This window comes from Pavona decussata, unplaced genomic scaffold (assembly GCF_977016875.1).
Source record: "Pavona decussata unplaced genomic scaffold, jaPavDecu1.1 SCAFFOLD_26, whole genome shotgun sequence".
Taxonomy (NCBI): Eukaryota; Metazoa; Cnidaria; class Anthozoa; order Scleractinia; family Agariciidae; genus Pavona; species Pavona decussata.
In genome coordinates this window covers 298432-442610 of record NW_028145449.1, presented here as the reverse complement: position 1 = coordinate 442610, position 144179 = coordinate 298432, and the positions used below count along the sequence as shown (strand labels likewise).

Here is a 144179-nt window from a genome sequence, read left to right as displayed (position 1 = left end):
TGTCTATTACGTTGTTAAACGACTCACGATTGGACAAATCAAAGCAAAGCATGAAGACATCGGCACGAATGTAAGCTACCGGCCGAACGAAATTGAAGATTGCACTTCCACCGGTGTCCCAAATGTTTGTCTGGTAATTCCCGAGATCTGCAGTGTCGACATTTGTAAAACAGGTTTCAAAGGCTGTTGGAGAATACACTAATGCAGGATCAAACGGCTTTTTAAGCAAACTGTAACCATCGCACAAAGTAGCGTACAGCTCATGAGCTCGAGAGAGCAGCCATGTTTTCCCGACTTTTGCATCGCCAACAAGCACTATTTTCAATGCGTTCATCAGGTGCCTGGAGTTCGTCTTGGCCATTTGTGCAGAAGAAGGTTTCCACTCGATGTATACCGAGATTGGACATGATGAAGTTATATTTATCAGCTCCTTTTATACCGGGTTTCTTTCCGAGCTTTTTCCCAGTCGGCCAGTTCATTTTATATGGCGGGCAGCTCCCAAAATAGCCAGCCAATAAAAAAATAGAACAATGACGTAATCATCATGGCACGCTCAGGACAGCGGTCGAACGTGCGCGGCGTGGGTATGTACTTTAAGTAGGGTTATTAAAGTGTATCATAATTATATGATGTATTGTCATATATACCCTTATATGCCATGTATAGCCGAGTATTGCCATGTATAGCCATGTATAGCCATGTATAGCCGTGTATTGCCATGTACAGCCGTTTATTGCCATCTATTGCCATGTATTGCCATGTATAGCCATGTATAACCATGTATTGCCATCTATTGCCATGTATAACCATGTATTGCCATGTATAGCCATGTAAAGCCATGTATTGCCATGGATAGCCGCGTATTGCCATGTATAGCCGTTTATTGACATCTATTGCCATGTATTGCCATGTATAGCCATGTATAGCCATGTATAGCCATGTATTGCCATGTATAGCCGTGTATTGCCATGTATATGCATGTATTGCCATCTATTGCCATGTATAGCCATGTATAGCCATGTATAGCCGTGTATTGCCATGTATAGCCGTTTATTGCCATCTATTGCCATGTATTGCCATGTAGAGCCATGTATAACCATGTATTGCCATGTATAGCCGTGTATTGCCATGTATACCCATGTATTGCCATCTATTGCCATGTATAACCATGTATTGCCATGTATAGCCATGTATAGCCATGTATTGCCATGTATAGCCGTTTATTGACATCTATTGCCATGTATTGCCATGTATAGCCATGTATTGCCATGTATAGCCGTGTATTGCCATATATACACATGTATTGCCATTTATTGCCATGTATTGCCATGTATAGCCATGTATAACCATGTATTGCCATATATAGCCGTGTATTGCCATGTATAGCCATGTATTGCCATGTATAGCCATGTATAGCCATGTATTGCCATGTATAGTCGTGTATTGCCATGTATAGCCATGTATGCCCATGTGGGGCCATCTATTGCCATGTATTGCCATGTATAGCCGTGTATAGCCATGTATAGCAGTGTATTGCAATGTATAGCCATGTGTAGCCGTGTATAGCCATGAATAGCCGTGTATAGCTATGTATTGCCGTCTATAGCCGTGTATAGCCATGTATTGACATGTATAGCCATTTATTGCCATTTATAGCCACGTAAAGTGATGTATTGCCATGTAAAGCCGTCTATAGCCATGTGTTGCCATGTATAGCCGTGTATAGCCATGTATAGCCGTGTATCGCCGTTTATAGCCATCTGTTGCCATGTATAGCCGTGTATAGCCATGCGTAGCCGTGTATAGCCATCTATTGCCGTGTATAGCCGTGTATAGTCATGTATTGCCATGTACTACCATGTATTACCATGTATAGTCATGTATAGCCGTGTATTGCCATGTATAGCCATGTATAGCCGTATATAGCCACGTATAGCCATGTATTATCATATATAGCCGTATATAGCCATGGATAGCCATGTATTTCCATGTATTGCCATGTATAGTCATGTATATCCGTGTATTGCCATGTATAGCCATGTATTGCCATGTATAGCCATGTATAGCCATGTATAGCCATGTATAGCCGTGTATAGCCGTTTATAGCCATGGATAGCCATGTATTTCCATGTATTGCCATGTATAGTCATGTATATCCGTGTATTGCCATGTATAGCCATGTATTGCCATGTATAGCCATGTATAGCCATGTATAGCCATGTATAGCCGTGTATAGCCGTTTATAGCCATGGATAGCCATGTATTTCCATGTATTGCCATGTATAGTCATGTTATACTATGTATTGCCATGTATAGCCATGTTTATCCGTGTATAGCCATGTATAGCCATGTATTGCCATGTATAGCCTTGTATTGCCATGTATAGCCACGTATAGCCGTGTATAGCCGTGTATAGCCATGTATTGCCATGTATAGCTATGTATAGCCATGTATAGCCATGTATAGCCATGTATAGCCGTGTATAGCCATATATTGCCGTGTATTGCCATGTATAGCCATGTATAGCCATGTATTGTCATGTAGAGCCATGTATTGCCATGTATAGCCGTATTTATAACATAGCGCGCGTGCATCCTAATCTTATTCCTATTGGCGTCATCATGGTACATTTCTCAACATAGGCACGGCCGTGCGTCCATCCGATGACGTGTGCAAGTCAGATGGGGTAAGCATGCGCGCACTGTGTTATTAAAAAACTTTTACAGAGAGACAACACCATAAAAAATGTATATTTATAAGAGATTGAAGTTTAATGAAACGTTAAGATTAAACCGATATGAGAAACCATTTTCGCCCTTTATTTTTGTACAGAGAATTTTGTAATTAATCGGGAACAAAACCTGTTTTCCAGGAATCATTAACTTTATTTTCACTATGTTATAAAATAATTGGTTCATGCTTTTAGCTGTGCGTCTATCGAGTTATGGATGCACTTGGAAAGTTTGGAGAGCACTCAAGAAGCTAGAGTTGCTCTCGGCCAACTCTTACGCTTCTCTCGTGCTCTCCAAACTTCCCGCGTGCATCCATAACTCGATATACGCACGCTAAGCATGAACCAATTCTTAAATAGCCACGTATAGCCATTTATTATCATGTAGAGCCGTGTATAGCCGTTTATAGCCATGGATAGCCATGTATTTTCATGTATTGCCATGGATAGCCATGGATAGCCGTGTATAGCCGTGTATAGCCATGGATAGCGATGGATAGCCATGGATAGCTATGTATTTCCATGTATACCTGTAGATCGCCGTTTATAACCGTGTATTGCACACGTTTAGCCGATCGGCCAGTAAGTATATTTTTGTTATATTTCATACATTTGCATGTTGAGGTATTGTAAATGGTTGATTGTAAATACGGATAGCGGTTCTTATTAATCATGAATAGGAATCTTCTATCTGGCGTCCAAACGCTTCGAATTTCGATTGCTTCGCCGTGAAAACGAAAGAGAGGCATTTGAGCACCCTAGTAAAAAACCTAACCAGAGATTTTTTCATTGGTTTTGCTGAGAGTACTTCTTGTCCAATAAGATTCTTTCGGATCATAAACTTATTGTTGCTGCTCTGAAGAGCGATGGCATATGGACCCACCCTTTCAAGCCCCATATTTGCCTCCTTACATTTGTAACATGTGCCAAGATTACATGAAAAAACCAAGGGGTGAACGTCGAAAAATGACACCCGGTCGTAAAAGTAAGTTAACTTGTTTGATAAGTTGAATTGAAGAGTTCGCACAAGACTCTTTTTACACTGTAGAAAGAAAGCCTGGTTATCTCGATTCACAGAAAAAGGAGAAATAGGAATAACTACTTTGCTTTAAATTCTAACGAAAAAACGTAAAAGATTTAATTTTAATAGACTAACTAACAATCTAAGCAGTACCCTATCTTACCGCCAACACAAATATACTTACTGGCCGATCGGCTAAACATGGCAATACATGGAAATACATGGCTATCCATGGCTATACATGGCTATACACGATAATACATGGCCATACGTGGCTATATACGGCTATACATGGCAATACATGGCTATACATGGCTACACATGGCTATACATGGCAATACATGGCAATACACGGCTATACATGGCTAAACACGGCTATACACGGCTATACATGGCCATACACGGCTATACATGGCGATACACGGCTGTACACGGCTATATATGGCAATACATTTCAATGCACGGCTATACATGGCAATCATGTCAATACATGGCTATACATGGCTACATTGGCTATACATGGCAATACATGGCCATACACGGCTACACATGGCAATAAATGGTAATACACGGCTATACATGGCTATACATGGCTATACACGGCAATACATGGCTATACACGGCTATACATGGCTATACATGGCTACACATGGCTATACATGGCAATAAATGGTAATACACGGCTATACATGGCTATACACGACAATACATGACAATACACGGCTATACACGGCTATAAACTGAATGGCAATACATGTCAATACATGGCTATCCATCGCTATACATGGCTATACACGATAATACATGGCCATACGTGGCTATATACGGCTATACATGGCAATACATGGCTATACATGGCTACACATGGCTATACATGGCTACACATGGCTATACATGGCAATACATGGCAATACACGGCTATACATGGCAATACACGGCTATACATGGCTATACACGGCTATACATGGCAATACATGGCAATACACGGCTATACATGGCTATACACGGCTATACACGGCTATACATGGCTATACATGGCAATATATGGCTATACACGGCTATACATGGCTATACATGTCAATACATGGCTATACATGGCTCACACATGGCTATACATGGCAATAAATGGTAATACACGGCTATACACGACTATACACGGCTATACATGGCTTTACACGGCTATACATGGCTATCCATAGCTATCCAAGGCAATACATGGCTATCCACGGCAATACATGGCTATACACGGCCATACATGGCTATCCATGGCTATACATGGCAATACACAGCTATACACGGCTATACACGGCTATACTAACAATACAAGGCTATGCACGGCTATACATGGCTATACATGGCTACACATGGCTATACATGGCAATAAATGGCTATAAACTGCGATACACGGCTATACATGGCTATACATGGCTATACACGGCCATACATGGGTATACATAGCTATCCATGGCAATACATGGCTATACATGGATATACACGGCGATACATGGCTATACATGGCAATACATGGCGATACACGGCTATACATGGCTATACATGGCAATACATGGCTATACACTGCTATACATGGCTATACACGGCTATACATGGGTATACATAGCTATCCATGGCAATACATGGCCATACATGGATATAAACGGCGATACACGGCTATACATGGCAATACATGGCGATACGCGGCTATACATGGGTATACATGGCTTTACATGGCAATACTTGGGAATTCATGGCCATACACGGCTATACATGGCTATACATGGCTATACATGGCAATACACGGCTATATATGGCTATACATGGCTATACACGGCTATACATCTCTATACTAGGCTATACATGGCAATGCATGGCTAATCACGGCTATACATGTCTATACATGGCTATTTATGGCTATACACTTTTGGCTTTCTTTTATTACCATTGTGATACACTTTGCTATTTTATTATAATTATGATACATTTTAATGACCCTACTTAAAGTACCTACCGCGGCGTGTGCGTTGGAAAATTTCCCAAAAGAACAACAAATTTCGTGCGGATGTATGGGGGAATCCCCCACTTTTCAAATTTACTTCCTTTACTTGATAAGGTATTCCCGAAGTGAGCAGAAAAATATTTTGGGACCAATTATCTAATAACCGGGGTCATTGGGAAATTTTGAATGTAGCGGACCACATCCATAAACGCACCTAAACAAATTGTTCTGAATACTTTTCGCTGGCGATCTCTTGTAGTGTAAAGCAACAAAATTGTTCATGAGGCTGACACCATGACAAAAAGCAATTTGAATCTATTTGACCAATATTTCAACTATGGATGCAAAAGCTCTAAATGACAGCGCCTATTTAATGAGAGAGATTATGGAAAACAGTGTTATCAAACTTCATTGCCTGTTGCCTATGCGCAATAGTTGTCCTGGGTCTTTGAGACGCACGCGTATGTTCTCTATGCCATTGTGTAAGACGAACAGATTCCAAAGAAGTTTTATCATGTTCAATGCCATGAACACTCCTTTGTATTATACCTAAAGTTCGGCTATATTTGACTCCCTTAGATTCTTATAGTGCTTCTTCGATCGTTTAGTTTTGGATTTTTGATTTTATTATATTTTTATATTTGTCTAGTTCTTATTTTTTACCTTTTTTGCTCTGCCAAATTTGTAAATTATCCGTAATTCAGCCTATTGGCTGCCAAGGGTGGTTTAATTAACTATTATCTCTCATTATCTCATTATCCATGCAACAGAAATATAATTGTATTGGTTTAAAGAACCCTCTTATGAAAACTAAATGTTGAAACCTCTCTAATACTCGCATTCAATTCTACACGGTTCCCAGTCTAGTTTTACGGACCTAGAAATTACCCTTTTTGAAATCACCGTTACTGTTTCACTATCTTTTATAATTATAATAACAATAACAACAACAACAACAACAACAACAACATCTTAAGTTTATTAAGGCGTATTTTCAGTATTCACACGAGGGAATAATTACAATACTTGAATGAACATATTTGACGCGTGGGGTCCACTACAGGAAACCAGTAAAACAAAAATAATACTCCTTTGAAAGCGGACAAAGGAATTAACTTTGCTAATCCTCATTGGGGAGATAATTTTAAAGAGTCGCATCATCACTATTATTAGTATAGTGAAAAAAAAAGTGGCGTCGTGAAGATCATATGACGCAATTCTCGAAGTAAAGATACCCCTAAGATCGGTTACCTAATTACAGCCGTTATTTTTAACGTAAGGTCAAAACATTTCTCTCTTGGTATTGTCGGTATCATCATCATCATCATCATCATCATCATCATCATCATCATCATCATCGTCATCATTTTAAGGCGGGGGTAAACCTGAAAGCCGTTTCCAAGCCGCTTAAAATCGATTTAATGGAAATATCTCGTTCACGTTTCAAGCATTCCAAAAACGCTCTGCTTATCCCGTGAATCTATGTTGTGGGGTGTTTTGTAAATTTTTAGGTGAATTTTGGGTATATTTGGGAGGAGATAGTTTTTCTAGAAAGATTGGTAAAAGTAAGAGAAATAAGAAATATTGAAGATTTTGTGAAGTTTTAAAATTAGAATTTGTGGTTAATAATTAATAGACGAATACCAAATTAGTCCACTAGCAGCCTGAAGTGCTCTTGCGTGGGTATCAACTGTCTGTTTGTGTTTTAAAAATCATTTTCTTTCTTTTATCTCTTCTTCAACCCTCTTAAAATTCCATTCAAATTTACGGGGCTACCCTAAAGTGGGGTGGGGGGGGGGGGGGGGGAGGTATCTTACCCTTTAATTTAAAGATCGTTCATTTTTTCTCCGTTAGGGAAGGACGAGATGGTGGCGTTTTATCCATGCAACTACCTCTGAATTAAATGTTTCGATTCACCCACAAAGTAAATAAAGGCGGAAACGGAAAGGAATCAACTATGATCGGTCAAACGTCTATCCCAGCCGTCTACGATTGAAATTTTCTTTAAGACTAAAAGGTTCTTTGAATTCGTTATATTTACCTGACCTCTACCTCTCCCTTTTGAAACTGACTTTTGTCGCATTTCCGCCTTAAATTTCACCAGTTGGTCCCACCTCATAGAGAATAAATCAACGAATAGCCGAGTTTCTGAGCGTTATGTTTCTGCAGCACTAAAGGCACGGCCGGTATCATTAAGCAAACGCGTTGGTCCTTCTTAGTGTCGGTACGTCTCCCTCTGCTGCCCCCGGGACCAACCTTACATGGCGTTGACATCCAAATAATCCAACTAACGATCTCCGGGAGGGTTTCATTTCTTGCAAAGTTGATAAGCGGGTTTAAGAGACCATTTAACGTAATGAATATCATAAAAAATGGTTCAAAAGGCGCTTTATTTTTATAGTATCCCAGTACATTAAGAACATTGGGAGTAATCAGAGCTGGCAAGCGTGTAAACACCAGCGCTAAGAGCCACTGTTTTAGCCACCTTCTTTTCTCTCCTCAGCGCTGCTGCTGCATGTCTTGCGCCACTTTGCGGCATTCTTCTCCGATGAGCTCTGTTGGTCACAACAATTTCAAAGTTATAAACAACGATTATTTAGCTGTAAGCCGCGCAGAATGGCCCGCCAATGATGGTTTTGATTTTAATCTCAGGTTGAAATTTTTCCACCAAAAAAATGACTAACACTAACGTCACACTCGTTAGCCAGCTGGTAATGGCTTCCATTATAGCACGTGACCTGGTAATGTGACCTAGATACCAGAGAGGCCTGTTGACGGCGCGCAGCGGTCTTTACTATTGACGGCCAGGTTACTAAGGGTTGCAAGAACGCAGAAAATAGTGCAGTAAATTTCTTCCTTTAGTTTTGGAGGGCACAGATGTACATGAAGGGATTTCTTGATCCCGCTGTATAAGCCAAACATCGCCCAAATAAAGTCGGTGGCTGATAGACTACAAAAAAGTATGAGCGAAGGATGTTGCTGAGTTTTTATTCGCGCCACGGCAAACAGGAACAAGAGGTTGCTGAAGAAAGACAAGACTGCCAACGTCAGGTCCAGAGGAAGGAAAACGACTGAGTTGCTGATGAATCGGACTTTTTCTGAGTTTCCATGGAAACATCAGGCACGAGGCATGCCAAATAAGGAAGTGGGCTGCTGTGATTGGTTCATCCGTTCGGTGGAACCGTCATTGAGAGGATGAAAGTTATGCCTTACTGTCGCTCTTCGTAGCCCAATCTGATACGAAAAATCAATTAAAAACAACGGGGAAAATAGTCTGTTATTTGGTAGCATGTGATTGAAAGCGCAATTATATGGCATGATTTATCTGAAGCTAAGAAAAACTCTAATCTTTTTCTCAGTCGACTTCCATGTAGAACAAAGAAAAGTTTTTTCAAGATTTCCTTGATAAATAAGCAATAAAAAAAAACATTTTCTTTTTAACTTCACTTTTGAGGATTTAATAGAAGTAGCGAAACAGCAGCAGAAATTCATTTCTACGTTGGAGAGTTTTTAAGCGTAGTTTTTTTAGAAAATATTTTACTCAGAGCAAGATCAGTTTCTGCTAAATCATCTTTTCGTATCGTGAGATGAATTAAACCTGCGTTCAAACCGGGTTATGTCACAGAGGAGAATGAAATACAGCAAACTGTCTGTTTTCGTTTCTGCTTTGCAATGATACTGAATGTAGAGCGCAGAGAACATTGATCAGCATTGACTCGTCAAATTTATTTTCATTTGAAACTATGAAACTCATGTTTGCGATGATGGGCGATCTATTTTGACTGCCACGATAACAACGCCATTAGTTTTAGCTTATAAATCCTCACAATTTGCCAATTTTTAATGTGAATTCAACACAAATTATAGATGATTAAACACAAATTAAACACAAATTATCGATGATTAAACTTACTAAACAGAATCTTCCTTTGCGATGAGGAATCTTTTATGTATACGCACTGAAATTAATGACTATTCGGCGGTGTGAGTTGGTTGTAAGGCTCACTCAAAATATTGGTTCTCGGCTTTCCGCGCTAGTTATTAAATAGTAAATTTAACAAATTCTCAAGAACCGTGAAGTAATTTTTTGTAACGGGAGGTAATAGACAACCTTGCGACACTTATTATGACTTCTCACTAGACAGCGACGGGGGCAATTTCCTGAGAAAGATCTCAACCTTGCACAAGAATGGATAAAGAAAAGCACTTTCTTTTGTGCTTCCCTAAAATTCAGCGTGCCGCTTCCGTAAAATTCACGTTGATAGCAATTTAATGGCAACTTACGACAATTTTTACGCTTAAAACACATTACGCGTTCTTACATCGCCTCCGCCACTTTACAGCTTAACGGGTTAAGTACCCACTTACTCGAGTACGCGTTCTCCTCCATATAGGGCGCTCAATTGCCCCTTTTATTTAGTCAATCAAATTGCAGGAACATGTATAAATTATGCAAAAACTGACGGCTAAACCTCGTTCCAATGATATCTAAGAAAAAGGGGCTAAACTTCTGATATGCTATTGCAAAACTATAAGGCAAGATATACAACGAAATAGAAAATTCGACACTAGATTCATCTTAAAACTGAGCTACAATGTATGATTTGAAAACAAGTGATGCTATGTTTTAAGCTCGATAGATGCCGACTTTGTATTTTTTTTAGTCAAGGCTCAAAACAACATGATATATTTTTCACGTATATATACCACTCATTGACATTCAAATCAATCATTTATCCAGTGTATAAAACATTGATTGTTTGTATTTGTTTTCAAAGGAGTCTAAAAGTCGCATTTTTATTCGTAATGTTCCCTAGTTTTTTGCATTTAATTTTGAATATACGCACGAATTAATATAAATTGTGTCACCATATCGAACGAATTCTGGATTAGGATTAGGATTCAGGAATCAGTTGGGGCTGACAAAGCCGGTTACGTCTTTCTAGCACAAACTTAGCCGCACCGCATTCAGGTGGAATTCAACTTTTTAAGGCTTGATCACTATATATATTGGGTTTTCGCGTTTACGAGTTCAAATTAAGCTCTTAAAAGAGCTTTTTTGTGGCTCTGAATCATAACTTCGGAGGCTTAAAGAGGCGCAGTCACGTCGATTTCGCTGATTTTGGTCCAAAGTGCTCAGATTTTTGACAAAGAACCCTTTTTCTAACATGAATTTTTTGCCGAAGTAATTTGAAATTTTGCGACAAAATGTGCATCAATACGGAACTCTATTTTCAAATAAGAGTAGTTACATCCTTACACCGGCGAAACTTGCTGTTCATTGACAGCTCCAAGAATGTTCAAGTGTGAATGCTTTACAATCGATTTTACTGATTAAAATCATGTCAATTCAGGTGGATTACCTATAGATTAAGCATCTGGACAATTTGGCAATAAGCTTCGAAGCTTTAATCGCCTTTTACCAAACGGAAAGCGAATAAAACATTGTGAATAAAATTAAATGCACAATTTCATTGACGTTAAGCGGTGAAGTGGCGGTAAGACCAATGTAAGAACAGCTTAATGTACGTAACTCTTTATTAAAGACAATTTCCGTAACTCTCATCACAATCAAGTGAGCTGACGGAGTACGTTATGCTCACTGTTATTTAACGAGTCACCACAATATTGATAATTGAGAATAATGTATTATTCAGGTATTTCAGTGAGTGACACAGGATATACACGGAAAAACTTGAACTGGAAATCCGAGTGCTCCTATCAGGAGTCGAACCTAAGACCTTCCGATTGCTAGTTCGGATGCTCTACCACTGAGCCACAGGAGACTCTTGGGAGCTAAGGCCATTAAACTAGGCTCGTGGGATAAACATCCTGCACACTGTTAGGATTTTAATGCTAATGTGTGGCATAGGCCCATCGCAAATCATTATAACATTTACTGTAAGGAGTTGTCTTTTATCTCTAATTGTATTGAACACCTTGAGTGTTCAATTGTTTGTTTGAATCTTTCAGTGTTAAACTCACTATTTATAAAAGAGCGTAGAAAGCCGCAGCTAGAATTTGAAGTGACATTGACAAACCAACTCAGACCACAGGATAAGACACTAGTGCAAACATCATGGTTGCTTAATTAAGGATTTATCTCAACAAAGATTTTGTCTGGTGAGTTTGAATTCATAATCCAGCCTGAATTCTTTTAAGGTAGCTAAAATCAGTACAGCTTTAAAGTACATAAGACTTACTTCTCGTTGCTTTTAAAGCGTTTACCTTTTGAGTTTTTCAAAATTTATCAAACAAAATCTACTCAAAGCATTGTTATTTTTGCCGTCAAGTAAAGTAAAATTAAGTAAAATAACATCGATCATCGCGAGACGTGCAATTTTCAGTCTAAAAAAATAATTTTTACACAATGAATCCCGGATCAAAGTTTAGAAGATCTTCTTCAAGTTATTCGATCATAAAATAGAATCAAACTTTTCGCGTATTTGATTTTAATTCTCCCGTGTGAAAGTAAGCCAAGTCTGAGGGCAGGTTTTATTCTTTTCACTATTCACAATCACATTTTTATTACAAGAAAACTGGCTATATTCGGTGAAATGTTTTCTTAAAAAATGACCCTCGATCTAAACTGATTCCTAACGTGGAGTATCGATGTATCTAGCTTCTATGAAATCCTTGTCTTCCAATTTAAGCTATTGCACAGAAGACTAGCGACCAACAGTTTTTTAACCAAAATAAACCTAAAGGATAATGAGCAGTGCACTTTTTGTCAAAATGATAAAGAGACTCTCATCCATCTCTTCTGGACATGTGAGATATCCACTCTTTTTTGGGAAGGTTTTAAACAATGGGCAATCAACCGAGGAGAACTTTCAAATAATACTAATCTATCGCCATATCTGGTATTAGGGTTAAAGCCAAACAAGAACAAGAGCATAAACTTCTACTTTTTGATCGCCAGATATTTTATTTGGATATGTAAAATGCGCAGTCTTTCTCCCAAAATAGAAAACTTTTCCCTTTTCCTCTCACACTACGACATAACAAAAACCTTTTCTTAATCCACATGTAAAGGTAAAGCCATGCAAACCTCTACCGTAATCTCTCTCTTTTTTCATTTATGTATTTATATATATAGTTTTTTTTCCTTTTCTCTCTCTCTCCTATGTAATAGCTTTGCAAGTAATACTAAAAACGTATTGTAAATATACCAATGTACTGTAAGTGATATACGTATTTGTATCTTAGTCGTGTTAGTACCCCATTGTAAGTAGTATTTATTGTTGCAGCAGAGTACTGTATTTGTTTTTTGTATTGTAATGTAAGTAATTGTGTTGCATTAAAAAAAAAAATAAAAAATAAAAAAAAAAAATAAAAAAAAAAGCTTCTATGAAATCCTGAATTTTAAAGAACAAATGCGTTTCCCTTTTTCTAATCTTTGATTGAATATCCTGGTAACACTTTTTGTCAAGTCGAATTTCGCTTATTTATAAAGACATTCTTGAAAGTAAGGGGCTGTTTACATGGAGGGGCGAAAATCCTAGAACTAGGAAGATCGTAGAAGGCGTATCATCCTAGCGCCATATGTTTTCTGTATATACTTTACATTGATGCAAAAAGTTGTACTTGGCCCTAGCGCTAGGATCTTCCTAGAGATAGGATCTTCCTAGCTGAGAAATAGGAAGATCCTAGTACTAGAAAGATCCTAGCTCCATGTAAACTACCTTCACTCGGAAGATCCTAGTAATAGGAACGAATTCGAAAAAGAACAAAAATGGAGGCAGCCGGGCATTCAACTGCTAATGGCAGACAAATTTTTCTCTTGTCCTTCTCCACTTGATAGCCACCCTGACCGAAATTTCTGCGTGTAAACTAAACGGAAAGTTGTTTCGCGTTCCGGCTAGGATCTTCCTCCTTCCATGTAGACAGCCCCTAAATTTTCTAGTTTTATCGCTATTATCTGAGATGCAAGTTAATATTTTAAAGTTTATGGTAACGTAAATACATAATTTTAAGCTTTTTTGGCTACGTAAAATGAATAAAATGAATCATCCAGAAATAATTGTGCCTTGAGGTGATTCCATCGAAGCAAACGTTAATTGTCGTACAAACCCTTACAGATTGTTTACTTACATGCAATAGTTCGAGAAATGCAACGACAACAAAAATTGGCCACCGTGCTAGCGAAGGAGCTCGTTACCCCATAATTGCTTGCAAACTTTCAAAGTCTATTTGACCAGTTCTTGGTATGTCTGGTGGAAAGAGGAATTACTTTGATAACAAACAATGTTATACATAAAATGCATGAAGGATAAGACACAATGTGAGATAAAATTTGTAGTGGACACACCAGATCAACCAGTATTTATCCCAAAGGTTTCTAGTGCACGTTTTCTCAAGGTCACGATTTCAGCGATAAATCATTTTTCTGACGTAAAATTTAAATCTTTTAACGCAAAAAGGATAATGTTTAAGTTGAAATAACCAGATAAAAGACATAGGTTATTGCGCCCGTTTAGGATAAAATAACTAGTTATTAATTGACTAAGCTAAGCATCAAGGAAAGGCGGCTATATTTTCAATGTACATGTGCTCTAAGTGGGCGCTAATGACGCAAGAAATAAGCGAATTGAAGTAAGGATGCATTTAAGGATGAATTTTTTCTCGTTGCCTTTTATTTTTCACGACAGATTGTGCCGTGAAGGGCGATAATAAACACCTCTTAATCCAGCCAATGGCAGTTCCATCAAACAGATCAACCAATCACAGCGGCCCACTTCCTTATTTGGCATGCCTCGTCCCTGATGTTTCCATGGAAACTCAAAACAAGCTCCGCTTCATCAGCAACTCCGTTTTGCTTCCTCTGGACCTGACGTTGGCAGTCTTGTCTTTCTTCAGCAACTTCTTGTTCCTGTTTGCCGTGGCGCGAATAAAAACTCAGCAACATCCTTCGCTCATACTTTTTTGTAGTCTATCAGCCACCGACTTAATTTGGGCGACGTTTTGCTTCTACAGAGATGTAAAGAAATATTTTCATGTTCATCTGTGTCCACCAACAGGAGGTGAAGAAACCTTTTTGGCTATTTTGTGCATCTTTTCAACACTTGCAAACCTGGTCGTTATTAGCGAAGACCGCTACCGCGCCGTTAGTAGCGTTATATGGTATTTCAGTCACATGACCAGTTCACGTGCAAGAAAGAAAGCCTTTATCAGCTGGCTAGCGAGTGTAACGCTGGCAGTAGTGGTTTCTTTTCTACCTGTAATTAAAATCAAAACAATCATTGGCGTGATATTTGGCATTGCTTGTAGCTTGATAATCGTCTTTTGTCACGTTGGAATTTTTGTGGCCAATAGAGCTCATCGGAAAAGTATGCCGCAAAGAGGCGCGAGACAGGCCGCAGCCGCGCTAAGCAGAGAAAAGAAGGTCGCTAAAACAGTGGGTATAATCCTCGTATTGTTCGTGTTTACGCACTTGCCAGCTTTAGCTGTCCCTTTTGTTGTTAATGCACTGGGTTATACCGGAAGTAAAGGGCCTTTTAGGCTCTTTTTCACCGTATTCCTGACTTTTAATGGACTTGTAAACCCGATGATCAACTTTCGAAGAAATGTAGCCATTCGAAGATCAGTGTGTGGGTTGTTTGGTTGTCAGTGTCATATAAGGCTGGTCCCAAGGACAGAAGCGAGAGACGGAAAGGCGCAATCTCTTGAAAAGGCGGACACGATTGGTTAATGACACTATAGGGAGCACATCCAAAAGTAATTCCGTCCTAAGACCTACAGAAAAATACGAAAGAGAATACTGTACAGGACCGCGAACGAAAATGCTGCAAGTATACGCAGGATCGGTAAAAGATCTACTCAGCCAAATCAAATCATTGTTTGTACTGTTCGTAGTCACGCGCTATGACCTGTGTCAGCATAATGTGCATTTGGTAGACTGTTGACCTCGCGTTGGTTGATCTACTTATTGCTGCTACACCGTGCTGATGACAGCCGGCAAACCAGCTGGAAGCAGCTGTCCACGGTTGCATTTTGATTTTCGGTTTGGTCTCTATTATGTTATGTCGTGTCGAGTTTTCTACGCAGCCAGATCAGCCTTGCAGTTATTTCAGAAAAAAAAAAAGGACCTGAAGACCCTGAAAAAGGACATAAACTCTATTACTTAGGATTACCCTTAAAGTCCTCTATAAACTTCCGGGAAATATTCCATCACATTTATTCCATTACATTTGAGCAATTTTTAGTTTTCCTCCCTTGATAGCTATCATGTGGCGTGTAATCTTCTGAGACGACCACAACCATCTCTTTGAAATAATGCAATAAAAAAATCTCCTTCTGTGAAACAAATCGAATGCTTGAGGAGTGAGGGTAAGCTTCCTTGGTAATGAAAATCCAACTCTATTGACGGAGGCGAAAGTTAGTTCATAAAGTTTCAATGCTACTTTAGCGACGCTTTTTTATGTTAAGCTTTTAATGAAAGTTCACATTCCCTAACTCAGTCAATTGAGATACTTAAGGGTGTTAGTTTATAAAGAAACTTTGGGGCTGCGTCGGTGGAAAGTGGAAACGAATGGTTGGTTTAATTTATGAACAGAGTTGTTTAAGGTAATTTGGCCATCGTAAGGAGAGGGTCTATTATGGGGGGTCGTACATTCCGTAAACCACCATATTTTGTTCCTTCGAAACCGCAAACCGCTTTCGTTTTCTTCTAAAATCCGACGCCGCCCTACAGGTAAGACGAGTATCATCATAACCGATCTTTTAACAGCACGTAGCAAATTCTTTGCGATATGTTACCTTAATAATCGTATTCCTCCTCACAAAGACCACAAGATCTTATGAACCGGTGAACAAATCGTTTCTATAACTCTATTCAGTAACCAGCGAACAAAAAGGTTTTGACGTCTAATGGGCTGATCACAAACACAAAGATTGCTCGAGATGTTTATAACGAATTGTAAAAGTACAAGTTTTTAGGGCTGGGTGTGTTGTCTGTTCTTATGTGGTCGTTCTAACATGGATTTACGGACAAAACAAGCTTGTGAAATTTACGTTACCTTTACCGCTCACAAAACACGCAAAAACCGAAAACCGCGAGCTAAATTTAGGATTTCCCGCAACCGCACGATAATTTCTTAACCGTAAACCCCTGTGAATGAAACCGCAAACCGGCACTCAAAATTGGCTTAAGCCGCCAAACTGCCACACTATAACAGACCCTCTAAGGAGATTCGAGCGCTGACATTTCCAGCGTTCGCACTTCGTCAGAGCAAATCCAGAGGATCACAAATCAACTGCATTCAACTCTTGCCTTGAGGACACCCCGTTATAGGCGGTTTGCAACTAATCCCTGGAGATCCAAAGGGAAAATGGCATGGCGGCCATGTTGGATGACAAAACAAAAGGTTCTGTCATCCAGCATAACTGCCACATCATTTTTTTTTATCTCTGGGAATTGGCTGCAAACCACCTGTAAAGGACAGAAGATTACACCTGCGAAACGTGCTGTTAATTGACAGCTCAAAGAATGTTTAAGTGTATGTACTTTACAATTGATTTTAGCATTAAAATCATGTCAATTCAGGTGAATTACCTATAGATTAAGCATCTGGACAATTTGGCAATAATCTTCAAAGCTTTAACCGCCTTTTACCAAACGAAAAGCGAATAAAGCATTGTGAATAAAATTAAATGCACAATTTCATTGACGTTAAGCGGTGAAGTGGCGGTAAGACCAATGTAAGAACAGCTTAATGTACGTAACTTTTAATTAAAGACAATTTCCGTAACTCTCTCCACAATCAAGTGAGCTGACAGAGTCTGTTGTGCTCACTGTTGTTTAACGAATCACCACAATATTTATAACTGATAATAATGAACTGGAAATCCGAGTGCTCCTATCAGGAGTCGAACCTAAGACCTTCCGATTACTAGTTCGGATGCTCTACCACTGAGCTACAGGAGACTCGTGGGAGCTAAGGCCATTAAACTAGGTTCGTGGGACAAACAGCCTGCACACTACTAGGACTTTAATGTTAATGTATGACATAATCCCATCGCAAATAATTATAACATTTACTGTACGGAGTTGCATGTCTTTTGTCTCTAATTGTAGTGAACACCTTGAGTGTTCAATCGTTTGTTTGAATCAATAGTATAGAAAGAGCGCAGAAAGCCGCAGCTAGAATTTTAAGTGACATTGACAAACCAACTCAGACCACAGGATAAGACACTAGTGCAAACATCAAGGTTGCTTAATTAACGATTTATCTCAACAAAGATTTTGTCTGGTGAGTTTCATAATCCAGCCTGAATCCTTTTAAGGTAGCTAAAATCAGTACAGCTTTAAAGTACATAAGACTTACTTCTCGTTACTTTTAAAGCGTTTACCTTTTGAGTTTTTCAAAATTTATCAATCTAAATCTACTCAAAGCATTGTTATTTTTGCATTCAAGTATAGTAAAATTAAGTAAAATAACATCATCGCGAGACGTGCAATTTTCAGTCTAAAATAAAAAATATTTTTTACACAATGAGTCCCGGATCAAGGTTTAGAAGCTCTTCCTTAAGTTATTCGAACAGAAAATAAAATCAAACTTTTCGCTTATTTCATTTTAATTCTCCCGTGTGAAAGTAAGCCAAGTCTGAAGGTAGGTTTTATTCTTTTCACGACTCCGTGAATCACATTTTTATTACAAGAAAACTGACTGGATATTCAGAGAAATGTTTTCTCAAAAAATGACCCTCGATCTAAAACTCCTAACGTGGAGTATCGATGTCTCTACCTCTAGTATCAAATCCTGAATTTTAAAGAACAAATGCATTTCCCTTTTCAGTCTAATTTTTGATTGAATATCCTGGTAACACTTTTCGTCGAGTCAAATTTCGCTAATTTATAAAGACATTCTTGAAAGTAAAGGGCTTTTTACATGGAGAGACGAAAATCCTAGCACTAGAAGGCGCATCTACCTAGCGCCATATGTTTTCTGAATTCAGTTTACATGCCAAAAGTTTCTTGGCCCTATAGCTAGCGCTAGGATCTTCCTAGGATCTTCCTAGCGATAGGATAAGAGATAATAAGATCCTAGCAGCATGCAAACTACCTTCGCTCGGAAGATCCTAGTACTAGGAACGAAAAAGAACAAACAAGGCGGCAGCCGGGCATTCAACTGCTAAAGGCAGACATTTTTTTTCTTTTCCTTCTCCATTTGATAACCACCCTGACCGAAATTTCTGCATGTAACTAAACGGAAAGTTGTTTCGGCTTCTAGAATCTTTTTAGCGCTAGGATCTTCCTAGCTGAGAGATAGGAAGATCCTAGCACTAGGAAGATCCCAGTAGAAGGCGGATCATCCTTACGCCATATGTTTTCTGTATTCAGTTTACATGTAAAAAAGTTGTGCTTGGCTCAAGCGCTTAATTATATCTTCCTAGCAAGAGGATCTTCGTACCTGAGAGATAGGAAGATCCTAGCAGCATGTAAACTACCTTCACTCGGAAAATCCTTGTACTAGGAACGAAAAAGAACAACTGACATGGAGGCAGCCGGGCATTCAACTGCCAAAGGCAAATAATTTTTTTCTTTTCCTTCTCCACTTGATAACGGCTCCTGACCGAAATTTCTGCATGAAAACTAAACGGAAAGTTGTTTCGCGTTCTAGGATCTTGCTAGTGCTAGGATCTTCCTCCCTCCATGTAAACAGCCCCTAAATTTTCTTGTTTTATCGCTATTATCTGAGATACAAGCTAGTACTTTAAAGTTTATGGTAATGTAAATACATAATTTTAAGCGTTTTTGGCTATGTAAAATGAATCATCCAAACATAATTGTGCCTTAAGTTGATTCCATCGAAGCAAACGTTAATTGTCGTACATTTATTTTTAAAACCTTTTCTGATTGTTTACTTACATGTAATATTTCGAGAAATGCAAAAAAAAAAAAAAATGGCCACTGTACTCGCGAAAGAGCTAGGATCCATTCAAATTACCCCATAATTCCTTGCCAAACCTTCAAATATACAATATATAAGTGACCAGTTCTTGGTATAACAAATAATCTAAAAAAGAGCAAGGCTGATTTCACGACCAGGGAAGTATATTTTCCAATATTTCGAAAGGCACGGCCTTTCTTCTTCAGGGTATGTTTGTCGCGGTGGTCCTTGCAAACACAGTTAATTACCTGTTCTTGGTATGTCTGGTGAAAAGGGGAATTACTTTGATAACAAACAATGTTATACATAAAATGGATGAAGGATAAGAAACAATGTAAGATAAAATTTTCAGTGGAGACACCATATCAAGCAGTATTTATCCAAAAGGTTTCTTGTGCACGTTTTCTCAAGGTCACGATTTGAGCGATAACTCATTTTTCTGAAGTAAAATCTAAATCTTTTAACGCAAAAGGATAATTTTAAAGTTGAAATAACCAGATAAAAGACCTAGTTTAATGATAATAATAATAATAATAATAATAATAATAATAATAATAATAATAATATATAATTAAGCATTACACTAAGTCTCAATGCTTTACAACTCTATAAAAATGCCAATTACAAATGTGAGAAAAATACACATATATATATAAAAGAAACTTCATAGTCACATTAAAAAACCTACTCTAATTGATAAAATTTACGAAATAAATATGTCTTAACTGAAGATTTAAAAGAGTTCAATGTCTCGGACTTATTTAATGCGCCCGTTTAGGATAAAATAACTAGTTATTAATTGACCAAGCTAAGCATCAAGGAAAGACGGCTATGTTTCCAATGTGCATGTGCTCTAAGTGGGCGCTAATGACGTAAGAAATAAGCGAAGTAAGGATGCATTTAAGGATGAACTTTTTCTCGTTGTCTTTTATTTTGCACGACAGATTGTGCCGTGAAGGGCGATAATAAACACCTCTTTTAAATCCAGCCAATGGCGGTTCCACCAAACAGATCAACCAATCACAGCAGCCCACCTCCTTATTTGGCGTGCCTCGTCCCTGATGTTTCCTTGGAAACTCAAAACAAGCTCCGCTTTATTAGCAACTCCGTTTTGCTTCCCCTGGACCTGACGTTGGCAGTCTTGTCTTTGTTCAGCAACTTTTTGTTCCTGTTTGCCGGCCGTGGCGCGAATAAAAACTCAGCAACATCCTTCGCTCATACTTTTTTGTAGTCTATCAGTCACGGACTTAATTTGGGCGACGTTGTGCTTCTACAGAGATGTAAAGAAATACTTCCATGTTCATCTGTGTCCACCAACAGGAGATGAAGAAACCTTTTTGGCTATTTTGTGCATCTTTTCAACACTTGCAAACCTGGCCGTTATTAGCGAAGACCGCTACAGCGCCGTTAGTAGGGTTATGTGGTATTTGAGTCACATGACCAGTTCACGTGCAAGAAAGAAAACCTTTATCAGCTGGCTAGCGAGTGTAACGCTGGCAGTAGTGGGTTTTTTTCTACCTGTAACTAAAATCAAAACAATCATTGGCGGAATATTTTTCATTGGTTGTAGCTTTATAATCATCTTTTGTCACGTTGGAATTTTTGTGGCCAATAGAGCTCATCGCAAAAGTATGCCGCAAAAAGGCGCGAGACAGGCCGCAGTTGCACTAAGCAGAGAAAAGAAGGTCGCTAAAACAGTGGCTATAATCTTCGTATTGTTCGTGTTTACTCTCTTGCCAGCCTTAGCTGTCCCTGTCGTTCTTAATGCACTGGCTTATACCGGAAGTAAAGGGCCTTTTCGGCTCTTTATCACCATGTTCCTGACTTTTAATGGACTCGTAAACCCGATGATCAACTTTCGAAGAAATGAAACCATTCGAAGATCAATGTGTGGGTTGTTTGGATGTCAGTGTCATGTAAGTGTGGTCCCCAGGACAGCAGCGAGAGACGGAAAGGCGAACACGATTGGTTAATGACACTATAGGGAGCACATCCAAAAGTAATTCCGTCCTAAGACCTACAGAAAAAAACGAAAGAGAATACTGTACAGGACCGCGAACGAAAATGCTGCAAGTATACGCAGGATCTGTAAAAGATCTAATCAGCCAATTAAATCATTGTTCGTAGTCACGCGCTATGACGTTGGGAAACATCTTAATTTTGGCCCATCCTAGGTCAGTACCACGGGCATTTCGTCGACAACTGACCTTGCGTTGGTTGATCAACTTCTTGCTTCTACACCGTGCTGATGAGAGCTGGCAAACCGGCTCGAAACCGATTGTCCACGGTTGCATTTTGATTCTCGGTTTGGTCTCTACTATGTTATGTCGTGTCAAGTGTTCTACGCAGCCAGATCAGCCTTGCAGTTTTTTCAGAAAAGAAAAGGACCTGAAGACCCTGAAAAATGACATAAACTCTATTACTTAGGATTACCTTTAAAGTCAGTCCTCTTTATACTTGCAATTATTGTGCCAATTTTTGGTTTTCCACCCTTGACAGCTATCATGTGGCGTGCAATCTTCTGAGACGACCACAACCGTCTCTTTTAAATAATAGTGCAGGGAAACAATTCTCGTTCTGAGAAACAATTTCAATAAACTGAAAATTCCTAAAATAAGTGTATTAAACTATTTAAAGCGTTTTCTCAACCTTTGAGTTGAAATGCTTAAGGAGTTGGGTGTAAGCTTCCTTGGTAATGAAAATCCAACTCTTTGTAAAATATACTGACCAAGGCGAAAGTTAGTTCATAAAGTTTCATTGCGACTGAGCGACGCTTTTTATATTTAGCTGTTTATAAGAAACTTTGTGCTGCGTCGGTGGAAAGTGAAAACGAATGGTTGGTTTAATTTATGAACAGAGTTAATCAAGGTAATTTGGCCACCGTAAAGAGATTCGAGTGCTGACACTTCCAGCGTTAGCACTTTGTCAGAGCAAATCTAGAGGATCACAAATCAACTGCATGCAACTCTCGCCTTGCGGGCACCCCGCTATAGGTGGTTTACAACCAATCCCTGGAGATCCTAAAAGACAATGGCATGGCGGCCATGTTGGATGACAAAACAAAAGGTTCTATCATCCAGTATGGCTGCCACATTATTGTCTTTTGGATCTCTGGGGATTGGTTGCAAACCAACTATAAAGGACAGGAGATAAATCCCAGGCAGAAACTACAGAGAAATCTTTGGAAATAAGTCCTGCTGTTATGGGTCCCCGATATTACGGACTAGCAGACACTTCATGTGGGCTAAGACCAACATTCTTGATTGTTTTATTCTTGTTACGACAGAATTCTCGGACGAATTAAATGACATATTTATATTCTTCTGTTTGTCATTTTTGTCGACGAAAACCCTGAGAATGATATAAATCTGTCATTCTCAGGGAATGCGTCCAAAGTACCCGTTCCGATCTTCAAAGCACTTCCGGTGTACTGTATTTAATTCGAGGTAGTTTAGTTGTTTTTTCATTGCAATGTTGTTGAGAGCCTTGTGCCTTTGCGTAGACTCAGCAGTTGATATTCCTTCTTCTTTGGCTCGTAACATTTAAGTGACATTTTACAAACTGAAATTAGGTTCATTTTATCGTACCTCGCTATCCATCATAAGGGAAAAAGATTGCGGCGGTTAATATTACCATAATGCCTTGCGAACCTAGCACAGCCAATTGGCACATGGAAAGCCATATTTTGTGCCAAATTCGTCCATGTGCTAACAATATTTGGTATGCTAGGTTTGAAGTTTTTAGAACTCTTTTGTGAGTTTTTATTATCGTTTCAATCATGAAGGTTTTCATACGCTAAGGGTTATGAGTAAATGTACCAGTCTATATCTTTTTCGTTACGTTGGATTGTGGTCTCTCGCTATGACGAGAGTTAAGTTTGGTTGACATTATCTAAATGATATACCATACAAGATCTTTTTACACAAGAGTAATTATATGAGACCGCTCCACAATTCCTAAGTCCTATGGTAAAGAGGTACCATTTCTGATTTTATTTGCTTGGGATTGTGGGTCTGTTCCAGTATTCTGCGTCTGGGCGCGGTGTAGTTTCGTTTTGCTCCCACACTGATTCATGCGAGTTGCGGTGGAACCGTGGAAATGGAATGTTGTTAGATCCTGGAAAACAACGCTGGTTTTAAGGGACAAGGTTAGTTCAGCAATTACAAATTTCTTACTTTCTTTCGGTAGAGAGGGATTTATTTTGTTTTGGGTGGTTTATTCGGCAGTTTGGTCCAACATTTTCACTTCCGCTTTACGATCGAATATCGAAAGTACAAGCTTATTTAAATCCGTGTTTCTATTTCGCCGTAATTCGTTCTGTGTTGTCATCTGCACTGTTCTGCTAGCTATGCAGCTCAAATCCAGGGTGTGATTCATAAGTTATTGCCTCTAATTACGCATCTAAACGCACAGATATACTATACCTGCCAACTTTTTCTGGGTCAAACGCGTGAGATTTTTGTCTCGTCATGACCGTGATTTCAGAAAATGTCCGAGCCACTTCGGAAAATTTCCGACGATTTGCCGAAGACTTCCGAACGTTGTCGAAAATGGACGACGATATTCCGACGACCTTTGAACACTTACGATTCAAACGGATTGTAGACATATGAAAGCTTTTGCGATTGTTATGAGAGGCAAAGAAATAAAACATAACAAATCTGAAATGAAATGAAGTTTTTTTAGAACAACTCTTCTGGATTTGTGAGTCAGGTGTGAGAAATTGTCCTTGATGCCTGAGATCGATGTCTCTTACGGAAGCCCATAAGGGACACATCTTTCCCGGTAATATTCCTCCATATAACAAGACGTTACACATCTCACAAAATAAAGTGCACTGCAAACTAAATAAATCCTCACACTGCGAACAAAATAAATCCGCACGCTGCAAATAAATAAATAAATCCGCACACTGCGAACAAAATAAATCCGCACGCTGCAAATAAAAAAAATTCGCACGCTGCAAACAAAATAAATACGCACGCTGCAAATAAAAAAGTCCGCACACTACAAACAAAAAAATCCGCAAGCTGCAAACAAAATAAATCCGCACATTGCGAGCAAAAAAATCCGCACGCTGCAAACAAAATAAATCCGCACACTACTAACAAAAAAATCCGCGCGCTGCAAACAAAATAAATCCGCACACTACAAACAAAAAAATCCGCGCGCTGCAAACAAAACGAAAAGTTCTGCGCACGCAGGTAGACGCAAAGTACTGGGACTGAGTGTTACATTTGAAAAACATGGCGTCCAGTGAAGCGATCGTGATGAAAGCTGAGTGATGAAATTGTGCTCGACAGTTTGCCCTGCGGATCTGATGGAGAGCTTTTTCAACAGAGGCCTTATGTACAGCCATATAACGCTGATGTTGAGAGACATCATCATATAGATGTCGTGAATGAACGAACATTGAAGCGAAGACCTCAAGACTGCGGTCTTTAAAGAAGGCGAGATGCATGTTGTAAATGATGATCTAGTTGAACGCGTAGGGGATCTGATGTTGCTTAAAAATTTCACTGGTGCAGGCAGTTTTCTACCATTTATATATAAAGAAAAAATATATATATAAAGTGTAAATTACAACTTGGAAAACTCAGGGAATTCCATTATAAAAGTGATGGGGTGATGGTCATAGTTTTGGGGTGTCAAGTTTCAAAAGGTCCACATGCACATTTGTACCTTTTGAAGTACTCTTCAAGTATAAGTAAAGTAAAGGCTTATATGACAGTCCTTTCTGAAACCTTCAAAAGAATAAATTAAAAAGTTTGCAATTGAACTAAATGCATGGTACAGTAAAAACCCGCGTGTAAGAACCTACTTTTTTAGAGTTTGGCAAAACAGGTTCTTATATTTTGGGGTACTTACTGGCATTTTAGGCTAAGTAGGTTCTTAATTAGGTTCTTAATTTTTACGGAGTAGAAAATACTGAGTCAAGTCCAAGCAACAACCGTGGACGATAATCCTGCTGGTATACGTTGGATCAATTGTAGATCTGATCGGCTTTAACAAATACAAATGATAAAAGAAGCAGAGACCGATACAACGTAGAATTACGGTTTAAAGGTTACTATATTTCGGCTGGCCAAACCAGCCTTCTTCAGGTATAATGAAAATTTACATTGGGACACACACTTATATAGCTGACAAATATTTGCGCAATAGCGGAACTACGTAAAACTAAATTGATTGACAGTAAATATGAAGCAAAAGAAATAATAGTAACAAAAAATAAAAAAATAAAAGAAAAAAGCTAGTACATTTCTTCGCGAATATTAAGGCCATGTGGAAAAAGTGTTCTGCCTTTTGAGATTAAAAAGGCTTCCCTGGCCTTACGGATTGAGTCTCGGTTAGAGTAGACTTTTTCTATGGGGATTAATACTGTAGTATATTGGTTTGTTCTTCATTATAACCTGTTACAGTATTTTATAGAATAAATGCTTATAATCAAGAACAAACCAGTTTCAAAAAAATAAAACCAGTTTGAAAAAAATAAAGCAGTTTCAAAATATCCAACTGATTTGAACATTGAACCACAACATATGTTTCCATGGAGAAACTGGTAATAAGTCTAAAGAAAGGGGAACAAACTTGTCATCTTGATATTTCAAATATCAGAAAATGCCAGATCTAAACTTGCAACAAGAAATGACTTTGTGTCTTCTGTACTGGTTTATATAAAAATGAGCTGCAAGATGATACAGGCATGGAACACTTAAACCAAGACCAAGATTACATATAAATGATACATTCTTTTAATTGTAGCCGAATTGTTTTATAACAACAGTTCACATTTAACATACATTGTGCATTTTTAGTTTCACGGTGCAATTTTTTGATCTCTAAAGACAACCTTTTTGGTAAAATATTGTAAATAAAATAGTTTTACCCCACATATAAGAACCTGTTAGAATTTTTTTGGCTAAACAGGTTCTTATATTTTGGGGTATTAAAGTAGCAAATTTCTGCCAGGAGGTTCTTAATTTTCTAGGTTCTTACACGCGGGTTTTTACTGTATCACATATGTCAATATTTACTACTAACAAGTCAGGTTATTCATTTATTTATTTATTCATTTATTTATTTATTTATTGTTTTGGTACCTCTGATAGATACAATTTATGTGGAACGATACCATGAAACACAATATTAGGACCTTATAGGGTTTTCTTATATGCCCAGTGAGCACCACTGTCACTTTTGAATGGGATTTCTGCCATCCGCAGGGTAGAAACCCTGAAACCATTTCAGGCGATTGGACTTTACTTTCAGCTGAAACAACCACAATTGGTCTGCAAGCAATTGCATACATTTAACATTCAAAGTTGTTAAATGGGGTAAGTGGAGGCCAGTTATTTAGGTGAGAGCATTCTTCATGTCACTTGCCCAGGTGGAGAGTGTTCTCAAAATTACATGTTTGTTTACATGTACAGTCCTGTTTATATTTAGTTGTGCTGTACATATAAGAATGACCTTGACATTCAGCTGTTGGTCAATCATCACCCACTCACCCTTGCAACCTGGTGTTCCAGTGTTAACTTCAATAAAATTTTTGGGTAACTTGTTTCTTTTATTATGCATTTCTTATGGGAGATCGTATTTTTTCCAAGCTTTAAAACATATCTTGTTCAATATTCAATGAAATTACTCTTACACCAGGAGTCCTGCTTCCTAACAGGGGAAATTGCAACAATTTTAAGTAGTATAGCAAAATTGTGCAAGGACTAGGGATGATCTCAGCTTGAACTTTATAACATATTTTTGGACAATCACCTTATTTTCATCTTGTCTCCAATGTAGCAATCTCCAGATCTCCAGTTCCACCTTGTTGACAATAGCCTACACAATTTTTGATATTTTGAGTACTTTTTGACAGTTTAAAGAGCCTGTATGAGTTAATTTAGTGTTATTTATACCCTGTAAGTCATTGTACCCTTGTTTTAGAAAAAAAAACATGAGAATGCAAGGGTGGTTATTCAAGGGAACAGGGGTCCTCACTGCAAAAGCTTTATTTAACCCCCAATTCCCTAATAGAGGGGGTTTATTAGAGAAGGGGGGACTGGGGGCATATTTTCTCAGTGACCATGGCGACAAAATATAGATAGAATGAAAGATGTTATGGAACGTTTCATTCTCATTCTGTTGCATTTTGAGTTTACTTAAGTAAAAATTATTTCAATTAAAATTTTGAAAGGAACAGAACCCTGGGTCATTAAGACAAGTTTACCAATATCACATCATTTAATATCTTTTAATCATTAAACTGGATTGCTGTGACAGACCTGTTTCCAAACAGGCTTCGAGGCTTGTTTACATTTGTATCTCAAAATATGTTTAAAAAATTTACCCAAGGAAACACGAGGAAATCCACCGTTATGCATCAGTCAATTCCAGCTGTACCCATCCCCCCCCCCCCCCCCCCCCCGGGCAATAGTGGGGCATTTTCCCACACTGTCCATCCTGGGGGTCGGGCATTAGCCTTCCACCCAATTACCCCAGGGCATTTGACCATCTCACTTTTTTCACCCTATAGCATTGTCGCTTTCTTAATGACAAATTCATCTGCAAATACAGTAAGTTTCTTATCGAATACGTCTAGATAGGACATAAAATGAGACACTAGAGTTGCAGAATGACCTATTTTTGCACTAACTACGGGAAACAAGACCCAGCTAGAACTTAATTTGGCCTGAATTAGCTTAGATTTTACTGAAAGTAAGACGAGAAACGAAGAAAATAAAACATTTTTGACATGTTTGAGCCACCAGCCTGGGGCATTTGAACAACTATTTTGTCCCGGCGGTGGGGCATTTGCCAGTTTATTTTCAAAAAATCTTAATTCCTGCGGGTCGGCCCGGGGGGCGGGGGGATGAGCGCTGTTGGAATTGACTGATGCATTAATTTTTTTTTTTTTTGGTTATGCTGACATCATAGCCTTGAAGCCTTCGTTTAAACGTTCGTTTATTCATGTCGCCGAATACAGGAACAAATTTCGCCGGTCAAGGTCGGAATTTAAATAACGGGTAAGGTTCATATTCAGTGGCTCGCCAGTAGTGGCCAGAGTGTAAAAAACGAGTTAAGGCCCCGGCTCAGCTGATGATGATGTCTTCCCAACATCAGCGTTATATTGCTGTACATAAGGCCTCTATTGAAATAGCTATCGGACGCCATGTTTTTCAAATGTAACACTCAGCCCCAGTACTTTGCGTCTACCTGCGTGCGCAGAACTTTTTGTTTTGTTTGCAGCGCGCGGACTTTTTTGTTTGCAGCGCGCGGATTTTTTTTGTTTGTAGTGTGCGGATTTGTTTTGTTTGCAGCGTGCGGACTTTTTTGCTCGCAGTGTGCGGATTTCTTTTGTTTGCAGCGTGCGGATTTTTTTGTTTGTAGTGTGCGGACTTTTTTATTTGCAGCGTGCGAATTTTTTTTATTTGCAGCGTGCGGATTTATTTTGTTCGCAGTGTGCAGATTTATTTATTTGCTGGGTGCAGATTTATTTTGTTCGCAGTGTGAGGATTTATTTAGTTTGCAGTGCATTTTATTTTGTGAGATGTGTAACTTCTTGTTATATGGAGGAATATTACCAGGAAAGATGTGTCCCTTATGGGCTTCCGTAGTCTCTAGTCCCCAGGCGTGAGACTCACGCATAATGCGTGAGAGTTGGCAGGTATAATATACCCAGCTCCAGTGAGGCAATTGAAAAATTATACTTGTCAAAGAATCACACTAACTCGATCATCTAAATAATGGCACACCACACATGATCACCACACCAGATCGAATGATCAGCCTGTTTTGAATATTATATGAGACTACGAGTGTACAATTCCTAAGTCCTTTGCCATGTCTACCCAGCTCAACTGCTCAAGTATAATATAAACCTTAATACACCACAGTGATCAAACCGCAACAGTAACCCCCCACTGGTCCCCTCTTCCACCTTCAACCCACCATTCCTCCCCACTGGTCCTGAAAATTGGTGTTTTACATAATTTGGCGTCCAACCTCAGCAACCTTAATAGCCCACTTTGAAAAAGAGTGATGGCCTGGGTCGAGAGTAGCCGCCCAAGCGATTGTGGGATTGTTTGGGGGGACGATAACAATAGCCATCGTCCCCCCAAACAATCCCACAATCACTTGGGCAGTTACTCTCGGCCCAGGCCATCACTCATTTTCAAAGTGGGCTATATGAGAGTAGTGGATCTGTCCTGAAAAGCACTGGGCAGAGATGTTCCCATTGTGTGTAGTGAAGCGAAGAAAAAGGCACAAGCAGAAGCCTTTTAAGGCTCAGCGGGGATAGTTCGCCCAGGAATTCTTGAGATTGCTCTGAAACGTTCTTTTCAGCGTTTCAGAGACCAAAGAAGCAGTTTTCTATCCCTGGATTATAGCTCTTGTTGATCATTCCTTGAAATAATTAATGATAAGAAATCCTTTGTTGACCATATTTTAAACTATCATACAGTTGTGTGGGAGACAGCAAAATGCTTTTCAAAAGTATATTTAACAATTATTCCACGAGCGCGCGTTGGATATGAGATGATAGATAGCCAACGAAGCGCGTAGCGCCGAGTTGGCTATAATCATCTCAAATCCAACAAGCGCAAGTGGAATAATTGTTTTATTAAAAACAACCAAGAAATATTGCTAAATCCTACTGATTTCGCTGTGCAGGAATAACCAGCAGAAAATTTAATGGTCGCCATTTCTCGGCCATGGTATAATAGCTCATATACCATGGCCACTAAGCCAATCAAATCCCTCGAATTGCATTATACAATGATTCAGTTTTTAATAATAGTGGATAGGGAATACTGTCAATCTGGTGTCCTGAGACTTTGTGTTTTAAAAACTCTCAAAAATTAAACTAGTCCATTCATCAAGATCCTCATCAGATCTAAGGCTGAGTCGTCATCGTCACATCAAAGTACTGGACATCATATATAACAAGTAACAGGACTCAATACATCTGGCCTATTACCTCAAATGAAAACCCTAATAATGATAAGCCACTGGTGGTTGGGGTGGGTGAGGGTACTAGACATGGGCAGGGAATTGATGCAAATTATCTCAGCTATCTCAGCTAGGTTCAAATACCCTTGCCCAGCGGCAGGGGTATTTTGTAGGATGCTGAATGCTGAATGTTGAATCCACAGTAAGTCTTCTTCTGCCATAGCAACAACTTCAAGCTAAGCATCTGTATAATCAGTCCTTAACCCTAATTAGTGTGAAGAAGTGCCTGAACTGAAGATTATCTTTTGTTGTGGGACACTGTTAAAGTGTTGAGATGGCATAAAATGCAACGTTCAGCTTTTGGATTTCTGCAAAATACCCCTGCCCCTTGCTCAGCTTCCCATCCCTGATTTGGGGGAGGGGGGGGGGGGTACTGCCATATATATTCTGTTACAGGTTTTCTCTGCACTGAAGGGTACATTTTCCAAACAGTTTAGTCTGGGATAGGGTAAAAATATCAAAGAGTTTTGGTCTAACATAGGGTATCATTGAGAATATATATACCTGCCAACTCTCACGCATTATGCGTGAGTCTCACGCCTGGGGACTAGAGACATCGATCTCATGCATCAATTAGGACAATTTCTCACGCATGACTCACAAATCCGGACGAGTTGTTCTAAAAACACTTCATTTCATTTCAGATTTGTTATGTATTATTTCTTTGCTCCTTATAACAATCGCACAATATTTCAAATGTCTACAATCCGTTTGAATCGTAAGTGTTCAAAGGTCGTCGGAATATCGTCGGACATTTTCGGCAACGTTCGGAAGTCTTCAGAAAATCATCAGAAATCTTCGGGAGTTGGTCCAAGGTTTTCGGAAATCCCGGTCATGACGAGACAAAAATCTCACGCGTTTGACTCAGAAAAAGTTGGCAGGTATATGTGGGAACAATTTAGCCAGAACAGGTGGTGGAAAAAAATTCAAGACCCAAATCTATGACAAAAGTAGGGAATTTTGGTTTCAAGGCTAGAATAGGGTGGCACAATGTGGTTGAACAAAATCTGGAGTAGGGTAAGGGTTTCAGAGTCCCATTAGCACACCCGCACCCAAGAATCCACCAAAACTCTGGCCCTTCCCCCTCCCCCTCAGGCTCCTATCAGTTGTGTGCATCATGCAATTATGCAGGGGTCGGGTGGGTGGCAGTAATCCTAGTTGCTTCATGGGTTCATTTCTGGTCGTGTGGACCTCTTAGACTCGTAGTGCAACTCTCCCTACCTTTATCTGTATGATGTACCAAACAATAGCCAGACAGTTTTTTTTTTTGTGTGCTCTCATCGGCTACTCAAATCATCCGGTACTCTGCCATCCCCTTTTCTTCCCTCTTCATGCTTGATATTAAGGAACCAATTGAATTATTTTTGGTTTTAGAACAGTCACAGGAGGGATCTGGTTTGAGGACCTCTGCCTAGAGTAACAACAGTACTGTGGTAAGCTATACCTGTCAGTGGCATATAATGTTTTACCAGTATTTTAATTGAAGGGTTCTGAAAAACAGGAGCATAAATGGGACAATTTTAAGGCAGAAAAGTCAATAATACCCATTTTGACCAAACCCTTGCTTCCAAATATGAAGGAGAATTACATGTTCACATCTGCACTACTTGAGCAAACCCTTACCTGACAGTGCTAGCTTTGAGTTTATGCCAACCAATCACTCTAAAGTTCTTCCCTTTTATCTAACGTACATGCAAGAGATGAGATTCTGCAAAACGTTTCTGTATTTGTGCTGGCCTTGCTGATTCTATTATGACTGGTATCTTCCATGACGAATGAAAGTGCTCAAAAGTAGTAGCAATTTTCAAACAGGGAAACTCTGCTGATCTATACAATTACTGTCCTATTTCCATTATATTAGTAGTTGCAAAGGTCTCTGAAAGAATCATATGATTGAACGTCTTTGAACAACTTTAAAATCTCTATAAGAAAGTTTGATGTCAGCTCTCTGTTGACGACGGATGCATGTGTTGTTGTTGCTGCTCATCCATCTAGTTAATTGTCAAATAAATAATTTTTAGGTGTTAATTAATGATAATTAATTATTAGGTTTTTGTAACTTTACTTAATCTTAGTTGAATAGATTTTACTTTGTATTTTTTTAGTCTCCCCAATTAGTAGGGCACTTGTGCTCGGCCATTAAGATTTGAGACTCAAATAAAGTTGTTATTATTATTTTTATTATTGACTGACTTTGCCTTTCTAATGGGTATTAATTTACTCTCCACCCACCAGTCAGGCTTTCGGTCACTCCACTCTACAGTTAGCTCATTACTCAAGGCTACTGATGATTGGGGGTTTCATATAGATCAGGGGATCAGGGGAATGATACACTGTGGTGTTCGTGGATCTTAAGGAAGTCTTTGATATGGTGGATCACAGTATTTTCATTTCTAAGCTGTCTGCGTGTGGCATAAGGGGCACCTTGATTGAATGGTTTAAGTCACATGTATTTGAATGCAATCAAAAATGTTTCCTAAATGGCGCTCTTTCTAGCAATTGTGTATTGTCCTGTGGTATCCCTCTGGGGACAATTTTGGGACCACTCCTTTTTCTCTGATACATTAATGACCTACCAAATTGTCTTGTGTACTCACAACCCTGAATATATGCCGATGACACCCACTTGACGCTTACAGGTAATAATGTTGACAGTATTGAACTTAATCTCAATAAAGATCTTGCCAACTAAATTCATGTTAATTGGATCATGGCAAATATTGAAATGCTTGCCCATTCCCCCTTTCTAAAAATTGGCGGGACCCCAGTGAGTCAGGTCCCTAGCACCAAATCTCTTGGCATTCACATAGACGAAAATCTGACTTGGAATGTACACATTGAGAATCTATTTAAGAAGATCGCATACTTCTGGTATTGGTGCCCTGAATTTTTGTCCTTTACAGAATGCTGCTATTTATTTACAATTCTGTGGTGAAACCTTATTTTGATTACTGTAATGTTTGGGATAACGGTACATAAAACTCTTGCCAGTAAACTCCAAAAGCTACGAAATCGTGCTGCTAGTGTCCTGACCTCCTCTACCTTTGACATCAGTACAAAATACCTTTTTCAAGTGCTGAGTTGGTGAAAGCTTGAATCCCAGCACCAGATACAACAAAATTGCATGGTGTATTAATCTCACAATGTGCTTGCTCCTGATTATTGCAACCCTGAAGGTAAACTTCCTGTTCCCCTTACCTGCACCAACTTCTTTAAGAACAGTTTCCGTTATAGTGGCACAGTGTTATGGTACAGTTTGTCAACTCAGCTGTGGCAGGCAAGATCTCTAGGACCTTTCCAGTACGCTGGCTGCAGTGGCTTCTTTTAGCGTTATTACTTAATCTAAACACAGCTCTCATGTGAAGCAGTTTACTCTATTTATTTGTAGTGTAGGTGAGGTTATATTATGAATTCTTGTGGATAGTGTTTTGATTGATTATATGTGTAATGATGTACTGGATGTAACTGATGGAAAACCTTGGAATAACAAAGTTATTCGAGTTGATTTGATTTGCACTGTATCCAGGCAAATACCCTGGCATTTGACTTCCCTGCTATGTGGACTGATTACGAGGTCAAATGCCCTATTAGATGGGGATGAAAAGCCATTGTGAATTAATTTTGGTTTGTAAATTGTTATTGCTAGCTCTATTTAATATGGAAAAATCAATGAACTTTGATTGCATACCCTACCCTTTAAGCAAATTTTAGTATGAAAAGGTGATGCATTATATCACTTATAAAACTAAAAGGAGAAAATGGTATCCGCTTATTTCTTTTAAAATTATACACTTATGTAAGTGTAATAAAACAGGTGCTGATTTCTTGCAAAATATTTGACCGCATGAAGCTCATTTTAGAAGCCAAATCTTCTCTTACTGGGGGTAATGCAATGGTGTTTACACTGGAAATTATTAACAAAAAACAACCTTCAAAGATGACAACAACAACAATTTAAAGTGGCATTCATAACAGGTGGCGTCGATTAATATTGTTATAAAAGTCTTAAAGTAATAATCCTGAAAATGAAGGGAGAAAGTTTACAAGTTTTGTGCTGTGAACCTTTTGCCATTGAAGAATGGCAGTGAATGTTACGTTGAGCCACAGTGGTGGACTTTTCACTTCTTTAAGACATCAGACATCCGAACACTATTCATAATTTTGGCGCTTTAAAAATAACGAATTCAACTATAATTTTACACCAAGAGTCAAGGCGGTGTAGTAAAAAAATTGCTGGTCATCTAATTTTTTGCTTTGTGAAGAGGCGTGAGTGTGTTCCTGATTATAACTTTCAAAGTTAGGGAGTCAATGAAAAATTTTGACGGGTCAATAGCTCTGGTTCTCTCCAAATCTTCTTGAGTTTACCACTCAATTTGCTGCGGCAAGAAAGAAGCCAGCTTTCTCAGGTTTTTGACGTGAGCTCCCTGTTATATCTGAAACACTGCTTACATCTTCGTTCTTTGTGCTGATAGTACTTGCTTCAGCAATTTGTAAACATACGCATGCAATGCATACAAATCTGATGACAATGTTTATGTTAGTTCTTATGTTTCACTTATTGTATAAGATAAAGATACACTTAGTACCCCCCTGCCCCCAAAGTACCTCCCTCCCTACCCCCATCACTTCTTCAGATGGCTTATTCTCCCCTACCACCCTAAAGGTGACCACCTGTTGTTTAATTTAACTAGGGGTATCGAATGGTCTTTGCGAGCATTTGCGAGCATGCGAGCAGTGTGTTTATTTTTGCAAGCACGAGCAGTTGTCAAATTTTTCAGCGAGCACTTTAGAAAATACAGATGGCGGACAGCGAGCACTTCGAGTAGTCGTAAGTTTTCCGCTGGCTGGAATCTCTCTTTCATTAATAGGATACGTTGTTTTGCGCCAAGTAATAGCCAATAATCTGGCTGACACCTCCAAAACAGAACAACAGTTACAGGCTGAACTGTTGAAGAAAGACTGAAGCCAGAGGTAAGGATACTTCAACCTTTTTGTTTTAACCATATCATAACTGATTTATCGTTTATATATAGATAAGAATAACTACAAAGGAGGATTAACGAAATTTCGAGCAATCGAGCACATGTTAACGAGAATGCGAGCATGCGAGCAGTTGCAAAAATTTTGCGAGCACGAGCAAACGGGCGCCCGTGTAATTTTTGCGAGCAATTCGAGCAAAGGCCAAATTTTGCGAGCACTTTTAAATTTAATGAGACCATTCGATACCCCTTTAACTGGAATTAAAGAACCCCTCGCACGTACCCTCAACAGTTCTTTCAATAAGACCCGGCACTTGCCTGACCTTCGGTGGATTTTCTCAGCTTTTCAATAGCGAGCCACAATTCCTGTATTCAGTGTAGAGCTGTAATATTATGTTATGTTGGTTAACTCTGTAAAGCAAAGCAGATGTGACTTTTTTTTTTTTGGCAATGAAGTGAAGAATTCTCAGTGACTTTAATTTACCATTTTGATCAAAATGCCAAAAAAGGTTATTTATCGTAATCCAGTTCCTCGCTGGTGCATATATGGTTCGCAGTTTCTGCATACCCCACAATAAACAAAAAAATATATGTACGTTTGCGTTAGAAGCGATCGTACAAACCTGCAGTGACGTTCTTTCTTTTGTCAGACAGATGTACTAGTGGTTTTGCGCCTCTCACTTGAATGGCAACAGCAGTACCAGCAACAACAAAACCCTTGGTCAGTTCGCCAGAGAAGACAAATGGAGGCAAGCTTAGAAGGCTTCTCATCGATGGCGGAACAACAGTCTTAAGGAACGTTTTTGATCGTCATCACCCTCCAGCCAACTTAGCTGCGGATCTCAATACCAGTTATTCAATTCTTAACAACCTTTTGCGTCGAAGAATTCTAAATGGCCATCAGTGGGAAAAATTATTCCCGCCTGCTGGAGGTGTCCCAAACTCCAATACTTTTGATATCACTCTCCTGTTTCTCCTACTTATCGAGATTTGTGGCCTCCCTCCTCCCACATCGGGGTGGCACACTAAGCCACCGCCAGGTGACCCCTCACTTGAGGCTAACCTCGCCCGCGTTAAATACTATCGTAATGTGTTGTATGGTCATGTGACGACCACAGGTATTGATGCTGCAGCATTCCAATCGCTTTGGCTAGAAATCAGCGCTGTTCTTGTGGCTCTTGGGCTGGATCAAGCTGAAATAGATAGACTGAAGACAGAGCACTGTGGGGAGGAAGATTATCTTGATGTGTTGTTTGACTGGGTGAGCAGGGAAGAGGACATTAAGGCACAGCTCAATGACATACGGCAATCTTTAGACACTATCCAGGCAGACCTCAAAGAATTCAAGCGGGTCTCAAGCAATCGTCAGAACCTTGCCAAGTCAGAGTTTAGAGGAGACATCGAGTATCACTTGCAGAAATTTCAAGACCATACACGTGAGTGGGTTTTTAGAAGAGTACAACAGTGGATGGATGACGCAAGCTCGCAGAATCGCGTGATGGTAATCAGTGGAAATGCAGGAATGGGGAAGTCAGTGATCGCCGCTGTTATTTGTCAAAGAATGCAAGACGCTGGCAGATTGTCAGGGAGCCACTTTTGTCAACACAATAACATTCGTTACCGAAATCCTCAGTTGATGCTTCAGTCGTTGGCCTGTCACTTATCCCATTCTCTGCCAGAGTACAAATGTGCTCTTGAAGAACTGCTGTCAAGAAACTTGGGCAGCGATCTTAACAACATGGGAGTGGAAGAACTGTTTGCAGTGCTTTTCAAGGAACCCCTGAGCACCGTAACTGAGCCCAGAACAAGCATGCTTATGGTGATAGATGGCCTGGATGAAAGTGAATACCAGGAACGCAATGAGTTGCTTGATGTGATTGCAAATCACTTTTCCAAGCTTCCAGTTTGGATTAGATTTTTAGTTACCACTCGTCCACAGCGCAACATCACAGAAGCATTGAAACATTTAAAACCATTTCAGCTGGAGGCAAACGATGAACTGAATTTGGATGATGTCAGGACATTATATGAAAGGAAGCTACAGCATGTCATTAAACCAGAAGACGCTGAAGCCATTTTGAACAAGCTAGTGTTGAAGTCTGAGGGTCTCATGCTGTATGCTTCATTTCTGGTTTCATTTATCGAAGAGAATCCATCAGTCCTAGTTCAAGGAAATCTTGATGTCAATCTTCCATTAGGGATTTCTTCTGTCTATGACTCCTATTTCAAACGACTCGAGAATGAGCTTATCAAGGAGCTTGGTATCCGACAAGAGAATTTCCTGAATTTGCTTTGTGCTGTTACTGTTGCAACAGAACCCTTGCCAATTGGTTTTGTCTACAAGATATTGGCACCAAGCAGCAACTCGTTGGTATCAAGGCAGAAGGTTCGAAAAGCTGTAGGAAGTGTGTCTTCCCTTCTCCCTATTCGTGATGACTGTCTTCATGTCATTCATAAGTCAGTTAAAGACTGGCTTACAGATGTTTCAAGCTACGGGGAGCATGACTACATTATGGATGAGCAGGAAGGTCACCTGATTCTCTCTAAACTTTGTGCTGAAGAGCTTGAGTGTGTGAAGGAAAGAGGCTCTTGTAATGCACAGTATGTTGGCACTGAAACGTATGCCCTTCAGCATGGTACGCACCACATGTTACTGTTAGATGGAATCAGAAGACCATACAGCGTGGAGGAGTGGGTGAAGAAGTACGTGGTAAGCTTAGACCTTGTGTATGCCAAGCTCTGTGTGAACAGTGTAGCAGCTTTCAATTGAAAGAGATGTTTTGTTTTCAGGAGAGGGAAACATCAGTCCTATTGTCTGAAGGAAGCCAGAGATCCTTGAGTACCTTGGTATTTCTGTTAAGGAAGTACAGCAGTACCTTAAGGGACCTTCCTTGGGTTATCCTCCAAACAGCTCTGAATGAAGGAGGAGGAGAACTTCATCCAGAAGCGATAAATGTTCTACAGACCAGGTTCCTTGATGTACCATTCATAGAATACATTGACAACCTGGGTCCACAAAGGGTTATCCAAGCACAGTTTTATTGTTCAAGTGCCGTGTGCTGTTCCGATGTTTCTCCAGATTTAGACTACACGGTATGCGAGTGTTGGGATGGAACAGTTCAGCTCTGGTCCCTCAAGACTGGGCAGCTAGAATGGGTGAGGCAAGTCTTAGTAAAGAGAAACTATGACAAATATCACAGCTGGAAAGCCGTGCCTCCTGGAACTGCATATAGGGCCTGGTATTGTGGTTCTATGTCATTTTACCAGTCGGTTGCTTTCTATCCCCTTGGTGACTTCATCTTACAGGGAAACCTTGCCAGCGTATATACCATTGGGGGAGACGTGAAGAAACTCTTTCCTGCGAGTGACTGCATTTTTACCGTTTGTGCTTTTTGTAAAGACAAAAGCAAAATGTTAACTGATTTTCCAGGAAAACGTAACTGTGTAATTATGTGGAATCTTGAAAATGGTACAGAGGTTACTCGTATCATGGTCAACGAATATGCAAGAATTTTTTCTTTTGCATGGTCTGATGATGGGAGGCTCGTAGCGGTTTCATATGATGGCTTCGGTTCAACAGGTGCGATTTATTCAGTTGATTTGGCGAATGGTTTGGCAAAGTATCGTACAATGTTTGATCCAGGATGGGGTATTGGATTTATGAATTTTTCTGTTGACAACCAAGAGATTGTTTGTCTGCATATGAGACTGGGTTATAAAAGAACCTGTCGTTTTAAAACTCTTGCAAAAGGTTGGCATGCAGAATTTTTTGAACGTGAACGACACACTCATCGGTTTGGCAGTGATGAAGTATTTCTTCTAGGGGACCCTATTGACGTTTCAAGTGACCAGTTCGCCAGTGTAATTCCATTTTGTTTCGTTGGTCGCATCGCCAAGCTTGGTGAAGAAAGTGTATTAATGGGTAGCCCTGATCTAAACTACTTGAGTATTCTAAGTGTTGCTGAACTGAAGGGAAAAGGGAAGAATTCGAAAGCTCTGGTGAGAGAGGTTAGCTTTTCTTTAAATGGCGAGAGAGTTTACGTGGCAACCAAAGAGTGGGAAACTCAAACAAAGTTAACTGTGTGGGACGTTTCTAGTTTGGAGCTGAGGGCACAAAAAGAAGCTTGGATCATCTCACTCACACCTGTTGCAGATGGTGTTGTTTTACTCACAAGAGGAAATTGCCCTGAACTCTGGAATTGTGAGTTGACTGTGTGTGTCCGACGTTGGTCCAACTTGACTGAAATCCGAAAAGTGATCCCTTTATCTGAGGAGCAAGTGGCATGTGTGGGAAGGCATGCTGAGGTGACCATTCTGGCTACTTCCAGAGGAGACGTTATGTCAACCATTTCGGTTTGTCTTCAACAGAGAAGGGTGTTGGCATGTAACAACAACAGCACAGATTTGGCTATCATTAATGAAGCATCTGGAAGTCTCGAATACTTGGGGATGGGCGGATTGTCAAATACCTCTTCAGTGATGTGGCAAAGACACATGGGGCCCTTGCACCCAGAAGTAAGGCCAGGCCAGTTTGCACGATGCGTGTTCCCTCCCAAAGGAGATGTGGTTGTTACGTGGAACACTCTTGAAAATGGCTGTGGAGTGCACGTTCTTAACGTTCCCACAGGGACAACCGTGCACACTTTACTTCCCGGTCATTTTGACATTGTCGACTGTAAGATTGTCAGTGATGGCGAGTCTTTGGTTTGCTGCAGTCGTGTTAACATTGTTAGGCTGTTTAGTATCAGATCTGGCCATCTACTCAGTGTCTTGAATATCGAGGAACGGCCTTTCTGTCTTGGGGCCTGTCTACGTATGCCCCTCATTGCCATCGGACTATCAGGCTGTAACTTCAGACTCCTTCGAGTGCGCTTGTCAAGAAGTGAGGAGAGCAGAATGATTGAAAGGTAATAGTCGAGTTTCCTGTCTGCTCTAATCTTGCAAATGCTATTTCAAGGTAAAAAAGCACAACAAAACCTCCGTAGTGCCAGTTTCAGGATCTCAGTGAAAAGATTATAATGTAACTAGTGTGCTCACAGTCTGTAAATTTTAAAAGAAAACACATTCACGCGCAGCGTGACAAACAAATCAGCTGTAGAAGGTGCAGAAAAAAAGAGAGGAAAAAAGAGAGGTAATCTACTGGCTAACAAAGAGAAAATTATGGGTTAACCTCTAATACTTGTTTTAACATCACTGTGAAAAGAAATGTAACTGGTGCGCTAGCACTCCGTAAATTTTAAAGAAAACACATTCTAACTATATCCTGTTTTTTAATATTATTTCTTAGTGTTCAGCGCACTTTGACCAACGAAACACCTGGAAAAGATGCAACAAAAAAGGAGGTAAGCAATGTACTTTTTGTAGCTTTTTGAGTTGAATTTACACTCAAGAGTTCGGATTTCAAGGATACATAATTTTTGCTAACTTTGAACTAGTTTGCAGGCATTAAACGTAGCTGTACTTAATGCTATGTTTCCTCTTGATAACAGCACAACCGATTTTTGCTCTCCACATGGCCAAGAGTAGCATGATTATATCAAGGATGTATTGTGATTTCGTCCTCAGTATAGTCGTCACGCATTAGTCTACTACAGGGGGCGCCACGGCCAAGTAATTTGGTGTCTCTGAAAGGAAGGAAAAAAAGGCGTTTGTAGCAATCAACTTTGTCCAGGGAGCTGAACCAGTCTTAAAGCAATTGGAAGTTAAACAGGAGTCCGAATAAAGCAATGATTAAACAATTTTACTTTAACAACATGACCTGGTCTACTTCCAAGTTTTCGCTTTCTTCTGCCTAGCCTTTTTGCTTGCTCAAGAGAGTTGGTCTGACAAAGGTTTGAAAGACATATTTTTTACAGAAGTTAAAATACTCGTTTGCTAGACAGAGAATAATGTTTTTAGCGAAGCAGATGGCAGGTAAAACTAGTGCTTTGGATTTCCAAAAGATGCAACAATATTGAAAAATATAGTAGGGATGTTGTGTGCGATATGTAGAAGGTCACGGGCTCGTCTTAGTCTCCAGTGGCCCAGTGTTTCGTGTCGAACTGAATAATACCATTTACAGTGAACTCTCGCGTAGCGGACACCTCGCTATTATGGATACCCCTATGATGCAGGCAGCAGCTAAATTCCCGGCAAAAATAAAGTACAGACGTTTGACTGAAATAAATTCCCGCTATTACGGACTCTCGCTAGTAAGGACACTAACTCGCGGTTCCGAGGGTGTCCACAACAAAGGGAGCTGAGTGTAATAATTTACTTCAATAGATGTTTTTTCTCAGCCAATTACACAGACATACTCGAAAAAAGAAAACAACAAGAACAACAAAAAGAAGAAAGGAAAATCTCGCATCTAGGCCCCATTTGTTCAAAGGGGGAATAGCGCTATCCACCGGATAAATCGCTATCTGGCGGATGGGTGATAACAAAACAAACTTCACTATCCACTATATAGCAATTTATCTGGTCCCAGTTGTTCAAAGTGCGGATAACTTTATCCAGCGGATAAATCGCTATACAGAGGATAAAATGTATTGCTTAAAGTACATTTTATCCGCTGGATAGCGATTTATCCACTGGATAGAGTTATCCGCACTTTGAACAACCGAGGCCTGGCGGATAGCGTTTTTCACCCTTTGAACACCCGGGCCCAGGTTTAACACATATCATCTCATTGCTCACAAACATTTACTTGCTTTTATGTTTTCATCTTTTTCTTAAGGTGTCAGCTTGTCTCAAAACGAACAAGTAGAACGGTGGCTTGGTTTTTCAGTAATCCGGACGATGGCTTGCCTCAGGCATGGTGTTTGCGGACGACGAAATGAAATTTTTTTTTCTCCGCCCATCCTTGGTACTTTGTACAGTATGTCAAAACTAAAGTAGTATCTTTTGTAAAAAAAAAATCGTATTTTAGCACGTTATTTTTGTCAAAGTTACAAATGAAAATATATTCTAATGCAACAAGCCAAGCTAAAAGCATGCAGTATTTAGAATCACTTAGTTTAAGTAATTCATAGTTAGTGTATAGAATGTGTCAAGTGAAGACTTCAGCTAGGTCTCGTGCTCTTTAGTTTGACATGTTTAATTGTAACTAAGGCGTACTAATTGTATAAATCATTGTAATCGATGAAGGGCTTTTATGTTTACATGTAATTAGGGTACATGTTGAAAACTGGGTAATACTCAAACAAGCTTTGTTTCGTCGTTAATTCAATTAGATGACAAAGCTTTAGCATTTCTCTTTGGAATAACTCTCTGACAATACCAATGTAAAGATATTATATATGTTAGGTATTGCTGTCAAAACTATTTAGCTATATTGTATATTATGTAGTAGTCTATTATATTTTTAGGATAGTTCCTTCTTTGGTATTTAATTTCTATTAGGAAGGCCACAAATTCATTGGTACTTACCCTTGTTAAAATAGCGATTGATTGACTAATTGATTGATTGTGGGTTTCTCAGAAAGATCCTAACCTACGCTAGTAGTAACAGTTTATTAAGGTCTGTACAAAGAATAAAAATACATTGGATTTTCATAGAAATAAGGGGAAATGCGACTATAATCAAAATACTACTTCAAAAAACTACCAAAAACTGTAAAATATGTACGCCATTCAGATGAAAGACGAAGTGCTCTTGGACCAAGGCTGCTTTCTGTGGCGTTCCGTTCCATAGAAGAATAGTTGTAACAGAGAAGATGAGGCATCTAATTGGCTATTTGAAAATTAGGTAACAGCTCAAAAGAATAGAATTTTAATAATTTCTTGTCTGAACAGGAGCTGAAATTTGTTCAGCTGAGTTTTATGATTCATTTAAGAACAAGTAATGCTTATGCAAAATCGGGTGTGTAAAACTTAGAAGTCTCGGGAAATGGAAATAAAACATAAAAACAATAGAATAATAGCGCGAAGAATCAATGAGGATAAGAATTCTGACAGTCATTAAACAGCTCATGCCATTCACAAACTGACCGTTTGGTCAAACGGAAAGCCCCTCGCCAAAAAAAACTTTTTTTACACAAGAAGTCATGCAAGGCTGCGATAAATATCAGAGAGGATGGTTGCCCTTCCTTCTGTAGTGCACATTTTTAAGGAAATAAAAACAATTATTAATTAATTTACATTTATATAGGGCAAACCTCTATATGGATATATTCAACTGTGCTTCACAATATTGTTAAAATATAATTGTTAAGAGCAACTAAGAATACAAGAAACTATTAAAAACTACAAGCCCATACAATCAAAGGCAGCGACTACCTTGTCAATAAACTAGTTAAAAGACAAGAACAACAACCAAACAAACAGAAATCCTTGGCATTAAAATGGAATACTGAAGAGTTAAGATAACCGGTCATGACATTTGCATGCCATTCTGTGATGGCTGTTTGCGACAGAATATTATGCGTTTAAATCCTTCTCTGTAGTTTGCACTACGAAAGGCGTATAAAATAGGATTAAGACATAGACTACAAAAGAAGATAAAGTAAAATACGCCTGAAAGTTTAGAGAATTCAAAGCTTATGTGCTCATCGTCTCCTGAAAAATTAACTGTGTGAAAAAATGCGATTGGTCCATAACCAATAACAAATCCTGCAGTCGCTAGGATAAATGTAATAACAAGCTTTTTTTTCTCAGAATCGTTTCTTTCTTCATCAGTGTTTTTAGCACATAGCGTGTAAGAAAAGTACAGTGCTTTGATCAAGGATCCATAACAATAAAGAAATACTGTTGTTGGAATATAAGTGCTAACTACACAAATTATGAGGACGTGCACTTTGTGCGTGACACATGAAGAGTGTTTTTCGCTCCATTCACTTAAAAAGAAGCCGGGCAGAGAGATGGCGACGCTTGATATCTAAACAGCAGCGATCGCCTGTTTAATGTTGTCTTCTTTTAACCGTAATCCTGTTCTGAAAGGCTTCAGCAAAGCGTGATATCTTTCCACCACTAGTACCGTCAGAGTAAAGGAAGAACAGAGTAAGGAAGTGCTACCGATCGTTGACGACTTGCAAACAAATTTTCCAACTGGATAGTCTGGTTGATTGTAAATCAAGAAGGATGGAAACAGACACAAAATGGTGATAACGTCGCCAACAGCTAGGTTAGCCAAGAGGTAATTCGTCGTCGTATGCATGTCGCGTGTTGTATGAACAATTCGGATGACTAACACGTTTCCAATTAATCCAGTGATGAAGAATGGAATGGCGGCCATAGGAAGGATAAACCACACGCTGCTAGGGTCATTCATAACCCCTGGATTTGTTTTTCTTCCCGGCCTTAGCTTTTGATGTACAGAAGCTAAGTTTCAGGATTGCCCAAAGATTTCCAGCTGCTAACGCTGCTTCCCCTTATTTGGCGGCAACTGGGTAATTTACTATCGGTAGTCATGACAACCGTCATCGGCTATTTTAGTCAGGCAGATTATGTGCCTATTACCTTATGAGTCTTGCTCTATCGAGAAAACTTTAATAATCCCGAAAGCAGCATGTTGTCCGTTGTGCGAACGTTTTATTTGCATTACTGACAGCTTACACGGGCAAATAAATAAGCCATTAATATTTCAACTAACAAGACTCAACGAGAAAGTAAGTTTTTCCTCCTCACTCGATGAACAATACTTCAGTTCAACATTTATATCATGATTTCCTGATATGCGAGTTGTTCTTAGTTCAGAATAACTAACCTCCCTCGTTAAGATGCACCTTTAGCCAATAAAAAAAATACAATAACAAAATTTACAATGGAAATTTTATGGCGCGGTTGCCTGACAGGAACTCAATAAAGCGCAGATTAGGCCTCTTTGAAAACACGACTTTCATTAAATTGTAAGACCGGACTGATCTGTAATTAAACAAAAAAAGATTAGAAATTAAAACTAGTGCCGGATTCTATAATTTGTTCGTTTTTAATTTGCCAAACGCAAATGTATACGTGCTGGCAACAGCTTTTGCATGAGTCGGCACTGCATGAATTGACGCATGCTGTCAAATAAATTATAAGGTATTGGTTTTAGTTGCGTGGAAACTGACGCTCCAGTGAACAGTACGAGATGTCAGAGAAACAGTGCTAGAATTCTTTGACGATAATAGACCCTTCTCCAAAATGGCGGCCGAAAATTCAAATAAGTTAAAATTAAAAATGTATACCAGCACAAGAAAGAGCACTTTTGCTTTAGTAACCCTGCAAAATTTCAGCATATCAGGTGTAATAGCAGCTGAGAAAATGTAAGTTGAAAAATGAAAAATTTACAGACGTTTGTATAATTGGGGGTATGACGTATACCCCCAGTCATACAAACGTCTGTTAATTGTCAAATTTCATCTAACATTTCCTAAGCTGATATAACACCTAATATGCTGAAACTTTGCAAGGTTACTAAAGTAAAGGTGCGTTTTCCAGTGCTGGTGTCAGTTTTTCATTCAGTTCAATTTTAACTCATTCAAATCTGCTGCCGCCATTTTGAAGAAGGGTTTACTAAGTGTTGAACGTACTCGTTTTTGAACTCTTGAGTTCACTGACTTTAGTTCTGTATGCGTAAGTTAAAAGTAACAGTCCACCTTGTAAGCTACAGATGTAAACTTTTTATTTAATTGACCCCTAATATGGTTATTCGCCAACAAATGTAATTCTAAGTGTTTTGAGTTGGTATTTACCGTAGGAGCTCGTTTCTAGCAAATGAAAATGATAGCAAGTCTATAGAATCTACTGGTGGTACACAGTAGTTAGCAGTAAGACGCTGTAGGATTTAGGAAAGGATCTTTTCAGAATAACGCATTATGACGCGAGGATCGAGTTTGTGAGAGGACAGATGATAACGGAGGACATTGTGGATAACCAATATGGCGGACTGCCAAGCGTGACGTCACGTGCAAGCGTTCTATAAGACTGAAAGTTGAGATTGTTTAAGTTGAGATTGTTTGCTGCACCAATTAATGTATAAACAGTCAAAGTTATATTAAACACTTTAGATGAGGATTATATGTGCAGGAGCTTTTCAAAGGAAACGTTTTGAAATCGTTATATTGCGTTCAGGGGATTAGGGAATTCAAGAACATCTTTATAATATTGGACAGCTATGTGCAGTGACCTGGCCTGTGATTGGAAACGAGACCGGGGTTGATTTTGTTTTGATACAAACCTCGCTGCTTTTCCTATGTAAATGCAAACAAATTAGCATAAGAACAGATCGACATATGAAAAGCAGTGAGGCTTGTATTAAAACAGCCACCACTGTCTCGCTTCCAACCGAAGACCAGGTCACTAAGCACACCTCTTGGTTGAGTCCGGAATTTAAATGTCCCTCTGGTTTTAACGAAGTATTATCGAAATTCTCGATAGGTATGATTTGAGTGTTAATAGAACTGTGTAAAAACTTGCCATTCCTAAGTTACTGGACAGTACGCCGTGCTATCACGTGGACAGTTGTACCTGAATGGGTGTGTATTCTGTTTTTCTTTTCTGTTTTTTTTTTTTTTTCGCTTATTTTGCAACTAAAAGTGAACAACCTTTATGGCATAAGTCAGTAAAACAGATAAAAAAGTAAGTGTGTTTAAGATAGAAAAGGAAAAAATAAGCAATTGAAAATGAAACAAAAAGCCACTTAACGTACAACAAGATGTAAAACAAACCACACACCATAGCTGTTAAAGTTTCGTCGACATTTTATTTAATAACTGAATTTACTTTTGCATTTCTCTATATATTTAACATTCATTTGCTTGTCGCTTTGTTGTTTTTTATTTTTAAATAAAATGTTAATTACAGCTGTATAGAAAATTGTTAGATATAAGCAGCAAAATTGATTGAATGTTTTTATTATTTTCCACGAAATACTGAAACGAGAAAGGGCGCGCTTTTTAGTTAATTTTTTTTAAAGTAATTCTTCGTATATCTGTTTCGCCTATATCAATTATGCCAAGTCGTAGGAGTGCATCAACGTTATGACATCTAACCACCCGCCCCCAATCTCGTCAGACGAGAAATAAACTTAAATAAATGTTTTGTGAAAAGGTTTCTTTGGCCTGCTAGTTTATGACCTATAGAATGAATTCAGAACTTCTGTCCTGAAATACTGGTGAAATTTCCATTTGTTAGAGTTGACTAGCAAGATAGGTTATTTTTTTTTCCGAATATCGACAAAGAAAGAGGAAAACAAGTTGTTGAAAATGGCTGCACGTTCCTCTTACAAACTGCGGATCGAGCCTGACAGGTTTTGACGAATCCCTTATAAGGATCGACTCCATAGAAGGCTATCAGCTATTTAATTAACTAACATATCTTAATGTTATTGCCCATCTCTCTATGGTTAATGGAAAGAAAAACATACAAACTCGGTTCTTATGCACTTGACTGTAGTATTTACAAGTAGTTGAACTTCCTGATCATGACATTTCCATATCAATTTGTGGCGGCGATTCTCGACAGAATATTATGCGTTTAAATCCTTCTCTGAAGTTTGTACTGCGAAAGGCGTACAAAATAGGGTTAAGACATAAACTACAAAAGAATATTGATTCAACGACAGCCAATTGATTAGAGAATTTAAAGCCAGCTGTCTTCCTTTCACCTCCTAAAATTGCAACTGTGTAAAAAATGCAAGTTGGTCCATAACCAATAACAAATCCTGCGGTCGCTAGGATGAATGTAATAACAAGTTTTTTTTTCTCAGAATTTCTGTCTTCATTAGTGTTTTCAGTACATATCGTGTGAGAAAAGTACAGTCCTTCGATCAAGGATCCATAGCAATAAAGAAATACTATCATCGGGATATAAGCCAGAACTACAAGGATTATGATGAAATACACCTTGTTTGAAATACAGTAAGAGTATATTTCGCTCCATTCGCTTAAAAAGAAGCCGGGCAAACAGATGGCGACGCTTGATATCCAAATAACAGCGATCGCCTTTTTAATGTTGTCTTCTTTTAACCGTAATCCTGTCCTGAAAGGCTTCAGCAAAGCATGATATCTTTCCACGGCTAGTACCGTCAGAGTAAAGGATGAAACCAGTACAGGAAGAGTACAAACGACAGAAAATTTGCAACTGAATTTTTCGTACCCAGAACTTAGTATCAACATTACCGGCCACACCAACAACATAGCGATAACGTCGCTAAAAGCTAGGTTAGCCAAGAGGTAATTCGTCGTCGTATGCATGTCTCGTGTTTTATGCACAATTCGGATAACTAGCACATTTCCAATTAATCCCGCGAGGAAGAATGGAATTTCTGCCAAAGTTAAGATGAACCACGCACTACTAGTATCAATCATAACGGATAAATTTGTTTCAAGTTCCACGCCTGATTGTTTGATGCTGACTGAAAGCGTGTAGTCTGCGTCACAGACGGAATCAACGGCCGTTAAACACCGTCTGCAAATTAGCACCAAAATCCTTGTTCTGAACCACTAAAGAAGGAAACAAAATACCGGAAGTCTCTTTCGAAATCCTCTCCAATCTAATTGGTTATAACCAGACCAATCGAACAATGACCTTGTTGAAAGGCCAATCACAGACTGTACTGACTCAGATCCTGCTACGCTGTTGGGGCTCTCGGCTCAGCCTAAATTTGAAGCTTGGCCAGAAAACACCTGGTTCCATAATCCATAATTTAGGCAGTTATGACTAAACAGACCAAAAATTATTTTTGTCCGGCAAATTAAATGATCAGTTCTTAGCAACCTATTGGAGGTTTTCGCACCATGTTTAAAATTACCTATACAAAGCGGGAGGTTATTGAAGTAAATTAAGTGGGAAATAATTTTGAGCAATAATCGGTTCTGTTGTTAATGAGCTTCACTGAACATATTTAACTGAGAAAGCACAATTTCAATCAAGCATTTTTGTGCAATTTCTCAAACCATTGTGAAAATAAAACAGAGATAAATGGAAGATAATATTAAGAACAATAATAATAATGAAAAAAATTCACAGAATATAAAATGACACTAAGCAGTTAGAAAACAGGTTATTTTTTCACCCATTATGCATTAATGACAGCAGGTTGGACTTGTAATTTTAGTCAGCATCGATGCAAATAAACATAAAATTAATGTTATTAAACTGGCACTTGGCCATTGCATTTTGTTTCGCACGAAATTCTCAAAAAAATGCTTTTAAAGACCTGCAACAGTATTTTACTCTCATGTTATTCTTAACATAGCATTACCTTATGCCTATTAACCTGTAACGTACATCGATCAACAAATTCTTGCCACATTCATCTCTCAGCCTTAGTCATTTGCCAGGTGATTCAAGATGAAGAAAACGTGATAAATTTTTACAATCGGAAAACGAAAAAGTGATTGTTTTCACTTATTTAAAGAAGATATTTCGCTAAAGGAACCGAGCAAAACGAAAAACCAATTTTTTATTTTGGCGAACATATACGCCGTTCGTGAACAAGCGAAAGTTATTAAAGCGGTCGACTTCTTTCAACATATCGCCAGATCGACACACCTGAAAACTCATCCTACTTGTGAATTAATTAATGCTACGTTCAGTGTCCCAACTCTCAGGGGTACCCAAGGGTTGATTTCTGTGGATATATGTTGGAATGGCCTTTAGCCTTAGAAAATCGGATTTAAGTTGCACAGAAAATCTAAAGATTTCTTCTTCAGAAATCTCATAACACTGCGGGCAAACTAATTTCTTTCATTTTCGAAGGGGTAAATATGTCGTTAAAAATGCAAAAAGAGTCAGCGAACATTTTGTAAAACCTTTAACAGCTAGTTAATTCGAGGAATAAAATTCCGTTTTCCCAAAACGTTCTGCAAAAGCAACCGAACTGATTAATTTGTAGTAGCTTACACGAATATGTCTTTAAAAGGGCAGCAAATAATGTGAGAACACAGGAGAGAACATTTTAAGTATTTTGGTGAAATGTTCTCGCTGAGCGCTCCTGAGCATTTGAGAACGTAAGAGTGGACGATAAGTGACGACAATGGGAAGAAACTAATTAAAGATTGTGTTATTGATTCTTTTTGTAGTTTATCTCTTAACTCTTACGCAGGAAAAGCAGGTGGATCCGCCAATTGTTTGATCTATCTGGTGGCTTAGGGACCGTTCATTTTTTATGAGCATGGGGGGGCTGGTGGGATTTGGTTAATTGCCACTACGAAACTGTATGACCCCCCCCCCCTAGCATGCAATTTTTTTCCACATGGCCCCCCCCTAGCAGAACTATTTTTTTCTGATGACCCCCCCCCCCTCCCGCCCAATCAGAAACAAATCATACTCCTAACTTTAACAAAACGCTTATGTACTGTTTATATCAAAGATAAACGTAATTGTTACTGTGATTTCTTTACAGTACTATTAACAAGTAACCGTTCTCTACTTAGGTAAAGATTTCTCTTGTTTAAAAAAACGTTTTATAGATAGCAACACGTTTACGGCAACGACAAACCCTAAATTTCCATTTAGATTCTCAAAGAAACTATAAAAATTAATCAAGCAAATGGTTAACGTGAAATTACTCCCCTTCGAGTAGAAACAATTAATACACGTACAGATCTGACTAACAAAATACGGATCGAAGCATACCAATCAACGATTACGAGTCATATTAAACAGAAAAAAACAGCGGACGCACAGATATCAGTCGCGTAGGTAAGGGTTAGATAGGGGTGTTCGTTGAGCCCCAAATCTTGCTTACTAGGGGGGTCCGGGGGCATGCTCCCCCGGAAATTTTTGAAAATCTAGGTTCCCAGAAACCTCATTTCCTGCATTTTGAGACCCATTTTAGGCAAATCACAAATTTGTTTTACAGCAGCTTTTTGAGCTATATACATCATTCCTACGGCATAACTGTTTCAACTTAAACAAGAAAGTTCAATGTACATTCCGCGCCCTGTCGAGTTGTGATAGCTATTCGATCTACTGATAGTCATACACCAAGCTGGTAAACTGCATCATTCTCGGGTGTAGGCCTTCGAACAAATTGACTATCTCGTCAAAATTGACAGGCATATCATATTTGATATGCATTAGAACCAGGGCAGACATTCTACTCTCTCGCATGGTACACCTCATGTAATTGTTCAACCTCCTCATTAAGTGCTTTCTCTTCCGCCATTACTGATCTGTAAAGGGGGTTCGTTCGAACCCCTCGAACCCCCCCTCCTACGCGCCTGGATATTAAAGTACTGCTATTAAAAATGACAGTTACAAGCTTTTCTGAAGATGGCTTACGGCTCAGATTTACCGTCAACTGAAGTCACCAACAACAGTTCTATTATTAAAACTAATCTGGATGTTCACACTAGGCATACTACTGAGTCTACTGATACTCCTGGGTTCAAATAATTTACTAATCAACAGTCTTTATAAAAGTGAGTACTATTAAAAAGAACATTAAACAATCTATTGATATAGTTCAGAGTACAACCACTTTGTAGAAAACTACTCCCCCAAGGATGATTCAATAGTGAGACTGATACGTTTTTATATTAATTTGAACTTGTACAAACATAGGTGTCTACCTCAGTTTATATTCATTATTGCTTTTCCAACAGATATGCTTCATTTCCTCAGTTGTTGTTAATATAAAATGCAGATTTCGACCTCAGTATGTAAAACAAATTAAAAGTGGTTAGGAAAATCGCATTAAATAAAATTGAAATAATATTCAATTTCTTCATCTGTTTCTGTGTTGAGCCACTTTCAATTTCCCCTACTAGCCAATTATTTCTGGTGACCCCCCCCTCTTTCACTCATTTTTTTTTGGTAGACCCCCCCTTTAGTGCCATTTTTTTTTCTCGTGCCCCCCCCCCCCCCTAAATCCCACCAGCCCCCCCATGCTCATAAAAAATGAACGGTCCCTTAAGTGATAGAGTTTGTGATCTATGACAAGTTTGTGACGTGTTTGCTAGAAGGCGCAGACTAAATTATGAATTGACGCAGCATGTTGTCAACGAAAAGGCATACTGTGTAGTTTCATACATAATACCATGGGTTACAAATTACTCTTTAGTTAGGGCACGAAATTTCAGCGGTAATATATAATTTCACTAGTAAACTAAAAAACATCGCCATGGCACATTGCTCGATACAATAAACAAGTCAAAAACTGACGATTGGGGGCGTAATTTAAAAGGTTATCAGATGGTATACTCGTTACATTAGGAAATGATTCCACTTGCGCTTGTGCAAATTCTAATAATTTTCCTTTGCCTAAATAATTAGAATTTGGACAAAACGCGTGACATGAAAATATAATTCCTAATCTCACTCGTCACCATATTAATACCCATGCATGACGTCACAGTAAACAATTTGTGTGAATGGATGATGTTGGCTATCAGTCCGAGCTATTTTTATCCAAGCTAGGAGAAGTGAAAGACATCTTAAGATAAACCTGGAAACATCATGATTAATACTGATAGCCTTAACTTTCGACTTTTCGTGGCCACTATTCCTGTTTATATCATCGGATTCATTGGGAATACATTGGTCATCCGAATTGTCCACCAAACAAGAGACATGCATTCGACAACAAATTACCTTTTGGCAAACTTGGCTGTAAGCGATGTCATCACCATTTTGTTGGCTCCGTTGTATTTCTTTTCGTATCACATTGGATATCCAAGCAGCGCATTTGGGAAATTCTCTTGCAAGTTCTTAGTTCTCAGTGATATTGCAATAACTACCTCAGCACTAACTCTGTCGTTGTTGGCGATAGAAAGATATCACGCTTTGCTAAAGCCTTTCAGAACGGGTTTACGATTAACAGAGGAGAACATCAAGCGGGCAATAGCTCTCATTTGGATCTCAAGCTTTTTCCTGGTTTTTCCAGAGTTCTTTGTTCAGGAATGGAGTGAATCGCTTTCAAGATGTACTGGCCCATGGAACTTGCCTTTGAGTATGAAAAGCAAAGTTTTTGGGATCATATACTGCATTATTAGTGCCTATATTCCATCGATGGTATTTCTTTATTGCTATGGATCGTTGATCAAAGGATTGTACTTTTGTCACACGGTTTGTGCTGCGAACACTAACAAAGACAGAAGTTCTGAAAAAAAGAAACTTGTTATAACATTCATCCTGGCAAGTACAGGATTTGTTATTGGTTATGGACCAATTGCTGTTTTTTACACAGTTTTAGCGTCAGGAGTTGATGAAGAGATAAACGATAAGTTGTATTCCAATCTTTCGGTTTTCTTTCTGTTAGCTTTTTATTGCAGTTTATGTCTTAATCCGATGTTTTACGCCTTTCGCAGTTCGAGCTTTAAAGAAAGATTTAAACGCATAATATTCTGTCGCGGACCAGTGCCTCAGAATGAGATTCAGATGCCTTGACAATTTGAATCAGGGGAAACCAACGGTTCATTTCTGCGGATATCTACAGTGCAGGTGTTTTCATATGGTGCCTCCTGTTCTGGAAGCACCAAATTTGTTGTGTGACGAGACGTTAACATGAGGAACAAGCATAATCACTTAGCTTAATTTGAAAACAGCGGAAAAACCTGTGAACGACTGGAATTCTGTTAAATTGTACGTTAAATTAAACAGTCGATCTGATCAGCTTAAATGATGAACAAATTGAAACAAAAAAGTCAAATATTTAGTGCAAACTTGATCAAACAACGTCTAATTTATTGATTTTGATAAAATTAGGATGAATTTATAATCAATTTTAATGTATTGTGAAAGGCAGTAATAACTTCTGGATAGCTAGAAGCTACGCAAACGATGGTTGGACGGCAAGTCGTAGCCAACCTCGCGAAGACTTAACCGTAACAACTAATCACTGACTTCTTATGAAACCCCTAGATCCCAATGTTCACTTTGAAAAATCATATAAGCTGAAGCTCTAAAAATGAATCAAATTATAAAATCCTAAAATTACTTTTGGACTAAAATGCTTTAAATTCGTCTAACAGAAAATCCAAACTTCAAATGTTTTCTTAAAATGATCCTACGCAATAAAGCGTTAAAATGGATTCATGCAATAAAAATCTTAAGATACATGGCCTGTTCGCTTTGTAACTAGCTGTCTAGTTCAAGATAATGACGGATTTTGCAATGCGGAGGGAGCTGCTTAAGACAGACTTCTGCATCTTGAATGCTACTGAGTTGCTTCTATCGGCAACTAGCTTCTTGAGCGTCTGTTTCACTTCCCTCGAATAGCCTCCCAAGACATCAATTATGATGTTGCGCTGTGTCACTTGGTACCCCTGATATCGTTCCTTCAGCTCCACTCGAAGTGGTGTGTACTTGGTTGTCTCCTCTTCTGCTTTGATTTTCACGGGCCAACTCATCTCAATTAGTGGTACTTCCCCCTTGGCCTTGTTTTTATTATTACTATTATTATTATTATTATTATTATTATTATTATTATTATTATTATTATTATTATTATTATTATTATTATTATTATTATTATTATTATTATTATTATTATATTTTTTTTTTTGGGGGGGGGGGCGGGGCGGTGGGGTGGAGTCTGGGGGTGGTCTTAAGATCTTACAAGAACCAGGAAAAAACTGAATTCTTATGAGGCCTCGTTTTTGTTATTGAAGACAGAAGCGCTACCATTTTACGGTTCAAAGTAAATTCTAACTTGTGCACTAAACTCTTTGAGTGAATTGTTCAAAGCGCATATTATTTGCCTCTTGCCTAGTATGATTTCAAAAGAGAATGACTAAACTTAAACGATTCAATTTCACACGGATAAAACGAAACTCAGTCCAACTTCACTCGAATGAAATTCCAACCAAAGACCAGGTCATTAAGCACTCCACTTGGTTGAGTCCGGAATTTAAATGTTGCTCTGATTTTAACAAAACTTTATCGAAATTCTCGAAAGGTATGATTTGAATATTAATAGATCTGTATAAAAACTTGTCATTCCTAAGTTATTGGACAGTACGCTGTGCTTTCATGTGGGCAGTTGTACATGAATGGGTTTTTATTTTTTCGCCCATTTTGCAACTAAAAGTGATGTCTTTTCATTCCCCTAAAAAAAAAATTCCCCTATTTTTACTGGAATTTTGTAGTAGATGGAATTAATTGGGAACGGTCAGTACTAATTACGTCGTGCAATTCGGTCATTAATCCCTATACCCGTGATAACACTAGTCGCACTCTCGCTACACGTACTTCTGATTAAGTTTAATAAGCATGCGATCACAGACCGAACTGGACTCCACTCAGTTTTATTATCGTCTTTTTAAGAATTGGTTCATGTTTGGCGCGCGTCTTTATAGTATAGGATAGGAAAAGTTTGAAGAGCGCTCGAGCTGTTCATGGCAATCGTCTCAAGGAGCTCTTAAGTAAACGCTTCTGTGATGTTCACCCAAACTTCCCGTGTGCATCCAGAACTCGGCCGCGGTAAAAAACAAACAACAACAAAAAAAACAAACAAACAAAAAACTAAACAAAACAACAACAACAACAAAAACAACAAAGAAAAATTAATACTTAATTGTTCTCCTTTTTGTCAAGCTGACAATTGTTTATTATTACAGAATGGTCTGAGAACAACCTTTATGGCATAATTCAGTAAATCAGATTAACGAGTCAGTATGTTTCAAATAGAAAAGGAAAAATTAAACAATTCAAAATAAAACAACTTAACGTACATCAAGATATAAAACAAAGGACACACCATAGCTGTTAAATTTTCGTCCACATTTTATTTAATAAGTGAATTTATTTTTACATTTCTCTATATATTTAACATTCATTTGCCTGTCGCTTTGTTGTTTATTTAAAATGTTAATCACAGCTGTAGAGAAAATTGTTAAATATAAGCAGCAAAATTAATTGAATGTATTTTGTTATTTTCCAAGAAATACTGAGACGAGATAGGACATGCTTCTCAGTTAATTTTTTTTAAATTAATTCTGCTTATATCTGTTTCAGAGACATGCAAAAATTAACGATAAAAACCGACGTTTCGGTGTCTTCATGACGCCATTGTCAAGGAGAAATAAAAAATTTACAGAGTCTGCGGCAAGGTGTAACAATAAATTAGCATATAGTGTTTGAGGCTGATTAAATAAATACTTTTGCCCGAATAGAGTCGTGTTGGTTTTCGGGACTTCGCCATGCTGTTCGTAGTAGTGTTTATACACTGAAGATGCTTTTTGCATGGCGAAGTCCCGAAAGACCTACTGAGGCGTTTTAGCATTCTGAAAAAGTGTAGAAATAAGTTCGATTGTTTGGTTAACGAAATGCTTTTCATCAGAGACCTAAAACCCACTCTGAACGTCCAAAACGACTCTATTCGCGCAAAAGTATTTATTTAATTAGCCTCAAACACCATATGCTAATTTATTGTTTCACCTTGCCGCAGACTCTGTAATTTTTTATTTCTCCTTGACAATGGCGTTATGCATGAAGACACCGAAACGTCGGTTTTTATCGTTAATTTTTGCATGTCTCTGCATTACCAAATATTTATATCTGTTTCGCCTATATCAATTATGGCAAGTCGTGGGAGTGCATCAACGTTATAACGTCTCACCACTCGCCCCCAATCGCGCTGGACGAAAAATAAACTTAAATAAATGTTTTAATCAGGGGTTTATTTGGTGTGCTAGATTATGACCTATAGAATGAATTCAGAACTTCTTTCTGGTGAAACTGTCCTGAAATACTGGTGAAATTTAAAGTAATGCTTTCCATTTGTTAGAGTTGACTTGCAAAATAGGTTATTTATTTCGCGAACATCGACAAAGAAAATGGAAAACAAGCAGTTCAAAATGGCCGCTCCTTCCTCTTATAAACTGACAGTTTAAGGATCGACTCCATAGAAGGCTATCAGCTATTTAATTAACTAACATCTCTGAAAGTTATCTCTCTATGGTTAATGGAAATGAAAAACATACATACTCGGTACCAATTTTACTTGACTACAGTATTTACAAGTAGTTGAACTTCCTGATCATGGCATTTCCATACCATTTTGTTGCAGCGGTTCTCGACAGAATATTATGCGTTTAAATCCTTTTCTGAAGTTTGTACTGCGAAAGGCGTACAAAATAGGATTAATGCATAAACTACAAAAGAATATTGATTCAACGACAGCCAATTGAATAGACAATTTTAAAAAGCCCGTCTGCCCTTCTCCTCCTAAAATTGTAACGGTGTGAGAAATGCAGGTTGGCCCATAACCAATAACAAATCCGGCAGTCGCTAGGATAAATGTAATAACAAGTTTTTTCTTCTCAGAATTTCTGTCTTCATTAGTGTTTTCAGTACATATCGTTTGAGAAAAGTACAGTCCTTCTATCAAGGATCCATAACAATAAAGAAATACTATCATCGGGATATAAGTCAGAACTACAAGGATTATGATGAAATACACCTTGTTTGGAATACAATAAGAGTTATTTTCGCTCCATTCGATTAAAAAGAAGCCGGGCAAACAGATGGCGACGCTTGATATCCAAATAACAGCGATCGCCTGTTTAATGTTGTCTTCTTTCAACCGTAATCCTGTTCTGAAAGGCTTCAGCAAAGCGTGATATCTTTCCACAGCTAGTACCGTCAGAGTAAAGGATGAAACCTGTATAGGAAGGATACTAACAACATACAACTTGCAACTGAATTTTTCAAATCCAGAGCTTACTATTAACATTGACGGCCACGCCAATAAAATGGTGATAACATCGCTAAGAGCTAGGTTAGCCAAGAGGTAATTAGTTGTCGTATGCATGTCTCGTGTTTTATGCACAATTCGGATGACCAACACATTTCCAATTAATCCCGCGAGGAAGAATGGAATTCCTGCCAAAGCTAAGATGAACCCCACACTACTAGTATCAATCATAACGGATAAATATGTCTTTCCACGCGTGATTGTTTGATGCTGACTGAAAGCGTGTAGTCTGCGTCACAGACGGAATTGACCGCCGTTAAACACCGTCTGCTAATTAACAACAAAATCCTTGTTCTAAACCACCAAAGAAGGAAACAAAATACTGGAAGTCTCTTTCGAAATCCTTTCCAATCTAATAGAATGTGTGCACGACGGCCATGTTGGAGGACCGAAACAATACAATATTTTTCCTTTGGGAACTAGATTTTATTTTTATGCAAATATCTTCTATTGCTTTAGTCCTCCAACATGGCCGCCGTGCACACACTCAATTAGCTATCACCAGACCAATCGAACAATGAGCTTGTTTAAAGGCCAGCCTAAACTTGAAACTTGGCCAGAAAACACCTGGTAGACAATTTTCCCTTTATTTGACAAGGATCAATAATTTAGGCAGTTATGACTAAACAGACCAAAAATTATTTTTGTCCGGCAAATTAAATGATCAGTTCTTAGCAACCTATTGGAGGTTTTCGCACCATGTTTAAAATTACTTTTACAGAGCGGGAAGATTATTGAAGTAAATTAAATAGGAAATAATTTTGAGCAATATTCGGTTCTATTGTGAATGAGCTTCACTGAACATATTTAACTGAGAAAGCACCATTTCAATCAAGCATTTTTGTGCAATTTCTCAAACCATTGTGAAAATAAAACAGAGATAAATGGAAGATAATATTAAGAACAATAATAATAATAGAAAAAATTCACAGAATATAAAATGACACTAAGCAGTTAGAAAACAGGTTATTTTTTCACCCATTATGCATTAATGACAGCAGGTTGGACTTGTAATTTTAGTCAGCATCGATGCAAATAAACATAAAATTAATATTATTAAACTGGCACTTGGGCATTGCATTTCTTTTCGCACGAAATTGTCAAAAAAAAACTTTTAAAGACCTGAAACAGTATTTCACCCTTATGTTATTCTTAACACAGCATTAGCTTATTCCTATTAAGCTGTAACATCTATCAACAAATTTTTGCCGCAATCATTTTCAGCCTTAGACATTTGCCAGGTGATTCAAGATGAAGAAAACGTGAGACATTATTATAATCGGGAAACGAAAAAGAGATTGTTTCCACTTATTTTAAACGCATATTTCGATAAAGGAACCGAACAAAACGAAAAAGCAATCCTTTCTTGCGAACATATACGCCGTTCGTGAACAAGCGAAAGTTATTAAAGCGGTCGACTTCTTTCAACATATCGCCAGATGGACACACCTGAAAACTCATCCTACTTGTGAATTAATTAATGCTACGTGCAGTGTCCCAACTCTCAGGGGTACCCAAGGGTTGATTTCTGTGTATATATGTTACAATGGCCTTTAGCCTTAGAAATTCGGATTTAGTTGCACAGAAAATCTAAAGATTTCTTCTTTAGAAATCTCATAACACTGCGGGCAAACTAATTTCTTTCGTTTTCGAAGGGGTAGGTATGTCGTTTAAAATGCAAAAAGAGTCAGCGAGCATTTAGTAAAACCAGCAACAGCCAGTAAATTCGAGGAATAAACTTCCGTTTCCCAAAACATTCTGCAAGAGCATCCGAAAAGATCAATTTGTGGTAGCTTACACAAATATGTCTTTAAAAGGGCAGAAAACATTCTTTCAACACAGGAGAAATCATTTTAAGTATTTTGTAAAATGAGCGCTCCTGAGTATTTGAGAACATAAGAGTGGACGACAATGGGAAGAAACTAATTAAAAATTGTGTTATTGATTCTTTTTGTAGTTTATCTCTTAACTCTTACGCAGGAAAAGCAGGTGGATCTACCAATTGTTTGCGCTAGCTGGTGGCTTAAGTGACAGAGTTTGTGATCTGTGACAGGTTTGTGATATGTTTGTTGTAAGGCTCAAACTGAATAATGAATTTACGCAGTATATGTTGTCAACGAAAAGGCATACTGTGTAGTTTCATACATAATACCATGGGTTACAAATTACTCCTTAATTTTGGCGCGAGATTTCAGCGGTAATATATAATTTCACAAGTAAACTAAAAAACATCACGGCACATTGCTCGATACAATAAACAAGTCAGAAACGGACGATTGGGGGCGTAATTTAAAAGGTTATGAGATGGTATACTCGTTACATTAGGAAATGATTTCACTTGCGCTTGTCCAAATTCTAATAATTTCCTTGACCTAAATTATTAGAATTTAGACAAAACGCGTGACATGAAAATATAATTCCTAATCTCACTCGTCACCATATTATTACCCACGCATGTGACGTCACAGTAAACAATATGTGTGAATGGATGATGTTGGCTATCACTGCAAGCTATTTTTATCCAAGCTAGGAGAAGTGAAAGACATCTTAAGATAAACCTGGAAACATCATGATTAATAGTGAGAGTCTTAACTATCGACTTTTCGTGGCCGCTATTCCTGTTTATATCATCGGATTCATTGGGAATACATTGGTCATCCGAATTGTCTACAAAACACGAGACATGCATTCGACAACAAATTACCTTTTGGCAAACTTGGCTGTAAGCGATGTCATCACCATTTTGTTGGCTCCGTTGTATTTCTTTTCGTATCACATTGGATATCCAAGCAGCGTATTTGGGAAATTCTCTTGCAAGTTCTTAGTTCTCAGTGATATTTTAATAACTACCTCAGCACTAACTCTTTCGTTGCTGGCGATAGAAAGATATCACGCTTTGCTAAAGCCTTTCCGAACGGGTTTACGATTAACAGAGGAGAACATCAAGCAGGCAATAGCTCTCGTTTGGATCTTAAGCTTTTTCACCGTTTTTCCAGAATTCTTTGTTCAGGAATGGAGCGAATCGCTTTCAAGATGTACTGGCCCATGGAACTTGCCTTTGAGTACGAAAAGCAAGGTTTTTGGGATCATATACGGCATTATTAGCGCCTATATTCCATTGATGGTATTTCTTTATTGCTATGGATCCTTGATGAAAGGACTGTACTTTTCTCACACGGTTTGTGCTGCGGACACTAACGAAGACAGAAGTTCTGAGAAAAAGAAACTTGTTATAACATTCATCCTGGCAACTACAGGATTTGTTATTGATTATGGACCAATTGCTATTTTGTACACAGTTTTAGCGTCAGGAGTTGATAAAGAGATAAACCATAAGTTGTATTCAAATCTTTCGGTTTTCTTCCTGTTAGGTTTTTATTGTAGTTTATGTCTTAATCCGATGTTTTACGCCTTTCGCAGTTCGAGCTTTAAAGAAGGATTTAAACGCATAATATTCTGTCGCGGACCAGTGCCCCAGAATGAGATTCAGATGCCTTGACAATTTGAATCAGGGGAAACCAACGGTTCATTTCTGCCGATATCTATAGTGCAGGTGTTTTTAGATGGTTCCCCATCCTCTTGAAGCACGAAATTTGTCGTGTGACGAGACGTTAACATCCGGAACAAGCTTTTTCACTTAGCGTCATTTGAAGACAGAAAAAGCGGCGAACGACTGGAATTCTGTTAAATTGCACGTTAAATCAATCAATTGATCTGATCAGCTTTAATGATGAATAGATTGAAAAAAAAAAAAAAAAAAGAAAAAGTCAAATTTTCAGTGCAAACCTGATCAAACTGAATTCTTATCAGGCCTAATTTTGGTTATTGAAGACAGAGGCGCTACAATGAAGCTTTTTTCTATACCATTTTACGGTTCAAAGTAAATTCTAACTCGTGCGTAACAGCTCGTGGAGTGAATTATTCAAAACGATATTATTTGCCTCTTGCCTAGTATGATTTCAAAAGAGAATGACGAGATATAAAAGACTTAATTACACACGCATTAAACGAAACTCCAACTTCACTCGCAGAAAATTCCAACCAAAGACCAGGTCACTAAACACACCTCTTGGTTGAGTCCGTAATTTAAATATTTCTCTTGTTTTAACAAAACTTTATCGAAATTCTCGAAAGGTATGATTTGAATATTAATAGAACTGTGTAAAAACTTGCCATTCCTAAGTTAATGGACAGTACGCCGTGCTATCACGTGGGCAGTTGTCATGAATGGGTTTGTATTCTTTCGCCTATTTTGCAACAAAAAGTGATGTCTTTTTATTCCCCTAAAAAGTTTACCCCTATTTTTACTGGAATTTTGTAGTAGATGGAATTAATCGGGAACGGTCAGTACTAATTACGTCGTGCAATTCGGTCCTTAATCCCTATACCCGTGATAAAATTAGTCGCACTCTCGCTACATGGACCTCTGATTCTGTTTAATAAGCGTGCGATCACAGACCGAACTGGACTCCACTCAGTTTTATTACCGTCTTTATAAGAATTGGTTCATGTTTGGCGCGCGTCTTTACAGTATAGGATAGGAAAAGTTTGAAGAGCGCTCGAGAAGCTCGAGCTGCTGCTGGCTATCGCCTTAAGGAGCTCTTAAGTAAACGCTGCTGTGATGTTCTCGAAAACTTTCCGTGTGCATCCAGAAATCGGCCGCGGTAAAAAACAAAACAAAAAAACAACATCCAAAACAAACAAAAAACAAAAGCAAAACAACAACAACAACAACAACAAAAAAAAACAATTATGCTTAATTGTTTTCCTCTTTGTCAAGCTGACCATTGTTTATTGTTACAAAATGGTCCAAGAACAACCTTTATGGCACAATTTAGTAATCAGATTAACGAGTCAGTATGTATCAAATAGAAAAGGTATAATTAAACAATTCAAAATAAAACAACTTAACGTACATCAAGATATAAAACAAAGGACACGCCATAGCTGTTAAATTTTCGTCCACATTTTATTTAATAACTAAATATATTTTTACATTTCTCTATATATTTAACATTCATTTGCCTGTCGCTTTTTTGTTTATTTAAAATGTTAACCACAGCTGTAGAGAAAATTATAAAATATAAGGAGCAAAATTAATTGAATGTATTTCTTATTTTCCAAGAAATACTAAAACGAGATAGGACATGCTTTTTAGTTAATTTTTTTTAAAGTAATTCTGCGTATATCTGTTTCCCCTGTATCAATTATGCCAAGTCGTAGAAGTGCATCAAGGTATGACGTCTCACCAACTGCCCCCAATCACGCCGGACGAGAAATAAACTGAAATAAATGTTTTAATAAAGGGTTTATTTGGTGTGCTAGTTTATTACCTATAGAATGAATTCAGAACTTCTGTCCTAAAATACTGGTGAAATTTCCATAATTTGTTAGAGTTGACTTGCAAGATAGGTTTTTTTTTCTTTCGCGAACATCGACAAAGAAAGCGGAAAACAAACAGTTCAAAATGGCCGTACGGCTCTTACAAACTGCAGATCGAACCTGAGAGTTTCGACGATTCCCTTATAATAATTGACTCCATATAAGGCTATCAGCTATGTAATTAACTTACGTCTCTGCATGTTATTGCCCATGTCTCTATGGTTAATGGAAACGAAAAACATACAAACTCGGTTCTACTGCACTTAACTAGAGTATTTACAAAAAGTTGAACTTCCTGATCATGACATTTGCATATCAATTTGAGGCAGCGATTCTCGACAGAATATTATGCGTTTAAATCCTTCTTTGAAGTTTGTACTGCGAAAGGCGTACAAAATAGGGTTAATACATAAACTACAAAAGAATATTGATTCAACGACAGCTGAAGAGAATTTAAGGCCTGCTGTCTGCTCTTTACCTCCTAAAATTACAACGTTGTGAAAAAAGAAAGTTGGTCCATAACCAATAACAAATCCTGCAGTCGCTAGGATAAATGTAATAACAAGTTTTTTCTTCTCAGAATTTCTGTCTTCATTAGTGTTTTCAGTACATATCGTTTGAGAAAAGTACAGTCCTTCGATCAAGGATCCATAACAATAAAGAAATACTATCATCAGGATATAAGCCACAACTATAGTGATTATGATGAAATACACCTTGTTTGGAATACAATAAGAGTAATTTTCGCTCCATTCGCTTAAAAAGAAGCCGGGCAAACAGATGGCGACGCTTGATATCCAAATAACAGCGATCGCCTGTTTAATGTTGTCTTCTTTTAACCGTAATCCTGTTCTGAAAGGCTTCAGCAAAGCGTGATATCTTTCCACAGCTAGTACCGTCAGAGTAAAGGATGAAACCAGTGTAGGAAGAATACCAACAACATAAAACTTGCAACTTTTTTTTCCAAATCCAGAGCTTGCTATCAACACTGACGGCCACACCAACAAAATGGTGATAACATCGCTAAGAGCAAGGTTAGCCAAGAGGTAATTAGTTGTCGTATGCATGTCTCGTGTTTTATGCACAATTCGGATGACTAGCACATTTCCAATTAATCCGGCGAGGAAGAATGGAATTTCTGCCAAAGCTTAGATGAACCACACACTACTAGTATCAATCATAACGGATAAATTTGTCTTTCCACGCCTGATTGTTCGATGATGACTGAAAGCGTGTAGCCTGCTTCAACCGCCGTTAAACACCGTCTGCAAATTAACACCAAAATCCTTTTTCTAATAAAACCAAAGAAGGAGACAAAATACCGGAATTCTCTTTCGAAATCTCCTCCATTCTAATTGGTTATAACCAGACCAATCGAACAATGACCTTGTTGAAAGGCCAATCACAGAGTGTACAAACTCAGATCCTGCTACGCTGTTGGGGGTCTCAGCGCAGCCTAAACTTGAAACTTGGCCAGAAAACACATTGAAGATAATTTTCCCTTTATTTGAATAGGATCCACAATTTAGGCAGTTATGACTAAACAGACCAAAAATTATTTTTGTCGGGCAAATTAAATGATCAGTTCTTAGCAACCTATTGGAAGTTTTCGCACCATGTTTAAAATTACTTACAGAGCGGGAAGGTTATTGTAGGGAATTAAGTAGGAAATAATTTTGAGCAATAATCGGTTCTATTGTTAGAAAGCATAATTTCAATCAAGCATTTTTGTGAAATTTCTCAAACCATTGTATAAAAGTAAAACAGAAATAAATGGATAATAATAAGAAGAACAATAATAATAATAAAGAAAAAATTAACAGAATATAAAATGACACTCAGCAGTTAGAAAACAGGTTATTTTTTCACCCATTATGCATTAATGACAGCAGGTTGGACTTGTTATTTTAGTCATCATCGACGCAAATAGACATAAAACTAATATTAAACTGGCACTTAGGCATTGCATTTCGTTTCGCACGAAATTCTCAAAACAACTTTTAAGACCTGCAACAGTATTTACTCTCATGTTAATCTTAACATAGCATTAGCTTATTCCTATTAACGTGTAATATCGATCAACAAATTCTTGCCGCAATCATTTTCAGCCTTAGACATTTGCCAGGTGATTCAAGATGAAGAAAACGTGAGAAATTATTATAATCGGAAAACGAAAAAAAAAGATTGTTTCCACTTATTTTAAGAGCATATTTCGATAAGGGAACTGAACAAATCGAAATAGCAATCCTTTCTTGCGAACATATACGCCTTTCGTGAACAAGCGAAAGTTATCAAAGCGGTCAACTTCTTTCAACATATCGCCTAATGGACACACCTGAAAACTCATCCTACTTGTGAATTAATTAATGCTACGTTCAGTGTCCCAACTCTCAGGGGTACCCAAGGGTTAATTTCTGCGGATATATGTTAGAATGGCCTTTAGCCTGAGATATTCGGATTTAGTTGACAGAAAATCTAAAGATTTCTTCTTCAGATATCTCATAACACGGTGTGCAAACTAATTCCTTTTGTTTTTGAAGGGGTAAATATGTCGTTAAAATGCAAAAAGAGTCAGAGAGCATTTTGTAAAACCTTCATCAGCCAGTAAATTCGAGGAATAAAATTCCGTTTCCAAAGACGTTCTGGAAAAGCATCCGAAAAGATCAATTTGTAGCAGCTTACACGAATATGTCTTTAAAAGGGCTGAAAATGTTCTGGGTACACAGGAGAGAACATTTTAAGTATTTTGGTGAAATGTTCTCGCTGAGCGCTCCTGAGCATTTAAGAACATAACAGTGGACGACAAGTGATGACGATGGGAAGAAACTAATTAAAAATTGTGTTATTGATTCTTTTTGTAGTTTATCTCTTAACTCAGTCTCACGCAGAAAAAAGCAGGTGGATCTGCCAATTGTTTGTTCTAGCTGGTGGGTTAAGTGAAAGAGTTTGTGATCTGTGACAAGTTTGTGACGTGTTTGTTATAAGGCTCAAACTAAATATATTGACGCAGTATGTTGTCAACGAAAAGGGATATTGTGTAGTTTCATACATACACACACTGTTACTGACACACTCGTGTCAGTAACAGCTCGTTGAGTGAATTGTTCAAAACGCATATTATTTGCCTCTTGCCTAGTATGATATCAAAAGAGAATGACTAGACTTAAATGATTTAATTTCACACAGATTAAACGAAACTCTAACTTCAATCGAATGAAATTCCAACCAAAGACCAGGTACTAAGCAAATCCCTTGGTTGAGTCCGGAATTTAAATGTTACTTTGGTTTTAACAAAACGTTATCAAAATTCTCGATAGGCATGATTTGAATATTAATAGAACTGTGCAAAAACCTGCCTTTCCTAAGTTATTGGACAGTACGTCGAGCTATCACGTGGGCGGTTGTACATGAATGGGTTTGTATTCTTTCGCTTATTTTGCAACAAAAAGTAATGGTCTTTTCATTCCCCTAAAAAGTTTTCCCCTATTTTTTACTGGAATTTTGTAGTAGATGGAATTAATCGGGAACGGTCAGTACTAATTACGTCGTGCAAGTCGGTCTTTAAACCCTATACCCGTGATAAAATTAGTCGCCCTCTCGCTACACAGACTTCTGATTCTGTTTGATAAGCATGCGATCACAGAGCGAACTGGACTCCATTCAGTTTTATCACCGTCTTTTTTTACGAATTGGTTCATGTTTGGCGCGCGTCTTTCCAGTTAAGGATAGGAAAATTTTGAAGAGCGCTCGAGAAGCTCGAGCTGTTGTTGGCAATCGCCTCAAGGAGCTCTTAAGTAAACGCTTCTGTGATGTTCACCAAAACTTCCCGTGTGCATCCAGAACTCGGCCGCGGTAAAAAACAAAAAAAAAAGAACGAAACAAAACAACAACAACAACAACAACAAAAAATTAATGCTTAATTGTTCTCCTTTTTGTCAAGCTGGCAATTGTTTATTATTACAGAATGGTCCGAGAAAAACCTTTATGGCATAATTCAGTAAATCAGATTAACGAGTCAGTATGTTTCAAATAGAAAAGGAAAAATTAAACAATTCAAAATAAAACAACTTAACGTACATCAAGATATAAAACAAAGGACACACCATAGCTGTTAAATTTTCGTCCACATTTTATTTAATAAGTGAATTTATTTTTACATTTCTCTATATATTTAACATTCATTTGCCTGTCGCTTTGTTGTTTATTTAAAATGTTAATCACAGCTGTAGAGAAAATTGTTAAATATAAGCAGCAAAATTAATTGAATGTATTTTGTTATTTTCCAAGAAATACTGAGACGAGATAGGACATGCTTCTCAGTTAATTTTTTTAAAAGTAATTCTGCTTATATCTGTTTCAGAGACATGCAAAACTAACGATAAAAACCGAGGTTTCGGTGTCTTCATGACGCCATTGTCAAGGAGAAATAAAAAATTTACAGAGTCTGCGGCAAGGTTGTAACAATAAATTAGCATATAGTGTTTGAGGCTGATTAAATAAATACTTTTGCCCGAATAGAGTCGTTTTGGTTTTCGGGACTTCGCCATGCTGTTCGTGGTAGTGTTTATACACTGAAGAAGCTTTTTGCATGGCGAAGTCCCGAAAGATCTACTGAGGCGTTTTAGCATTCTGAAAAAGTGTAGAAATAAGTTCTATTGTTTGGTTAACGAAATGCTTTTCATCAGAGACCTAAAACCCACTCTGAACGTCCAAAACGACTCTATTCGCGCAAAAGTATTTATTTAATTAGCCTCAAACACTATATGCTAATTTATTGTTACACCTTGCCGCAGACTCTGTAATTTTTTATTTCTCCTTGACAATGGCGTCATGAAGACACCGAAACGTCGGTTTTTATCGTTAATTTTTGCATGTCTCTGCATTACCAAATATTTATATCTGTTTCGCCTATATCAATTATGGCAAGTCGTGGGAGTGCATCAACGTTATAACGTCTCACCACTCGCCCCCAATCGCGCTGGACGAAAAATAAACTTAAATAAATGTTTTAATCAGAGGTTTATTTGGTGTGCTAGATTATGACCTATAGAATGAATGCAGAACTTCTTTCTGGTGAAACTGTCCTGAAATACTGGTGAAATTTAAAGTAATGCTTTCCATTTGTTAGAGTTGACTTGCAAAATAGGTTATTTATTTCGCGAACATCGACAAAGAAAATGGAAAACAAGCAGTTCAAAATGGCCGCTCGTTCCTCTTATAAACTGACAGTTTCGACGAATCCCTTATAAGGATCGACTCCATAGAAGGCTATTAGCTATTTAATTAACTAACATCTCGGAAAGTTATCTCTCTATGGTTAATGGAAATGAAAAACATAGTATCGGTACCAATTTTACTTGACTACAGTATTTACACGTAGTTGAACTTCCTGATCATGGCATTTCCATACCATTTTGTTGCAGCGGTTCTCGACAGAATATTATGCGTTTAAATCCTTTTCTGAAGTTTGTACTGCGAAAGGCGTACAAAATAGGATTAATACATAAACTACAAAAGAATATTGATTCAACGACAGCCAATTGAATAGACAATTTTAAAAAGCCCGTCTGCCCTTCACCTCCTAAAATTGTAACGGTGTGAGAAATGCAGGTTGGCCCATAACCAATAACAAATCCGGCAGTCGCTAGGATAAATGTAATAACAAGTTTTTTCTTCTCAGAATTTCTGTCTTCATTAGTGTTTTCAGTACATATCGTTTGAGAAAAGTACAGTCCTTCGATCAAGGATCCATAACAATAAAGAAATACTATCATCGGGATTTAAGTCAGAACTACAAGAATTATGATGAAATACACCTTGTTTGGAATACAAGAAGAGTTATTTTCGCTCCATTCGATTAAAAAGAAGCCGGGTAAACAGATGGCGACGCTTGATATCCAAATAACAGCGATCGCCTGTTTAATGTTGTCTTCTTTTAACCGTAATCCTGTCCTGAAAGGCTTCAGCAAAGCGTGATATCTTTCCACAGCTAGTACCGTCAGAGTAAAGGATGAAACCTGTATAGGAAGGATACTAGCAACATACAACTCGCAACTGAATTTTTCAAATCCAGAGCTTAGTATTAACATTGACGGCCACGCCAATAAAATGGTGATAACGTCGCTAAGAGCTAGGTTAGCCAAGAGGTAATTAGTTGTCGTATGCATGTCTCGTGTTTTATGCACAATTCGGATGACTAACACATTTCCAATTAATCCCGCGAGGAAGAATGGAATTCCTGCCAAAGCTAAGATGAACCCCACACGACTAGTATCAATCATAACGGATAAGTATGTCTTTCCACGCGTGATTGTTTGATGCTGACTGAAAGCGTGTAGTCTGCGTCACAGACGGAATCAACCGCCGTTAAACACCGTCTGCAAATTAACACCAAAATCCTTGTTCTAAACCACCAAAGAAGGAAACAAAATACTGGAAGTCTCTTTCGAAATCCTTTCCAATCTAATAGAATGTGTGCACAACGGCCATGTTGGAGGACCGAAACAATACAATGATTTTCCTTTGGGAACTAGATTTTATTTTTATGCAAATATCTTCTATTGTTTTAGTCCTCCAACATGGCCGCCGTGCACACACTCAATTGGCTATAACCAGACCAATCGAACAATGAGCTTGTTTAAAGGCCAATCACAGACTGCACTAACTCCATTTCGGCAACGCTGTTGGGTGTCTGCAGCTCAGCCTAAACTTGAAACTTGGCCAGAAAATACCTGGTAGATGATTTTCCCTTTATTTGACAAGGATCCATAATTTAGGCAGTTATTACTAAACAGACCAAAAATTATTTTTTCCGGCAAATTAAATGATCAGTTCTTAGCAACCTATTGGAGGTTTTCGCACCATGTTTAAAATTACCTATACAGAGCGGGAAGGTTATTGAAGTAAATTAAGTAGGAAATAATTTTGAGCAAGAATCGGTTCTATTGTTAATGAGCTTCACTGAACATGTTTAACTAACAAGGCATAATTTCAATCGAGAATTTTTGTGAAATTTCCCAAACCATTGTATAAAAATAACACAGAAATAAATGGAAGATAATAATAAGAACAATAACAATGAAAAATTTCACAGAATATAAAATGACACTCAGCAGTTAGAAAACAGGTTATTTTTTTACCCTTTTTACATTAATAACAGCAGGTTGGACTTGTTATTTTAGTCATCATCGACGCAAATAGACATAAAATTAATATTAAACTCTTACTTGGGCATTGCATTTCGTTTCGCACGAAATTCTCAAGACAACTTTTAAGACCTGCAACAGTATAATAGTTATACTCTATGTTATTCTTAACACAGCATTAGCTTATTCCCATTAACCTGCAACATCGATCAACAAATTCTTGCCGCAATCATTTTCAGCCTTAGACATTTGCCAGGTGATTCAAGATGAAGAAAACGTGATAAATTTTTACAAACGGAAAACGAAAAAAAAATTGTTTTCACTTATTTTAAGAACAGATTTCGATAAAGGAACCGAGCAAAGCGAAAAAACATTTTTTTTTTGCGAACATATACGCCGTTCGTGAACAAGCGAAAGTTATTAAAGCGGTCGACTTCTTTCAACATATTGTCAGATGGACACACCTGAAAACTTATCCTACTTGTGAATTAATTAATGCTTCGTTCAGTGTCCCAACTCTCAGGGGTACCCAAGGGTTGATTTCTGTGGATATATGTTAGAATGGCCTTTAGCCTGAGAAATTGGGATTTAGTTGCACAGAAAATCTAAAGATTTCTTCTTCAGATATCTCATAACACGGCGTGCAAACAAATTCCTTTCGTTCTGGGAGTGGTAAATATGTCGTTAAAAATGCAAAAAGAGTCAGCAAACATTTTGTAAAACCTTCAACGGCTAGTAAATTCGAGGAATAAAATTTCGTTTTCCCAAGACGTTCTGCAGAAGCATCCGAACTGATTAATTTGTAGTAGCTTACACGAATATGTCTTTAAAAGGGCAGCAAATAATGTGAGAACACAGGAGAGAACATTTTAAGTATTTTGGTGAAATGTTCTCGCTGAGCGCTCCTGAGCATTTAAGAACATAAGAGTGGACGACAAGTGACGACGATGGGAAGAAACTAATTAAAAATTGTGTTATTGATTCTTTTTGTAGTTTATCTCTTAACTCTTACGCGGGAAAAGCAGGTGGATCTTCCAATTGTTTGTTCTAGCTGGTGGCTTAAGTGACAGAGTTTTTGATCTGTGACAAGTTTGTGACGTGTTTGTTACACGGCTCAAATTAAATGTATTAAAGCAGTATGTTGTCAACGAAAAGGCATACTGTGTAGTTTCATACATAATACCATGGGTTACAAATTACTCCTTAGTTAGGGCGCGAAATTTCAGCGGTAATATATCATTTCACACGTTAACTAAAAAACATCGCCATGGCACATTGCTCGACAATAAACAAGTCAAAAACTGACGATTGGGGGCGTAATTTAAAAGGTTAACAGATGGTATACTCGTTACATTAGGAAATGATTCCACTTGCGCTTGTGCAAATTCTTATAAATTTCCTTTGCCTAAATAATTAGAATTTGGACAAAACGCGTGACATGAAAATATAATTCCTTATCTCACTCGTCACCATATTAATACCCATGCATGACGTCACAGTAAACAATTTGTGTGAAGGGATGATGTTGTTTATCAGTCCAAGCTATTTTTATCCAAGCTAGGAGAAGTGAAAGACATCTTAGGATAAACCTGGAAACATCATGATTAATACTGATAGCCTTAACTTTCGACTTTTCGTGGCCGCTATTCCTGTTTATATCATCGGATTCATTGGGAATACATTGGTCATCCGAATTGTCCACAAAACACGAGACATGCATTCGACAACAAATTACCTTTTGGCAAACTTGGCTGTAAGCGATGTCATCACCATTTTGTTGGCTCCGTTGTATTTCTTTTCGTATCACATTGGATATCCAAGCAGCGCATTTGGGAAATTCTCTTGCAAGTTCTTAGTTCTCAGTGATATCGCAATAACTTCCTCAGCACTAACTCTGTCGTTGTTGGCGATAGAAAGATATCACGCTTTGCTAAAGCCTTTCAGAACGGGTTTACGATTAACAGACGAGAACATCAAGCAGGCAATAGCTCTCATCTGGATCTCAAGCTTTTTCATCGTTTTTCCAGAGTTCTTCGTTCAGGAATGGAGCGAATCGCTTTCAAGATGTACTGGTCCATGGAACTTCCCTTTGTATCTGAAAAGCAAGATTTTTGGTATCATATACTGCATTATTAGTGCCTATATTCCATTGATGGTATTTCTTTATTGCTATGGATCCTTGATCAAAGGATTGTACTTTTCTCACACGGTTTGTGCTGCGAACACTAACAAAGACAGAAGTTCTGAAAAAAAGAAACTTGTTATAACATTCATCCTGGCAAGTACAGGATTTGTTATTGGTTATGGACCAATTGCTATTTTTTACACAGTTTTATCGTCAGGAGTTGATAAACAGATACACGATAAGTTGTATTCCAATCTTTCGGTTTTCCTCCTGTTAGCTTTTTATTGCAGGTTATGTCTTAATCCGATGCTATACACCTTTCGTAGTTCGAGCTTTAAAGAAGGATTTAAACGCATAATATTCTGTCGCGGACCAGTGCCTCAGAATGAGATTCAGATTCCTTGACAATTTGAATCAGGGGAAACCAACGGTTTATTTCTGCGGATATCTACGGCAGGTGTTTTCATATGATGCCTCCTGTTCTGGAAGCACCAAATTTGTTGTGTGACGAGACGTTAACATGAGGAACAAGCATAATCACTTAGCTTAATTTGAAAACAGCGGAAAAACCTGTGAACGACTGGAATTCTGTTAAATTGTACGTTAAATTAAACAATCGATCTGATCAGCTTAAATGATGAACAAATTGAAACAAAAAAGTCAAATATTTAGTGCAAACTTGATCAAACAACGTCTAGTTTATTGTTTTTGATAAAATTAGAATGAATTTATAATCAATTTTAATGTATTGTGAAAGGCAGTGATAACTTCTGGATAGCTAGAAGCTAAGCAAACGATGGTTGGACGGCAAACCGTAGCCAACCTCGCGAAGACTTAACCGTAACAACTAATCACTGACTTCTTATGAAACCCCTAGATCCCAATGTTCACTTTGAAAAATCATATAAGCTGAAGCTCTAAAAATGAATAAAATTATAAAATCCTAAAATTACTTTTGGACTAAAATGCTTTAAATTCGTCTAACAGAAAATCCAAACTTCAAATGTTTTCTTAAAATGATCCTACGCAATAAAGCGTTAAAATGGATTCATGCAATAAAAAATCTTAAGATATATGGCCTGTTCGCTTTGTAACTAGCTGTCTAGTTCAAGATATTGACGGATTTTGCAATGCGGAGGGAGCTGCTTAAGACAGACTTTTGCATCTTGAATGCTACTGAGTTGCTTCTATCGGCAACTAACTTCTAGAGCGTCTGTTTCACTTCCCTCGAATAGCCTCCCAAGACATCAATTATGATGTTGTGCTGTGTCACTTGGTACCCCTGATATCGTTCCTTCAGCTCCACTCGAAGTGGTGCTTACTTGGTCGTCTCCTCTTCTGCTTTGATTTTCACGGGCCAACTCATCTCAATTAGCGGTACTTCCCCCTTGGCCTTGTTTTTATTATTATTATTATTATTATTATTATTATCTTTTTTTTGGGGGGGGGGGGGCGGTGGGGGAGGCGGCGGGGTGGACTCTGGGGGTGGTCTTAAGATCTTACAAGAACCAGGGTGAAACTGAATTCTTATGAGGCCTCGTTTTTGTTATTGAAGACAGAAGCGCTACCATTTTACGGTTCAAAGTAAATTCTAACTTGTGCACAAAACTCTTTGAGTGAATTGTTCAAAGCGCATATTATTTGCCTCTTGCCTAGTATGATTTCAAAAGAGAATGACTAAACTTAAACGATTCAATTTCACACGGATAAAACGAAACTCAGTCCAACTTCACTCGAATGAAATTCCAACCAAAGACCAGGTCACTAAGCACACCTCTTGGTTGAGTCCGGAATTTAAATGTTGCTCTGGTTTTAACAAAACTTTATCGAAATTCTCGATAGGTATGATTTGAATATTAATAGAACTGTGTAAAAACTTGTCATTTCTAAGTTATTGGAAAGTACGCTGTGCTTTCACGTGGGCAGTTGTACATGAATGGGTTTGTATTCTTTCGCCCATTTTGCAACTAAAAGTGATGTCTTTTCATTCCCCCCCCCAAAAAAATTCCCTCATTTTTACTGGAATTTGGTAGTAGATGGAATTAATCGGGAACGGTCAGTACTAATTAGGTCGTGCAATTCGGTCATTAATCCCTATACCCGTGATAAAACAAGTCGCACTCTCGCTACACGGACTTCTGATTAAGTTTAATAAGCATGCGATCACAGACCGAACTGGACTCCACTCACTTTTATTACCGTTTTTTTAAGAATTGGTTCATGTTTGCGGCGCGTCTTTCCAGTATAGGATAGGAAAGTTTGAAGAGTTTGGTAATCGCCTCAAGGAGCTCTTAAGTAAACGCTTCTGTGATGTTCTCGAAAACTTCCCGTGTGCATCCAGAACTCGGCCGCGGTAAAAAAACAAAACAAAACAAAAAACAAAAAGAAAACAAACATAAAAACAAAAACAAACAAAAAAAAACATTAATGCTTAATTGTTCTCCTCTTTGTCAAGCTGACCATTGTTTAGTATTACAAAATGGTCTGAGAACAACCTTTATGGCACAATTCAGTAAATCAGATTAACGAGTCATGCTGTTCGTGGTAGTGTTTATACACTGAAGATGCTTTTTGCATGGCGAAGTCCCGAAAGACCTACTGAGGCGTTTTAGCATTCTGAAAAAGTGTAGAAATAAGTTCGATTGTTTGGTTAACGAAATGCTTTTCATCAGAGACCTAAAACCCACTCTGACCGTGCAAAACGACTCTATTCGCGCAAAAGAATTTATTTCATTAGCCTTAAACGCTATATGCTAATTTATTGTTACACCTTGCCGCAGACTCTGTAATTTTTTATTTCTCCTTGACAATGGCGTCATGAAGACACCGAAACGTCGGTTTTTATCGTAAATTTTTGCATATCTCTGCATTACCAAACATTTGTCTGTTTCGCCTATATCAATTATGGCAAGTCGTGGGAGTGCATCAACGTTATAACGTCTCACCACTCGCCCCCAATCGCGCTGGACGAAAAATAAACTTAAATAAATGTTTTATTTAATCAAGGGTTTATTTGGTGTGCTAGATTATGACCTATAGAATGAATTCAGAACTTCTTTCTGGTGAAACTGTCCTGAAATACTGGTGAAATTTAATATAATGCTTTCCATTTGTTAGAGTTGACTTGCAAAATAGGTTATTTATTTCGCAAACATCGACAAAGAAAGTGGGAAACAAGCTGTTCAAAATGGCCGCTCGTTCCTCTTATAAACTGCGGATCGAGCCTGACAGGTTTTGACGAATCCCTTATAAGGAACGACTCCATAGAAGGCTATCACCTATTTAATTTACTAACATCTCTGAAAGTTATCTCTCTATGGTTAATGGAAACGAAAAACACACAAACTCGGTTCTAATGCACTTGACTGTAGTATTTACAAGTAGTTGAACTTCCTGATCATGACATTTGCATATCAATTTGTGGCAGCGATTCTCGACAGAATATCATGCGTTTAAATCCTTCTTTAAAGTTTGTACTGCGAAAGGCGTACAAAATAGGGTTAAGACATAAACTACAAAAGAATATTGATTCAACGACAGCCAATTGATCAGAGAATTTAAAGCCAGCTGTCTGCTTTTCACCTCCTAAAATTGTAACGGTGTGAAAAATGCAAGTTGGTCCATAACCAATAACAAATCCTGCAGTCGCCAGGATAAATGTAATAACAAGTTTTTTTTTCTCAGAATTTCTGTCTTCATTAGTGTTTTCAGTACATATCGTGTGAGAAAAGTACAGTCCTTTGATCAAGGATCCATAACAATAAAGAAATACTATCATCGGGATATAAGCCAGAACTATAGGGATTACGATGAAATAAACCTTGTTTGGGATACAAGAAGAGTATTTTTCGCTCCATTCATTTAAAAAGAAGCCGGGCAAACAGATGGCGACGCTTGATATCCAAATAACAGCGATCGCCTGTTTAATGTTGTCTTCTTTCAACCGTAATCCTGTTCTTAAAGGCTTCAGCAAAGCGTGATATCTTTCCACAGCTAGTACCGTCAGAGTAAAGGATGAAACCTGTATAGGAAGGATACTAGCAACATAAAACTTGCAACTTTTTTTTCCAAATCCAGAGCTTAGTATTAACATTAACGGCCACGACAATAAAATGGTGATAACGTCGCTAAGAGCTAGGTTAGCCAAGAGGTAATTAGTTGTCGTATGCATTTCTCGTGTTTTATGCACGATTCGGATGACTAGCACATTTCCAATTAATCCGGCGAGGAAGAATGGAATTTCTACCAAAGCTAAGATGAACCACAAATTACTTGTATCAATCATAACGGATAAATTTGTCTTCCCACTCCTGATTGTTCGATGCTGACTGAAAGTGTGTAGCCTGCGTCAACCGCCGTTAAACACGGTGTGCAAATTAGCACCAAAATCCTTGTTCTGAACCACTAAAGAAGAAAACAAAATACCGGAAGTCTCTTTCGAAATCCTCTCCAATTTAATTGGTTATAACCAGACCAATGGAACAATGACCTTGTTGAAAGGCCAATGACAGAGTGTACTGTCGGGTGTCTGCAGCTAAGCCTAAACTTGAAGCTTGGCGAGAAAACACCTGGTAGATAATTTTCCCTTTATTTGACAAGGATCCATAATTTAGGCAGTTATGACTAAACAGACCAAAAATTATTTTTTTCGGGCAAATTAAATGATCAGTTCTTAGCAACCTATTGGAGGTTTTCGCACCATGTTTAAAATAACCTATACAGAGCGGGAGGTTATTGAAGTAAATTAAGTAGGAAAAAATTTTGACCAAGAATCGCTTCTATTGTTAATGAGCTTCACTGAACACGTTTAACTGAGAAAGCACAATTTCAATCAAGCATTTTTGTGCAATTTCTCAAACCATTGTGAAAATAAAACAGAGATAAATGGAAGATAATATTAAGAACAAGAATAATAATGAAAAAAATTCACAGAATATAAAATGACACTAAGCAGTTAGAAAACAGGTTATTTTTTCACCCATTATGCATTAATGACAGCAGGTTGGACTTGTAATTTTAGTCAGCATCGATGCAAATAAACATAAAATTAATATTGTTAAACTGGCACTTGGCCATTGCATTTTGTTTCGCACGAAATTCTCAAAAAAATGCTTTTAAAGACCTGCAACAGTATTTTACTCTCATGTTATTCTTAACACAGCATTAGCTTATACCTATTAACCTGTAACGTACATCGATCAACAAATTCTTGCCACATTCATCTCTCAGCCTTAGTCATTTGCTAGGTAATTCAAGATAAAAACGTGATAAACTTTTACAATCGGAAAACGAAAAAGTGATTGTTTTCACTTATTTAAAGAAGATATTTCGCTAAAGGAACCGAGCAAAACGAAAAACCAATCCTTTTTTTTGGCGAACATATACGCCGTTCGTGAACAAGCGAAAGTTATTAAAGCGGTCGACTTCTTTCAACATATCGCCAGATGGACACACCTGAAAACTCATCCTTGTGAATTAATTAATGTTACGTTCAGTGTCCCAACTCCCAGGGGTACCCAAGGGTTGATTTCTGTGGATATAACATGTGTTGGAATGGCCTTTAGCCTGAGAAGTTCGGATTTAGTTGCAAAGAAAATCTAAAGATTTTGACTTCAGAAATCTCATAACACGGCATGCAAACGAATTCCTTTCGTTTTCGAAGGGGTAAATATGTCGTTAAAAATGCAAAAAGGGTCGGCGAGCATTTTGTAAAACCTTCAACAGCTAGTAAATTCGAGGAATAAAATTCCGTTTTCCCAAGACGTTCTGCAAAAGCATCCGAACTGATTAAATTTGTAGTAGCTTACACGAATATGTCTTTAAAAGGGCAGCAAATAATGTGAGAACACAGGAGAGAACATTTTAAGTATTTTGGTGAAATGTTCTCGCTGAGCGCTCCTGAGCATTTGAGAACATAAGAGTGGGCGACAAGTGACGCCCTAGGGAAGGAACTAATTAAAGATTGTGTTATTGATTCTTTTTGTAGTTTATCTCTTAACTCTTACGTGCGAAAAGCAGGTGGATCTACCAATTGTTTGATCTAGCTGATGGCTTAAGTGACAGAGTTTGTGATCTGTGACAAGTGAGTGACGTGTTTGTTAAACGGCTCAAACTGAATATATTTACGCAGTATGTTGTTAACGAAAAGGGATATTGTGTAGTTTCATACATAATACCATGGCTGATAAATTACTCCTTAATTTTGGCGCGAAATTTCAGCGGTAATATATCATTTCACAAGTTAACTAAAACACATTGACATGGTAACGTTTCTCGATACAATAAACAAGTCAAAAACTCACGATTGTGAGCGTAATTTAAAAAGGTAATCAAATGGTATACTCATTACATTAGGAAATGATTTCACTTGCGCTTGTCCAAATTCTAATAATTTTCCTTGCATAAATAACTAGAATTTGAACAAAACGTGCGACATGAAAATATATTTCCTAGTTTCACACGTCACCATATTAAAACCCATGCATTTGACGTCACAGTAAACAATTTTTTTTGAATGGATGATGTTGGCTATCAGTCCAAGCTATTTTTATCCAAGCTAGGAGAAGTGAAAGACATCTTAAGATAAACCTGGAAACATCACGATTAATACTGATAGCCTTAACTTTCAACTTTTCGTGGCCGCTATTCCTGTTTATATCATCGGATTCATTGGGAATACATTGGTCATCCGAATTGTCCGCAAAACACGAGACATGCATTCGACAACAAATTACCTTTTGGCAAACTTGGCTGTAAGCGATGTCATCACCATTTTGTTGGAACCGTTGTATTTCTTTTTGTATCACATTGGATATCCAAGCAGAGCATTTGGGAAATTCTCTTGCAAGTTCTTAGTTCTCAGTGACATTTCAATAACTACCTCGGCACTAACTCTGTCGTTGTTGGCGATAGAAAGATATCACGCTTTGCTAAAGCCTTTGAGAACGGGTTTACGATTAACAGACGAGAACATCAAGCAGGCAATAGCTCTGATTTGGATCTCAAGCTTTTTCATCGTTTTTCCAGAGTTCTTTGTTCAGGAATGGAGCGAATCGCTTTCAAGATGTACTGGCCCATGGAACTTGCCTTTGAGTACGAAAAGCAATGTTTTTGGGATTATATACTGCATTATTAGTGCTTATATTCCGTTGATGGTATTTCTTTATTGCTATGGATTGTTGATCAAAGGATTGTACTTTTCTCACACGGTTTGTGCTGCGAACACAAGTATGATTTCAAAAGAGAATGACTAAACTTAAACGATTCAATTTCACACGGATAAAACGAAACTCAGTCCAACTTCACTTGAATGAAATTCCAACCAAAGACCAGGTCACCAAGCACACCTCTTGGTTGAGTCCGGTATTTAAATGTTGCTCTGGTTTTAACAAAACTTTATCGAAATTCTCGATAGGTATGATTTGAATGTTAATTGAACTGTGTAAAAACTTGCCATTCCTAAGTCATTGGACAGTACGCTGTGTTTTGACGTGGGCAGTTGTACATCAATGGGTTTGTTTTCTTTCGTTTATTTTGCAACTAAAAGTGATGTCTTTTCATTCCCCTAAAAAGCTTTTCCCTATTTTTCACTGGAATTTTGTAGTAGATGGAATTAATTGGGAACGGTCAGTACTAATTACGTCGTGCAATTCGGTCATTAATCCCTATACCCGTGATAACACTAGTCGCACTCTCGCTCTGACACGGACTTCTGATTAAGTTTAATAAGCATGCGATCACAGACCGAACTGGACTCCACTCAGTTTTATTACCGTCTTTTTGAGAATTGGTTCATGTTTGGCGCGCGTCTTTACAGTATAGGATAGGAAATGTTTGAAGAGCGCTCGAGCTGTTCATGGCAATCGCCTCAAGGAGCTCTTAAGTAAACGCTTCTGTGATGTTCACCAAAACTTTCCGTGTGCATCCAGAACTCGGCCGCGGTAAAAAGCAAACAACAAAAAAAAAAAACAAACAAACAATAAAACGAAACAAAACAACAACATCGACAACAACAACAACAACAAAAGAAAAATTAATGCTTAATTGTTCTCCTTTTTGTCAAGCTGACAATTGTTTATTATTACAGAATGGTCCGAGAACAACCTTTATGGCATAATTCAGTAAATCAGATTAACGAGTCAGTATGTATCAAATAGAAAAGGAAAAATTAAACAATTCAAAATAAAACAACTTAAGAGTCATTGTCTGAGAAAACCAGGCAGAGGTGAAAGATGGGGGTCGGCCGATTTCCTTCAAACTTTCACCATTTAATGTCTGTCCGAAATGATAATGAGTGATGCTTTTTGGCAATTCTCTTGCTGTTGCGTTTCGTAGTTTGACCACCCCCCCTGGTTTTGACCCTTACTGACCCTGTTTTTACGCAAAATATATGCAGAATTTGAAGCTCAATAAAATATATTTCGCGTCATTTCTGGGGACTCATATCGATTGCTTGTATTGTTTATCGTCTAAAAAACGTTGTTAAAGGAAAATATCCCGACTTAACAGAAAACTTAATTTTTTATGGAATTTTGCAATTTCCTTGCGATCGCGAAAATGTCTTGGGCCAAATATGAGGCAATTTCGAAACTGTTTTTCTCAGAGGTGCGGCGTTCCTTTCCAAAAATTTCTTGATATTTTTTAAGCCAAACATCTGTTCTCCCAAAATCAGCAAACTCTAACTTGAGCCATTAAAATGCGTTTGCATGAGCCACGCTAGAAGTCAAAGATGACTCGGTATTTTTGCTAATAAAGTTCCACAGCGGGTTTTTCTCGGTTTTTCTTTATTTCATCTTCTTCTTTTTTGGTTTTTTGTTTTTTTGTTTCTGGATAAGCTCGATGAAACTATCCTAACTTTTCGAGGTAGAACTTCCCTGGAAGATTTAGTTGAGTGACGCTTTGAGCAGGAATAACATCAAATTGGTGTTAGCTCACACTTGATTTGATTATGCGTGACATGTCACGGTATTTGACAATTGTCAAACGTGATCATAAACAGAACACATTTCCCACTTTTTTTTACATTTGCATTTTAAACTTGGTAACAACAAGCATTTCCCTGAAACTATATTGAGTCTTGGAGTCAGTCGGTTGTTGATAATTGTTAATTCAAATAAAAACAGTATCAAATACCTCTGAAACTTGCCCGGCAAAAGAACCTCCGGTATGTTCGTTACATAACAGACAATTGAAAGAACAACAAATCTTTATTCTGTGCTCTTTCTGGTCTGTGGGTTCGCCTTGTGGCGATGAAGGTGTTGGTTTAAAGATTTGTCCCTTGCTATCCTGTACACGAGATATTGAATCGCACTGGCTCGTCAGTCTTGGTTTGGGAAGAAAGCGTGGCGCGACGGGTTCAAAGATCTCCGAAGCCGATTTGATTCTCAACAGAGCAGGTAAATTTGATGTCCCTGAAGATGAGAAGAGACAGACATCACAAGAACCTTACAACAGACTGGACCGGCCGAAAACAGACTATGTGTTTCCACCCAAGTTATAAGGGACAACAAAAGGGTAAAACACAAACCCGACGAGTAAATGGCAAGATGTCACAAGGCATTTTTGAGCTGCATAACGCTGTTGTTCCCATCGGTTCAGGTTCGTTTTATGTTAACTGACTGACTGCATACTAGACTCATTTAAAAAATATAAACAACATACCATTTACGGCCGTGGGAACCGAACACGAAGTTTCGGACATTTGTTTTGTTTACATTTGTTTCGCGGAGTCGCATTATGCCGCCTCAAATTAGTCGTATCACAGGACAACCAATCTTGACCTCCATGCTACACTATTGTTTTTTAACAGCTTTTAGTTGGAATTTTGGAATAAAGGCGGGAAACATTCTGCCCCATTAAAGTGTTTTATATATTTATTATTTAATTATTTATTAAATATTTCATATTCATCAGAAGAAACTAGTTTTGTTTTATACCAAAAATGACATGATTCCTTGTAAAAAAAAAATACAATGTATTATTGGTATAAAATAAAACTAGTTTCTTCTGATGGATATGAAATATTTAATATCCCGGGTTAATATGTATTTGAGAGACACTTTAATATAATGAGGTAGAATGTTGCCCGCTTTTATTCCAAATTCCAAGCAAAAGCTGCTTTTAAACTATATCAAAATACAATAGGTAGCATGGAGGTTAAGATTGGTTCTCCTGTTTAAGGCGGCATTGCGACTCCGCGGAACAAATGTAAACAAAACAAATGTGCTAAACTTCGCGTTCGGTTCCCACGGCCGTAAATGGTATGTTGTTTATATTTTTTAAATGAGTCTAGTATGCAGTCAGTCAGTTAACATAAAACAAACCTGAACCGATGGGAACAACAGCGTTATGCAGCTCAAAAATGCTATGTGACATCTTGCCATTTACTCGTCGGGTTTGTGTACTTAATGCACTTTCGTTGTCCCTTATAACTTGGGTGGCAACACATAGTCCGTTATCGGCCGGTCTAGCTGTTGTAAGGTTCTTGTGATGTCTGGGGCAAACAGTCATTCCTCCTTCTCATCTTCAGGGACATCAAATTTACCTGCTCTGTTGAGAATCAAATCGACTTCACCGGAGATCTTTGAACCCGTTGCGCCACGCTTTCTTCCCAAACCAAGACTGACGAGCCAGTGCGATTCAATATCTCGTGTACAGGATAGCAAGGGACAAATCTTCAAACCAACACCTTCATCGCCACAAGGCGAACCCACAGACCAGAAAGAGCACAGAAGAAAGATTTGTTGTTCTTTCAATTGTCTGTTATGTAACGAACATACCGGAGGTTCTTTTGCCGTGGCAAGTTTCAGAGGTATTTGATACTGTTTTTATTTGAATTAACAATTATCAACAACCGACTGACTCCAAGACTCAATATAGTTTCAGGGAAATGCTTGTTGTTACCAAGTTTAAAATGCAAATGTAAAAAAAAGTGGGAAATGTGTTCTGTTTATGATCACGTTTGACAATTGTCAAATACCGTGACATGTCACGCATAATCAAATCAAGTGTGAGCTAACACCAATTTGATGTTATTCCTGCTCAAAGCGTCACTCAACTAAATCTTCCAGGGAAGTTCTACCTCGAAAAGTTAGGATAGTTTCATCGAGCTTATCCAAAAACAAAAAAACAAAAAACCAAAAAAGAAGAAGATGAAATAAAGAAAAACCGAGAAAAACCCGCTGTGGAACTTTATTAGCAAAAATACCGAGTCATCTTTGACTTCTAGCGTGGCTCATGCAAACGCATTTTAATGGCTCAAGTTAGAGTTTGCTGATTTTGGGAGAACAGATGTTTGGCTTAAAAAATATCAAGAAATTTTTGGAAAGGAACGCCGCACCTCTGAGAAAAACAGTTTCGAAATTGCCTCATATTTGGCCCAAGACATTTTCGCGATCGCAAGGAAATTGCAAAATTCCATAAAAAATTAAGTTTTCTGTTAAGTCGGGATATTTTCCTTTAACAACGTTTTTTAGACGATAAACAATACAAGCAATCGATATGAGTCCCCAGAAATGACGCGAAATATATTTTATTGAGCTTCAAATTCTGCATATATTTTGCGTGACAAGGGTCAAAACCAGGGGGGGTGGTCAAACTACGAAACGCAACAGCAAGAGAATGGCTAAATAGCATCATTCATTATCATTTCGGACAGACATTAAATGGTGAAAGTTTGAGGGAAATCGGCCGACCCCCATCTTTCACCTCTGCCTGGTTTTCTCAGACAATGACTCTTAACGTACATCAAGATATAAAACAAAGGACACACCATAGCTGTTAAATTTTCGTCCACATTTTATTTAATAAGTGAATTTAGTTTTACATTTCTCTATATATTTAACATTCATTTGCCTGTCGCTTTGTTGTTTATTTAAAATGTTAATCACAGCTGTAGAGAAAATTGTTAAATATAAGCAGCAAAATTAATTGAATGTATTTTGTTATTTTCCAAGAAATACTGAAACGAGATAGGACATGCTTCTTAGCTAATTTTTTAAAAGTAATTCTGCGTATATCTGTTTCAGAGACATGCAAAAATTAACGATAAAAACGGACGTTTCGGTGTCTTCATGACGCCATTGTCAAGGAGAAATAATAAATTACAGAGTCTGCGGCAAGGTGTAACAATAAATTAGCATATAGTGTTTGAGGCTAATTAAATAAATACTTTTGCGCGAATAGAGTCGTTTTGGACGTTCAGAGTGGGTTTTAGGTCTCTGATGGAAAGCATTTTGTTAACCAAACAATCGAACTTATTTCTACACTTTTTCAGAATGCTAAAACGCCTCAGTAGGTCTTTCGCGACTTCGCCATGCTGTTCGTGGTAGTGTTTATACACTGAAGATGCTTTTTCCATGGCGAAGTCCCGAAAGACCTACTGAAGCGTTTTAGCATTCTGAAAAAGTGTAGAAATAAGTTCGATTGTTTGGTTAACGAAATGCTTTTCATCAGAGACCTAAAACCCACTCTGAACGTGCAAAACGACTCTATTCGCGCAAAAGTATTTAGATACTTAGTTAGCCTTAACACTATATGCTAATTTATTGTTACACCTTGCCGCAGACTCTGTAATTTTTTATTTCTCCTTGACAATGGCGTCATGAAGACACCGAAACGTCGGATTTTATCGTTGATTTTTGCATGTCTCTGCATTACCAAATATTTATATCCGTTTCGCCTATATCAATTATGGCAAGTCGTGGGAGTGCATCAACGTTATAACGTCTCACCACTCGCCCCCAATCGCGCTGGACGAAAAATAAACTTAAATGAATATTTTAATCAAGGGTTTATTTGGTGTGCTAGATTATGACCTATAGAATGAATTCAGAACTTCTTTCTGGTGAAACTGTCCTGAAATACTGGTGAAATTTAAAGTAGTGCTTTCCATTTGTTAGAGTTGACTTGCAAAATAGGTTATTTATTTCGCGAGCATTGACAAAGAAAGTGGAAAACAAGCAGTTCAAAATGGCCGCTCCTTCCTCTTATAAACTGTCAGTTTCGACGAGATCGAAACCAAAACGGAAGGCTATCAGCTATTTAATTAACTAACATCTCTGAAAGTTATCTCTCTATGGTTAATGGAAATGAAAAACATACATACTCGGTACCAATTTTACTTGACTACAGTATTTACAAGTAGTTGAACTTCCTGATCATGGCATTTCCATACCATTTTGTTGCAGCGGTTCTCGACAGAATATTATGCGTTTAAATCCTTTTCTGAAGTTTGTACTGCGAAAGGCGTACAAAATAGGATTAATACATAAATTACAAAAGAATATTGATAGAACGACAGCCAATTGAATAGACAATTTTAAAAAGCCCGTCTGCCCTTCACCTCCTAAAATTGTAACGGTGTGAGAAATGCAGGTTGGCCCATAACCAATAACAAATCCGGCAGTCGCTAGGATAAATGTAATAACAAGTTTTTTCTTCTCAGAATTTCTGTCTTCATTAGTGTTTTCAGTACATATCGTTTGAGAAAAGTACAGTCCTTCGATCAAAGATCCATAACAATAAAGAAATACTATCATCGGGATATAAGCCAGAACTATAGGGATTATGATGAAATAAACCTTGTTTGGAATACAAGAAGAGTTATTTTCGCTCCATTCGATTAAAAAGAAGCCGGGCAAACAGATGCCGACGCTTGATATCCAAATAACAGCGATCACCTGTTTAATGTTGTCTTCTTTTAATCGTAATCCTGTTCTGAAAGGCTTCAGCAAAGCGTGATATCTTTCCACAGCTAGTACCGTCAGAGTAAAGGATGAAACCTGTATAGGAAGGATACTAACAACATAAAACTTGCAACTGAATTTTTCAAAGCCAGAGCTTATTATTAACATTGACGGCCACGCCAATAAAATGGTGATAACATCGCTAAGAGCTAGGTTAGCCAAGAGGTAATTAGTTGTCGTATGCATTTCTCGTGTTTTATGCACAATTCGGATGACTAACACATTTCCAATTAATCCCGCGAGGAAAAATGGAATTCCTGCCAAAGCTAAGATGAACCCCACACGACTAGTATCAATCATAACGGATAAGTATGTCTTTCCACGCGTGATTGTTTGATGCTGACTGAAAGCGTGTAGTCTGCGTCACAGACGGAATCAACCGCCGTTAAACACCGTCTGCAAATTAACACCAAAATCCTTGTTCTAAACCACCAAAGAAGAAAACAAAATACTGGAAGTCTCTTTCGAAATCCTTTCCAATCTAATAGAATGTGTGCACGACGGCCATGTTGGAGGACCGAAACAATACAATGATTTTTCTTTGGGAACTATATTTTATTTTTATGCAAATATCTTCTATTGTTTTAGTCCTCCAACATGGCCGCCGTGCACACACTCTATTCGCTATAACCAGACCACTCGAACAATGAGCTTGTTTAAAGGCCAATCACAGACTGCACTAACTCTATTTCTGCAACGCTGTTGGGTGTCTGCGGCTCAGTCTAAACTTGAAACTTGGCCAGAAAACACCTGGTAGATAATTTTCCCTTTATTTGACAAGGATCCATAATTTAGGCAGTTATGACTAAACAGACCAAAAATTATTTTTGTCGGGCAAATTAAATGATCAGTTCTTAGCAACCTATTGGAAGTTTTCGTTCCATGTTTAAAATTACTTACAAAGGGGGAAGGTAATTGAAGTAAATTAAGTAGGAAATAATCTTGAGCAAGAATCGGTTCTATTGTTAATGAGCTTCACTGAACATGTTTAACTGAGAAAGCATAATTTCAATTGAACATTTTTGTGAAATTGCTCAAACCATTTTATAAAAATAAAATAGAAATAACTGGAAAATAATAATAAGAACTATAGCAATTAAAAATTTCACAGAATATAAAATGACACTCAACAGTTAGAAAACAGGTTATTTTTTACCCATTTTACATTAATAACAACAGGTGCATCGATGCAAATAGACATAAAATTAATATTAAACTGACACTTGGCCAGTGCATTTCGTTTCGCACGAAATTCTCGAAACAACTTTTAAGACCTGCAACAGTATTTTACTCTCATGTTATTCTTAACACAGCATTAGATTATTCCTATTAACCTGTAACGTACATTGATCAACAAATTCTTGCCGCAATCATTTTCAGCCTTAGACATTTGCCAGGGGATTCAAGATGAAGAAAACGTGATAAATTTTTACAATCGGAAAACGAAAAAGAGATTGTTTTCACTTATTTTAAGAACAGATTTCGATAACGGAACCAAGCAAAGCGAAAAAACATTTTTTTTGCGAACATATACGCCGTTCGTGAACAAGGGAAAGTTATTAAAGCGGTCGACTTCTTTCAACAGATCGTCAGATGGACACACCTGAAAACTCATCCTTGTGCATTAATTAATGCTACGTTCAGTATCCCAACTCTTAGGGGTACCCAAGGGTTGATTTCTGTGGATATATGTTAGAATGGCCTTTAGCCTGAGAAATTGGGATTTAGTTGCACAGAAAATCTAAAGATTTCTTCTTCAGAAATCTCATAACACTGCGTGCAAACTAATTTGTTTCATTTTCGAAGGGGTAAATATATCGTTTAAAATGCAAAAAGAGTCAGCAAACATTTTGTAAAACCTTCAACAGCTAGTAAATTCGAGGAATAAAATTCCGTTTTCCCAAGACGTTCTGCAAAAGCATCCGAACTGATTAATTTGTAGTAACTTACACGAATATGTCTTTAAAAGGGCAGCAAATAATGTGAGAACACAGGAGAGAACATTTAAAGTATTTTGGTGAAATGTTCTCGCTGAGCGCTCCTGAGCATTTAAGAACATAAGAGTGGGCGACAAGTGACGCCCTAGGGAAGAAACTAATTAAAGATTGTGTTATTGATTCTTTTTGTAGTTTATTTCCTAACTCTTACGCGGGAAAAGCAGGTGGATCCGCCAATTGTTTGATTTAGCTGGTGGCTTAAGTGAAAGAGTTTGTGATCTGTGACAAGTTTGTGACGTGTTTGTTATAAGGCTCAAACTGAATATATTGACGTAGTATGTTGTCAACGAAAAGGGATATTGTGTAGTTTCATACATAATACCATGGCTAACGAATTACTTCTTAGTTTTGGCCCGAAATTCCAGCGGTAATAATAATTTCACACGTAAACTAAAAAACATCGCCATGGCACATTGCTCGATACAATAAACAAGTCAAAACTCACGATTGGGGGCGTAATTTAAAAGGTTATCAGATGGTATACTTGTTACATTAGGACATGATTCCACTTGCGTTTGTGCAAATTCTAATAATTTTCCTTTGCCTAAATAATTAGAATTTGGACAAAACGCGTGACATGAAAATATAATTCCTTATCTCACTCGTCACCATATTAAAACCCATGCATGACGTCACAGTAAACAATTTGTGTGAATGGATGATGTTGGCTATCAGTCCAAGCTATTTTTATCCAAGCTAGGAGAAGTGAAAGACATCTTAAGATAAACCTGGAAACATCATGATTAATACTGATAGCCTTAACTTTCGACTTTTCGTGGCCGCTATTCCTGTTTATATCATCGCATTCATTGGGAATACATTGGTCATCCGAATTGTCCACAAAACACGAGACATGCATTACCTTTTGGCAAACTTGGCTGTAAGCGATGTCATCACCATTTTGTTGGCTCCGCTGTATTTCTTTTCGTATCACATTGGATATCCAAGCAGCGCATTTGGGAAATTCTCTTGCAAATTCTTAGTTCTCAGTGATATCGCAATAACTACCTCAGCACTAACTCTGTCGTTGTTGGCGATAGAAAGATACCACGCTTTGCTAAAGCCTTTCAGAACGGGTTTACGATTAACAGACGAGAACATCAAGCAGGCAATAGCTCTCATCTGGATCTCAAGCTTTTTCATCGTTTTTCCAGAGTTCTTTGTTCAGGAATGGAGCGAATCGCTTTCAAGATGTATACTGTTCCATGCAACTTACCTTTGAGTACGAAAAGCAATGTTTTTGGGATAATATAATGCATTATTAGTGCCTATATTCCATTAATGGTATTTCTTTATTGCTATGGATCGTTGATCAAAGGATTGTACTTTTCTCACACGGTTTGTGCTGCGAACATTAACAAAGACAGAAGTTCTGAGAAAAAGAAACTTGTTATAATATTCATCCTGGCAACTACAGGATTTGTTATTGGTCATGGACCAATTGCTACTTTTTACACAGTTTTATCGTCAAGAGTTGATAAACAGATACACGATAAGCTGTATTCCAATCTTTCGGTTTTCCTCCTGTTAGCTTTTTATTGCAGGTTATGTCTTAATCCGATGCTATACACCTTTCGTAGTTCGAGCTTTAAAGAAGGATTTAAACCCATAATATTCTGTCGCGGACCAGTACCTCAGAATGAGATTTAGATGTCTTAACAATCTGAATAAGGGGAACCCAACGGTTCATTTTTGCGGATATCTACAGTGCAGGTGTTTTCATATGGTGCCTCCTGTTCTGGAAGCACCAAATTTGTTGTGTGACGAGACGTTAACATGAGGAACCAGCATAATCACTTAGCTTAAATTGAAAACAGCGAAAAAACCTGTGAACGACTGGAACTCTGTTAAATTTTACGTTAAATTCAACAATCGATCTGATCAGCTTAAATGATGAACAAATTGAAACAAAAAAGTCAAATATTCAGTGCAAACGTGATCAAACAACGTCTAATTTATTGATTTTGAGAAAATTAGGATGAATTTATAATCAATTTGAATGTATTGTGAAAGGCAGTGATAACTTCTGGATAGCTAGAAGCTAAGCAAACGATGGTTGGACGGCACACCGTAGTCAACCTCGCGAAGACTTAACCGTAACAACTAATCACTGACTTCTTATGAAACCCCTAGATTCCAATGTTCACTTTGAAAAATCATATAAGCTAAAGCTCTAAAAATGAATCAATTTATAAAGTCCTAAAATTACTTTTGGACTAAAATGCTTTGAATTCGTCTAACAGAAAATCCAAACTTTAAATGTTTTCTTAAAATGATCCTACGCAATAAAGCGTTAAAATGGATTCATGCAATAAAAAATCTTAAGATATATGGCCTGTTCGCTTTGTAACTAGCTGTCTAGTTCAAGATATTGACGGATTTTGCAATGCGGAGGGAGCTGCTTAAGACAGACTTTTGCATCTTGAATGCTACTGAGTTGCTTCTATCGGCAACTAACTTCTAGAGCGTCTGTTTCACTTCCCTCGAATAGCCTCCCAAGACATCAATTATGATGTTGTGCTGTGTCACTTGGTACCCCTGATATCGTTCCTTCAGCTCCACTCGAAGTGGTGCTTACTTGGTCGTCTCCTCTTCTGCTTTGATTTTCACGGGCCAACTCATCTCAATTAGCGGTACTTCCCCCTTGGCCTTGTTTTTATTATTATTATTATTATTATTATTATTATCTTTTTTTTGGGGGGGGGGGGCGGTGGGGGAGGCGGCGGGGTGGACTCTGGGGGTGGTCTTAAGATCTTACAAGAACCAGGGTGAAACTGAATTCTTATGAGGCCTCGTTTTTGTTATTGAAGACAGAAGCGCTACCATTTTACGGTTCAAAGTAAATTCTAACTTGTGCACAAAACTCTTTGAGTGAATTGTTCAAAGCGCATATTATTTGCCTCTTGCCTAGTATGATTTCAAAAGAGAATGACTAAACTTAAACGATTCAATTTCACACGGATAAAACGAAACTCAGTCCAACTTCACTCGAATGAAATTCCAACCAAAGACCAGGTCACTAAGCACACCTCTTGGTTGAGTCCGGAATTTAAATGTTGCTCTGGTTTTAACAAAACTTTATCGAAATTCTCGATAGGTATGATTTGAATATTAATAGAACTGTGTAAAAACTTGTCATTTCTAAGTTATTGGAAAGTACGCTGTGCTTTCACGTGGGCAGTTGTACATGAATGGGTTTGTATTCTTTCGCCCATTTTGCAACTAAAAGTGATGTCTTTTCATTCCCCCCCCCAAAAAAATTCCCTCATTTTTACTGGAATTTGGTAGTAGATGGAATTAATCGGGAACGGTCAGTACTAATTAGGTCGTGCAATTCGGTCATTAATCCCTATACCCGTGATAAAACAAGTCGCACTCTCGCTACACGGACTTCTGATTAAGTTTAATAAGCATGCGATCACAGACCGAACTGGACTCCACTCACTTTTATTACCGTTTTTTTAAGAATTGGTTCATGTTTGCGGCGCGTCTTTCCAGTATAGGATAGGAAAGTTTGAAGAGTTTGGTAATCGCCTCAAGGAGCTCTTAAGTAAACGCTTCTGTGATGTTCTCGAAAACTTCCCGTGTGCATCCAGAACTCGGCCGCGGTAAAAAAACAAAACAAAACAAAAAACAAAAAGAAAACAAACATAAAAACAAAAACAAACAAAAAAAAACATTAATGCTTAATTGTTCTCCTCTTTGTCAAGCTGACCATTGTTTAGTATTACAAAATGGTCTGAGAACAACCTTTATGGCACAATTCAGTAAATCAGATTAACGAGTCATGCTGTTCGTGGTAGTGTTTATACACTGAAGATGCTTTTTGCATGGCGAAGTCCCGAAAGACCTACTGAGGCGTTTTAGCATTCTGAAAAAGTGTAGAAATAAGTTCGATTGTTTGGTTAACGAAATGCTTTTCATCAGAGACCTAAAACCCACTCTGAACGTGCAAAACGACTCTATTCGCGCAAAAGAATTTATTTCATTAGCCTTAAACACTATATGCTAATTTATTGTTACACCTTGCCGCAGACTCTGTAATTTTTTATTTCTCCTTGACAATGGCGTCATGAAGACACCGAAACGTCGGTTTTTATCGTAAATTTTTGCATATCTCTGCATTACCAAACATTTGTCTGTTTCGCCTATATCAATTATGGCAAGTCGTGGGAGTGCATCAACGTTATAACGTCTCACCACTCGCCCCCAATCGCGCTGGACGAAAAATAAACTTAAATGAATATTTTAATCAAGGGTTTATTTGGTGTGCTAGATTATGACCTATAGAATGAATTCAGAACTTCTTTCTGGTGAAACTGTCCTGAAATACTGGTGAAATTTAATATAATGCTTTCCATTTGTTAGAGTTGACTTGCAAAATAGGTTATTTATTTCGCAAACATCGACAAAGAAAGTGGGAAACAAGCTGTTCAAAATGGCCGCTCGTTCCTCTTATAAACTGCGGATCGAGCCTGACAGGTTTTGACGAATCCCTTATAAGGAACGACTCCATAGAAGGCTATCACCTATTTAATTTACTAACATCTCTGAAAGTTATCTCTCTATGGTTAATGGAAACGAAAAACACACAAACTCGGTTCTAATGCACTTGACTGTAGTATTTACAAGTAGTTGAACTTCCTGATCATGACATTTGCATATCAATTTGTGGCAGCGATTCTCGACATAATATTATGCGTTTAAATCCTTCTTTAAAGTTTGTACTGCGAAAGGCGTACAAAATAGGGTTAAGACATAAACTACAAAAGAATATTGATTCAACGACAGCCAATTGATCAGAGAATTTAAAGCCAGCTGTCTGCTTTTCACCTCCTAAAATTGTAACGGTGTGAAAAATGCAAGTTGGTCCATAACCAATAACAAATCCTGCAGTCGCCAGGATAAATGTAATAACAAGTTTTTTTTTCTCAGAATTTCTGTCTTCATTAGTGTTTTCAGTACATATCGTGTGAGAAAAGTACAGTCCTTTGATCAAGGATCCATAACAATAAAGAAATACTATCATCGGGATATAAGCCAGAACTATAGGGATTACGATGAAATAAACCTTGTTTGGGATACAAGAAGAGTATTTTTCGCTCCATTCATTTAAAAAGAAGCCGGGAAAACAGATGGCGACGCTTGATATCCAAATTACAGCGATCGCCTGTTTAATGTTGTCTCCTTTTAACCGTAATCCTGTTCTGAAAGGCTTCAGCAAAGCGTGATATCTTTCCACCGCTAGTACCGTCAGAGTAAAGGATGAAACCTGTATAGGAAGGATACTAGCAACATAAAACTTGCAACTTTTTTTTCCAAATCCAGAGCTTAGTATTAACATTAACGGCCACGACAATAAAATGGTGATAACGTCGCTAAGAGCTAGGTTAGCCAAGAGGTAATTAGTTGTCGTATGCATTTCTCGTGTTTTATGCACGATTCGGATGACTAGCACATTTCCAATTAATCCGGCGAGGAAGAATGGAATTTCTACCAAAGCTAAGATGAACCACACATTACTTGTATCAATCATAACGGATAAATTTGTCTTCCCACTCCTGATTGTTCGATGCTGACTGAAAGTGTGTAGCCTGCGTCAACCGCCCTTAAACACCGTCTGCACATTAGCACCAAACTCCTTGTTCTAAACCACCAAAGAAGGAAACAAAATACCGGAAGTCTCTTTTGAAATGCTCTCCAATCTAATTGGCTATACCCAGACCAATCGAAAAATAACCTTGTTGAAAGGCCAATGACAGAGTGTACTGACTCAGATCCTGCTACGCTGTCGGGTGTCTGCAGCTCAGCCTAAACTTGAAGCTTGGCCAGAAAACATCTGGTAGATAATTTTCCGTTTATTTGACAAGGATCCATAATTTAGGCAGTTATATAGACTAAACAGACCAAAAATTATTTTTGTCGGGCAAATTAAATGATCAGTTCTTAGCAACCTATTGGAAGTTTTCGTTCCATGTTTAAAATTACTTACATAGGGAGAAGGTTATTGAAGTAAATTAAGTAGGAAATAATTTTGACCAAGAATCGGTTCTATTGTTAATGAGCTTCACTGTGCATGTTTAACTGAGAAAGCATAATTTCAATCGAGCATTTTTGTGAAATTTCCCAAACCATTGTATAAAAATAAAACAGAAATAAATGGAAGGTAATAATAAAAACAACAACAATGAAAAATTTCACAGAATATAAAATGACACTCAGCAGTTAGAAAACAGGTTATTTCTTCACCCATTTTACATTAATAACAGCAGGTTGGACTTGTTATTTTAGTGCATCGATGCAAATAAACATAAAATTAATATTAAAGTGACACTTGGGCATTGCATTTCGTTTCGCACGAAATTCTCAAAACAACTATGTTATTCTTAACACAGCATTAGCTTATTGCTATTAACCTGTAACATCAATCACCAAATTCTTGCCGCAATCATTTTCAGCCTTAGACACTTGCCAGGTGATTCAAGATGAAGAAAACGTGACAAAATATTATAATCGGAAAACGAAAATAAACACTGTTTCCACTTATTTTAAGAGTATATTTCGATAAGGGAACTGAGCAAATCGAAAAAGCAATCTTTTCTTGAGAACATATACGCCGTTTGTTAACAAGCAAAAGTTATTAAAGCGGTCGACTTCTTTCAACATATCGTCAGATGGACTCATCCTACTTGTGAATTAATTAATGCTACGTTCTGTGTCCCAACTCTCAGGGGTACCCAAGGGTTGATTTCTGTGGATATATGTTAGAATGGCCTTTAGCCTGGGAAATTCGGAGTTAGTTGCACAGACAGTCTAAAGATTTCTTTTTCAGAAATCTCATAACACTGCGGGAAACTAATTCCTTTCGTTTTCGAAGGGGTAAATATGTCGTTAAAAATGCAAAAAGGGTCGGCGAGTATTTCGTAAAACCAACAACAATTCGAGGAATAAAATTCCGTTTCCCAAGACGTTCTGCAAAAGCATCCTAACAGATCAATTTGTGGTAGCTTACACGAATATGTCTTAAAAAGGGCAGAAAACAATCTGAGAACACAGGAGACAACATTTTAAGTATTTTGGTGAAATGTTCTCGCTGAGCGCTCCTGAGCATTTGAGAACATAAGAGTGGGCGACAAGTGACGACAATGGGAAGAAACTAATTAAAGATTGTGTTATTGATTCTTTTTGTAGTTTATCTCTTAACTCTTACGCGGGAAAAGCAGGTGGATCCGCCAATTGTTTGATCTAGCCGGTGGCTTAAGTGACAGAGTTTGTGATCCGTGACAAGTTTGTGACGTGTTTGTTAGAAGGCTCAAACTGAATATATTGACGCAGTATGTTGTTAACGAAAAGGGATATTGTGTAGTTTCAAACATACAGACACTGTTACTGACATACTCGTGTCAGTAACAGCTCGTTGAGTGAATTGTTCAAAACGCATATTATTTGCCTCTTGCCTAGTATGATATCAAAAGAGAATGGCTAGACTTAAATGATTTAATTTCACACGGATTAAACGAAACTCTAACTTCACTCGAATGATATTCCAACCAAAGACCAGGTCACTAAGCAAACCCCTTGGTTGAGTCCGGAATTTAAATGTTGCTCTGGTTTTAACAAAACGTTATCGAAATTCTCGATAGGCATGATTTGAATATTAATAGAACTGTGCAAAAACTTGCCATTCCTAAGTTATTGGACAGTACGCCGTGCTATCACGTGGGCAGTTGTACATGAATGGGTTTGTATTCTTTCGCTTGTTTTGCAACAAAAAGTGATTGCCTTTTCATTCCCCTAAAAAGTTTTCCCCTATGTTTTACTGGAATTTTGTAGTAGATGGAATTAATCGGCAACGGTCAGTATTAATTACGTCGTGCAAGTCGGTTTTTAAACCCTATACCCGTGATAACACTTGTCGCACTCTCGCTACACAGACTTCTGATTCTGTTTGATAAGCGTGCGATCACAGACCGAACTGGACTCCACTCAGTTTTATGACCGTTTTTTTTTTTACGAATTGGTTCATGTTTGGCGCGCGTCTTTCCAGTTAAGGATAGGAAAATTTTGAAGAGCGCTCGAGAAGCTCGAGCTGTTGTTGGCAATCGCCTCAAGGAGCTCTTAAGTTAACGCTTCTGTGATGTTCTACACTAATGCTTAATTGTTCTCCTCTTCGTCAAGCTAACCATTGTTTATTATTACAGAAAGGTCCGAGAACAACCTTTATGGCATAATTCAGTAAAAAGGATAAAAGAGTCAGTATGTTTAAGATAGAAAAGGAAAAATTAAGCAATTGAAAATTAAACAAACAGCCACTTAACGTACAACAAGATGTAAAACAAACGACACACCATGGTTGTTAAATTTTCGTCGACATTTTATTTAATAACTGAATTTAGTTTTGCATTTCCCTAAATATTTAACATTGAACATTCGCTTGTCGCTTTGTTTGTTATTTAAAATATTAATTACAGCTGTAGAGAAAATTGTTAGATATAAGCAGCAAAATTGATTGATTGTGTTTTTAATATTTTCCAAGAAATACTGAAACGACAAAGGACTCGCTTGTTATTTAATTTTTTAAAGTAATTCTGCCAATATCTTTTTCGCCTAAATCAATTATGGCAAGTTGTAGGAGTGCATCACGTTATGACGTCTCACCACCCGCCTCCAATCGCGCCAGACGAGAAATAAAGTTAAATAAACGTTTTAATAAAAGGTTTATTTGGTGTGCTAGCTTATGACCTATAGAATTAATTCAGAAGTTCTTTCTAGTGAAACTGTCCTGAAATACTGGTGAAATTAAAAATAATTCTTTCCATTTGTTAGAGTTGACTTGCAAGATAGGTTATTTATTTCGCGAACATCGACAAAGAAAGTGGAAAACAAGCTGTTCAAAATGGCTGCACGTTCCTCTTACAAACTGCGGATCGAGCCTGAAAGTTTCGACGAATCCCTTATAAAGAGCGACTCCATAGAAGGCTATCACCTATTTAATTTACCAACATCTCTGAAAGTTATCTCTCTATGGTTAATGGAAAAGAAAAACACACAAACTCGGTTCTAATGCACTTGACTGTAGTATTTACAAGTAGTTGAACTTCCTGATCATGACATTTGCATAACAATTTGTTGCAGCGGTTCTCGACAGAATAATATCCGTTTAAATCCTTTTCTGAAGTTTGTACTGCGAAAAGCGTACAAAATAGGATTAACACATAAACTACAAAATAATATTGATTCAACGACAGCCATTTGATAAGAGAATTGAAAGCCTTTCTGTTCTACACCTCCTAACATTGCAACGGTCTTAAAAATGCAAGTTGGTCCATAACCAATCACAAATCCGGAAGTCGCTAGGATAAATGTAATAACAAGTTTTTTTTTCTCAGAATTTCCGTCTTCATTAGTGTTTTCAGTACATATCGCTTGAGAAAAGTACAGTCCTTCGATCAAGGATCCATAACAATAAAGAAATACTATCTCGGGATATAAGCCAGAACTATAGGGATTATGATGAAATACACCTTGTTTGGAATACAAGAAGAGTACATTACGCTCCATTCGATTGAAAAGAAGCCGGGCAAACAGATGGCGACGCTTGATATCCAAATAACAGCGATCGCCTGTTTAATGTTGTCTTCTTTTAACCGTAATCCTGTTCTGAAAGGCTTCAGCAAAGCGTGATATCTTTCCACAGCTAGTACCGTCAACGTAAAGGATGAAACCAGTACAGGAAGAGTACAAACGAAAGAAAATTTGCAACTGATTTTTTCATACCCAGAGCTTAGTATCAACATTAACGGCCACACCAACAAAATAGCGATAACGTCGCTAAGAGCTAGGTTAGCCAAGAGGTAATTCGTCGTCGTATGCATGTCTGGTGTTTTATGCACAATTCGGATGACTAACACATTTCCAATTAATCCGGCGATAAAGAATGGAATTTCTGCCAAAGCTAAGATGAACCCCACACTACTAGTATCAATCATAACGGATAAATTTGTCTTTCCACGTCTGATTGTTGGATGCTGACTGAAAGTGTGTAGCCTGCGTCACAGAAGGAATCAACCGCCGTTAAACACCGTCTGCAAATTAGCACTAAAATCCTTGTTCTGAACCACTAAAGAAGGAAACAAAATACCGGAAGTATCTTTCGAAATCCTCTCCAATCTAATTGGCTATAATCAGACCAATGGAACAATGAGCTTGTTGAAAGGCCAATCACAGAGTGTGCTGACTCAGATCCTGCTACGCTGTCGGGTGTCTGCAGCTTAGGCTAATATTGAAACTTGGCAAGAAAACATCTGGTAGATAATTTTCCCTTTATCTGACAAGGATCCACAATTTAAGCAGTTATGACTAAACAGACCAAAAGTTATTTTTGTCGGGCAAATTAAATGATCAGTTCTTAGCAACCTATTGGAGGTTTTCGCACCATGTTTAAAATTACCCATACAGAGCGGGAGGTTATTGAAGTAAATTAAATAGGAAATAATTTTGAGCAAGAATCGGTTCTATTGTTAATGAGCTTCACTGAACACGTTTAACTGAGAAAGCGTTATGTCAATCGAGCATTTTTGTGAAATTTCTCAAACTATTTTATAAAAATAAAACAGAATTAAATGAAAGGTAATAAAAAGAACAATAACAATGAAAAATTTCACAGAATATAAAATGACACTCAGCAGTTAGAAAACAGGTTATTTTTTCACCCATTTTACACTAATAACAGCAGGTTGGACTTGTTATTTTAGTGCATCGATGCAAATAGACATAAAATTAATATTAAACTGACACTTGGGCATTGCATTTTGTTTCGCACGAAATTCTCAAAACAACTTTTAAAGACCTGCAACAGTATTTTACTCTCATGTTATTCTTAACACAGCATTAGATTATTCCTATTAATCTGTAACATCGATCAAAAAATTCTTGCCGCAATCATTTTCAGCCTTACACATTTGCCAGGTGATTCAAGATGAAGAAAACGTGATAAATTATTATAATCGGAAAACGAAAAAAAAAAAGATTGTTTCCACTTATTTTAAGAGCATATTTCGATAAGGGAACTGAACAAATCGAAATAGCAATCTTTTCTTGAGAACATATACGCCTTTCGTAAACAAGCGAAAGTTATCAAAGCGGTCAACGTCTTTCAACATATCGCCTAATGGACACACCTGAAAACTCATCCTACTTGTGAATTAATTAATGCTACGTTCAGTGTCCCAACTCTCAGGGGTACCCAAGGGTTAATTTCTGCGGATATATGTTAGAATGGCCTTTAGCCTGAGAAATTCGGAAAATCTAAAGATTTCTTCTTCAGATATCTCATAACACGGCGTGCAAACAAATTTCTTTCGTTCTGGAAGGGGTAAATATGTCGTTAAAAATGCAAAAAGAGTCAGCGAACGTTTTGTAAAACCTTCAACAGCTAGTAAATTCGAGGAATAAAATTCCGTTTTCCCAAGACGTTCTGCAAAAGCATCCGAACTCATTAATTTGTAGTAGCTTACACGAATATGTCTTTAAAAGGGCAGCAAATAATGTGAGAACACAGGAGAGAACATTTTAAGTATTTTGGTGAAATGTTCTCGCTGAGCACTCATGAGCATTTGAGAACATAAGAGGGGACGATAAGTGACGAGAATGGGAAGAAACTAATTAAAAATTGTGTTATTGATTCTTTTTGTAGTTTATCTCTTAACTCTTACGCAGAAAAAAGCAGGTGGATCTGCCAATTGTTTGTTCTAGCTGGTGGCTTAAGTGAAAGAGTTTGCGATCTGTGACAAGTGAGTGACGTGTTTGTTAAACGGCTCAAACTGAATATATTCACTCAGTATGTTGTTAACGAAAAGGGATATCATGATTGTGTAGTTTCATACATAATACCATGGGTTACAAATTACTCCTTAGCTAGGGCGCGAAATTTCAGCGGTAATATATAATTTCACTAGTAAACTAAAAAACATCGTCATGGCACATTGCTCGATACAATAAACAAGTCAAAAACTGACGATTGGGGGCGTAATTTAAAAGGTTATCAGATGGTATACTCGTTAAATTAGGAAATGAGTCCACTTGCGCTTGTCCAAATTCTAATAATTTCCTTTGCCTAAATAATTAGAATTTGGACAAAACGCGTGACATGAAAATATAATTCCTAATCTCAATCGTCACCATATTAATACCCATGCATGACGTCACAGTAAACAATTTGTGTGAATGGATAATGTTGGCTATCAGTCCAAGCTATTTTTATCCAAGCTAGGAGAACTGAAAGACATCTTAAGATAAACCTGGAAACATCATGATTAATACCGATAGCCTTAACTTTCGACTTTTCGTGGCCGCTATTCCTGTTTATATCATCGGATTCATTGGGAATACATTGGTCATCCGAATTGTCTACAAAACACGAGACATGCATTCGACAACAAATTACCTTTTGGCAAACTTGGCTGTAAGCGATGTCATCACCATTTTGTTGGCTCCGTTGTATTTCTTTTCGTATCACATTGGATATCCAGGGAGCGCATTTGGGAAATTCTCTTGCAAGTTCTTAGTTCTCAGTGATATCGCAATAACTACCTCAGCACTAACTCTGTCGTTGTTGGCGATAGAAAGATATCACGCTTTGCTAAAGCCTTTGAGAACGGGTTTACGATTAACAGACGAGAACATCAAGCAGGCAATAGCTCTCATCTGGATCTCAAGCTTTTTCATCGTTTTTCCAGAGTTCTTTGTTCAGGAATGGAGCGAATCGCTTTCAAGATGTACTGGCCCATGGAACTTGCCTTTGAGTACGAAAAGCAATGTTTTTGGGGTCATATACTGCATTATTAGTGCCTATATTCCATTGATGGTATTTCTTTATTGCTATGGAGCCTTGATCAAAGGATTGTACTTTTCTCACACGGTTTGTGCTGCGAACACTAACGAAGACAGAAGTTCTGAAAGAAAGAAACTTGTTATAACATTCATCCTGGCAACTACAGGATTTGTTATTGGTTATGGACCAATTGCTACTTTTTACATAGTTTTAGCGTCAGGAGTTGATAAACAGATAAACTATAAGTTGTATTCCAATCTTTCGGTTTTCCTCCTGTTAGCTTTTTATTGCAGTTTGTCTTAATCCGATGCTATACGCCTTTCGCAGTTCGAGCTTTAAAGAAGGATTTAAACGCATAATATTCTTTCGCGGTCTAGTACCTCAGAATGAATTTCAGATGCCTTGAACCCAACGGTTCAATTCGGTGGATATGTCGGCTCGGATAGCCTCGGACAGCAGAAGTGTCTCCTCGTACTAAGGTGCGAGTCAAGATATATGAAAGTTCCTCTCTTATATAGAGGCTTATCCTTATGGAATTTTGTTAATTACAACGACAAGGAGGCAGCGGAGTCTCCGAACTTTAACTATCTCAGAAAGCGGGTCAGCGCTGAGAACTTTTTTAAAGATTTTAAGTTTAACTGCACATCTGCATCAACCACACGATATAAACAACAGAATTGTGTCTACTATTAACCTACTATTAACTATCATTATACCTGAAATATTCTAATGTAACGTAGATTAGGTTAGTTTAGAAGTAAACACACGACCCCACAAGCTAACAGCTTTGATTATCATCGTGTTGAAATAAAGATTATGTATGTATGTTTAAATCGCCTTAGAAATATAATTGGGAGCTGTCGTAAAGAAAATGCACAGTTTCCTTCGGCAAAATGTCAGCTTAAACTGATTTCGTAACACTGCAAAGCTAATTTGTTCCGTTTTCAAGTAGCAATATGTCGATAAATGGTCAGCTGACATTTTTGAAAAACACAACAGCGAGTAAATTCTGGCAGTAAACTTACGTTCCCTAGAAAATTCAAACTAATCAATCTGTATTAGCTTACACTGAAATATGACGTTAAAATGCCACTGTGCGATATGGAAAAACAGGAGAGAACATTTTAAGTATTTGTGGTGAAATGTTCTAGTTGGGTGCCCTGTTGAATTGCCTTGGACCAGCACTTTCTTTTGAAAACAACAATACTAGCCTCAGGGTTGCAAAATTTATTAGTAAATTATAGATTAAGCTAATAGATGGCATACTGATCCCTACGGCCGTAAAAGAAAGACGAAAACAAAAAAGTTGGAAGTGTAAAGTGCCAAAATATGTCTGCAGGGAAATTTCCCAAAAGATCCGACATTTTAACGTCTTGTCACTGTGGTCTTGCGAAATTTAGTGTTTTAAATTTATCAACATCTTATTTTAATTTATGCACCGCAAAGACTCAAGGAAAAATAAGCAAAGAAAAGGCGAAGAAAATGGCGTTTAAACCAGGAAGTAAGAAATGCTGAAAAATTCCGTTTCGGACTGTACGGTTGCGTAACGGGTTGAGTTTGCCTGGTTCGCGTATTAACTTCTTTGCGCGTAACATTTAAGTATTTTTCCGGTTCCACAAAGTATTCAAATTTCTGCAAGGCTGATCGGACTGCGTAGAAAACGTAACACGACAGCGACATGATAAAGACCAAACCGAGAATCAACAGAATGCGGCAACCGTGGACAACTGTTTCGAGCTGGCTGGCTCTCGTCAGCACGGTGTAGCACAGCAAAAAGTAAAACAACCAACGCGAGTCGAGTGGTCTACCAAATGCACGTGGTAGTGATTTCGGATGGGCCCAAATTGAGACATCAGTCCACGTCATAGCGCGTGACTACGAACAATGAACAAAAGAACTGAAATATCATGTCGCTGTCGCAATAAATAAACGCCGACCCTTCCTGTTGTAACATGAAAATTTGTTGCGCGACGAGATGTTAATATGCGGAAGAAACAATCTCAACCGACATCTTTTGAAGACTTACACGTGCGCATGCGCAACACTACAGTGCAGGTGTTTTCAGATGGTGCCTCCCCCTCTTGAAGCACGAAATTTGTTGTGTGACGAGACGTTAACACGCGGAACAAGCATTCTTACTTAGTTTAATTTGAAGACAGAAAAAGCCGTGAACGACTGGAATTCTGTTAAATTGTACGTTGAATCAAATTGATCTGATCAGCCTAAATGATGAACAGATTGTTAGGGGGTGGTCTTAAGATCTTAGAATGACCGGGGTAACACTGAATTCTTATCAGGCCTCATTCAGACTTATCTCTCACAAGAATTTTTGTTATTGAAGACAAACGCTCTACAATGAAGCTTTTTTCCATACCATTTTACACTCAAAGTAAATTCTAACTCGTGCCAGTAGCAGCATGTTAAGTGAATTGTTCAAAACGCACATTATTTGCCTCTTGCCTAGTATGATTTCAAAAGGGAATGACTAGACTTAAACGATTCAATTTCACACGGATTAAACGAAACTGCAACTTCACTCGAATGAAATTAAACGTTTGCCTAACAGCTAATCAATGCTTTGTGTATGAATAATGCGATGGCTGTGATTTCCAATGCAGCAAGAGAATTAACATGATTTACAACCGGCATATTACTGTCGCTGCACTCTCTCATTCCTCTGGTACCGATCGAACAAAGTGAATCCACTGCAGATAGGGTTTCCCTTTTCTTCGAAAATAGTGGCTCCCCCACCCCACCCCGTCTGTTTGTCAGTGAAATCATTTTGTAACTTGTGTAAATATTTTTCCAATCTACTGGTTAATCCTTCGTAGACACAATGCAACAGCTGTCGTTCCACGTCAGCTGTCAATCTCGTACTCAGAGCTGTGACCAGCATTTTCTACCAGGCGTTTTCGAGTAGATTCTGTAGATCCGGGAACCCAAATTTGGTAGCGAGGGCGCTATGCAAACTCAATTTACATTGGTAATTAATGCCCTGGGGATTATGTACCTTATTCGTACTAATTTTCGCGAGGCTTTAATTTCGCGATTTTCGCGATTTGTGAAAAATCGCGAAATTAAAGACTCGCTAGAATTAGAATACGCGAAAATTAAACACGCGAAATTTAATACACTTCTATTATTGCTTTAATCAATGATTAACTGCGTTTTTAGCTTCATGGTAATTGTCATCAGTCTATCTATGTTCTACTTCAGCACTTTCTTCATCCGAATCACTCATTTCTTCTTCTTGTATATGTAGCTCTTTCAAAACATCTTTTGTGCAGTCATCGAACTGTGTGGCATAGGTGTTTAAAATCATATTTTTACAATTGACTTATACAATTGACTTTTATTTTAAAGTACAATATTGCAGTAGCATTTGATTGATTTGCAGTATTTGCTTGATTTGTCTGATTATCAACGCTATTTTCTATTACGTTATTGCAAATCATGATTGTAAATCAATCGTTATTTAAGTGATCATTCAATAAAAAAACGGTTTTCTAAGTCTGTCTTTTGTCAATTTTCGCGAAATTAAATGCCCTAAATTTATCATTTTTTGCAAAATCGCGAAAATTAATGCTCGCGAAATATTCGTGTTCCAAATTCGCGAAATTAAGTGCCCGCGAAAATTAGTACGAATAAGGTCAGATGAGACTTTAAAAGAGGTTACATGCATGTGCTCCACCCCCATCACTCTACTCGAGGCCGCAAAAGGGAAGGGTTGGCGACCCACCCTTCCACCCATTCGAGTAAGTCGGGGTTGATCCTCATAGCTCCCATCTTCGCCTGGTCTTGGGCTTGTCCCAGGCCAGAGCGATTCTCCATACCTTATTACCATATCATTAATAACAATACCCAGGGTAGAATATTACACTATGATTACAAAGTACAACGTACTTTTTATTCCCATTTAGCCCATTTACTCAACTCGGTCACTGGTGGGCGTCTAAAAAAAGCATTTTGTTCTGCGGGGGGTGGTGGGGGCCCATTTTGACCCTGCTTTTTCTTCAGAATTTGAGAGCGCGTTCTTATAGCCAGCTAGCCAGCGGCTTTCCATTAGAGACAAGGCCCGGCTACATAGCAAAGAAACATGGCGGACGAGTTTTGCTCCTTTCCCATCAGATTGGTAACTTTAATTTGTCTTCTCCTATGGCCGCAATCATCCACATACAGCCTGAAGGACGAGCGAAACTGGAGAAAACAATGTATTTCCCAAAGGAATCATTCTTCTTGTACGAACACTTTTAAAATACTACTGAGCCAAAGGATTTGTAGGAGAACGGACTTGTTGGATTTTGAAGAGTGGGGTTTCATGCCCTCGAGCGTGTTATTACAAACTTTTCCTGTCGATCAGGAAACGAAAAACTATGTTAGACGAGTACAGGGTGCGGTGTTTTCTACCGTGCGTCCTGTTCCGCTTAAATATAAACCTCATCTAGTTGCAGTATCGAGTGAAGTGTTAACAGAAATCCTTGATTTGAAGACGCCTGGTGCAGAATCAGAAGATTTTGCCCAATTTGTTGCAGGAAACAACATATTGCCAAACTCTGTGTTGTTGTCTCATAGGTACGGCGGACATCAGGTAAGAGTTTCATCGTGGTAATGCATCGATCAATTCGACCCTTCAACACCCCCCACCCCCCTCCTCCCTGGCATACCCCGGGCATTTGACCATGGATTGTATCGTGCCTGGAGAGTAGGGATATTGGGGCTGGGAGTTTGAACTGGATTTTTCTTTTGGTCTAGCGGAATTTGTGCATGGGCTTATCATGGTTTTTGGGAGTTAAGGAGTTTTTCAAGGACAGGATTTCGCCCTTGCGAGCGAATAGCTTACTCAAAACAGCTTCAAAATAGTTTTTGAAGGTGTCATTAGTATAATTATCACTGATTGCAAAGCATGAATAGTGATTGATTGAAGCTGAAAATTCCTTGAGTCCTTGAGGAGAGGTCTTGGAGCACTAAAGGTAGGGTGGAATTGAAACGCTCTAATTTTCAAATGTTCAAATGCCTGAGGGATTACCCGGGCTGGTGGGCATATTGAGGTTTCTAACTGATTGGCCTACATGTACATGTATAATGTTAGCTGTTAATTGTTATTTGAAAGTTGGAAAGTTTACTTAAGTCTTACTTGGCTGCGTGGTTATCATGATAGAAAACATGGGAATCTTATGGTAAATATTTCCAACAAAAATTTGATTTATGAAATATCTCTAGTGAGCAAACTTTGAGGGGGGCTGGAGGCTCATTGTGGCATATATTTGAAAGTTAACAAGTTATAAACAGCTGCATGTTCTCAGAAGAGCATTTATCCCTTGAATTTTGAGCAGTCAGTCTTTAAAATGGAAGTGCAACATAGCAATCAATTTTGTTTGCATGTCAGGTGATGTCAACATCTATGAAATATTATTAAAGTCAGCTTACATGTATCAGTGATCTATTTTTCATTAATTAATTTAGTTTGGTGAATGGGCAGATCAACTTGGTGATGGAAGGGCAGTAATGCTAGGGGAATACACTAACAGGTACAGTAACGTGGGCATTGAAATTAATTGTTATTATAAAAAAAAAATGATATGATTCGCTCTAAACAGCCCTGATTTGAGCATAAAAAGGCAGTGTATGTGGAGATGGGGGGGGGGGGGGGGGGGATTCCTATAATGGTTTATATTATGGGGAGACCCAAAAGGGGTACGTTTTCCAGGATGGAGGATAAGAGGGTAGAGATTTCACAAGCTGAAGTATAGAAAAGGGTAGAGAAAGCTGTCATTTAGGTATCATTAAATATCTTGAACAGTCCCAACAAAGAAAAGATAGAGTGTTTCTAATAATTGTAGGAATGTGATGAGAGGGGTACCATTTCCTGTATAAACCTGTAAAAGGATTAGGGTTTGGACATTGGGGTGGAGCCTCCCTATATAAAACTTTCTTGACAACGACATTACATGCCTGAGCTCTTTTGAATAAATTTCTTTAATTTTTGTGAGTTTCAAAGGGAAACTTTTTTATCATAACATTATATTTGCTTATGATTAAACAAAATAGTTGTATGGTTAGTCATGCATGTACCAAACTGGAATTCATTCAGTCCTACTCGTATAATCATAATTAATGATACATCAATAAGGGAATCAATAGTAACTATACTGGACCACAAACTAACCATTGCACGATGCATGATTATTTTAGGAAAGGAGAAAGATGGGAGCTTCAGTTGAAAGGGTCTGGAAGGACACCTTACTCAAGGTATTATCTGGTTGCTAATTGCACACACTGCATTTAATACTTGGGTTAAAATACTTTTGTTGTTGCTTATATTGCAAACATAGACCTCTAAGAGAGAGTTATACTGTCAATGAAGAAGGTTAATTACAGACAGGGACAAACTAGGAAGAGGAACTTTTCAAAGTTACTAGAGATATGAATGTATTAGTCAGGGAGGGGTTTACTAACAAGGGGATCAATTTATAAAAAATATTACTTGTTGGAAATGATGCTCATTAGAGACGGGAGTAATATTAAGAGTGAGTGAAAGGGACTACACTGTATTCAGGTAAGAGAGAGGGAGAGAGGAGTGCATATAAGTGATCGACCTCTTATTAAGTGCATTTGAGGTCTGTACTGTAAGTTATGGCCCAAGTTTTTTCCTGTTGATATTTGGCCCAAGTGACGTGCACTGGCCATAAATCAACGGGAAAAACGAGGATCCGTAACTTACTGTACAGACCGAGAAAACAAGGTTAGTAAGATATTTATTATATCTCTGAGGTTAATCGGGTGCATTTTACAGGCATGGGGATGGCCGAGCAGTCGTGAGATCATCTGTGCGAGAGTTCCTTGCAAGTGAAGCCATGTTCCATTTAGGTGTCCCCACAAGCCGAGCAGCCAGTATTGTTGTGAGCAATGACCACGTGTGGAGAGATCAGTTTTATGATGGAAACCCCATGCAAGAAAAAGGTACACAGTCTCCTTTTACTTTTTAAAGTTATTTAAATGAAAATAATAATTATATTGGCAAAAACTAACGAAAGAAAAGTCCTATGTTTCGGCAACATCTTGGCGCCATTGTCAAGGGAAACTAAAATTAAATATGCGATTGCAAGAATAACTGAGAGTTCAGAGTCACTTATTTGCATAAGTTAGACAAAGACCTTAGCGCAAATAGAGTCTGATTGCACATTTAAACATGGTCGTAATTGTTTAATGAGTAACATCTCATTAATAAGACAATCAAACTGAACTCTCAGTTACTCTTGCAATCGCATATTTAATTTTAGTTTCCCTTGACAATGGCGCCAAGATGTCGCCGAAACGTAGGACTTTTCTTTCGTTAGTTTTTGCCTGTATATGTTTATCTAAATCATTGTTGATTTTAATGATTATATTGATAATGATGATACTAGTAACTTTATTTAAGTGTCAAAGTATTTATCATTGTTGTGCTAAAATTATTGGGGAGACTATACATGAACCAAATATGTTTTCTGAACGTAATTTTGTTAAAAATCCCAACTGGTTAGAGGCAGACCAGTTGGCTATTTACAGAGCACGGCCTTGGTTTTGCAAACAGGACTACTGTGAAACAAATCCAAGTGGTCGGAGTGGCACTTGAACCTGGGACCACAGGATTACAAATCCTGCACCCCAACCACAAGGCCATGCCTTATCCCTCAAAAGTCATACAGGTACAAGCTTCTTCTCACTTCAAGAAATTACCACTATCCACCCCTTTTGCCTCCATCAGAAGATTTTTTGGTTTGAATCATCTCACCCCCTCTGAAATTTTCAGTTTAGCTTCCTACTTTGCTTTTAACATTTTGCCCTTCTAAGAGCCCCCCTCCCTCCCCAACCCCCCATCCCACCACCAACAACACCACAGGTTTCAGAACTGCCCATGTTCTTCTGTGGGTGGGTATAGACAATTTTTTGAAACCACACATTGCAGGATGCATGATATCTCCTTGAGCATCATTTCCCTGACTTATATTTTTGTAACCCTTGAGGGAATACAATATTGTAGAAACACTTCCAACAGTGAAGGAATTCCCTGAAGAATATGCAATAGAAAACCAATGCATAAGGTCAGTTATACACGGTATAGTTGCCCGTATAAGATTGTAGACATGATGTAACGTGAGAAATTTATATGTTACTCTTTACTTCCAGCTGCAATTGTTCTGCGCTTGGCAAAATCTTGGTTTCGCATCGGCTCTCTGGAAATCTTAGCCAGTAACGATGAACAAGACAATCTGAAGTAAGTTGTGTAATTATTAAAACCAACACTTTATAGTTTGTCTGGTAAACAGTGAGAAGTGGTCTGATATCAGTTTGACAACTAAAGCTGAGGAATGCTTTTAGCAAAACACGTCGGTATTCCCAGTAGTGTACAGAAATCTAATTCGAGTTTTCAACTAAAGACCTGCGCCATTCAAAAGCTATATTTTCACTGGACCCCGATAACCTGCAGCTGCATTGTTTTTTAGGGTTGGGAGCATTGTTCTGTTGCTCTTTCTTTTGTCCTCTCGACCAACCATTTAAGACGTTGCAAACGTAGATTCGCGCGATTAGTTCACACATTCTCTGATTCGTATATCCGTATGATTATTATTTGTCTTACAGATGCACGTGTTCATTCTTTATTAGCAGAGAATCTTGTTGTTACTTTATGAATCTTGCGAGAAAAAGTGTTGTAATTACTGTTGTTGGGTTATAGAGTGTTTTCCGTTCACGTGACTAGCGGCCATATTGGTTTACTGAAACAAAAGAAAGTCTTTGCATAAAAATAGAGTTCAATTCCCAGAGGTTTAGTTTGGGACACCAACGTGGCCGCCATTTCTTTGTTTTGGGACACCAACAGGGCGGCCGTGACGTCATGTGAAAACACTCTATACTTTGGAAGGAATCACTTTCAATTAGCATAATAGCAAAGTAGTGGGCAGTGTTTTTCACTCGCTCTTATAAGATTGGCTGCTCAAACTCCGTAACTATAGTATTTGCTACTCGCCTCCTGACATTGTGCAGGATTTCGTGCATGAGATTTTTCGCCATTATTTTCAGAATTAATCCACTGATTGGTGCAGGCTATATTTCGGTGAACAGTAATAGATACCCTCCACTATGCACTTCCATGAATTTACAATACAATATTTACTTTGCCACATACAACAATTACAGATGGAAAAAAAATGATGAAAATTGACGAAAAAAATAAATGGCGAAAAAACCTGAAAGAAACCACGAGGCTTATAAACTCAGGCTTCCTCACTTTTAAAAAATAGCTATCTTATATTAGAATTACAATATGGACTTATGATAATTAACTTTGACCGCGCACACGTACACACACACACACGCACAACTAGTTATGTCAGAATTTAGCGAATTATAAAAGTTTGGACCTTGAAAGTAAATTGAAAACTTCCTCGTGTTCGTTCTGCACAGTGGCAAGCGGAAGGACTGAGCATTCCTAGTATTATAATTATGGATTTGACTATTCAGTAAAAAAAAGTTATTGAATTTGGAAGGGAGTGTAGAGTTCTTGAATGAAAACATAAAAGTACCTAATTGAAACGAATGGATATCGTGAAATTTTAAGAGTTTAAGTTCCTTAAAAATAGGGCCAGTATGGGCAATGTATCTAGAATTGCTTACTATTCTTAACGCACGTTTCTGTAAGGCTACAATTCTCTGAAGGTTTGACTTATAGGTACCAGCCCAAGCTAAATTGCAACAATATAAATATGGAAGGATCATAGAATTGTATAAAGTAGGAAGGGAGTGAGTAGAGAGAAAGAATCTAGATTTATGAATAATACCTATAGATTTGGATAATTTATTTGCTGTTAAGGATATATGCGATTTCCAGGTCAAATTGTCATCTAATAAAACACCCAAAAACATGGTCTCAGAAACACGAAGGATAGGCTGCCCATTTAAAAGTATTGCTTCTTTTGCCAAGGCTTGAATACCATAAAATTAGTCTTGGCTAAATTCAAGGAGAGCCGGTTTGCTGCAAACCAGGTTGACAATTTGTTTAATTCTCTATTTAATGTGTTAATTAGGTAAACAGGATCATTATGGGAGATAAATAGGTTTGTATCATCAGCAAACAAGATTGCATCAGTCAGGGAAGCATTGTTCAAATCATTAACATACAGGATAAAAAATAAGGGACCAAGAATGGAACCTTGAGGCACCCCACAGGAAATCCCCTGTGGGGCAGATCTAACGTTATTAAATTCGACAAATTGTGTCCTTTCAGAAAAATAACTTTTGACCCATTCTAGTGCCAGACCACGGATCCCATAATGATTGAGTTTGTCAAAAAGAATGTCGTGATTTACCGTATCGAACGCTTTCGAAAGATCTAGGAATACTCCAATGGCATGTTCTTTTCTATCAAATGCAGAAGAAATCAATAAGCGCAAGGCTAGGAGAGCGATTTTTTCTAAAGCCATATTGATTATCACATAAGATATCGGAGTCATTGAGATAATTTATAATACGGTTGTAAATTATTCGTTCCAAAAACTTTGAAAAGCACGGAAGAACAGAAATAGGTCTGTAGTTGCTGAAGAGAGCTTTGTCACCTGATTTAAAAATAGGTACGACACGAGCAATTTTCAATTCATCCGGGACGATACCATGAGTAATGGAGAGATTTACAATGTGTGTTAATGGAGAAGAAATGCTGCATATAGATCGCTTTATGATAGACATAGGGATATTGTCATACCCAGCCGATTTTCCCGCCGGAAACGTAGATGCGACATCTATAATTAATTTGCTAATCAGTCTTTTGTTTCTTTTTAAAGAAAAGTCGTGGACTTTGTCATTAATAAACATTTCCCTGATGTAGGAACAAACACTCATAAATACCTGGTAAGAAATCAATTTCCCATAAAATCTAGTTTTTTTATGATGCCTCGGTATTACACAATGTACTTGTTAAAAAAATTCATTGCATGTTTTATTTCTCGGGTTGCAGGAATTCTTCTCAAAAGTTGTTTCCATGACAGCAGACCTAATCGCAAAGTGGCAGTCGGTTGGATTTGCTCATGGTAAGATTACAGTTGCTGTTAAACTATATCGTAGTAAGCTGAAGATTTAACACCAGCAAAATGACATGATCTATCAATAACGGAATTCGTTTGCTGCAAAATTGAAAAGCACTTATCAGTCCCGGTAAGTTGTAGACTTTCGAGAAACCGACTCTCTGAATTTCACCCTACTTCTGAGCAGTCCTTATTCTTGATCAACTGATGTTTTGTTGCTTTTTCTTCTAGGTGTTTGCAACACGGATAACTTCAGCCTGCTGTCAATCACAATAGACTATGGTCCTTTTGGATTTATGGATGAGTATAATCCAGGTACAAAATTACGAAGAAAAACAAACAGCTTACACTGTAGGAACGTTTGAGGGGAGGAGAACTTCCACAAACAATAGTAAACAAATTGAAAATGATGTATTATTCAGTAAGTGACACAGGCATACTCGGAAAAAATCCGAGTGCTCCTATCAGGAGTCGAACCTAAGACCTTCCGATTACTAGTTCGGATGCTCTACCACTTAGCTACAGGGAGCTAAGGCCATTAAACTAGTTTCATGGGACAAACCTCCTGCAGTTAGTGATGAGTACCATTAAATTTGGGAGAGATTATCAACTTTTATTTGATCAGTACAGTTGTAAGGTATAAACCATACGTCTTTTTAATTAATCTCTGGGTCATCCAACGGCTCTTTTCGGTTGAATATCTGTTCGGAAAGACATTACCCGCCTCACAAATTCGGATCAAATTGTGAAGAAAAATTAGGGTTTTCTTTAGCGAAAGGTCACCACAAACATTCACAACTCTAAAAAACTTATCCCGTTTGTTTGTGAAGGAGCAAATGCGTCGTTTAAACTTCGAAAAAAAGGCCAACTAGCATTTTCGGACAACCAACATCAGCTCTAGTTCGGGGAATATAATTCCATTCCTCAAAATTTTTGACAATAGGCCTTATCGCGGTTTTCGAAGCCATTTTGCGGGTAGGCAAACACGTCTGAAATAACAGTGCCAGAAAGCGTCCAGTCGAGTTTTGAACTTTCCATACATTTTTCTGTATAGCGAACCAGCCGTGAACTGCTACTAAAAATTGTTTGCGGGAAAAAATACAGGGAAATGTATGGAAAGTTTAGAACACGACTGGGCGCTTTCTGGCACAGCAACATCCCTCCAATTTTTTTCTTAAAATCCTTTCCCCAGTTCCAAACGTTTCCAATTCATGATTTTTTCAGAAGCGATGTTTTATGAAAATTATTTGACATTGGATTCCCATACAAACACTGTTATTTCAGACGTGTTTGCCTACTCGTCAAAATGGTGTCGAAACCGTGATAAGGCCTATTTAAATTTTCAGCTAAAGAACGCGAACAGGTCAAACTGTATTAGCTTTAAAAGGCCATAAAATGATGTACAGGAATGTAGGACACAAAATTTAAACTATTTTGCTTTAATGATCTCGTTAGTTACCTGCAACGGATCCAACCTCGTTCCCAGGTTCTCTCCTCTTCGCATCCCAAGAGGAGAGACCCTGGGAACGAGTTTGCAACTGCTCAACTTTAACACTGCCAGTTTTTGTTACGTTTCCTCGATATCTTTTGAGATTTACTTCGTTACATTAATTGCAGACTTCGTCCCCAACACGTCTGATGAAGAAGGGAGGTACAGTTACAAGAATCAACCGAGTGTTGGATTCTTTAACTTGGAGAAATTGCTCAATGCTCTGAAGCCCTTACTTGAAGACTACGACGAGTAAGTTGATGTGACTTTTTGAAAACTTCTGCATGTAATAATTATGCTTCTTGTTGACTCTGTTGGTTGAAATGTGTGTTCAAATTATTGTTATGCTTTTTTATTATTTATTTATTGTTTTTTTTTTTGCAGAGGGGAGAAAATCCTTATGACGTACGCGGATTCCTTTAACGAACGGTAATGCTTCCCATAATTCTTCAGTAAACAGGCTTATTGCGTATCATACAGTTGTGGCTTGCCGTTCCTCGTTTTCCCGCGCTTAACGCTTGACGTCATCTCTTCGAGTTCTGATTGGTTCATTGGGCTGTTTGCGCTTGTTGTGATTGGTTAGAGGGATTTTCAAAATTCAAGTTGAAATCACTGTTGTGATCTTGCATGGGTATTAATTATTCTAATTTTAATGTGTTTGTTGACTTCAGGTTTTCGGACATTTTTCGTCGAAAGCTTGGTCTCCTGAATGTTGCAAAAAGCGATGAAATGCTTGTCCAGTCTTTACTTTGGGTAAAGTTAGCTTCATGTAACAGTTTCATGTGTAATCCAATCGATCATTTTTCCTTTTAAATCTTTGAATTTGCTATTCTATCCTTCATTGCAATTCACTTCATTTATTTCTTTTTTGTTTATTCCAGATTATGTCGGTTACTCATGCGGATTTCACTATGACATTTCGTGAGCTTAGTGAAATTCCCTTACATGACGTTATCTCAGACCGCTTGCCAAGTGAATCGTGGGCACTGCAGAAGTTGCAGAGCCACCCAAACTGGAAAAACTGGTTAGAGCGTTATGCGGAGAGGATTCATTTGTAAGCAATTATTACCGTTCTTACTTGATTATATATTAATATTACTACTTCATGGTCAGAATTTTCATGTCGTCATTAGAGAGGAAAAGAACATGTAGTTTGGAGACTGAACAAACCTTAAACCTTCCGCGACTTTTTAGAGTTGCAAATTCTGAAGGTGAACTGTTTTTCAAGTGTGTAATAACTCAAGCAACAGCCCGGTTATTGGTAGAGAACATTCTTCGCGACTCTCACAGTTTATTTTGGAGTTTCTGTGTTCCTTTTGTCGTTCTTGTAGCGTTGCGTTGCGTTTCGCTTCGATTCTTTTTTTCTTTGGGATGTTATTCTAGTTGCAAAGATAGCGTTAACGTTCATTGTTTCTTTTCAGAAATGGCGAGTCGGACTCTGATGAGGAAAGGAAAAAGCGAATGCAAAGTAGGGTGTCTTTGCAAGGTTTTTAACGCGTTGCTCTTTTGAAGTTTAGTTTGAAATCCGCAGCATTAACCCTCAGTTAGGAAAAATTATTTCGAAAATCAGGTATTCAAAAAGCATCAAAGCAAAGTGCTGGTTTCAGTATAGCTTCATCTGCATGGTCACACTTAAGGATTTCATCTACAGACTCAAAAGTTAGAATCACCTTGTACAGCATAATAAACAGCACCACAGGAAAGAACTGCTGAGTAGCTTTCATTTGAATGGTCACACTTAAGGATTTCATCCACATGGTCAAAAGTTAGAAGCACCTTGTTCAGCATAATAAACAGCACCACAGGAAAGTACTGCTCAGTGGCTGTCAATTGAATGGTCACACTTTAGGATTTCATCTACAGACTACACAACAACACAACACTTTATTAAAAATAGACGGTTACAAGGTGCTTATATACCTACCCGCAAATAGCTGAAGCTAGTCGAGGCGGGTAGGTATGTTTATACTAAACTAAATACAAATACGTTTGGTGTTTACAACTGAATTGACTCTAACGTTTGAATCATCTCGTACATGCAGCGCAATAAACAGCACCACGGGAACTGTACTGTTCAGTTGCTTTCATTTGCATGGTAACGTTCTATGTATAGAATGAAAAGGAAGAAAGAAAAGTTAACGAGTGGCAGTTTCTCTCTTAACCAAAATATAACTGATCAAGAAAGACAACACGTCCTGTTAGTCATGAATGGTAGGATTAACTGATTCCTAGTTATTGAAATCTTATATATTTTTATTTAGGCGTAAACCCTCGTTATGTCCTTCGTAACTGGATGGCTCAATCAGCCATACAAAAGGCGGAGAGAAACGATTTTATGGAGGTTAGAATCTATGAGCTTTTGTTTAACTTTAGATCATACGTTCCTTGGTACTGTTTTTGGTTCTGTATTTGTCCTCTTTAATAAGTACAATAACCCCAAATGGTATTCAATGGCATGATAACTGAAAGGTTCCTTTTATGTCTAGCGTTACATCTGTTAATATTTGTATTGAATCACCACAGAAGCTAACAAAATATTGAAAAAAAGAGACAACAACAACAACAACAGATGCAAAACAAGTTTGACAAGGGAGGGTGTGTGGCAGGGGATAGTAACAGGACGGAGACCCAATTAACAACTGCCCCCTATAACTAAGTAAGAGGGGAAAAATGAGCTTAAAAAGTTAATGAGAACCAACAACATAATGATGATGATGATGATGATGATGATGATGATGATGATGATGATGATGATGACAGGAATTTTGCCAATGTGAACACTCTTGAGCTTGGATTTCAAAGAATCAGTCGAATCACATCTCTTTGCAGTCCTTACTAAAATAAAAATGACATTGCTTTTGTAACGATCTTTTCCATGCACTATTTGCCAGTGCAAGTAACAGTATGGACGTGATTGGAAAATCGATCAGAGATAGCAAAACTATACTTCCTCCGGAGTCTGCACAAATTTCCTTCAGGTGTTTCCAATTGATCAAAAATTTTATGACCCGTTCCCATTTTTTGTCTGCAGGTGCGACAGCTTCTCGAAATTCTGAAAAGACCATTTACGAAACAAGTGAGTTAGCCAGTGAGATGTATGTGGAAGGACCGAATTCGTATTCTGTGTATTGAACTGGAACCAGCTTGCAAACGAGGTTTAAGCGGGAGACATTTTTCACATGTAAATATTTTTAATATATTCCCCTGTAGGAGCCTAGATCCTTCTTCTTTTTCTTCCAAGAAACCCCACCTCCTTTAAAAATGAAGATTCTTGTGAGGAGTCGTTAAAAGTAAATAAATAAATAAATTGGCTAACAATATGCAAATTACAAATAGATAAACAAGTAAATAAAAAAAATATAAATAGATAAGTAAAACACACAAACGGATGCGGTCAGATGAAACTAGTGCTTTTTTGAAAGAGTCCAAGTTCGGCAGGGTGGCAATATCTTCGGGTAACGAGTTCCATTCCCTTAAATTGTGCGTGGGAAAAACAAGTACTTGTGATAGTTAGTTCTTGAATATGGTACTTCGTACGCATTTGAATTCAGATGCCTGCTGGCCCGTCGCATTGGGATTAACTGCGGCATTCCATCTGCTGCCACTAGGCCATGGTGCAACTTATACAACATGCACAGTCTCATTGCTTTCCTCCTGTTTTGAAGTGAATTCCATCCCAGCTGGTGTAGTAAAACATACGATTGTAAATCCTGACTACAAAGCGGGCAGTTCGCCCGCCAGCTAGACCCAGTTCAATAAAGAGAACACCAATATGGACTATTGCATGGGAAGAGGATAAATTACATTTCAAACGGTCCGCGTATGGTCCGGACATGGTTGGCATTTTTAGCTGCTTAGTGATTTCACGGAGTCGGTACCCTTTAATGAAGTAATTAAGTTTATTCTCTTGTAAATTAGCTTAAAATTTCGTTATGGGTACAATAAAGTGTTGTTGTTTTCAATTTGCAAAACTCGGTGACCCAATTAACTAGAGAGTTCAAACTGGAACTTTCAAAATCACACAAGCACAATTTTCAAGTCATATGTCTGGAGCTTGGGGAGTTCAGTGATGTAATCTCCAAAGCTATCAGCGCTGATTTCATTTTTGTTCTTTCAGGCAGTTGCTGAGGATCTTGGGTACTCGTCCCAGCCTCCGCACTGGGCATCTCAGCTACGAGTTAGCTGCTCTTCCTAATGAAACAGACATTTTTATGCCCTCATAAGGAAGAAACTGGCACAAAGATAGACCAGAAAGCAGGCAGGCAGGCAGGCAGGCAGGCAGGCTCGTAGTCAGATAGATAGATAGACAGACAGACAGACAGACAGACAGACAGACAGACAGACAGACAGATAGACAGATAGTGAAGTCTTGCCACGACCCTAGAGGCCCGCAACTGTCCCCGTAGCACGAAACGAACAATAATGTTGCTTCTTCATCTTGCCTGGCTACGGCATGCATGGTTTATCTTCAACATTTTATTAGGTGACCGTACCCATTAGTATACCAGGGTAGAGAGAGAATGTGGAGTAAAGATTCTTTTATAACGAAGCAACACCCCAGAGCGCTGAAGACACCCTTTTACCACCGGCCCTTCAACCTTACGATAAGCTCCATGTCTGACGCTCTAACCACTACACTATGGCAACGACAGACAGATGGTCAGACAGACAGACAGACAGACAGACAGACAGACAGACAGACAGACGGACAGATGGGCAGACAGACAGACAGATAGACAGACAGACGGACCGATGGACAGACAGACAGACAGACCGAAAGACAGATCGCCATGTTGATAATTACAAAGACAGACAGAGGGAGAATCACACAAACAAATGGATAAAAGAGTTCAGAGAGAGGGTAAGTTTCTAAACAAATTGTAGTGCTGTGTTGGTTGGTGAGTGAAAACGAATATTTGGTTTATCAACAGAGTTGATTACATAGATAATTTAGCTACCGTAAAGAGATTAAGAGTGCTGACGTTTCGAGCGTTAGCCCTTCGTCAGAGCGAACGGAGTTACTTTTAGAGAAATGGTGGTGTTGCGTCGTTGGGTAGTAAAAGCGAATATTTGGTTTTATCAGCCAAGTTCGTAAGGTAAAGTAGCCACCGTACAGAGATTAAAATGTTGACGTTTGGTACACCGGCTTGCCCTTCGCCAGAGTAAGCACACAGCCAGTCAGATATTTAATTATTTACATAACGTTGAATGGAATTAACATTCAGGAAAAAACTATTGAATGTACTATTAGATAAAAATAATATTATTAAAAATGCTAGTATGTTTTCGAAATTAAAGCAAGGTGTTTGATTCAACATAGATAAACTAAGACGCAATACCAAAGGCAATATCCTTGTTTGGTCAAGAAAATTTGTTCTGAGACTCAGCCCCTTCGTCTTCAACAAGGGCTGTTTCCAGCAACTAGGACTTAAGTCTTTGTTGCAGCTTCTGAGCCCTCAGCAGCCCTCCAATACACTTTTCCTAGACGTTCCCCTCTCCATACTTGACAACAAGGTATTCACATCTGTCTACTGCAAGACTTCATATACTCACAGCTACCTCCACCGTAAGAGTGTAATGGGGAGCAGGGATGGCGCAGTGGTGAGAGCACTCGCCTCCCACCAATATAGCTCGGGTTCGATTCCCGGACTCGGCGTCATATGTGGGTTGAGTTTTTTGCTGGTTATCGTCCTTTGCTCTGAGAGGTTTTTCTCCGGGTACCCCAGTTTTTCTCTATCCTTTAAAACCATTTAAGAATCCAAATTCGATCAGGAGAGTGTCCCCAAATAGTGCTCTGCGCTAACAACATTGACAGTTAAGAAAAATATTTTTATTTAATACAGTTTGTTTACGTATACCCACTAAGAGCTCTCAGGAACTCGTCAATACCTTTCGTAGGAAAGCCTGTTGTGTGTTCGCGAGGGTGCCATGAGAACCTCATAATTGCAGCTCAGAAGGCCGAGACCCAAATTCCAGTGCAGAATAATACAATCTGTCAACGAATTTAAAACTAAAAGTACTGGGAAAAACCCCTTCGGGTGTCACAATAACAATGTAGCTTGTACAATGGCCATCAGGAATACCACCCTCACCCCCCCCCCCGGGGGGGGGGCGCCCCCTTTCCTGTCCAACGAAAGGTAGCGGCACGTTTGTTTGTTTGTTGTATAACTTCTCAAAAAAATGTAACAAGCATAAACTAAATAAATATTATTTAAAGAAAAAATTGTGCTGACCCCGACGTGATTTGAACACGCAGCCTTCTGATCTGGAGTCAGACGCGCTACCATTGCGCCACGGAGTCATCTGTAGAAATGTAAGTAATAAATATTTATTCCATTTGAAATTTGTACCCGAAACTCACATTGTTTACTCCATATTCCTAGGAAGCCTTTGGTCCATAAGCCCTCCGGCTTCTATACAGGCTTCCTTGCCAGAGCCTTTTTTTAAAATATCTAACATCAATTATTTATTTTATTTGCCGTAAATGTGTGTCTTACACTAATTGTATGTATTAGGGACTGTGCAATAATTATCAGGGGGGAGGGGGGGGGGGGCTGAAAAACCAGAGTTATCTAGCAAAAACTTAGACAGTACCCCCCCTCCAAAACTAAAAAATTAGTTCTAAGCCCCCCTCTGTTACGTTAAAAAATAACGTCGTACCCCCCTCCCCCCCAGTGGACATTGAGCAGCTGGAAAATAGGTTTCAGTATCTATTGTCTGACAATCCAGCCTGTGCCGGTAGATTTATCTGTCACTGTGATGACTACAAGCCAAACCCACATGATGACAGTAATATCACTAGATGTAAAAATGAGGCAAATAAAATCAAGTTTAAGCTTCAAGCCATCAAAGATAAGATATCAAAACACGACGACAGCCTCTTCTCTGAAAACACTGGTAAACTCAAGCCTGGACTGAGCTGCCATCACAGATTCAATAATGACAAACATTATTATGTAACATCTGGTATCGAGAAGGATGTTGATCGCTTGATTGAAGATTTAGACAAAGCATTTGCTAAGTACCGGGGTGCTTACCACATTGGCTCAAAATCCAAAACTTCTGAAGCCAGAAAGAGAAAGGAGCAGAGAAAAAAAAAAATCAAAGAACAGGAGATTGAACGCTTCAAATAACAGACTAAAACGGGCTTGCATTATATTTAGATCCTTGGGAGGAGAGCCTGTTGAACTTTGTTATGAGCCAGAGATGTATGGAATTCAGCAAATCGATTCAGTCGATGAAGAAACGTTACTTTTATTCACATCAAAAACCGACAAAGCCTGTCTACGAGATCTGTTTGATTCCCATTGTTTTACGGGGGATGCTGAAAAACAAGTGCATGATTTTTGCTTTACATAGGGTCAGCTTAATTAAATAGAAGAAGGGTTAAAATTAATCAGTTATCTTTTCATTTTGATGGAATTTTTTCAATAATCGTTTAACAACTGTTCGTATTGATATTTGTTACAGTCTAGCATGAGGCCTGTATTGAGAATCTTTTATTACGTTTAACTTTATTTACATTTCGAATAAAACTTAAGGCAACCCCCTCTGTCAAATGAGTGATTTTACTTTGAGCCCCCCTATCTTGGCAGCAATTTTAGGTAATGCCCCCCCCCCCTCTCGTTTTTCAGCCCCCCCCCCCTCCCCCCTCCTGATAATTATTGCACAGTCCCTTACACCATATGTATGCTGTATATTTTTATGCATTATGGCGAATAAAATTGTACAAATTGAGATTCATTGGATGGACCATGTTTATCCTACATTTGCCGCTCGCTGCTTTCAGTTTCTCAGTAAAACTGAGTAGTTTTGCGTAAACATCAAAGATCAGAATTGTTTTTCGGTGTTCTTATCTATGTACTTATTTTTCAAGAAAACGTAAACGCGAATTTCGCATTTGCCGTTTGCCGTAAACACGATTCTAAATTGATCTCTCGTGTTGTGGCACCTGAGTTGTCTTATTGTGTTCTAAGGAATAAAATTCAGAATTGACCAGCATCCTAACAGAAGATAAGTGGTTTCGAGATAAGCAAAATTTAAATTAAATATTCAAAGGCAACAACGTGATGAAAGAAAAGAACAATGAAGAGTCCTATCAACATGATTTTTCTTAACACTCGACGTTAGCAGTCATTTTTGAATGCCCTGTTTGAAATCATTGAGATTTAGAAAGTTTCACTTTTCATGATAAATTTCAATTGTTTTTGGAAACGGATAAAATGAACATGAAAGAACAGGACAAGTTCAATAAACTACACCTGATTAGCTTGAATTAACTGAATATGAAATTTTGGTTTGTTTGGTTTAGTGTTAGAAGGTATTAGATGAAATCGGTTGCCTGTCAGGTTTTATTAAAACTGAAACTAATTAGTATAATTAACAAGCCAGCCGTACAATATTTCAAATAAGGCTAGCGCGTTTTAAGCATATCCAGAATATTAAAAGAAGAAAAGAAGTTAAAATATCTGAATGCAAGAAGTTCAAAGATTCAAGTCGACTTTTTCAGTTTGGTAATCATACAAACTGATCGTTTCATTGTAAATACATTTTTTTCCGGAAATGGTAAAATGACAGAAAAGAACGGACTGATTAAACTTATAACTGCTAGTAATTAAATATTTCGCCAAAATTCGACTAATGGATTAATGTTTTAGTTTAAAGACTTCTTGACCATTTGAGTTATCCAGTTTGCGGCTTGGTAAAGCTTATCTTTTTATTACATATCTTCAAAATATCGAAAAAAAATTCAAGCGAAACAGAAATAAAACCTTTTTCATCCCAGAAAAATACGGTAAATTGGTAGAGAAGTACATAGAATGAAAGCATTCAAACTGAACTAAAACTTAAACAATTTGCCAGTTTTAGCTAACGAGTTCGGCTAGTAGTGAGTTAAATTTTTAATTGACAGCTGATTGGTCACGTTTCCTGACCTCCGAGTAAAATTTACATAATGTAATATTTGAACAAAACAGCGGAAATCAATTATCAGAACATGTTATGTCTTTTGTCGAAAGCGCCTTACTCTTCATCCTTGGTTCCTCGACGATATCATCGAAATCTGCACTAAGGGACTGTGAAACACACATCTGCTACCAATTTACCAGACAGTGCATATTATGAAATAGCCACCGACAAACAATTCTGTCCAGCCTTTGATTTCCCAAAGTATTGGTTAAGGACCACGTTTTCGCAAATTTCAACATAAAACAAGCCCACTACAGGCTTTATTCAATGCTCGCGAAGCCTTTCTTTCAGAGCGTAATAATTTATTTATTATGGTGGACTATCAACTGCTTGATACATTTTTGGCCGTTTTGTCAATTCCGTTTATTCTTGTTGGAGTCGCTGGAAATGTTCTTGTTATTTATATTGTTCATTCAACTCAAATCATGCATTCAACAACGAACTTTCTGCTGGTAAACCTGGCAGTGAGCGACTGTCTAACGCTTCTTGTTTGGCCCTTACATTGGCAAATCTGGTGGAGAGAAAAACGGCTATATGGAATAACAGGGGAGTTACTGTGCAAGACATTTACAGGGGTAACAATAATAGATGTTTTTTGCGTTGTCTCAAGTTTTACGCTGACAACATTGGCTATTGAGAGGTATCACGCCTTAATGAAGCCTTTCCATACCAGTTTAAGGCTCTCAATCGAGTACGTTCAGCCCACAATCGCCATTATATGGTTCTCAAGCATTTTGCTTTGTTTGCCGGATTTCATACTGCGAAGTCTCGACAACGAGTTCAATTCTTGCGTCGGACCATGGACAATGCACATGGATAATCGGAGCAGAATATATGTAATATGCAACCTGGTGTTGTCTGTTTACGTTCCCTTTTTCATTCTATTATTCTGCTATGGTTCAGTGATACGAGGGTTATACTTTACCAACACCGTATGTGCCTCAGAGCCAATCGAACACAGCCAATCCAACCAAGAGAAGAAACAATTAGTGATCACGTTCGTTTCTGTAACTGCGGGATTTTTTGTTTGTTTTATTCCACCTGCGAGCCAATTCATGTATTTAGCTTGCACAGAGCACGAAGCAGATATCACAATGCACGAGATGTGTTATCAATTCCTGTGGTTTCTACTAATGGCCACTTCAACCTTAAACCCGATCCTATATGCTTTCCGCAGTACAAACTTTAGAAATGGATTTCGACGAATAATTACCTTCCCTTGCAAAGAAACTTCACAGAGAGTTCAAAATATTCCTTTGGAATAATTCGCAATGATATTTTAAACCTAAATTTTATTTTGAAGAATGCGTTAAAGAATCAGTTTAATACCTAGAAACCGAACGTTGCCTGTTAACTCTTGGTTTTAGTCATCAGGTTTTTTTTCAAAACTTAACAGGTTACTAAGAGAACTTAAAGGGGAAGTATCATGGGGTTTTTGATATCGTTTGTTAAAAATGATGAAATAAGACCTTCAATCACCTGCCAAATATTTCTTGAATGACCAGAGGCACGGAATAAACTATATTCTTGAAAGAAACAACTTGTGATCCGTTCTAGCGCATTTTGGAAACAAAAATGCGAGAACTTGAAAAACATTAGCCTAATATTTTTCAAGTTTCAATCCAAACTGGCCTACCCTGTCTCTGGCCAGAGGCACTAATCGACAGTTTTATTGCACTGGGGTGATAATTTTTAACAAACTTGACAATTATTTCGTTTTTTCTGCTGACAGTCAAACATTTTTGGGTTTTGAAATGACAGCAAATTTTCGTGATACTTCCCCTTTAAATAATTTAGGATGTCCGCAATAAGTTGTTCTTTTTGTGATATTCACTGGGTTTATTAAGTTTAGTTGATCAAGTTGAGGTACCAAACTGAGATAGACACGACCGGATATCCAGTCCGATCATTTCAGATATTTTATCAGATATATTAGTCAACAATGCCAAGGGGATTTTATGAATAAGGTATAACCTTATCTTACAAAAATAACAATTACAAAATTGGTTATTGTTGTTTTTGAGGGGATAGAAGATAGGAACACAGCGAGAAAGAAGCGGAACAACATTTCATCTTTACAAGACGCCATTACAATTCAGAGCACATGGTTTCACTAGGCGCACGTTTGTTCTGTCGTGAATTGTAATACCGTCGTAAATTGTAATACCTGTCGTGAATTGTAATAACACTTGTCGTGAATTGTAATACCTGTCGTGAATTGTAATAACAGTTGTCGCAAATTGTAATAACGTACCTATCGTGAATTGTAATAACCTGTTGTCGTAATTTGTAATAATCCGAGCTGTTGTGAATTGTAATACCACGTTGTTGTGATCTGTAATAAGTCTTAAGAACAAACAATTATACAATGATGGTAAAATGACAGACCAAACAAGGCTCCTATTGGTCGAGATAGGAAAAATATGACCTTCAAATTTGCTCTTACGAATACGCCGTCTTTCAAAGATCTCCCTTTTCTGTACGAAAGTAGGGTAGGGTCTTTGTAGATCTCTCTTAGCAGAGGCTGATTTTCTATCAAGTGCCATTTACTCATCTGAATGGTTTTTAGGTAAAGTACAGAAGGGCGATATTCTGCAACAAACGGCAAAATGTTTTTGCGCGTTTTTTGTTTGTTTTGTAGGGCCGACATTCTTTCGCTCATATTGACCGTCCGAGAGAGTTTTATCTTTAAGGTTATTGGGGTAACCTCTGTAGCGTGATCTCTGTTTGATTAGAGTAATGTTTTCTTCAAATGTTGTTTTTGAAGAAGTTGTTCTGAGAAGTCTTCAAGGAGCTGTTATTTACAACCGAGTGTAAAGTATGCACGTGACTCTCATACGTTGAGACAACAAGCTTGCAGAGCATTTTAAAAAGAATGAGACTTCCTTGTCCAAATGTATTCATTCACCGCTCAAGATCTCTTTCGTATTTTTAAAATACTTTATTATGAAAAAGCGTATTTTTGTCGTATTTTAGAAAAGTCACGCAGCTGAAATACGGTCAGTGGAATAATTTTGCCCAACCAAGGGTGCCTGACAAATTATACTGTTCGGGTGTTAAAACGTTGTCTTGCTTCAATTTCAAAGCGTAAACAAATGTTACGAAAATAAGCTGGATTTGGTGTTTCAAATTTTTAAAAAATACACATGGATCAAAATAAAGGTTGGGTTTTTGCGTCATTTCTTATATTTTCTTTCGTAATTGTTTGTTCTTAAGACTTATTACAGATCACGACAACGTGGTATTACAATTCACGATAGCTCGGATTATTACAAATTACGACAACAGGTTATTACAATTCACGACAGGTACGTTATTACAATTCACGACAAGTGTTACTACAATTCACGACAGGTATTACAAATCACGACAAGTGTTATTATAATTCACGACAGGTATTACAATTTACGACAGAACACACGTTCCATCGTGGGTAAAACTACGTCATTGTAATTCATCAACAGTGATTTGTTCGTAAGTTTAGTCTACAACACACGTCGATCGTGATAATTGATCCAAGCGCACTTTGTTAGTAAGGTAGTCTCTTTCTGAGCATTGTTATAATTTCCATCCAACTTAGGTTGTGAGTTAAATCCGATTGACGAAGTTCCGACTCTACATATTGAGTAATACTATGTAGGAGGTATAGGAATCTAAGCTCAGCTTTTCAGTACCATAGTCTCTTTTTGAAAAGTGTCTATGTGATAATTTGCCGTAATTTCCTTATAAATAGGCGGCTTTTTAAGGTAAAAAAGAATGAAATACTACATTGATGTCTTGCAAGTTTTATAACTTTCTCCAGTACAGAAAGTGAACGAAATTAATTCTTCTTCAATTTTCACCTTGTATTTTTTGTCAGTCTTTGTTTAAATGATCTTTGTGTAATTTCTTTGTCAGATTTTGTTATAAATAGATTGACTTCCTAATCTGCGGCACGTACATTAAATTTATTTCGTTGTGTAGTCTTTTTTCTCTTTAAAATACGGGTGTGGGGTGAGGAAAAAAAATCCCTATAGACCTCAAATTAGAACAGTCAATGTTTCTTTTCACCCGGCTCCCCTTTTACGTGGTAAATCGCAGCTAGATAAATTACATAAAAAAGCTGTGTTTGTATTATGTAAACAGTGAATGAAAAACAACAGGACATATACAAATGAATTTTTTATATATATCAGCGAACAATTCCTCCTCTCCTTGCATGATTTGTCAAACGCCGAGGCGATTTTGATGTGATTTTGAGCAGTAATTTTTCCAGCGATCTTACGTCCATTTGCCGTGATTGCCTGTGTAAACAATGGCGAATGTTGCTGTACATGACTGCGATGATTTCTCACTTATTAATACCTTCAATATTGTTATATATAGCTAAAACATTCGATAAATTTAGCATCATGTCACCAGTACTGGAAAAATGTGTAGACAGATCCCACAGACAAGCATTTAAATGGAATAAAATTGACAGCAAGAGAAAGGAAGGAAAAAAGGAAGGAAGGAAAAAAAGAAAGAAAGAAAGAAAGAAAGAAAGAAAGAAAGAAAGAAAGAAAGAAAGAAAGAAAGAAAGAAAGAAAGAAAGAAAGAAAGAAAGAAAGAAAGAAAGAAAGAAAGAAAGAAAGAAAGAAAGAAAGAAAGAAAGAAAGAACGAACGAAAGAAAGAAAGAAAGAAAGAAAGAAAGTCCTTCCTTGTGCGAAAAAAACAAACAAACAAACAAAAAACAGGCAAACAAAAACAATAACTCCAGAACAAAGACAGAGCGCCATTGTTAATGATACAGCTCTTATAGTGTGATATGATTTGCATACGTAAGTGTTTAGCCAGCAATAGACAAAAAGAAGCCTAACAGGTGCATCTGCGGTGTGCCTGCGGTATCGCTCACAGGCCTGGACATGAAACGTCGGCCATCATTGGTTAGCGAAGCGCACATACTTCCCATCGAATATCTTGTGTATTCTGTATTGTTAATCAGTACGGTTTTGAAGTAAATCAAGGAGCTTATTTTACGAGAAATCATCGCCGAATACAAGCGTTTAAATTATTTCAGTTGAAGCGGAAATCTTTGAAAATAAATTGGTTAGCTGAACCACGGAAATGTTGAATGCTTTCCATAATTAGTATGAATCATATCACAGGACGAAACCACTTCACACGATAATTTTAATAATTAATTTTAATAATAATTACAATTTGTGAACTTGAGATACTTGAAGTTATTCGTTTATAAGTTTTCAATCCTATGATTAATTTATATTCTGGGTGACAGTGCAATGTGTAAATAGCATCAATTTGGACTTCAAAGGCCGAGTCTTGGATTCAAAATTTGAACTACACAGTAATACAATTTCTTTCATTGAGTAAATGCTTATATATATTCAACATCCTTTATAATGAAGGTACAGGTTACGCTCAGCGTGAGCTTTATATCAAGTGTTAACTTAATTATACTGATGTTAAATAAGCGACAACTTATTTAGGCAAACTTTAAATAACTTAAAAGTTACTTGAAGGCTCAATGTCTGCACGGAAAAAGTCTAAAATGCTTTTGGCGTATTTTCAAAATTACTTTAATAAAGACAACCCTGACCTCTCTTATTTATGACATAGACAAAACAATATGAAACCACGAAGACGACTTTGCACGAGACAGAAAGCATTAATTATGAAAGAAAGCATTTCAACGTAGGAAACTTGTCGCAAAGTGTTTCGATTTATTGCGGGCTACAAACGTCACGCCCTTCACAGCTAAAGCTTTGAAAGAATATCCTTTCTTTTTCAATTTATTTAACATAGACTTACTGACAAAAAGATTCGTCTGGTCTCGACATTTCTTCTTACCACAAAAGGAGTGAAAAATGCCGACTTCAAAATTTGGTCATTTTTGACACAAAAGCTTCGACCAAAGACCCTTCAAAAAAGTCGATTTTTGGACGGAACACAAATGTTCTTTAAAAAGCTTCCAATCAAATCATGCGTCCGAAAATGTCCCCTGAGACACTTTTTAGGTTCCTAAGGGACGAAGGACAAAAAAAAAGGCCACAAAAGATTAAGTCAGGGTAAGAATAAAACATAAAATTCTTTTAAGGCCTCCCAAAGGACAGGGGACAAAAAAAAAGCCCACAAAAGATGAAGTCAGGATGAGAGTAAAACAGAAAATTCTTTGTCAGGGCGTTAATCTCACTTAGAAATGATTCCAAAGGGAGATTCGCGACACGCCGAGATCCCTAGGGACATAAGCAAGTGAAAAATGCCAACTTGAAAATTTGGTCATTTTTGGCCAAAAACCATGGACTAGCCCCTTAGAAAAAAGTCGATTTTTAGACGTAACACAAATGTTCTTTTAAAAGCTTTCAATAGAATCAGTGTCTCTGAAAATGTCCCCTGAGACAATTTTAGGCTCCCAAGGGACGAAGGACAAAGAAATAGCCCACAAAAGATTAAGTCAGAGTAAAAAGAAAACAGAAAATGCTTTGTCATGGCGTTATTTTAAAATAAAAATGATTCTCAAGGCAGTTTTGCGACACGCGGAGATCCCTAGGTATATAAACAAGTGAAAAATGCCGACTTTAAAATTTGGTCATTTTTGGCCAAAAACCATGGACCTTAGAAAAAAGTCGATTTTTGAAAAAAGTCGATTTTTGGACGACATAAAAACGTTCTTTTAAAAGCTTCCAATCGAATCAGTGTGTCCGAAAATGTCTCCTGAGACAATTTTTAAGCCTCCCAAGGGACCAGAGAAATAGCCCACAAAAGATGAAGTATGAGTGAGAGTAAAACAGACCATTCTTTGTCAGAGCGTTATCTTAACTTAAACATGATTCCCAAGGGAATTTCACGGCACGCCGTGAACCCTAGAGACATAAACAAGTGAAAAATGCCGACTTGAAAGTTTGGTCATTTTTGGCCAAAAACATTTTGGGTCAAAAATGACCAAATTTTCAAGGCGGCATTTTTAACTCCTTTATGTCCCTGGGGATGTCTGCGTGACGCAAAACTCCCTTAGGAATCATTTTAAAGGGCATATAACGCCCTGGCAAAGAATTGAAAGAATTTTCGTTATAGTATTTGTCCTGATTCTATCTTTCCTAAGCTATTTCTTTGTCCCCGGTCCCTTGTGAGATCTAAAATGTGTCTCACGGGACGTTTTCGGATCTACTAATTCGATTGGAAGCTTTTAAAAGAACATTTGTGTTTCGTCCAAAAATCGACTTTTTGCCAAGCGGCAAGCCCACAGTTTTGGTTCCAAAATGACCAAAATTTGAAGTCGGCATTTTTCACTCCTTTATGTCCGTAGTGAAATCGCCGTGTCGTAAAACTCCCTTAGGAATTAGTCTGAACTGCAAATAACACCATGGCAAAGTATTAAAAGAATTTTCGTTTTTGCCCTTATACTGACCCCATCTTTTCTGGGCTATTTCTTTGTCCCTGGACCGTTGAGAGACCTAAAACGATTCTCAGGGGACGTTTTTGGATTTACTGATTCGATTGGAAGCTTTTAAAAGAATATTTGTGTTTCCTCCAAATATCCAATTTTTGCCAAGGGGTAAGCCCACGGTTTTGGGTAAAAAATAACCACATTTTTAACTCGGCATTTTTCACTCCTTTATGTCCCTAGGGATATCGGCGTGTCGTAAAACTCCCTTGAGAATCATTTTGAGGAGCAAATGACGCCCTGGCAAAGAATTGAAAGAATTTTTTCGTTTTTGCCTTTTTCCTGACCAAATCTTTTCTGGGCTATTTCTTTGTCCTTGGTTCCTTGGGAGACCTAAAAAGTCTCTTAGGGGACGTTTTCGGATCCACTGATTTGATTAGAAGCTTTTAAAAGAATATTTTTTTCGTCCAAAAATCGACCTTTACCCAAGGGGTAAGCTTACGGTTTTGGGTTAAAAATGACTAAATTTTCAAGTCGGAATTTTTTAAATCTTTTATGTCCTTAGGGATATCGGAGTGTCGTAAAACTCCCTTAGGAATTATTTTGAAATGCAAATGACGCCCTGGCAAAGAATTGAAAGAATTTTCGTTTTTTCCCTTTTCCTGACTCCATCTTTTTTGGGTTATTTCTTTGTCCCTGGTCCCTTGAGAGACCTAAAACGTATTTCTGGGGATGTTTCTGGATCTACTGATTCGATTGGAAGCTTTTAAAAGAATATTTGTTTTTCGTGCAAAAATCAACTTTTTGCCAAGGGGGCCTACGGTTTTGGGTCAAAATTGGCCAAATTTTCAAGTCGGCATTTTTCACTGTTTTATGTCCCTAGGGATATCGGCGTGCCGTAAAACTCCCTTAGGAACCATTTTAAGACGCCCTAGCAAAGAATTAAAAGAATTTTCTTTTTTGCCCTTTTCCTGATCCCATCTTTTCTGGGCTTCTTTTTGTCCCTGGGATCTACTGATTCGATTCGAAGCTTTTAAAAGAATATTTTTTTCTTGGTCCCTGGTTACTTGGGAGACTTATAACGCGTCTCAGGGGATGTTTTTTATTTACTGATTCGATTGTAAGCTTTTCAAAGAATATTTGTTTTTCGTCCAAAAATCGACTTTTTGTCAAGGGGTAAGCCCACGGTTTCGGGTCAAAAATGACCAAATTTTCAACTCGGCATTTTTCACTCCTTTATGTCAATAGGGATATCGGCGTGTCGTAAAACTCCCTTAGGAATCATTTTGAAGTACAAATGACGCCCTGGCAAAGAATTAAAAGAATTCCCGTTCTTGCCTTTTTCCTGAATCCATCTTTTCTCGGCTATTTCTTTGTTCTTGGTCAATTGGGAGACCTAAAATGTTTCTGAGGGGACGTTTTGGGATCGACTGATTCGATTGGACGCATTTAAAAGAACATTTGTTTCTTGTCAAAAAACGACTTTTTGCCGAGGGGTAGGCCACGGTTTTGGGTCAAAAATGAAAAAAAAATTTCAAGTCGGCATTTTTCACTCTTTTATGCCCCTAGAGATATCGGCGTGTCGTAAAATTTCCTTAAGAATCATTCTGAAGTGCAAATGACGCCCTGGCAAAGAATTGGAAGATTTTCGTTTTTGCCCTTTCCTTGACTCCATCTTTTCTGGGTTATTTCTTTGTCCCTGGTCCCCTGGGTGACCTAAAACGTGTCTCTAGATCTACTGATTAGATTGGAAGCTTTTAAAAGAATATTTGTTTTTTGTGCAAAAATCGACTTTTTGCCAAGGGGTAAGCTTACGGTTTTGGTTCAAACATGACCAGTTTTTCAAGTCGGCATTTTTTACTGTTTTATGTCCCTTGGGATATCGGCGTGTCGTAAAACTCACTTAGCAATCATTTTAAAGTTCAAATGACGCCCTAGCAAAGAATTAAAAGAATTTTCGTTTTTGCCCTTTTCCCGACTCCATCTTTTCTTGGCTATTTCTTTGTTCCTGGTCCCTTGGGAGACCTAAAGCGTGTCTCAGGGGACGTTTTAGGATTTGCGGATTCGATTGTAAGCTTTTAAAAGAGTAAAGAGACTTTTTGCTAAGGGGTAAGTACCCGGTTTTGGGTCAAAAAGGACCAAATTTTGAAATTGGCTTTTTTCACTCCTTTATGCCCTTAGAGATATCGGCGTGTTGTAAAATTCCCTTATGAATCGTTTTGAAGTGCAAATGACGCCCTGGCAAATAATTGAAAGAATTTTTGTTTTTGCCCTTTTCCCGACTCCATCTTTTCTGGGCGATTTTTCTTTGTTCCTGGTCCCTCAGGGGCCGTTGTCGGATCGACTGATTCGATTCGAAGCTTTTAAAAGAATATTTTTTTTCTTTGTCCCTGGTTCCTTGGGAGACCTATAACGTGTCTCAGGGGATGTTTTTTTATCTACTGATTTGATTGTTAGCTTTTTAAAGAATATTTGCTTTTCGTCCAAAAATCGACTTTTTGCTAAGGGGTAAGCCCACTGTTTCGGGTAAAAAATGACCAAATTTTTAAGTCGGCATTTTTGCTCCTTTGTGTCCCTAGGGATATCGTCGTGTCGTGAAACCTCCTTACAAATCATTTTGAAGTGCAAATGACGCCCTGGCAAAGAAATCAAAGAATTTTCGTTTTTGTCCTTTTCCTGACTCCATCTTTCCTGGGCTTACCCTTTGGCAAAAAGTGGATATTTGGACAAAAAACAAATATTCTTTTAAAAATATTTTAATCCAATCAGTAGACCTAAAAGTGTCCCCTGAGACACGTTGCAGGTCTCCCAAGGGACCAGAGACAAAGAAATAGCCCAGAAAAGACGGAGTCAGGATAAGAGCAAAAAACAAAATTCTTTCAATTCTTTGCCAGGACGTTATTTGCACTTCAAAATGATTTTTAAGGGAGTTTGAGGACACGCCGTTACCCCTAGGAACATATAAGTGTGAAAATGCCGAATTGAAAATTTGGTCATTTTTTATCTAAAACCGTGGGCTTACCCCTTGACAAAATGTCGATTTTTGGACGAAAAACAAATATTCTTTTAAAAGCTCTTAATCGAATCAGTAGATCTGAAAACGTCCCCTGAGACACGTCTTAGGTCTCCAAAAGGACCAGAGACGAAGAAATAGCCCAAAAAAGATGAAGTCAGGAAAAGGGCAAAAAGATAATTCTTTCAGTTCTTTACCAGGGCGTCATTTGCACATTAAAATGATTCTAAAGGGCGTTTTACTACACGCCAGGATCCCTTAGGACATAAAAGAGTGAAAAATGCCAATTTGAAAATTTGATTATTTTTGACCCAAAACCTTTGGCTAAAAGTCGATTTTTGAAACGAAAAACAAACATTCTTTTAAAAGCTTCCAATCGAATCAGAAGATCGAAAAACGTCTCCTGGACCAGGTTTTAGCTCTCTCAATGGAGCAGGGACAAAGAAATAGCCCACAAAAATGGAAGTCAGGGTAAGAGTCAAACAGAAAATTCTTTGTCAGGGCGTTATTTTTGCTTAAAAATGATTCCTAATAGATTTTTTCAGACGCCAAGTTCCCTAATGACATAAACAAGTGAAAATGCCGACTTGAAAATTTGGACATTTTTGGCCAAAAACCATGGGCTAACCCCTTGAAAAAAAGTCGATTTTTGGACGAAATACAAATATTGTTTAAAAAAGATTCCAATCGAAGCATTTTGTCCAAAAAAGACCCTTAAGACACTTTTTAGGCGTATGTCGGACCCGAAATGGGGTTCCTGTGGTGCGAGTGTGACGTAAGCCGAACCGGTCTGGACCGGTTTTGGCACTAGAACACGAGGAGAAAAAGAGCGAGCGATCTTGTGAGTACGAGCGAGTTTATCAAACGAGAAACGAATAAATTTTGTTGAAATCATCGCAACAAAAGGTGGCGACCCTGCCAGGACACCTGTGATTCGAGAAAGTAACAGCGAGCGGCGAGAAGTGAGCGACGAGAGAAATTTTACATGTAAACACAGCGAAGAAACACCGAAGTCAACAACATGAGTGCCGAAGGCGAAATCAAAACAATGCAGGAGAAGATTCAAGGTAAACTAAAAATGCTTGAATTTACAGCGGGAGATACAGCGAAAGTAATCGAGACCGGAGACCTGAAGACAATTGAGAGACATGGAAGCGCATTGGAGCACGTTATTGACAAAACACATCAGCTCAAATTGGAAGTTCAGGAGTTGCGTATTGAAAGTGGGAATGACCCTGCAGAGGTCAGACTTTGGACCGAAACTTTAGATAGCCAAATCAGTAAATTTGAGGGAATTCTTAAAGAAGTGGAATATGTAGCTGCCGGTATTAGATCAACCGAAGAGGAAAAACGCGAGGAAGAGAAACGGAAACGGAATTTGGAGGAAAAGATCCAGCTTGAAAAGGCTAAACACGAAGCGCGAGCGAGTCTTGAGAAAACGGCGAAGGCATCCACGGAGGAATCTGGGAATTTGAGCAGTGTCGGAGCGAAATTGCCAAAACTGGAGATAACTAAATTTCAAGGGACTTTCCTGGATTGGATGAGGTTTTGGAATCAATTCGAAACTGAAATCGACAAGGCTAAACTAACTCAAGTTGCTAAGTTTTCTTACCTGAAGGAGTTACTAGTATCCAGTGTCCGCGCGTCCATTGACGGACTCCCTTTCACGACGGAGGGTTACGAAAGGGCCAAAGCTATATTGAAAACCAAGTATGGTAAACCCAGTGAGGTAGCAAACGCACATATGCAATGCATAATTGGATTATCCACAGTTCATGGTGGACACCCAGCAAAAATCCATGATTTCTACGAGAAGCTAACAAGTCACATACAAGTGCTAGAGACCATGGGCAAGGTTAACGAAATAGGAGGGTTTGTGCGTGCGACGCTTGATAAATTACCTGGAATCAGAGCGGATCTGGTACGTCTAGACGATAACTGGCAAGAGTGGGGATTTGCAGAGCTAATCGAATCCCTGAGGAAGTGGTGTGACCGTAACCCTATTGTCAGCGAAAACCTTAAACCTGAACCGCCAAAGCCTGACCTGCCAAGTCGTTATCCTCCGAACCGTGACCCGCGAAATCGCTTCCAAGCAAGGAAAAATCCTGCTTACCAGACCAAAGATGAGAGTGCGAAGGTGGGGCGTAACTGCATCTATTGTAATGGCGAGGATCACAGCTCCACCCAGTGCAAGAAAGTCCCTGGCTTGCACCAGCGCAGGCAGATCTTGAGTGACAAGAAACTATGCTTTAACTGTACAGGAACAAGACATCAAGCACGGGAGTGCCACAGCAAGTACACTTGTCAACATTGCGGTGGCAGACATCACACGTCTATTTGTGACAGGCTGCCTAGCAACAGTCAAATGATGTTGGCAACTGGTGAGGGTTCTGTTATTTATCCAGTGGTAGTGTTGTTCGTCGATGGGATCAAATGCAGAGCATTACTAGACACAGGTGCGGGTAGCTCTTATGCGTCAGCGGCTCTGATTGAACGGCTTAACAAGCGACCAACTCATATCGAACATAGACAGATTGACATGATGCTTTGCTCAACAGTTCAAAAGGTACAAGGGTATTCAGTAACGGTTAAAAGTGTTGATGGGAAGTTTGAGATGATGACGAAGATCAATAAGGTGGACAAGGGTGTTCTACTCACAGTCCCAAATCCGAATTATGGAGAACTGATCAGCAAGTATCGTCACCTGCAGGGAGTGGTCATGGATGACGATGACAAGAAGAGTGAGTTACCCATTCATGTAATACTCGGTGCCAGCGAGTACTCAAGGATCAAAACTGAGACGAAACCTAGAATTGGTCAGCCGTCTGAGCCCATTGCTGAGTTCACTATGCTGGGGTGGACGATGATGTCCACAGGGAGAGAAGCCGCGCTATCCAACGTTTATTTGACGAAAACATCGGCAGCGGACTACGAACAACTCTGCTCTTTAGATGTTTTAGGACTCGCAGATAGACCAGAAGCAGACCAGCAAAACGTGTTTGCCGAATTCTCTGAGCAACTGAACCGAAGTGACGAAGGTTGGTACGAATCGGGTTTGCTATGGAAGCCGGGGCACGATCACCTGCAATCGAACGAACGCGGAAGTATCAGGAGACTACAAGGTCTAGTGAGGAAGTTGCAGAGAGAGCCTGGTCTGATAGACAAGTACGATGAGATCATCCAAGAGCAACTCACTGAAGGGATAGTTGAGAGAGTCGTAGACGAGCCAAACGAGAGAGTATTTTACATCCCTCACAAACCTGTGAAAAAGGAAACTGCCGTGACCACAAAACTCCGAATTGTATTTGACGCATCGGCTAAGCCAAGTGAAGATAGTCCGTCGTTAAACGAGTGCTTAGAAACGGGGCCTCCCTTGCAGAATCTGTTGTGGAACGTTCTTGTGCGAAATCACCTAAAGCCAGTAGCCTTAGCAGCTGACATCAAACAAGCCTTCTTACAAGTACGCATAAGACCTGAAGACCGGGATGCACTACGTTTCCACTGGCTCAAGAACAAGGACCCTTCAGTTATTGAAGCCTTTAGATTCACGCGAGCGCTCTTCGGGTTGGTCCAGTCGCCATTCTTGTTGGCGGGAACACTAAAGTTGCACTTGCAAAGCCTAAGGGAGAAATACCCAGTGGAGGTAGACGAGATCTTGAGGAGTCTATACGTTGATGACGTCATCACGGGGGCAACACCAAAGAAGAGGTTCAGGACCTGAAGAAGACGATCATATCAGTGTTTGGGGATGCTAAGTTTACCATGCACAAGTGGAACTCCAACGAGCCTCAGCTAGAGAGTGAGAATGTTGTTCCGGTGCACGAGCCTCAGCTAGACGGTGAGAATGGGTGCCTGTTGATGAACAGCAGAGTTACGCAAAGCAACAGTTGGGAGTTAAGGAAGGTGAATCCAAGATATTAGGTTTGCCGTGGAACAAGAGAGAGGACACAATTGCAGTGACTTTCCCTGAGGAACCTGTTGATAACACTAAGAGAGGAATGCTACGATTCTTAGCTGCGGTGTACGACCCGCTTGGTGTAGCGTCGCCCACAACATTAGTGGGAAAGCTTCTATACCGCGAAGTATGCGACAGTCGACTACCGTGGGATGAGAAACTGTCAGACAGAATTGGACAAGAGTGGCTGAAGTTTGTGAGGAGCCTCCCCAACAAGGTTGAAGTACTGCGGAGCATACCAAGGTTCAAGGAGCCGATCGAAGGAGTCCAGTTGCATGTATTCGGTGACACAAGTGGAGTTGGTACATCAGCGGCCGTCTATGCAGTGATTACGCAAGCCTCCGGGGTGAGCAAGGGCTTAATAGCAGCAAAGTCAAGATTAGCAAAGAAGAATCTTACAATTCCAAGATTGGAACTTGTGTCCGCTCACATGGCCGCTAACCTGGTGGAGAACGTGAGAGTCGCACTTGAAGGATATCCAATCAAGTCAGTCCATGGGTGGAGTGACAGTACTGTCGCACTCCACTGGATCAAGGGGGGAGGTACTTACAAACAGTTTGTGGCCAACAGAGTCCGCAAGATCAACGACAAAGATTACATTGAATGGAGACATGTCGACTCCAAACACAACCCAGCCGACATAGGAAGCAGAGGCTGCAAGGCAGATCAGCTGTGTAATGTGTGGTTGCCGGGACCACAATGGTTGTCCAAGCCAGAGGAGTGGCCGGGAGACGTAGTGACAGAGCCTAACAAAGAAACGGAAGCAGAAGCTAAGCTTACTAAGGAGGTGTTTGCAGTGGCAGTGGAGGCGAGGGACGACTTCGATGAAGTGCTGGAAAGGCATACCTTCTGGCGAACGATCAGAATCAGTGCATGGGTCATGAGATTCCTTCAAAATTGCCGGAACAAGAAGTGGAACCGAGTAAGCGGACCCTTGACAACAGCTGAGACGGAGATACAGGTCAAGTGGTGGATAAGGCGGGAGCAGCAGAGACACAGTGTAACAGACAAGTTTCTGGAAGACCAAGAAAGGCTCAACCTTCAGAAGAATGACCAAGGAATCTATGTGTGCAGAGGAAGAATTCAAGGACATTATCTGGTGTATTTGCCACCCAGGGTAGTCTTATCAGAAAAAATGGTGCAAGACGCCCACATCTTGACGCTACACGGGGGAGTCGGCCTAACGATGGCGCATGTGAGACAAGAGTATTGGATTCCCCGTCTCCGGCAACTGGCGAAGAACGTGGTTAACCACTGCTATGGGTGTAAGAAGTTCCATGTGACAAAGCTCCAAAATCCACCGCCTGGAAACTTACCAGTGGATCGTACAGAGGGGACATTTCCGTTCCAAGTAGTAGGGGTGGACTACGCCGGGCCCATAACTTACAAGATTTCGAAGAAGAAAGAAGGCAAGGCATACATTTTACTGTTCGCATGCAGTTTAACGAGAGCGGTCCATTTAGAGTTACTAACTGACCAGACCACTGCTGGTTTCATCAGGTGTTTGAAACATTTCATTGCGAGACGGGGGAGGCCTACGAAGATTTATTCGGACAATGGAAGAAGTTTTGTGGCTGCATCCAGGTGGCTCAAGAGTGTTATGAGGGAGGAGAAATTGCAAGACTATCTGGCCCACCACAACATCCTTTGGCAGTTTAACCTCGCCAGAGCCCCATGGTGGGGGGGTCAATTTGAACGGTTGATTGGAGTTGTGAAACAGTCATTTTACAAATCTATGGGACGAGCGTACCTGACATTCGGAGAGCTTGAAGAAGTTGCGCTTGAGGTGGAGGTGGCCGTCAATAACCGCCCGTTATCCTATGTTGAAGATGATGTTGAACTTCCGGTGCTAACGCCAAACGTCATGATGCACGGGCTACCTAACCTCCTGCCAGAGGAGGATGCAGAGTCAGTGGAGGATGTGGAGCTACGTAAGAGGACAAGATACCTCCGTCGCTGCAAGGACATTCTGTGGTCAAGGTGGACTACAGAATACATCAGGAGTTTGAGGGAAAGACACAATCTCAAACACAAGACCAAGGTGCTGACACTGAAAGTTGGAGATGTGGTGCTAATTCAGAGTGAGGAGCGCAACCGTGGAAAGTGGAACATTGGAGTTGTAGTGAAACTCATCAAGGGGCGTGACGGCGTCGTCCGAGCAGCAAGGTTGAGAGCGGGGAAGTCCTACTTGGAGCGAGCAATCCAACAGCTATGTCCTATGGAGCTGTCGTGCGACGTACGGGACACACAGTTGAGAAACTCGGTGCAGCTTAATCCTCGAGCCAGAGAGTTCGCCCCTAGGCGGGCTGCTGTAGCTGCGGCGAAGCGGATCAGAGAGATTGCAGAGCAAGGGGACAAGTGAACAGACCCAGGGACTTGCGGAGTCACGAACTATTAGAACTCTTTAGAACTGTTGCTGTTATATAAGCATGGAGCTGTGTGATTATATTTGCTCCACTTGCGTGTATCAAATAGGGGGAGAGTGTCGGACCCGAAATGGGGTTCCTGTGGTGCGAGTGTGACGTAAGCCGAACCGGTCTGGACCGGTTTTGGCACTAGAACACGAGGAGAAAAAGAGCGAGCGATCTTGTGAGTACGAGCGAGTTTATCAAACGAGAAACGAATAAATTTTGTTGAAATCATCGCAACACGTACCAAGGGACCAGAGACAAAGAAATACCCAACAAAAGATGAATTCAGGGTGAGAGTCAAATGAACCATTCCTTGTCAGGGCGTTATTTTTACTTAAAAATGATTCCCAATGGATTTTTTTGACACGGAGAGTTCCCTTGGGACATAAACAAGTGAAAAATTCCGACTTGAAAATTTAGTCATTTTTTGGCCAAAAACCAAGGGCTGACCCGTTGGAAAAAAGGCGATTTTTGGACGAAATACATACAATGTTTCAAAAGTTTCCACTCGAATCAGTGTGTAATCAAATGACCCTTGAGACACGTTTTAGGTCTTCCAAAGGACCAGGGACAAAGAAATTGCCCGCAAAAGATGAAGCCAGGGTGAGAGTCAAACCGAACATTTTTTTGTGAGAGCGTTCTTTCGACTTAAAAATGATTCCTAATGGATTGTTTTAACACGCCAAGATCCATAGGAACATAAAAAAGTAAAAAGTGCCGAGTTGAAAATTTGGTCATTTTGGCCAAAAACCATGGGCTAACCCCTTGGAAAAAAGTCGATTTTTTGACGAAATACAGATATTGATTGAAAAGTTTCCAATCGAATCAGTGTGTCCGAAAATGACCCTTGAGACCCTTTTTAGGCCTCCCAAGGGACCAGGGACAAAGAAATACCCAACAAAAGATGAATTCAGGGTGAGTGTCAAATGAACCATTCCTTGTCGGGGCGTTTTTTTTTCTTAAAAATGATTCCCAATGGAATTTTTTGACACGTTAAGATCCCTAGGGACATAAACAAGTGAAAATGCCGACTTGAAAATTTGGTAATTTTTGGCAAAAAACTTGTGCTAACCCCTTGAAAAAAAGTCGATTTTTGAACGAAATACAAATATTGTTTAAAAAAGATTCCAATCGAAGCATTTTGTCCAAAAAAGAGCCTTAAGACACTTTTTAGGCGTACCAAGGGACCAGAGACAAAGAAATACCCAACAAAAGATGAATTCAGGGTGAGCGTCAAATGAACCATTCCTTATCAGGGCGTCATTTTTACTTAAAAATGATTCCCACTGGATTTTTTTGACACGGAGAGTTCCCTTGGGACATAAACAAGTGAAAAATGCCGAATTGAAAATTTGGTCATTTTTGGCCAAAAATCATGGGATAACCCCTTGGAAAAAAGTCCATTTTTGCACGAAATACAAATATTGTTTTAAAAATTTCCAATCGAATCAGTGTGTCGTAAAATGACCCTTAAAACAATTTTTAGGTTTCTCAAGGGACCAGGGAGAAAGAAATTGCACACAAAAGATGAAGTCAGGGTTAGAGTAAAACAGAACATTCTTTGTCAGGGCGCTATTTTCACTTAAAAATAATTTCCATTGGATTTTTTGACACGCCGAAATCCCTAGGGACATAAACAAGTAAAAAATACCGACTTGAACGTTTGGTCTATTTTGGCCAAAAACCATGGGCTAGCCCCTTTGAAAAAAAGTCGATTGCTGGATAAAATAAAAATATTGTTCTAAATTTTTCCAATCGAATCAGTGTGTCCGAAAATGACCCTTGAGACACTTTTTAGGCCTCCCAAGGGACCATGGACAAAAACAATTCCCCACAAAAGATGAAGTTAGGGTGGGAGTCAAACAGAACATTCTTTGTCAGGGCGTTATTTTCACTTAAAAATGATTCCCAATGGATTTTTCTGATACACCGAGATCCCTAAGGACATAAACAAGTGAAAAATGCCCACGTGTAAATATGGTCCTTTTTGGCCAAAAACCATGAGCTAACCCCTTGGAAAAAAGTCGAGTTATGGACGAAATACAAATATTGTTTTAAAAATTTCCAATCGAATCAGTGTGTCCGAAAATGACTCTTGAATCACTTTTTAGGCCTTTTAAGGGACCAGAGACAAAAAAAAGCCCACAAAAGATGAAGTCAGGGTGAGAGTAAAACAGATTATTCTTTGTCAGGACGTTATTTTCACTTAAAAATGATTCCCAATGGATGATTTTGACACGCCGACAACCCTAGGGACATAAACAAGTGAAAAATTCCGACTTGAAAATTTGGTCATTTTTGGCTAAAAACCATTGCCTAACCCCTTGGAAAAAAGTCGATTTTTGGACGAAATACAAATATTGTTTTAAAAGTTTCTACTCTATTAAGTGTGTCTGAAAATGACCCTTGAGACAATTTTTAGATCTCCCAAGGGACAAGGGACAAACAAATTGCCCACAAAAGATAAAGCCAGGGTGAGAGTGAAACAGAACATTCTTTGTAATGGCGTTATTTTCACTTAAAAATGATTCCTAAAGGATTTTTTTGACACGCCGAGATCCTTAGAGCCATAAACAAGTGAAAAATGCCGACATGAAAATTTGGTCATTTTTGGCCAAAAACCATGGGCTAACCCCTTGGAAAAAAGTCGATTTTTGGACAAAATACAACTATTGTTTTAAAAGTTTCTAATCGAATCAGTGTGTCCTAAAATGACCCTTTAGACCCTTTTTAGGCTTCTTAAGGGATCAGAGACAAAGAAATAGCCTACAAAAGATATAGTGAGGGTGAGAGTCAAAGAGAACATTCTTTGTCAGGGCGTTAAGTTTACTTTATGTCCCTAGGGACATAAACAAGTGAAAAATACTGAGTTGAAAATTTGGTCATTTTTGGCCAAAAACCATGGGCTAACCCTTTAGGAAAAAGTCGAGTTTTGGACGAAATACAAATATTGTTTTAAAAGTTTCCAATCGAATCAGTGTGTCCGAAAATGACCCTTAAGGCACTTTTTAGGTCTTTAAAAGGACCAGAGACAAAGAAATAGCCGACAAAAGATATAGTCAGGGTTAGAGTCAAAGAGAACATTCTTTGTCAGGGCGTTATTTTTACTTAAAAATGATTCCTAATGGATTTTTTTGCTACGCCGAGATCCCTAGGGACATAAACAAGTGAAAAATGCCGACTTGAAAATTTGGTCATTTTTGGTCAAAAACCATGGGCTAACCCCTTGGAAAAAAGTCGAGTTTTGGACGAAACACAAATATTGTTTTAAAAGTTTCTAATCGAATCAGTGTGTCCGAAAATGACCCTTTAGACCCTTTTTAGGCCTCTTAAGGGACCAGAGACAAATAAATAGCCCACAAAAGATGAAGTCAGGGTGAGAGTAAAACAGAACATTCTTTGTCAGAGCGTTATTTTCACTTAAAAATGATTCCCAATGGATTTTTTTGATACGCCAAGATCCCTAGGGACATAAACGAGTGAAAAATGCCGACTTGAAAATTTGGTAATTTTTGGCCAAAAACCATGGGCTAACCCTTGGAAAAAAGTCGATTTTTGGATGAAATACAAATTTTGTTTTTAAAGTTCCTAATTGAACCAGTTTGTTTGAAAATGACCATTGAGACACTTTTTAAGTCTCCCAACGGACCAGGGACAAGGAAATAGCCCACAGTGTATAAAATCAGGGTGAGAGTAAAAAAGGGAAAATTCTTCGTCAGGGCGTTATTTTCACTTAAAAATGATTCCTAATGGATTTTTTTGACACGCCGAGATCCCTAGGGACATAAACAAGCGAAAAATGCCGATTTGCAAATTTGGTCATTTTTGGCTAAAAACCATGGACTAACCCCTTAGAAAAAAGTCGATTTTTGGACGAAATACAAATATTTTTTTTAAGGCTTCCAATCGAATCAGTCTGTCCGAAAATGTTCTCTGATACACTTTATAGGCCTCCCAATGGACCAGGGACAAAGAAATAGCCCACAAAACATGAAGTTAGGGTGAGAATAAAACAGAAAATTCTTTGTGAAGGCGTTATTTGCACTTAAAATTGATTGCCAAGGGAGTTTTACGACATGCCGAGATCCCTAGGGACATATTGGCAAGTAAGAAATGCCGACTATAAAATTTGGTCATTTTTTGGCCAAAAACCATGGAGTTATCCGTTGAAAAATAGTCGATTTTTGGACGAAATACAAACATTATTTTTAAAGCTTTCAATCGAATCAGTCTGTCCGAAAATGTTCCCTGATACACTTTATAGACCTCCAAGGGACCTGGAACTTCAAAATTTAGTGATTTTTAACCAAAAATCCTGTTCTTATTCTTTGAAAAAAAGTCACTTTTGACGGAAGACAAACATTATTTTTAAAGCTTCCAATCGTATCAGTGTGTCGTAAAACTTTAGACACTTTTTAGTCCTCCCAAGGGATCAGGGACAAAGAAATAGCCCACTAAAGATGAAGAC

General features: G+C 38.3%; 10 protein-coding genes, 2 long non-coding RNA genes, 1 other non-coding gene and 6 pseudogenes across 19 annotated transcripts in view; 6 read left to right on the top strand and 13 right to left on the bottom strand.

Moving 5' to 3' along the window:
• Positions 1-500, bottom strand: part of LOC146485364 (rho-related protein racA-like) — a 6813-nt gene extending 6313 nt beyond the window's left edge. Inside the window, exon 1 of one of the 2 annotated variants that reach the window (XM_085103263.1) lies at positions 1-500. This exon is cut by the window's left edge and continues 88 nt beyond it. In XM_085103263.1, the coding sequence (XP_084959389.1) occupies positions 1-361 (361 nt within the window). In that variant the 5' untranslated portion in view covers positions 362-500. The other variant, XM_085103264.1, reaches the window with a different exon arrangement.
• A 7360-nt stretch (positions 501-7860) lies between these two features.
• LOC146485363 (uncharacterized) lies at positions 7861-8903 on the bottom strand (annotated as a pseudogene).
• A 27405-nt stretch (positions 8904-36308) lies between these two features.
• Positions 36309-44367, top strand: LOC146485362 (uncharacterized; annotated as a pseudogene). The gene is made up of 3 exons (XR_014863383.1): positions 36309-40530; positions 40911-40965; positions 42342-44367. The product of XR_014863383.1 is annotated as an uncharacterized LOC146485362 (transcript).
• Positions 42515-70514, bottom strand: LOC146485357 (QRFP-like peptide receptor). Its single transcript, XM_085103502.1, has 2 exons — positions 70291-70514; positions 42515-49072 (listed from the first exon to the last, which is right to left on the bottom strand). The coding sequence occupies exon 2, from the start codon at positions 48892-48894 to the stop codon at positions 48007-48009; it is 888 nt and encodes a 295-aa protein (XP_084959628.1). The 5' UTR covers positions 48895-49072; positions 70291-70514; the 3' UTR covers positions 42515-48006.
• LOC146485354 (uncharacterized) lies at positions 42515-80258 on the bottom strand. Its single transcript, XR_014863416.1, has 2 exons — positions 80228-80258; positions 42515-46895 (listed from the first exon to the last, which is right to left on the bottom strand). It is a non-coding gene; the product is annotated as an uncharacterized LOC146485354 (long non-coding RNA).
• Positions 57002-58609, bottom strand: LOC146485361 (QRFP-like peptide receptor). Its single transcript, XM_085103503.1, has one exon. The coding sequence runs from the start codon at positions 58398-58400 to the stop codon at positions 57513-57515; it is 888 nt and encodes a 295-aa protein (XP_084959629.1). The 5' UTR covers positions 58401-58609; the 3' UTR covers positions 57002-57512.
• Positions 60610-61975, top strand: LOC146485360 (C-X-C chemokine receptor type 1-like). The gene has a single exon (XM_085103499.1). It carries the CDS (start codon positions 60799-60801, stop codon positions 61726-61728), a length of 930 nt encoding a protein of 309 aa, XP_084959625.1. The 5' UTR covers positions 60610-60798; the 3' UTR covers positions 61729-61975.
• Positions 63180-64961, bottom strand: LOC146485359 (galanin receptor type 1-like). The gene is made up of 2 exons (XM_085103192.1): positions 64934-64961; positions 63180-64758 (listed from the first exon to the last, which is right to left on the bottom strand). The coding sequence occupies exons 1-2, from the start codon at positions 64959-64961 to the stop codon at positions 63911-63913; spliced, it is 876 nt and encodes a 291-aa protein (XP_084959318.1). The 3' UTR covers positions 63180-63910.
• Positions 68228-70118, bottom strand: LOC146485358 (QRFP-like peptide receptor; annotated as a pseudogene).
• On the top strand, positions 72316-74146 carry LOC146485356 (G-protein coupled receptor 54-like). Its single transcript, XM_085103498.1, has one exon. It carries the CDS (start codon positions 72357-72359, stop codon positions 73284-73286), a length of 930 nt encoding a protein of 309 aa, XP_084959624.1. The 5' UTR covers positions 72316-72356; the 3' UTR covers positions 73287-74146.
• On the bottom strand, positions 75895-77196 carry LOC146485355 (QRFP-like peptide receptor). The gene has a single exon (XM_085103261.1). It carries the CDS (start codon positions 77164-77166, stop codon positions 76279-76281), a length of 888 nt encoding a protein of 295 aa, XP_084959387.1. The 5' UTR covers positions 77167-77196; the 3' UTR covers positions 75895-76278.
• Positions 80259-84655: 4397 nt separating the features above from the next.
• On the bottom strand, positions 84656-87125 carry LOC146485353 (QRFP-like peptide receptor). Its single transcript, XM_085103260.1, has one exon. The coding sequence runs from the start codon at positions 86924-86926 to the stop codon at positions 86039-86041; it is 888 nt and encodes a 295-aa protein (XP_084959386.1). The 5' UTR covers positions 86927-87125; the 3' UTR covers positions 84656-86038.
• A 2213-nt stretch (positions 87126-89338) lies between these two features.
• On the top strand, positions 89339-90982 carry LOC146485352 (QRFP-like peptide receptor; annotated as a pseudogene).
• A 1479-nt stretch (positions 90983-92461) lies between these two features.
• On the bottom strand, positions 92462-94607 carry LOC146485351 (QRFP-like peptide receptor). Its single transcript, XM_085103259.1, has 2 exons — positions 94411-94607; positions 92462-94321 (listed from the first exon to the last, which is right to left on the bottom strand). Exon 2 carries the CDS (start codon positions 94157-94159, stop codon positions 93272-93274), a length of 888 nt encoding a protein of 295 aa, XP_084959385.1. The 5' UTR covers positions 94160-94321; positions 94411-94607; the 3' UTR covers positions 92462-93271.
• A 1512-nt stretch (positions 94608-96119) lies between these two features.
• Positions 96120-98928, bottom strand: LOC146485350 (QRFP-like peptide receptor; annotated as a pseudogene).
• A 2005-nt stretch (positions 98929-100933) lies between these two features.
• On the top strand, positions 100934-102441 carry LOC146485349 (G-protein coupled receptor 54-like; annotated as a pseudogene).
• A 3031-nt stretch (positions 102442-105472) lies between these two features.
• On the top strand, positions 105473-119338 carry LOC146485348 (uncharacterized). 5 transcript variants are annotated; one of them, XR_014863375.1, is made up of 17 exons: positions 105473-106043; positions 106919-106983; positions 107648-107704; positions 108249-108415; positions 109625-109712; positions 112273-112339; positions 112446-112518; positions 112744-112827; positions 114130-114253; positions 114386-114430; positions 114673-114754; positions 114883-115055; positions 115423-115469; positions 116263-116342; positions 117033-117077; positions 118119-118287; positions 118348-119338. XR_014863375.1 is itself a non-coding variant. In XM_085103319.1 (16 exons), exons 1-16 carry the CDS (start codon positions 105552-105554, stop codon positions 118194-118196), a joined length of 1767 nt encoding a protein of 588 aa, XP_084959445.1. In that variant the 5' UTR covers positions 105473-105551; the 3' UTR covers positions 118197-119338. The 5 variants fall into 5 exon arrangements, 1 of the variants encoding a protein (XP_084959445.1); XR_014863374.1 differs by having other exon boundaries at positions 118340-119338; XR_014863373.1 differs by having other exon boundaries at positions 118324-119338.
• Positions 119339-120230: 892 nt separating this feature from the next.
• Trnaw-cca (transfer RNA tryptophan (anticodon CCA)) lies at positions 120231-120302 on the bottom strand. Its single transcript has one exon. It is a non-coding gene; the product is annotated as a tRNA-Trp (tRNA).
• Positions 120303-126136: 5834 nt separating this feature from the next.
• On the bottom strand, positions 126137-127635 carry LOC146485346 (uncharacterized). Its single transcript, XR_014863365.1, has 2 exons — positions 126545-127635; positions 126137-126492 (listed from the first exon to the last, which is right to left on the bottom strand). It is a non-coding gene; the product is annotated as an uncharacterized LOC146485346 (long non-coding RNA).
• Between the last annotated feature and the right edge of the window lie 16544 nt (positions 127636-144179).

Coding starts and splice junctions, on each gene's coding strand:
- LOC146485357 (XM_085103502.1), bottom strand. CDS start 48,894: ATGATTGATACTAGTAGTGCGTGGTTCATCTTAACTTTGGCAGAAATT.
- LOC146485361 (XM_085103503.1), bottom strand. CDS start 58,400: ATGATTGATACTAGTAGTGTGGGGTTCATCTTAGCTTTGGCAGGAATT.
- LOC146485360 (XM_085103499.1), top strand. CDS start 60,799: ATGATTAATAGTGAGAGTCTTAACTATCGACTTTTCGTGGCCGCTATT.
- LOC146485359 (XM_085103192.1), bottom strand. CDS start 64,961: ATGGAGGAGATTTCGAAAGAGAATTCCG. Junction 64,759..64,933: donor GATTTCGAAAGAGAATTCCG/GTATTTTGTCTC, acceptor GGTTCATCTAAG/CTTTGGCAGAAATTCCATTC.
- LOC146485356 (XM_085103498.1), top strand. CDS start 72,357: ATGATTAATACTGATAGCCTTAACTTTCGACTTTTCGTGGCCGCTATT.
- LOC146485355 (XM_085103261.1), bottom strand. CDS start 77,166: ATGATTGATACAAGTAATTTGTGGTTCATCTTAGCTTTGGTAGAAATT.
- LOC146485353 (XM_085103260.1), bottom strand. CDS start 86,926: ATGATTGATACTAGTCGTGTGGGGTTCATCTTAGCTTTGGCAGGAATT.
- LOC146485351 (XM_085103259.1), bottom strand. CDS start 94,159: ATGATTGATACAAGTAATGTGTGGTTCATCTTAGCTTTGGTAGAAATT.
- LOC146485348 (XM_085103319.1), top strand. CDS start 105,552: ATGGCGGACGAGTTTTGCTCCTTTCCCATCAGATTGGTAACTTTAATT. Junction 106,984..107,647: donor CTAGGGGAATACACTAACAG/GTACAGTAACGT, acceptor TGATTATTTTAG/GAAAGGAGAAAGATGGGAGC. Junction 114,755..114,882: donor TTGTCCAGTCTTTACTTTGG/GTAAAGTTAGCT, acceptor TGTTTATTCCAG/ATTATGTCGGTTACTCATGC.